The sequence below is a fragment of the Rhincodon typus genome, chromosome 3 (genome assembly GCF_021869965.1).
Source record: "Rhincodon typus isolate 14 chromosome 3, sRhiTyp1.1, whole genome shotgun sequence".
In the NCBI taxonomy this organism is placed as follows: domain Eukaryota; kingdom Metazoa; phylum Chordata; class Chondrichthyes; order Orectolobiformes; family Rhincodontidae; genus Rhincodon; species Rhincodon typus.
Genome location: NC_063334.1, coordinates 79,807,566 through 79,930,228, shown reverse-complemented (window position 1 = coordinate 79,930,228; position 122,663 = coordinate 79,807,566). Strand labels below are relative to the sequence as shown.

General features: G+C 39.6%; 1 protein-coding gene across 2 annotated transcripts; it reads right to left on the bottom strand.

The window, feature by feature from the left end:
* Positions 1-1,022: 1,022 nt before the first annotated feature.
* LOC125482847 lies at positions 1,023-113,023 on the bottom strand. 2 transcript variants are annotated; one of them, XM_048595418.1, is made up of 12 exons: positions 112,876-113,023; positions 109,026-109,075; positions 100,419-100,445; positions 97,412-97,511; positions 95,443-95,531; positions 92,023-92,137; positions 60,217-60,339; positions 51,639-51,869; positions 33,292-33,450; positions 31,463-31,610; positions 11,232-11,375; positions 1,023-4,953 (listed from the first exon to the last, which is right to left on the bottom strand). In XM_048595418.1, the coding sequence occupies exons 5-12, from the start codon at positions 95,487-95,489 to the stop codon at positions 4,448-4,450; spliced, it is 1,473 nt and encodes a 490-aa protein (XP_048451375.1). In that variant the 5' UTR covers positions 95,490-95,531; positions 97,412-97,511; positions 100,419-100,445; positions 109,026-109,075; positions 112,876-113,023; the 3' UTR covers positions 1,023-4,447. The 2 variants fall into 2 exon arrangements, with proteins under 2 accessions (XP_048451375.1, XP_048451374.1); XM_048595417.1 differs by lacking the exon at positions 100,419-100,445.
* Positions 113,024-122,663: the final 9,640 nt, after the last annotated feature.

Sequence of the window (122,663 nt, the reverse complement as noted above, 5' to 3'; positions counted from 1 at the left end):
CCTCCAGCTCCACACTGTGTTATCTCTGACTCCAGCATCGGCAGTTCTTACTATCATATAGTTTATGCCTTGCTTTCTGAGGAGACTTTTATTGATTATGAGGCGGGGGAGAAAGGCTGTACTTTGTGTGTGCAAGTCAGTCTTTGAGGCTTACAGGTAGAAATTTTGGAATAACCAGCTTGGACAGATGTATGTAAAATGTGAGAGGGTAAAACAAAATAACATTGACCATTGTTTGTGACGTTAAAGGTAGAGACCATGTATGACAACTCATGCTGGCCAATGTTGTCACTGGACTGAACAGCAAAATCATTTTTTACTAACAGAAAGACTAAGTATGATGGTCACAAGGTCTTTAAACTAGTTAAAGACGGGGAGGGCTCAAAAGAGGTTATTTAAGTTTCCAGAACAGGTAATAGGACTTAGAGAATGCCTAGAGTCAGGAATCTGTCTTCAGGCACAGCAGGCAAGGGGACAATTATGAGAAGGGGGCCAGTCAATGCAAGGTGTCGTACTTAATATGCGCAACACATGAAACAAGGTAAATGAACTTGTAGTGCAGATTGAAATTGATAGGTACAATGTTGTAATTACACAGAGACGTAGCTGCAAGGGTTTCAGGGCTAGGAACTAAATATCGAAGGATATGTGTTCTATTGAAAGGACAGGCAGGTGAGCAGAGTGGGAAGAATTGCATTGTTAGTAAGAAATGAAATTTAAATTAATAGCAAGAAGCTACATAGGGCCAGAAGGCATAGAATTTGCATGGGTAGAGTTGACGAACCGCAAATGAAAAAAGACCCTGATGGGAGTTATGTATAGATCCATCTTTTGGGTCACAATTGTTGCAGATCCATTGCAGTTTCCCTCCATTTGACACTGTGGAAATGTCCAAATTTGAATGATTTTAATAAAGAAAATCTATACCTTTCAATTTTTTTTCTTGTCTTTCATTTTTCCAGCTGGCAAGCCTTATTCCTCATTCTACTCATAGCCCTGAAATAATTATACTCTGTGCTTTTATGACATGAGAGAGATTCCTTTTGCAATGCACCATTTCTTAAAACAACTGCAGCATAAAACAATTTACTTATAAATCAAATACAAGGAAATAGAAAAATCTTTGTGAGGGTGTTTAGAACTTTCCAATTCTTTAGAGTTTATTGTTTTATTTTGAAATGTTTTAGAATGCAATTGGCTATCATGAGAAATTTATCTGATGTTATTGCAGTGATATTCAAATTTTACAGTTTCTACCTCTAGTCAGGATTTTAAGATCAGGGTGATGAAGAAATGGCACTACACTGAGAGCTGCCCATGGATACTTGTAGGCTTACTGAGCCATGTGGACAGTTAATTCAGCATGAAGCCTCTACAGGATAAATGGGAATAGGAATAGATGATTCAGATTTCAGGTTGTGTTTTGCCATTCAATGAGATAGGAAACCTAATTCTGATGCCCATTTAAGCCACATATCCCTTAAAAATTTAGTTAAAAACTATCAATCTCAGTTTTAATGTTAACCATCAATTATAGTTTGTGGAAGAGAATTCTAACCTTCTTCCACACTTTGTATGTAAATGTGTTTTCTAATTTCACTCATGCGGGATCTGGCTGTCATCCTACATTCGTCACACACTCCTAATTAAAGTGCATGTCCGTTGTTTTTACTTTCTGGTTGAGTGCTGTTCCAACAACACTCAAGAAACTTGACATCCAGGAAAAAGCAGTCCACTTCATTGGCACCCCATCCACCACCTTCAGCATTCACTTCCTTCGCCACCAATGCACAGCATTGTAACATCCACCAAGGTTCCTTCAACCATACCTTCCAAACCTAGGAACAATACCAACTAGAAGGACAAAGTCAGCAAATGAAATTCCCCTCTAAGCCACACATCGTCCTAACTTGGAACTATATCTCTGTTGATTCACTGTAATTGAGTCAAAAATCTGAAACTCCTTTCCTGACAGCACTGTGGGTGGACCTACTTCCATGGACTGCAGCCACTCAAGGTGGCTCACCAGCACCTTCTCAAGTACACGTAGAGGTGCACCCAGTCAGCAGTGCCCACATCCTGTGAAAGAATAACTTCAAATAAAAGGCGCAGGGGCAACATGAAGAAAAAAGTTTTTTGCAGTGAGTGTTAATGACCTGAAACTCCCTGCCCATGAGGATTGCAGAAGTGAAAAATGATTTCAGAAGGAAATTTGACAGGCATTTAATGAAGTAAATTTTCAGGCATATGGCATTAAGTTGGGGAGTGGGACTGAGTGGATTGCTCCTTGTGGAACTGGCATAGGCTTAATCGGTTGATTGGCCTCTCTTTGGGCTGAAAATACTTGCTTTTTTTTCTTTTCATCCTCCCTCTACTAACAGCTGGTCCTGCCCTTCATGCCCTCTAAATACTCTCCCAGTTATGACCACTTCCAAGAGGAAAGCCAAGTAGTGCAATAATGTCGAGGAGTCCTTGTTTTATCAGAAGCTTTGAGGACAGCAAAAAATACTTCAGGACCTGCCACACACCTCGTTGTATACTTCTGAAACTTGAAACAACTGCATAAACCAGTAAGTACAAATTAGATTTGTTAAAAGAAGACAAGAAGTTAAAGCTCTTTAGTTTGCACTCATAATATTTGCGTTTCTTCTCTCCTTTTAGCAACGTTTTGTATTAACAAGCAACTATTTAGATTTGTCAGAAAGCAAAATAAAGAGGATTAAGAGACAGATGGAATTGACAATGTAAAAACAAATCTACGACACAATTTCTGAACAAATGAGTCCCCATGCTTACAAAATTAAACTTGTAGGAGTTTCTTTGACGGTGATTGCAAATTATCACATTGTTTAAGGATTCACTTGCACCTGAATGGACTGACCCTAACATTTCTAGTGTGTTTTTTGGTACTAGTGGTTAAAGACAGCAATTTCACTTCCTTGCAGTGATTTCAATACCAAGTCTATCAATGAGGTATTACAGTACAGGGTTTGAAAGAGCAGGATTACTAACAGAAACGTTTGGATTTCCATGTTTAACTGCACATTTGTGGTCACCATTGCAGACAATACAGTTGACTAATTTATTTCATAATAGTGTTAAGTGGCATTGATCTCACTATTGGCATAATCTTCATGTATTCCTAAATAACTTTAAATTAAGTAACTAAGGACAGCCTTTTTGCCATTAAAGGACAAAAAATGGAAACCAGTGGGTGTGTCAGCACTAGCAGAGTCAAAGAGGGCGAGTGCCAGGGTGCAGGGAAGGTCTATTCATCCACAAGTGTCAGTAGCCAAGTAAGGCATGATTAAAATTAACTGAGCCTGACTGAAATTTTCCAGTTGGCACGTGAATCACATGGGGTGACAGGAAAAGGCCAGGCACTCGTGGTCTCCCAATGAAAGTTTGGGTGTAAGGTAGGGCTTGTGGCCCTCCCTTGCCTATCTGTACACATCCCTGAGGAGAGGCTATACCTCCAACATATTGGCCCAGAGCTGGAGCCATTGTTTGATTCAATTTGCTTTAAGTTGCTGAGAGGATGCTTCAAGTTGGAGGAAGCCTCCACCTCCCTTGCCTGCAAGGAGATTCTGTTGTTTCTTTCTTCTTAATGATCCTCCAGCTCCACGAGTCCATCACCATCCTTACTTGAAAGGCAAGCATGCCCTCTGTCTACTCATTGGCCAATTCAATGAAAATCATCGTTCCACAACTATTTCTGATGCATTGCAGAATCAGTAGTCTGCCTGCTGTTAAAATCTTTTGCATGTTTCATAATAATTAGCCTTCAATTTACAATATTTATTTATGTCCAGTTTCCCTGGATTCTCTACTTAACATTATAATTGTTTCATATTCTGAAGTAATATTTCCTATTCTGGAAATTTTAAACTAAAACCCTGTCATCAATACATGTTTATGAATACATTTTCCTAAAAAAAGCAGATTTTATTACCAAATTAGTTGTTTCAACTGGATTTTTTCTATTGTATTGTAAAGTATTGATTTTAAAGTTTTTGTAAAATCTATATCTTTGTAAAATAGTACAAGATCACTATTATTTGCAATAATCTATAGTCTGTCAGAATCCAAGTGTTAACAATGGATATGAAGTAAAGCTCACACACTTTTTTGTGCATGGTACATTAAACGCAAAATGTAAACCATTTCTCCATAAAAGATAGGAAAACTATTATTCACACCTGTGGCCTCTGTAGATTAATACAAAAATTATTTAAAAAAATTAAAAAATTAAGATGTGAACACTGACTAACACCAGAAAAAAAAATTTTCAAGTGTATTCCATTTCCTGTGGAAGCCCTAGTACATTTGCTGCCCAGGTGGCTATGTCTGTGAACCATTAACCCTCGGCTTCTGACTTTATTTTTCTACTCATGAACTGTTACTAATTTCAAAATACCAGTGTGCCAAGTAACAGAAGATCTATTGCTCAGTCCTGCCAAGGTGGCCTTTGTTGTTTCATTTTAGTTTTGCTTTTTTGGACTGGTTTAGCTGTACCTTGACTGATGCATTTTTCAGAGCTACCCTGTTTGGAGAGATCATGTTGTGATTCTACAATGGTAGTTATACTTTCATTAGACATCCTTGGTTCCCCAGGTCGAAGTTTTAGAGAAGAAGCTGTTGCAATGGTAAATGCTTCGGTTTTAAGCTCTGGTCTTGTTGCCTCATTTTGTGGTGTGCTAGCATTTCCATCCACTTTTACTTTTCCATCTGGTTTTCGTGGCTTTGAAGCAAATTGTGAGGAATGACCACCATCAGTCTTTTTTTCCATGTTCTCTTTTCTCAGATTGTGAAGAGTTTCTAGGGCATGACTGAACTCTTCCTTCAAGGTTTCAAGTTCACTGGCCAATGAATCTCGTTGTTCTTTACAATCTTTGACACAGCATTCCAAGGAAAGGAAGAATTCTTTCCCAAATCTGGATAGAGCCTCATCACCTTAAAAAGGAAGATAGTAACATGTTCAGATTAAAGTAGATATTCCATTTCAAGAGGAACAGTGAAATAGATTTACTCATTCCAAGAAATAAATACATATATCAAAATAACCTTGACAGGAATAGGTATGTAGTTGAATGTTTTTAAGTATAATTATCAACAAACTTTTACAGACACAGATAAACTGTATGGGAAAAAAATTGGGAACTAATTACAAAATCATGACAAAATTACATAAATTCTAACTCTTATATTGTCAATGGCAAATCTCTGAGTTTAAGTCCCACTCCAAGACTGAGAATCAAAAAGAAAGGCTGACACTTCAGTGAAATACTGTGCTATTGTGCCAGCTTTTGGATCAGATATTAAACTGAAGCCATCTACTTTCTGAAGTGGACATAAAAGATTTTGTGGCACAATTCCAAGTAAAAGTTGAGGAGCGATCCCTGTCACCTGGCCAATTTTTATCCCTCAAACAACATCACAAAAACAATTATTCAGTCATTGTCACATTCATGTGTAGGAGCTTGTTGTGTGCAAATTGGCAGGTGTTTTTCCACAGTACAGCAGTGACTGCACTTCAAAAATACCTGATTGGATGTAAGGCACTCTGAGATATTTAGTGGTTGGAAAAGCACTAAATAAATGCAATTATAATTTACACAAGAAATGAAATTGTTTTGCAGTGTAATATGGTGTTTGCAGTGGGATGTGTCACCAAAATCTACATTTGCAACTTTTATTAAGTGAACAGTGGTTCCGTACCATTGCACCATATGATTACCAACAACACTTAATGGAATAATACCAGACTGCTTTTGATTATAAAAAGGATACAGACAAAATTGTGAAGGTGTCTAAAGTGGGTTACAAGGGGTGTGTAGCATGCCAATGCAACCTCTGAAGGCCCAAAAATGTTAGGTCAGTAGTACAGGCACACTTAATAGGGAATATATTGTCTACACATTGGATAGGGGTAAACAATAACCTTAAGCAAGTGTTAGATCCTATACAAATGGATTGAAAATAAAAGGGTGCTCTGAGATTTTTCTGCTATGAACACATCATGTAGTCCAGCACCTACAGCATAAATAGGTCATGATATCCATAGTATGAAAACTGTGGTGCCATCTTGGAGCTCTATGGTGTGTTTAGCCTTGCACTGTTAAACATACAGGTTTTCCTCCACCATACCAGCTCTATTGAAAGGTGTGAATTAGTTAAAGGTTAGTTGTTGTATTATTTCCTCTAGTTGTTGCTAATATTCTATACATTTTAGGTGTTTTTCTATATTTCTCAGAAGTTTAAATGGTTTAAAGGGACTAGACATTGTTGTTGAAGAAGTACTTTGATGGTGACTTAAACACAAACCAGTTACTTCCAAATATGGGTGGCCTATTAAGGTTTCGTCTTGGCATTGAGCACGACTTGGAGAATGATCAGAGGCCACCCAAAGCAGAAGGAGTTGTGAGCAGAAAGTAAAGGATAATTCAGAGAAGGATAATACAAAGACTGTCAGCATCATCTCCTCCATGGACATCAAAATATACAGGTATGCCGCTTCCATTTCTTCCTGCTGCCTTCTTTTGTGTTCCACTGGCTTTTGTAAGAAAGAGGGAAGTGTGCCAGTGAGCCTCACGTAATATGTTTGGGTGATCCAACTGTCATGGTTTAATAGCTGTCAATTAATGTAAGCCACGAGATAAGGAGGTATCAGGTTTGTTGAGTGTTGAAGGATAAGGGTAAAGTATGTGGAGGCTAGGTTAGGTCTATGTCCTGAGTGATGAAAGTCAATTGAGCTTTGAGTGAAGCTAGTGATCCAGTTAGTGGGATTGGCATTTGAAGGTACACACTTGACACTGATAACTTATGAAATTGTTAACTTATTTATGCTCTATGTTTCGAGCTCTAGGCTATCCAGGACAAAACAGCCCACTTGAATTTCACCCCATCTACTGCCTTAAACAGCTTTGACCACCAATGAACAGTGAGAACAGCGGATACCATCTACAAGGTGAACTGCAGCAACTCACCAGGTTTAGGTAAGAAAAGGTGGTTTAGCCAGCAGTGCCCACATCCCGTCAATGAATTAAAAATGACTTATATTAAATTCATGGGAAGGGAGAGGCCCACGACAATGGGAAACCTGACAGTTTTATGGTCACAGTCTAAGGGCTGGAGAGGAACCTCCTATTAGAGAGCCCTGTGCCCAGTGGAGACTCCTGGCCACCAATCCCCATCAGCCTCCTCAGCAGAATCTGCTAACTTGCCCCTGGTGAAACCATGGACTTAGCTGTTAGTCTAGTCTACACTGGCATTTGGGATTGCTTGTAGTCACTATAGTGCCACTGCGACATCTGGGATCACTAAAGTGCTAGTCATCTGGTTGCCTTGTCATGGGACTTCCTCCTAAGAGGAGTAGAAATTGCACCTCCAACCAATTAATTTAGTCTCAGTAGTAAATGATTGTGGGCAGCTGTCAGGATAGTGGGAGGGCTGGGATTTTAGCGCCCTGTTAAATCTAGCCCATGTCTGTTTTTATGAACGGAGTTTCTACAGGGGGTACGATTGCAGTTTTATCACAGTCTAATCCTTTCTTTAATCAAAACATTTGCTGTACACTTATAAATAACAATCAGGTTTTTAATTTGGAATCCAATTTTTTTCTTTTATCAATCCAGGACTGGACGGCCAAAGTCACCCCCTATAGTTTTTGGTCTGTTAACTCTGATTCTCTTTTTACAGATGCTGACAGATGTGCTGAGTATATCCTGTTTTTTCTGATTTGGTTTCAGATTGTAGCATCTTCACTATATTGCTTTTGATTAGATTTTCTCTTGTTGGATATAGTCATTAAAAGGCACTTATTTAGTGTGAATGTTAGTCCCCATTTATGAAGCCAAGCCTGAATGTTGTCCGGATTTTGCTGCATAGAAATTCTAACTGTTTCAGTATCACTTGATCAGGGAAATGAACACTACAAAAACATCAGTGAATATGCCCACTTCTGACCTCATAGTGGAGGGAAAGTCATTGCTGAAGCAACTGAAGATGGGTTGGGCCTAGGACACTACTCTGGGGAATTCCTACAGTGATATCCTAGGCCAAAATGACTAGCCTGCAACAATCACAACCATCTTCTTTTGTGCTGGGCACAAGTTTGCACCAGTGGAGAGTTTAATCTCTCATATCCCATTCAGATCAATTTTAACAGGGCTCTTTGATGCCATGCTCAATCAAACGTTCACTTGATGTCAAGGACAGTCAGTTTCACATCATCTCTGAAATTTATCTCTTTGGGCCATGTTTGGGCCAAAGCTATAACACAGTCTGGAATCAATTGAGCCTGATGGGATCTAATATAAGTATCAATGACCAATTATTGCTAAAGAATTGCCATTGATAGCAGTGTCAATGATATCTTCCATCACTTTGCTGATGATTGAGAGTAAACTGATGTGACAGTAATTGGTGAATTGGATTTGTCCTCCTTTAGTGGACAGGACATACCTGAGCAATTTTCCATTTTGTCAAGTGGCTGCTAGAATTGCAGTTGTCCTGGTACACTTTGGTTAGTGCATAGAATGCTTTGGAGCACATGTTGAAGACTACAGCTAAGATTATATCAAGGTCCAAAGCCTTTGCTGTACTCCATGTGTTCAGGCGTTTCTTGTTATCACATGGAGCATTTCTAATTGGCTGAAGATTGGCATCTGTAATGCTGGGAAACTCAAGAGAAGGTTGAGATGGATCAGCCACTTGACAGCCCTGTCTGAAGATGGTTGCAAATGCTTCAGCATTTTCCTCTTCATCCACATTCTGGATGGGGATATTGTGGAGTCTTCTCATCCCCCTGGTTGTTTAATTATCCATTATCAATATCACTGGTGGTGATAGCATGGCAAAATATTGATTTGGTCTATACACTTTCTGATCATTTAGTTCTGTGTACAGCATATTTCTCTTACCGTGCAGAGTGCATTCGGTCGTGCGTTGTCATTAGGTTGATACCTCATTTTTACACATGTTCCTGGCATGCACTCCTGCACTCCTCACTGAACCATGGTTAGTCTTTTGGTTTGATGGTAATGCTAGGGTGAGTGATATGCCAGCCACGAGGTTACTAATTATGGTGGAATACAATGCTGTTACTAACGAGGCATCTTGTTTGAAACTTAAGACGCTGAGGGTATTGAGAGGGAACATGTGGAAGCTGCCACTTACAATAGAATCTAGATCTACAGGTCACTGTTTCACAATTAGGGGTCATCAACTTAAGACAGAAATAAGGATTTTTTTGTCTTAGACAGTCGTGGGTCTTTGGAACTTTATTCCTCAGAATGTGGAGGTGATGGCATTGGACTGAGGTTGACAAAGTCAGAAGTCACACAATATCAGATTATAGTCCAACAGGTTTATTTGAAATTACAAGATTTCAGTGCGATGTTCCTCTGTCAGGTATCTTCACCAAACAAAGGAGCAGCGCTCCAAAACCTTGTGATTTCAAACAAACCTGTTGGACTATAACCTGATATCATGTGACTTCTGACTTCTTCCTCAAAAAGCAGATGTACACAGATTCTTGATAAGTAACAAGGTGAAAGGTCTCAGGTGTAGGTGGGAATGTGCAGTAATCAGATCAGCCATGATCTTAATGAATGGCAGAATACTCTCAAGGTGCTGAGTAGTCTATTCCTGCTCCCAATTCGTACAGTCCTGATAAGGAACTAATGGATACATGTTAAGAGTATTTTTGATGTTAAAAAATCTTAACTTACGATGAAACTGACTAGTATATAACAATGAAACTGATAAATGGTTCAGTAAATCTTTTTTAAAGTCACTTCCTGTATTTGTAAATCAGGATGGATTAATTTACATTTGTAGATAAGAAAATTAATTTTATGGAAATGTGAACTGTAACCTAATCCATTCAATTTCAAGTACATTATGGGCGCAAGCTGGAAATTCACTCTTGAGATCTTAAGTCAGAAATCTCCGCAGATCTGTATAATGTTCTATTTAATTTTCTCTGCCTGTAAATTTTCATTCATTTACTACACTGCTCATTTACACTTTTACAGGGAAAAAATATTCTGTATATCAAATCTATTTAAATTTACAGATTTTTTTTAATGCATCAAACTGTAAAATTTTGGTTGAAATTTTAAAATAGTATAGATTCAAGTTTACGATCCCAATAGGGAGCCTGCTGGACAAGAGTGAGAATGTGGAAATTACTCCCAGATGTTATAACTCAAGTTTAGTGAGCAATAGATGATATTTAGCTGCGAGAATGAAGAAACGTTGAATAATTATCAAGAATATGACAATGTAATACCACACACATTTTATACTACAGCAGTAAAAGTATTTGTTCAACCAGGTTAATGTCGACCTTTTTTATGAAACAGAACAGAACTAAAATAAAAACACTGTGAAAGGATGTAAATAACCATGCTGCTTTACAATGCATTGTTATACATTATGGTAGGTTTGCAACAACATCCTAAAGAAAAAAAATGACCGTCACTCTGGTAATGCCTACTGCCCATCATTTTGCTGCTTTTTTTGGATTAATCCCATGGAAAAGCAAGTTGTTCTGTAGTCCATAAAATGTACGAAGATGCAAGCAGCAAACATGCTGCTAACAATCATTATTTAAAGGCATTTTTTTCATAGTTGTTATTTTGACATAAATCCCATTTCTATGTATTTGCATAGTCAGACATAACAAGTTTCAGCAACTAGAGATGGGAGGATGTATACTAACCATAAGACATTATAGACTGTGGACCTATAGCTAGTCATGAGCCTCTACTAGATATGGGTTAGTACTGTGTTTCGTTCATGAGTCATTCACCCCATAACATGGTCCGCAGCTGCATGACACTGGCTTTTTATATATGTCTCACAACTTGTGTTGAATTCTCAAATTAATTTAATGGGTAACTAGCTGGAAGGTCTAGTAACACAGATTCAATGTTTTCTCCAAATATGGAGCAATATGCACGGAAGGCCTGAACTAGGACAATATGGAAGTAAAATGATGTATCCAAGTAAATTGTCAATGACACCCAATGCGTTTCTACTATGCTCAACAATTCTACCTTTTAGCTTCTGGTTGCTCCTTTGCATATTGACTGGTCTGAAGTTGGTCTAGCAATGTTTAATGTCCACTTTCTTTGATCTGCTGGGAACCAGACATCTGCCTGATATTGTAGAATAATTTAAGAAATAAAAAGGAAATACAATGCTGCTCATGTGTTATTTCTTACCATCACTATGCTGATTTTGGAATGGCATCAGATCATTCACTGCATCCTGCATTTGTTCCGCATTGTTTTTAAAAGTTGTTAAAAAATCTGTTAGTGCTGCTTCGGTTGTCATCTCCTGTAGATTTGTATACGACATTAGCACTTCTGCAAGTAAAAATATTAACAATTGCTGTAGCTATGCAAAACAATTAAAAAAATACATTCATAAAGAAGCAAAATACTATGGATGCTGGAAATCTCTCATAAAAACAAAATGCTGGAGAAACTCAGCAGGCTAGATAGCATCTGTGGAGAGAAAAACAGAGTTATTATTTCAAGTCCAATGCAGCTGTCCTTCAGATGCTGAAAATACATTTATAATTATGATCCCAGCTGATGGTAAAGCTGGACAAATCAGATGCTAGAGTGAAACCTGGCCTGACAGACTATCAATTTTATTTTTGCCATTTGGTTACTAAAAGTACTTTTAACAAAATAATATAAGTTTATGATACAAAGTAAAAGAAAAATAACTAAGTATGTATATATAAGATTATTAACAAGGATCTTATAAATAGCAACAAAGAAATTCAAACCTTTTATCCAGCAAGATCCTTTATACTCAACCGAGTGAAGTATCACTCCTATCTTCCGTTTAAAATTTCTTACCGAACCAATGAGATTATAGACATTACTTTTCAGTAACTATCTGCACTTTCACTGTGGTTCTCTCCATTATTGTCTCTCCTTGAGACACACAGCAAAACTAACTCAAAATTTTTTACTCTGAATCTTAAGGAAAAAACACAGGCCTTTTTATTAGCCCTGTCTAAAGTTAAGCTCTATTGGCCTGGAGGCTGCCAAAACTAAAAATTGTCCTTCCACCAGAATGGAATTTTTCTTCTAAATTCAACCTACTTGCAGCCCCTTGATATCTTTCCTTTTTGTAGGTTGTAATTATTACATCTAGTAAAAACCCTGGCAAATATCTCCCCATTTAATTTTAGTTTACACGTTTTCTTGGAAAGGCTATTTTGAATACACAGTTCAAAAATGATTTTCTGACCTTTCTTTTAAAATAGTCCCCTCCACAGCATTGAAAACCAAAATTCCATGTTAACTCTACATTAAAATCAAGCTCCCAAGTAATAATAATAGACTTTTATCACAATGGAGATTTGAAAATAATGAAGCTAATTGTTAGTGCCTCAGCATTCTGTGCTGTAGTTTCTCTGAAAAAGAGCAATAACACATTGTTTTGTAATAAAGTGAAAGATAGTGCAACAGAAGATATAAAACATAAATCTAAAACATTTTCTCAAACTAAAACGGCAGATTATGGCAAAGGGGACACAGATGATAAAAGGTGAATTTAGTACTGATGTCAGGCAGATTTATTCTACCCAAAGAATGACACATGGTGCAGACAAATATTTTGTTCACCAGTGATAGTTTATCAAATGCAGCAGTTTTTCAGGTCTGAATTTTATCTAAGGTACCAATGAGCTCAACCGAGTTATCTGAATTCAATTCTTTGCTGCTCACCTCATCACGTACACACCATGCCACTTTGGCACCTCTCATGCTATCTTGTGCTCATCAGCTGCACTCACTACTGCTCGGATCTTCCAGGATTTTTGCTGCTGGTACCATATTTAAAGTCCAGTTATACACCAGGTCAATTGCTGCCATCCCTTCATTCTACACATGGTGGGAGATTCTGAGTGCATGTCGATGGCATTGGTGAAACTCCATTGGAAATAGAATCTCACTCAACCACATCTCTTGCGTTTCCCGCACCTCTGCCCTCACATCCCCCCCTCAACAAAAACAAAGACAGAATCCCCCTTGTCCTCACATATCACTCCACCAAACTCCGTATCCAATGCATCATTCTCCACCACTTCTGCCACCTACAATCCAGCCGCACAACCAAAGATATATTTCCCTCCCCACCCCTATCTGTCCTTCCTAGGTACCGTTCTCTCCGCGACTCCCTTGTCTGTTCCACAGTCCCCACTAGCCTCACGAACCCCGGCACCTTTCCCTGCAACTGCAGGAAGTGCTACACCTGCCCCTACACCTCTCCCCTCACCTGCCTTCAACACACAAACTTTCCACAGTAGACAAGGGTTCATCTGCACATCCCGTCAACTTGGTCTATTGCATCCGCTGCTCCCAATGTGGTCTCCTCTACATTGGTGAGACCAAGTGGAGGCTCGGAGACTGCTTTGTAGAGCACCATCGCTCTGTTCACAACTAACGACAACACCGTCCAGTCGCGAACCATTTCAACTCCCCCTCCGACTCCCTGGGCAATATGTCCATCTTGGGCCTCCTCCTGCGTCACAATGATGCCACACACAAACTGGAGAAGCAGCATCTCATATTCCGCCTAGGGAGCCAACAGCCCAATGGCTTAAACATGAATTTTAACCAGTTTCAAAATCTCCCCACCCCTGCCTCATCCCATGACCAACCCTCCCTTTCATCCCCGCCTCCTTGACCTGAAACAACCTGTCCATCTTCTCTCCCACCTATCTGCCCCTCCCACCTCAATGGCCAATCCCTATCACTCCATACCTGCACTAACCTATCACCATCCCACCTACCTACCCCAGCCCCACCCCTCCTCTCTCTATTTATTTCTGAGCTCCCTTGCCCCTCCCCATTTCTGAAGAATGGTTGCGACCCAAAACATCAACTTTCCTGCTCCTCTGATGCTGCCTGGCCTGCTGTGTGCCTCCAGCTCCAAACTGTGTTATCTTACATTTGTAAATGTATTTCTACTTTACTTTGTAAAGACCATGCCTTTTTTTCAACTTTTCTGTAGTTTTGAAAAAGAAGGTTTGAAAAACCAAAGATTGTTGAATGATTCCTGCAGTTTATAAAAGGAAGAAGCATAGAATCCCCACAATGTGGAAGCCGACCATTCAATACATCGAGTCCACACGACCCTCTGAGCAGCATCCCACCCAGATACAACCCCCATCCCATCCCTGTAAACCTACATTTCCCATGGCTAATTCACCTAGCCTACACATCCCAGGACACTATGGGCAATTTAGTATGACTGATCCACTTAACCCGCACATCTCTGGACTGTGGGAGGAAACTGGAGTACCCAGACAAACCCACACAGACATGGGGAGAATGTGCAAATGCTACACAGTCACCCAAGGCTGGAATCAAACCTGTGTTCCTGGCACTGTGAAGCAGCAGTGCTAACCACTGAGCCACCAAGCTGCTCATTCTACTCTCTGCAGTAAAAGCTACTTAAAGCCTGAAGAAAACCAGTTTACATTTTTTTTAGTACTTTCTGTAATCTGTGACTTTTATTTAATAAGTCAGAGTCCTTTTATAAATGTGAACCAACCAACCTGTTTCTTCTGAATCAATGGAAGTGTCTAAAGAAGGAAGGTATGGAGGCAGCATTTTGATAGTACAAAAGCCACCTCCAGCAGATCCTGTGACAAGAGATGATCAAGCTGCTTTCACAGTTTTCCCTCCACCCAGAACGATGATGAGTTTTTTTCTGTCTGTGTCTGTCTTTGTGTGTGTTTGAGAAGAAGTTTATAACAAGGTTAAAGTTTTAATTCGTAAATTGTTGTATGCTATGCTCCTAATTGTTTACCTGGAACTATTTGTTCCCTAATGCCAGACTGGCATAACATCTTGATATTGTCATGTTGTCACCCAACAGAATGACTTGAAAGGACGGTCCTAATGAGTGACCAAATCACTGACTGATCTCTGTGAAGCTGCCCATTGACTATCCACCACTGACTGGTTGCACTGGACCTGCAAGACTCACAGTGGCCCACTTTCCAGACTGTAATGACTGGGAATCCCTGACACTGACCACCCCAAACATGTCCAAGCCCCAGACCGATATATGATGACATCCTTGACTTACCGGGCCAGTAGCCTCTGACTGACAACAATCTCCTTTGACTTGACTGCGGTCTACTTCCCTTAAGAACAAAGAACAAAGAAAATTACAGCACAGGAACAGGCCCTTCGGCCCTCCAAGCCAGCGCCGATCCAGATCCTCTATCTAATCCTGTCGCCTATTTTCCAAGGATCTGTATCCCTCTGCTCCCTGCCCATTCATGTATCTGTCTAGATACATCTTAAATGCCCGCCTCTACCACCTCCGCTGGCAACGTGTTCCAGGCACCCACCACCCTCTGCGTAAAGAACTTTCCACACGTATCTCCCTTAAACTTTTCCCCTCTCACCTTGAAATCGTGACCCCGAGTAACTGAGTCCCCCACTCTGGGAAAAAGCTTCTTGCTATCCACCTTGTCTATACCTCTCATGATTTTGTAGACCTCAATCAGGTCCCCCCTCAACCTCCATCTTTCTAATGTAAAGAATCCTAATCTACTCAACCTCGCTTCATAGCTAGCGCCCTCCATACCAGGCAACATCCTGGTGAATCTCCTCGGAACCCTCTCCAAAGCATCCACACCCTTTTGGTAACGTGGCGACCAGAACTGTACGCAGTATTCCAAATGTGGTCGAACCAAAGTCCTATACAACTGTAACATGACCTGCCAACTCTCGTACTCAATACCCCGTCTGACGAATGAAAGCATGCCGTATGCCTTCTTGACCACTCTATCCACCTGCGTTGCCACCTTCAGGGTACAATGGACCTGAACACCCAGATCTCTCTGTGCATCAATTTTCCTCAGGGCTTTTCCATTAACCGTATAGTTCGCTCTTGAATTAGATCTTCCAAAATGCATCACCTCGCATTTGCCTGGATTGAACTCCATCTGCCATTTCTCCGCCCAACTCTCCAATCTATCTGTATTCTGCTGCATTTTCCGACAGTCTCCTTCACTATCTGCTACTCCACCAATCTTAGTGTCATCTGCAAACTTGCTAATCAGACCATCTATACCTTCCTCCAGATCATTTATATATATCACAAAAAACAGTGGTCCCAACATGGATCCCTGTGGAACACCACTGGTCACAGTTCTCCATTTTGAGAAACTCCCTTCCACTACAACTCTCTGTCTCCTGTTGCCCAGCCAGTTCTCCATCCATCTAGCTAATACACCCTGGACCCCACGCGACTTCACTTTCTCCATCAGCCTACCATGGGGAACCTTATCAAACGCCTTACTGAAGTCCATGTATATGACAGCTACAGCCCTTCCCTCATCTATCAACTTTGTCACTTCCTCAAAGAATTCTATCAAGTTGGTAAGATATGACCTTCCCTGCACAAAACCATGCTGCCTATCACTAATAAGCCCATTTTCTTCCAAATGTAAATAGATCCTATCCCTCAGTATCTTCTCCAGCAGCTTCCCCACCACTGACGTCAGGCTCACCAGTCTATAATTTCCTGGATTATCCTTGCTATCCTTCTTAAATAAGGGGGCAACAGAATTTGGGACATGGCCATTTCAGTGAAGCACATTCAGTGTGTTTACAACAAAAGCTGTTGGCACATGCTGTAGGTGTGCAATCAATGTGGCACTGTGCTGTACAGCATCATGTCCATCCCCTAGACTGATCACTGGCTTTGCTGAACACTCCTTGGAGGAATCACTGAGGAGGACAAAGGCACAAAATGTCCTCTGGGTGGACATTTTCATTGTCCATCATCAAGAGTGGCTCAGCAACAACACCGCTGACTGAGATGGTTGAGTCCTAAAGAACAGTATTGCTGGACTGGGTCTGCAGCAGGTGGTGAGTGAACCAACAAGAGGGAAAATATTCTTCACCTCAACTTTGCTAACCTGCCTGCCATATATGCGTCCATGATTGAATCGGAAGAGTGACTACTGCACAATCGTTCTGAAAACGAAGTTCTGTTTTTACGTTCAGAACACCCTCATTTGTGTTATTAGGCATTATCACCATAGACAGAGCTAAGTGACCCCACAATCAACGGATAAGTTCTAAGCTCTAAATTCCTGCCGCATACAGTTGTGAATAGTGGTGAACAAATAAACAACTCACAGGAGGAGGAGGTCCTGCAAATATCCCCAACCTCAATGATGACAGAGCCCCGCACATCAAGGTAAAAAATAAAGCTGAAGCATATACAAACCATCTTCAGCCAGAAGTGCCAAGTAGATGATCCATTAACTTCCAACAGAGGTTCCCACCATCACAGATGCCAGTTTTCAGCCAATTTGATTCACTCTATGTGATATCAAGTAACAGCTTGAGGCACTGGATACTGTAAAGACGATTGACTCTGACAACATTTCAAAAATAGTACTGAAGACTTATGCTTCAGAAGTTGCTGTGCCCTAGCCAAGTTGTTCATAAACAGTTACAACGCTGGCACTGGACTGGCAATGTGAAAAACTGCTCAGGTTTGTCCTGCTTTGTCTTACTGGACATATTAAACTCACAGTAGATGCTGTGAGGTTGTTCCCCTTCTAGGGGAGTCTTATCTATGTTCACGGACAAGACCAGCATGTATTGCCCATCCCTAGTTGCCCAGAGGGCAGTTCAGAGTTAACCACATTGCTGAGGGTCAGGTGTAGTCCAGACCAGGTAAGGATAGCAGATTTCCTGCCCTAAAGGATACAGGTAGTTCTGCTGTAACGCGTGTTTCATTCATGCAAATTGGCTGTAATGTGACTGATGAATGGTGGAAGCTGTTTGAATAACGCAAACTTTCTGCTGTACAGGTATAGTGATTTTCTATGGTGATTTCCCTATAGCGCAAGGTCACACAAGAAAGCAACTATTACATTATAGGAGAACTACCTGTATTAGTGAATCAGACCTTTTTTAATGACAGTTAACAGCAGTCATACACTCATCAACAGGCTAGCACTCTTCTTAAATTTTCAATTTTTCCCTTATTGAATTCAAATTTCACCATCGACAATAGTGGGATTTGAACCTATATCCCTAGAGCATTAGCTGGATTCTGGATTACTCGTCCAGTGATATTACCATAATACCACTGCTTTCCCTCTAAGAGGTCTATTTTCACTTTGGCCTCTCCTTTTTCAAAGAAGTTCTTACCATCCCTTTTTACTGTCCTTTGCGAATTTACAATCAAAATTTATTTTCTCCGCATTTTTTTGTTTTTGAAACATTCACAATCTTCTGGCAACTAATCTTTGCCACAGTTGATGTTTTTCCTTTCAATTTGATACTATCATTAACTTCTTTGGGTAACCACCATTGGTTTATCCCTTCCTAGAATCCTTCCATCTCACTAGGATATGTTTTTGATATGATTTAAAAATATTTTCTTAAAAGTCTCCCATTGTACATCAATTGCCTTTACTGCTAAATCCCTTTCCCAGTCCATTCCAGCCAACAATGTCCTTTATAATTACCCTTATTTGGTTCAGCACAGTTGTTTCCAATGCAAGCTTCTCACTCTCATAAAGAGGTAAAATCAAAGTATGAGAGATGCTGCAGTTAAAGTCCTTAAGTCCCAAACAAAGTCATATCAGACCCAATATGTGAATTTTGTTTCACTCTCCAGTGATACCACCAATAATGCTGAGTTCCCTAGCACTTTCTGTTTTTATTATACAGCATGAGCCTTGGACGAAAGCCCAGATTTCCATTGATCTGTTGAATGTGGTGCAAATGGTGTAGAACAGGCCTTTACATTTACTTTCAGGTTATAAGGGCATCTTTTTTCAAGGTTAAAGATATCTTGATACTTAATTTACAATAAAAAATAGGAGTTTTCCTCGCACATCTCTCCACTGTTTTGAACACATTATGGTGCTTTCTCCCGGGGAAAAGTACGCTAATAAGTTTCAACACTTAAAAATGCTGCTCAGTGCATTGGTGAATTTATGTTTTCAGCCAAAGCCCAATGGCAAATCATACTAGTTAAAAAATAACTACATTAAAATACAGTGTCTGACAGTACCTTTTTAAAATGTCAACACATTTACGTGGGTTTCCTGCAGTGGTCACAAACTGTCCAATGAGGCATTTTTTAAGGGCCTTAAAAATCCACACCATCGCACAAAAATAGCAGGGAGTCGGGGAAAATAATTTACAAATTTCTTAGAAGGCTGACAAGGTAACCCTGACATCAGTGATAGCAGAGATGTGATCCAAGTTCTCCGTGAAAAGGCCACACAAAAACTACACTGGACTAGTAAGGAGAGGAAATGTTTTTGCAATGTAAATTTCAAGATTTACCTTTCCTAAGGCTATTCTTTCCTCTAATGGGAGGTGAAAATCTGTACCGCATATCTAGGGAGAAAAAAATACTTTTAGCGCAGCTTCCCTCAGGCTCTTAATGTCGCTCATAAGTTCTTTTATTGTGTGCTTATAATTCATGAGATGAACCTTAACACTCAAAATTAATAAGTTTGGTTTTATCAGATGTTAAACTTAAAAATCTCAAAGCTCACATTAACATTGGTACTTTTGGGCTTGATGGAGAAGGGACAGGAAGTGGGCATCTACCCACAACCAGGAGACAAACTGACAATACCAAAATATTAATTAAGCTGGCAGCCTTGGATTTAATCTGCTCTACTTCTTTAATCCTGGTCAGATGAATTTCCCAAGCCCCAGATAATTCGGCAGCCAAATAAGACAAGTACATTTTATGGAGAAATGAAGTGCTTTACCAGCACTGATTGTGCTCCAGGAAGAAAATAGCGTGTTTCCAGGTTTACCTTGATCAGACAAACCCCACCCCTACCACTGCCATCCTGCTTTTCAAGATCATGGATCAGATCCCAGGCATCCTAGGATTACCCCCTCTTTGTTGCCCCTACTCCATGCTCCTGGTAGGGTCTACAACCTCCTAAATGCAGCTGCAGCCTCAGCCTCAGAGAGCTCTGAGCATGGCAGGAATCCAATGACATCAATCTCGTCCAGGAAAAAAGTTGTATGCTGTGGAATTAAAATTCCAACACATGTATGGAGATTGGGACTTCCAGATTTTCATTCTGGAAGTTCTCTGGTGATCAATGCAATCTGCGCACGTTAATACTAGCGTCCACCTTTTGTCTGTCTACATTTTAAATATCTGAATAATGCATCTTTTTAGAACTTTCTTTCTAAATAAAGTCAATTCTGGGCTGTGCTTCATTCATCTAAGTTCCATGCTCCAGAATAATCTATATTTAATATTTCAAATGTGTCAAGCCAAGAGTCTATTTAGGATTAGAATAACATTTCAATAGGTAGTCAACAATTTTAAATTTTGAATTTGAATTCCCTAGATACTTTGGGAACAGTCAAGATTTTTTTCTGTCAATAGAAATTACTTTACATGAGATACTTTTCAGGGTATTTCTTCCAGTGATATATGTTTTCAATATATGGTTCCACTGAAAAAATTACTGTAATGCTGCACAGTTTCTTGAGGATAAGAAACCCTGCTTTAAATTAAATAACTTGCTTAATTCAGATTTGCAAAATACAAAGGGCTCGAAAATTCAACACTCTTGAAAGACTGTCAATACCTTTTAATCAAAGTTATGATGACATCTATGTTTGAAGGTAAGGCCATATTGTTGGAATGAAAGTCTGTTGCTGACTATCAGAGCCTAAGTGGGGCTTGAACCATCTCAAACAATAAAAGTTGGCATGATTTGCCAAAAATTATCAGAGGCACAATAACGATGCAGGAAGATTTGCTTAAATTGCTGCAACAGTTTGTGGTTATTTGTGTTTGCGATAAAGGCATGTTGTTAGGCCAAAGCAGAGGGAGATTTACTGACTTCTGACCTGTGGAATACATTATATATTTGCTCCTCACACTGGATGAGAACAGTGGAAAATTAATCAATTTTCTTGCACTGCCCCAACTTATCTGGATAAGAACAGAAATTCATCACAACAAGAAAGTGATAAAACCCCAAATTACAAATCACAACAGCTTCTGTGCTCATTTGGTATCAAGTACAGGTTCACATTCAACAATACATCTTGTTTCTGAGCGAAATGTTGCCAGTAAAATGGGGTCAGATAATAGAGTCAGCTCATTTAGATGGCATAACTCCATGGTGGCAAGTTTAAAGCAGAGACGTTACTCCTGTTGGGTTTTTAAAAAAAGAAAAATATTTTCAACACTGCACAAACTTTAGGCCTATGAATAAAAGTGGCAGAATTTTCATAGTAATTTTACAGCTAGTAACGGCAAGGAACCTCTGGCTAAGAATTTAATACAGAGTTTTGTGCTGATGAAAATAATCACTAATAAAAATGTCTACTAATTAAGATGCTATAGTTCCATTAAAAACTAACTCTGCATCCAACATGATCCAAATCATGATCAGGAATCAGTTGGCAACCCTTTTTAATAGCTGCGTTCCCATAACAAAAGAATTTTATTCAAAACTGTAAAATGCACATTTCAATGATAAACTTAGCTGTACAAAGTTAAGGAAGAATATTTCCAGAATATTGAACGCTGCTTATGAAAAGAGTAATATTATTCCCTTTCATCCGCATTACTCACAAGTTTGTCTCATAACCAAACTAGTGATTGTCTTTTATCTTCTCAATTATTGAACAATTAATGTTCATTATTTATAATAACTTCATTATTTCAATAGCATCCAGATTTTAACTTCCATTATGAGATTGGAAAGGTAAAATACAAGAATGGCTCATAACCTTTGATCTTCATTTCTTCATTTGAGTAAAACTAGTTAGTTCCCAAAGAGCAGAGAAGATATGGAGGTCTTTAAAACTTAAATGATGTTTAATTCAGTCCTTTTTGAATTGCTTAAAATTTTAGCATTATTTACTTAGCAACACATTTGAGTGTCGTTTCGTTATTTCATAGAAACGTTTTTAGATGTATAAAGGAGTTTAAGTTGCAAACTAATGAATACTGGATACTTCCTTCCTCAAGGGAACCATTAAACTGAAAAGAGTGTTATGCAGAAATGCCTTGTTTACTGAATGATAAGTTACAACAGTTCACAGTTAAGATACAATGCAGAACCATTTTCATCAAGGTTTCTTTCTTTTATAAAAAAACAGTCTTCCTTTCCTTTTCAGTAGTTTCTGTCTCATGCACCCCAAGCAGGTTGCATGTTTGTTGCCTCATTGTAGTCAGGCTACTTTATTGATGGAGGCTGCACTGACTCAAATAACAGTGCTTCCACAATTGGCTAAGTGGACTCCTTATGCTCCAGAACACTTCTGTGATTCACAGCGTCACTTGTAATGGCCTCTCATCCTGTTTCCACATAATTTTGACTGGTGTCTCCTAAAGATTTATGTTGACATGCTCTTATTTCTCAGCTACATACTGCTCCTCAGATAGATAAAAGTTCAGCGTAAAGTATACACATTGACACTGTAGATAACAAGGTGTAGAGTTGGATGAACACAGCAGGCCAAGCAGCATCAGAGGAGCAGGAAAGCTGACTTTTCGGGTCTAGACCCTTCTTCAGAAATGGGGGAGGGGAAGGGGATTCCGAAATAAATAGAGAGAAAGGGGGAGGCGGATAGAAGATGGATAAAGGAGAAGATAGGTGGAGAGAAGACAGACAGGTCAAGGAGGCGGGGTTGGAGCCAGTAAAGGGGAGTGTAGGTGAGGAGCTATGGAGGACAGACAGGTCAAGGAGGCGGAATGAGGCTAGGAGGTAGGAGATGGGGGTGGGGCTTGAGGTGGGAAGGGTGGATAGGTGGGAGGACAGGTTAGGGAGGCGGGTACGAGCTGGGCTGGCTTTGGGATGCGATCGGGGGAGGGGAGATTTTGAAGCTTGTGAAGTCCTCTACATCGGGGAAACCAAGCGGAGGCTTGGGGGCCGCTTTGTGGAACACCTACTCTCAGTTCGCAACAAACAACTGCACCTCCCAGTCATGAACCATTTCAACTCCCCCTCCCACTCCTTGGACGACATGTTCATCCTGGGCCTCCTGCAGTGCCACAACGATGCCACCCAAAGGTTGCAGGAACAGCATCTCATATTTTGCTTGGGAACGCTGCAGCCCAGTGGTATCAACGTGGACTTCACAAGCTTCAAAATCTCCCCTCCCCCGACCGCATCCCAAAGCTAGCCCAGCTTGTACCCGCCTCCCTAACCTGTCCTCCCACCTAAAGCCCCACCCCCATCTCCTACCTACTAGCCTCATTCCGCCTCCTTGACCTGTCTGTCCTCCCTAGCTCCTCACCTACACTCACCTTTACTGGCCCCAACCCTGCCTCCTTAACCTGTCTATCTCCTCTCCACCTATCTTCTCCTTTATCCATCTTCTATCCGCCTCCCCCTTTCTCGCTACTTATTTCAGAATCCCCTTCCCCTCCCCCATTTCTGAAGAAGGGTCTAGACCCAAAATGTCAGCTTTCCTGCTCCTCTGATGCTGCTTGGCCTGCTGTGTTCATCCAGCTCTACACCTTGTTATCTCAGATTCTCCAGCATTGGCAGTTCCTACTATCTCTGTAACAGCCACATTGACATTGTATCTCTTTTAACCCCTTCGCTGTCTTACAATATATGAACGTGGAGCAAGAATGAGCTGTTTAGCCACTTGAGCACATTTCACCATTTAATAAGATAATGGTTGATCTGATTGTAACCAAATATTCGAACTGCCCCTTACCCACAATAAAATTTCGCCAGCTTGTTAGCCAAAAATCTATCCATTTTTGTCTTACAAATATTCAATTACTCTCCTTCAACCGTCCTTTTAGGATGAGAGTTCCAAAGACCATCAACCGTTCTGGAGAAAAAAAGTTGTGTTATCTCTGTTTGAAATAGGTGATCCCTTATTTTTAAATAGTGACACTGAGTCTACGTTTTCCCACAGAAGAAATATCCTCTTCACATCTAAGGTAACTCAGGATCTTATAAGTTTCAGTCAAGTTGTCCCTTCCTCTTCTAAACTCCGGCAGATACAAATCTAGCATGTTCAATTTTCCTTATAAGAAAACCTACTCATTCCAAGTATTAGTCTGGTAAAGCTTCTATCATCTGCTTTCAATGCATTTACGTCCTTCCTTAAATAAGGTGATTAATATTATAGAGATAGTAGGAACTGCAGATGCTGGAGAATCTGAGATAACAAGGTGTAGAGCTGGATGAACACAGCAGGCCAAGCAGCATCAGAGGAGCAGGAAGGCTGACGTTTCAGGCCTAGACCCTTCTTCAGAAATGGGGGAGGGGAAGGGGGTTCTGAAATAAATAGGGAGAGAGGGGGAGGCGGATAGAAGATGGATAGAGGAGAAGATAGGTGGAGAGGAGACAGACGGTTCAAAGAGGCGGGGATGGAGCCAGTAAATGGACTTCACAAGCTTCAAAATCTCCCCTCCCCCTTCCGCATCCCAAAACCAGCCCAGCTCGTCCCCGCCTCCCTAACCTGTCCTTCCTCCCACCTATCCCCTCCTCCCACCTAAAGCCCCACTCCCATCTCCTACCTACTAACCTCATCCCGCCCCCTTCACCTGTCCGTTCTCCCTGGACTGACCTATCTCCTCCCTAACTCCCCACCTACACTCACCTTTACTGGCTCCATCCCCGCCTCTTTGAACCGTCTGTCCCCTCTCCACCTATCTTCTCCTCTATCCATCTTCTATCCGCCTCCCCCTCTCTCCCTATTTATTTCAGAACCCCCTTCCCCTCCCCCATTTCTGAAGAAGGGTCTAGGCCCGAAACGTCAGCCTTCCTGCTCCTCTGATGCTGCTTGGCCTGCTATGATTAATATTATACACAGTCCATGCTTGCTTTTAACAGTGCCCTGAGTAACTGAAGCATAAGTTCTCAATTTTTACATTCATTTCCTCTGCAACTGGATTTTCAGCTTCCTGATCCGCAGACCGCAATCAGTAAGGATAGGTGACAACACCTCCTCCACAATGATCCTCAACACCGGTGCCCTACAAGGCCACGTACTCAGCCCCTTACTATACTCTTTACACACTCACAACTGTATGACCAAATTTACCTCTGACTTGATTTACAAATTTGCTGATGGCACCACCGTAGGAGGTTGGATCTCAAATAACGACAAAACGGAGTACAAGACGAAGATAGACAATTTAGTGGCATGGTGTAAAGACAAAATCTTTCTCTCAATGTCAGCAAACGAAGGAGCTTGTCATCAACTTCAGGAAGCAGAGTGGAGGACATGCCCATCTGTATGAATGGTGCTGAAGTGGAGGTGGTCAAGTTCCTAGGAGTAAATATTACCAATGATCTATCCTGTTCCATCCACATCAATGCTACAGTCAAGAAAGCACACCAACATCTCCATTTCCTGAGAAGGCTAAGGAAATTCGTCATGTCCACAATAACAGTAATCAATTTTTTACAGATGCACCATAGAAAGCATCCTATCCCGATGCATCACAGCTTGGTATGGCAAGTGGTCTGCCCAAGACCACAAGAAATTAGAGAGTTGTGAACGCTGCCCAGTTCATCATGAAAACCAGCCTCCCTTCCATTGACTCTGTCTACACTTCCCACTGGCTCGAGAAAGCAACCAACATAATCAAAGTCCCCTCCAAAACCCGTTTATACTCTCTTCCAACCTCTTCCATCGGGCAGAAGATACAAAAGTTTGAAAACACATACCAACAAATTTAAGAACAACTTCTTCCCTCCTGTTATCAGGCTATTGAACAGACTTCTCATTTACTAAAATTGATCTTTCTCTACACCTTCTCTGTAGCTGTAACACTATATTCTGCATTCTGTTCTATTATCCTGATGTACTTGTGTAAGATATGGTTTGTCAGGTTAGCACACAAAATAATACTTTACAATATATCTCAGTACATGTGACAATAATAAATCAAATCAATAAACAATAACATTTTATTAGCTTTCCTAATCGCTTGCTGTACCTGAATACTAGTCTTTTGTGATTCATTCTGTAGAACACTCGGATCCCTTTGCATCTGCATTTACCATCCTGACTAGGAAATATGCTGCTGTTCCTTTAGTGTTGTTGGGATAAAGTCCTGGAATTCCCTCCATAGCAGCATTATGGGTCTACTTATAGGACTCACCACCACCTCCTCAAGGGCAGAGACCATAAAACATAGGGGCAGAATTAAGACATTTGGACCATCACGTCTGCTCTGCCATTCAATCATGGCTGACATGTTTCTTAACCCCACTCTCCTGCCTTCTCCCCTTAATCCTTGATCTCCTTACCAATCAAGAACCATCTATCTCTGTGGTAAATACCTTCAATGACTTGGCCTCCACTACCATCTGCAGCAATGAATTTCACAGATTAACCACCCTCCATATAAGGAAATTCCTCCTCATCTCAGTTCTAAAGGATCATCCCTTCAGTCTAAGGCTAGGCCACATCCATTTCACATCCTCCACGTCCATTCCACCCAGGCCTTTCAATATTCTGTAAGTTTCAATCAGATTCCCCTTCATCCTTCTAAACTCGATGCAGTTCAGATCCAGAGTCATCAACTGCTCTCAGATGACAAGGCCTTCATTCCTGGGATCATTCTTGTAACCTGCTCTGGACTCATGCCAAAGCCTGCACAATGTTCCATAGATACGGGTCCAAAACTGCTCGCAAGATTCCAAATGCGAGCTGATCGAGCTTTATATAGCTTTAGCAGTAAATTTCTGTTCTTGTATTCTAGTCCGCTTGAAATGAGTGCTAACATTACATTTGCTTTCTGAACTGCCAATTGAACCTGGATGTTAACCTTAAGAGAATCCTGAACTAGAACTCCCAAATCCTTTTGTGCTTCAGATTTCTAAGGCCTTTCCCCGTTTATAAGATCGTCTATGCCTCTATTCTTTCAACCAAAGTGCATAACCTCAGACTTTTCTACATAGTATTCTACCTGCCACTTCTTTGCCCAACTTTTTTTCTCTCCAAGCTTGTAAAAGTCTTTTTGCAGCCTGCCCACTTCCTCAACACGATCTGGCCCTCCATCTACCTTTGCGCCATCTGCAAACTTAGCAACAATACCCTCACTTCCCGGGAATGTGGTACTCAGTTGCATGGAAAATTATAAAATCAATGGTTAAAAAAATAGGATTGCAGGTTAGTGATGGGGTTGACTGTTAACAGAAAAATAAAACAAAGTGACAGACAGAATGCATGAATGTCATATTGCACAAAGGAACCATAAAACTGTAGGAATATTTGAGAATAGAACAAACCTAAAAGCTTTGTACCTTGATGCATGAAGCATTTGGAGTAAGATAGATGGACTGATGTCACAGCCATTACAGAAATATGGTTAAAGGAGATCAAAACTAGCAACTTAACATTCAGGGATATTTGACCTTTCAGAGAGACAGGAAGGGTGGAAAATATGGTGGGGTAGCACTGCTAATAAGAATTAAAATGAGGGCACTTGAGAGTGATGATCTAGGCTTAGATGACATATAATTCATTTGGGCAACAGTAAGGGAAAAAAAGATGTTGGTAGGAGTAGTGTACAGACCTCCGAACAGTAGCTTCTCTGTGGGAAAGGCTAGAAATCAACAAATAATAGGTGAATGTAAAAGGAATAGAGCAATAACTATGGGTGACTTTAATCTTCATGTTGATCAGGTTAATCAAATTGGAAAGGTTAGCTATGAAAACAAATTCAGAGAGCATTAGGACTAGTTTCTTAAAGCAATATGTCATGGAGCCAACCAGGCAGCAGGCTATCTTGGATCTAGAATGACTGAAGCCTGCTAACAACCATAACAAGCTTCCTGGCTTTATATCTGTGCTAAACAGCAAGGAAAGGCAGAAGTAATATGAGCTAACATCCACAAGACAAATTTAATAAATTACCTCTGAGTAAAAGGTCCCCTAGGACGTTATGATCATAGCATGATAGAACTTAATACTCAGTTTGAGAGTGTGAAACTTTGGTCAGAAACAACTGTGTTTAACTCAAATTAAGAGCACTGCAAATGAAATCAGCATAGAGTTAGCTAAAGTGAACTGGGCAGATAGATTAGCAGGAATGACAGTAAGCAAACAGGGCAAACATTTAAGGAAGAATTTTTAACTCTCAGGAAAAAAAATACATCCTGGTAAGGAGGAAAGATTCTAAGAGAAGGATAAACCAACCATGTCTATCCAAGGAAGTTAAAGTTATTAAATTGAAAGAAACAGCATACAAGGAGGCCAAAGTCTGTCATAGCCCAGAACACTGGGGTAAATTCACAATTCAGCAAAAAAGGATTGAAAAGAAAATAAAGATAGAGAAAATAAACTAACACGGGATATTAAAACTGATAATAAGAGCTTCTTTAAATATGAAAGGAAGAGAGAGGTTCAAATGAACATAGGCCCCAAAGAAAGTGAACCTGGGGAAATGTTTTTGGGGAATAAGAAAATGGTAGAGATAAACAGACATTTTGCATCAGTTTTGACAGTGGAAGTTACGTCAATTATCCCACTAATACTAAACAATAAAGGCCAGGAATGAAGTACCACCATCATCACTAAAAAAGTATTAATAGACAAAATAATGGGGCTAAAGGTACTAAATTCCCTGGCCCTCATGGCTTGAATCCGAGAATTCTAAAAGAGTTAGCTGCAGGGGAATAGATGCAATGGCTGTAATTTTCCAAAAATCATTGGATTCTTGATTTTTGATTTTGATTTATTACTGTCAAATGTACCTAGATACAGTGAAAAGCATTGTTTTGCATGCTATACAGGCAAAGTATCACAGGATTGGAAAACTACAAATTTGACACAGCTATTCAAAAAGAGAGGGAGGCAAAAAGTAGGTACCTATGCTCCGTTTACCAATCATCTATTGTTGGAAAACTACTGGAATCAATTATTAAGGAAGTAATAAAATCATAATCTACTCAAGCAGAGTCATGAAAGGGAAAGCCTGTCTGACTAATGTATTAGGAACAAAAACAGAAGTTGCTGGAAAAGCTCAGCAGGTCTGGCAGCATCTGTGAAGAAAAGATCAGAGTTAACGTTTCAGGTCCAATGGCCCTTCCTCAGAACTGTTCAGTTCTGTTTCACTGCTGTCAGTGCTGCCAGACCTGCTGAGTTTTTCCAGCAACTTCTGTTTTTGTTCCCGATTTACAGCATCTGCAGTTCTTTCCGTTTTTATTTTGACTAATGTATTAGTTTTTCGAGGAAGTCTCAAAAGAGAGTGGATAGAGGGGAAGCGGTACATGTGTTCCATTTGGGCTTCCAGAAGGTTTTGCCAAGGTTCTTCACAAAAGACTAAGTCATAAGATAAGAGTCCAAGGTGTTGGGAGGTAATATATTGGCATGGATGCAGAATTGGTACATGGGCAGGAAACAGCCAGTGGTATTGGTGACTTGTGATCAGTGGGGTTCCACAGAAATCACTGCTGGGACCACTACTGTTTACAATATATATTAATGACTTTGAGGAAGGAAGGGCGTTTACTGACACCCAGTTTGCAGATGACACAAATAGGTGGAAAGGCAGGTTGTGAGAAGAATACAGACAGTTTACAGAGAGATATTGATAGGTTAAATAAGTGAACAAAAAAGTGGCAAATGGAGTATAATGTGATAAAATGTGAAGTTGATCATTTTGGAAGAGAGAACAAAATAACAGAATATTACTTAAATGGAGAAAAGCTGCAGAAAGTTAAACACAAGGGAGTGAGAGGTTCTTGTGTACTAAAGACAGACAGCTAGCACACAGATGCAGCAGATAATCAGGAAGTTTAACAGAATGTTGGTTCTTATTTCAAGGGGCTTGGAGTATAAAAGTCAGGAAATCTTACTGCAACTGTACAAGGTAGTGGTAGACCACATCTGGAGTACTGAGAGCAGTTTTGGTCCCCTTATTTAAGAAGATATCATTACATTGGATGTGGTTCAGAGAATGTTCACTAGGATGATCCCTGGGATGGAAGGATTGTCTTATGAGCAAAGGCTAAACAGGTTGGGACTCTACTCACTGAAGTTTAGAAGAATGACAGGTGATCTCATTGAAACCCACTGGATTCTGAAGGGGCTTGCCATGGTAAATGCTAAAACAATGTTTCCCGTCATGGGACAGTCTAGGATCAGAGGGCATAAAGAATAAAGGATCAATTTAACATGGAAATGAGGAGAAACTTCTTCTCTCAGAGGAGTGAGAGTCTTTGGAACTCCCTGCCACAGAGAACTGTGAGGCCAGAGTCCTTGTGTATATTTAAGGCTGAGATGGATAGATTCTTAATCAATACAGGAATCAAAGTTTACAGGGAAAAAGCAGCGAAGTCGATGTGGAGAATTTGGATATGCCATGATTTTATTGAACGGCAGAACAGCCTTGAGGGGGCCGAATGGCCTACTTCTGTTCCTATTTCTTACGAACAGAAGGAGTCAAAAGATGTGGTTGGCTGCCCAATATTTGGCTCCCGGCCCCTTATGTGGACAATATCCTGACTCTGACTGCCCTGAGTGGCTGATTCACCATGTTCAAGCCCATGAACTGGTATTGGAGACTGTTCTTCACTAAGCACTGACTAAAGGTTCTCCCCTTTGACTTGACTGTGACCGGCCAACAACATAGACAAGCTTCCTGGCTTTATGTGAGTGAGCACTATGATAAGAGCACAGAGCCCAGAAATGCAACCTGGTCCAGTTTATGAGCTTGGTTTGTATCCCTGACTGCAGATTGCCCTTGCAGTAGTGTTACAATAATATTTGCCAGTGCACAAGTGTCCATTAAACAAATCACAGATATGCCAGGAAGGGCTTTACAGGCTGACATGTATTGGATGCCAATGGCTGTAGATGTGGGGTTAGCATGCCCTGAGATATTGGGGTCCTTTGGAGCTCAAATGGTGAGCTGAATTTACCAGGTTCCCTTCCTGATTTCCATGTAAAGATTTCTTGACATCTAGTTTGTTTGGCAGATTTGGACTCCTTATCTGATTCTGCCAATTATCTCGCCATATCTCAGGATACTCAGACTCCTTTAAGATTCTGTCCTAGGAAACTGTCTGGGATGGAGGAAAAATTAAATAAGCTAGTAAGTTAGGACTGTTTTCCTTGGAGTAGCAAAGGTTGAGAGAGCATCTGACAGAGATGTGTAAGATTATGATTAGCACAGATCGGGTGAAGGGGGAGGTTCTTTTGCCATTAGTAGAGGGGGAAATAATGGGGGGACACAGATTTAAGGCAAGATGTAGAAGGCTGAGACAAAAGTTGAGGAGAATCTTTTTCACGCATATTGTGGTAAGAGTCTGGAACTCTTAAGTCTGTCTTAATATTTTTTGTATGGAGCTAAGCTGTTAAAAGATGTTGTTATGGTAGTTGCTTATTCTGTATAGTTTATCATCATGAATCAGCAGCCGAATTTCAGTGAAATTGTATTCATTACGGAAACTTACACTTACCTTGTAGTGGTAAACATAGAACTTTAGCTACATTGTCTTGAAAAGCATGGTATGCCTGCTTAATTGCTTGCAAAAGTGTCTCCATGAATTTCATTTGAATATCATACGTGGATTTGTGGAAATCCAGCTCGGCTTGTTGAGCTTTAACCTAGAAGACAGGAAAGCATTTGCACAGAACTTTGAATGACAGTTTGCTTTGTGAATTTTCTGTTCCTGCTGCAATAATTTAACACTCTATATCCTGAGTATCGATGTCAGCTGTGCTTTAAAATTCTATGCACTATTTAAGAATTTAAAAGTTATTTGCTACTACAAAATAAATTATTTGCTTTACAGGCATTACAATTGGGTTTATAATATTTTTATGTTTTGTGGCTGCGGGCACAACTTTCCAAATTTTAGCTAAAGTGTGGGGGTGGGCATGGTAGGTGCAACTGACGTCACCTCTGAGATAACTCAAGCAATCATGCTTGGTAAGAGCTGACAGGCATAGCACTGGCAGGCTTCTAAGTTTATTGCAGGCTTCAACATTAAATCCCAGGTCTGCAGCTTTTGGGTCCAAATGACTGCTGTTTGGGCCCTCTCTACACTGGAGAAGTTAAGTATATTATACCTTTTTGTAACAGGTAGTGGTCCATGGGGAGAGGGGAAGTTAAGAACAAGGGTAGGAGTTTGGCTTTCTGAGGCCACCCCATTGCCTCCAATTGTCCCTAGATTGGAACAATTGCACGGCCTCAACAAAACCTGGCAGACAGCTTGTTTTGGTTCCAAATTGAGAAACTAGCCACCTGTTTTGCCTGCAGCAAAGGCATGTAATTGTGGAGGTGGTGAGTGTAGGATCACGAGTGAACATTAATTAGCTACTTAAGGGCCTTAATTGGTGGCAGGTCCAGAAAATTCCCAAGGGACTTTGGTGAGGTTGTAAAAAGTGGGCAAATTATCTTTCCAAGATCAGCTCACCCAATTATTTTTCCTTCTTGCCACCATCTATGAAGAGAATATCCCACCCTGTGTCTTGAACCTTATTTGAAGATGAAGGGACCATGTGACCTATTGTATACACATGAACATGAGCAGGTCATTCAGCCTTCTCTGCTATTTAATACAACCATGGCTGATTCAACATTTCTACTGCTATTACATAGTCCAAATAACCCTTTACACCAATGATAATCAAGCATTTATCAAATTCTAAATATACATAAAGACTGAGCTTCCACAGCCCTCTGGGTAGAGGATTTCAAAGATTTGCCATGATCCGTGTTAAATAACTTCTCCTCATCCTGGCCTTAAACAATATCCCTTTATTTTTAAATTGTGCCCCGTGGTTCTAGACTCTCCAACCAGGATTAATATCTACTCTGCCTATCCTTTAAATATTTTACAGGTTTCAATGAGATCACCTCTCATTCTTCTACAGGCCTGATTTTTCCAATCTCTCACAGGACAGTGTAGAACAACTCTGGTGAATCTTTGTTGCACTCTCTGCATGACAATAACATCTTCTCTGAGACAAGAAGATCAAAACTGCACACAGTATTTCAGATGCACCCCAAAAAGCTTCTAATCGTATGAGGCAAGATTTCACACCTCCTGTTCAACAATCTCCTTGTGACGAAGACTAACATTCCATTAACGTTTTCAATAACTTTTTGGACCTGTACATTGAATCTGCATATTAGCCTTCAGTGATTTACTGACAAGGATAACCCCAAGTCCCTTTGCAACCTACACTTTCCAACATTTCATCAAGAAATACATATAACTCACATATTATAATCTTTAACCTATTTCTGAAAAAGTACTCTAACAAGTTTTAATTTGGTTACCTGTTGCAAAACCATTAGCCTGGAGTAGTTAACTGCTTTTACTAAGGCCTCAACAGCCTTCCTTGCCTGCCGTTGAGTAGGACCTTTCAGAAAAGGAGGTAGCACTGAAAGCATATTCTCCACAGTGAATTCCTGGCAGACTGGATGTTTTAGTTTTGCCTGTAAAAGATGACATGGCCAGTCATGATGAATAGAGTGTTTTATTTGTAGAAAAATCCATACAAAATTTAAATGAAACATATGTGAAAGCAAATACATTTTGTACTGCACAGAAAAACAAAATCAGAGATAGTGAGCACCGATTACAGAAACAGAAGTTTTTTAAGCTGACAGTCCATTATCATTGTTTCACATGTGATATCGTAATACAGGTAGCTCTGGGCTCAGTAATAGCCCCCATGGAGGCAGGAAACAGGAGTCAGGACTTTTTTTGTTCAGGTCTCAAACCAGCCAACAGTAGAAACAGATTAAGGTCAAGATTTTCAAGTGGGCGACCCCTTAACTGGCACTAGAGATATGTTGTCTGTACAATTAAGGGTAGTAGTTGGGCTCTTGAAGCTATAGGGCCAATCAGAAGCCTTCATAGAAGTTCCTAGTACAACATTAGTGACTGAGTAACAAGACGGTGCCCTGCACAGCCATGTTTTAAAAAATATGATTTAAAAGCTCAAAAGGAAGTTGAGCAAGAATGAGGGAGTGGTGCAGGAGGTGGGAATCCCTCCATAGGCTGGCCTTTGGCTATACTTGCATCCAGGGCAGACTGACAGCCATCAGGCCTGTCGGGGTGCTGAAACTCAGTCTGCCATTGAGTGCCCAAATCGAGAAAGCTTATCTGTCCACCATCATGTTGAGAAATTAGAGACAACTGGACAATCCCAGTCAGCCTCCTTAACTCTTACTCAAAAAGGTTTAATGATCCTAATTGCCTGTCTACCTCTTGGGCGTAGACCACCTTCCCAGACTTTGAACCATCAGCAATGCTTTCACTGCATACTTCAGATTCAACATGAGGAGCATGAGCCAAACACTAGTGTTTGTCTTGCTGCTGTACAAGCGTTCAGTAAAACTACAACGGACTGGAAGCTATGCCTGGCCAGAGAGTTCTCCCCTGCCAGGTCCTGATTCCTCAAATCTCAAATGGTCGAAGTTCTAAGGATGAACAAAGACACTACTTTGCAGAGCAGTGGCAGAGAATGGTGTAGCAGGCCATTTGGCCTATCATGTCTGCACAAGCTCTCCAAATGAACACCATGATTTAATGCAATTTTCTTGCATTTGCCACACCCTTGTATATTGTTTCCATTTAAATAATCATCCAATACCACTTTGTATGCTTTTACTATAATTCCAGGAAGTGCATTCCAGACCTGAATGACTCGTGAAAAAGTCTTTTTCTCATATTTGCTTCTTTTACAAATCACTTTAAAATTGTGCCCCCTCATACTTAAAACTTTTTACAGACAGGAACTGTTTCTCCTTATCTATTCTATCCAACCTTCTCATGATTGTTGAAAAGTTGTATCGGATCACCTCTTAGTTTTCTTCTCTCCAAGGGGTACAGTCCAACCTCTCCAATTTACCCTTATAACGTAAGTTTCTCATCCCTGGAACCATCCTTGTAAACTTCTTTTCCATTTTCTCCATGACGTTCATAATTTCCCTATAGATAGATGCTGAGAATTTACGCAATAGTCCAGCGAAGACCTACAATTGTCTTATACAAATTCAGCATCACCTCCCTGCTCTTGTACTCTATGCCCCCAATAAATAAGCTCAGAATATGATATTGCTTTATTAACTGCACCATTCACCTATTCTGTCACCTTGAATGATCCATACACGCATACACACAGGTCTATCGGCTGTTGTACCCCTTTTCAAATTGTATTACTTACTTCATATGGTCAGTCCATGGTCTTCCAAACTACATTACTTCACACTTCTCTGCATTGAACTTCATCTGTCACCTATCTACACACTCAACAAACCTGTCAATGTCCTTTTGAAGTTTTACACTGACCTCCTCCCAGTTTACAGTGCTTCCAAGTGCATCTGCAAACTTTGAAATTGTTCCCTGCACACCAAGATCTAGATCATTAATACATACCAGGAAAAGAAACAGACCAATATCCATCTCTGATGAACTCCACTAAAAACATTTCTTCAGCCAGAAAAATATCCATTGACCACGACGCTCAGTTTCCTATTAATCAGCCAATTCTATAACAACATTGCTACTGTCCCTTTTATTCTATGAGCTGCGACATTTCTTCAGGTCTATTGTGTGGCACTGTATCAAACACCTTCTGGAAGACCATGTACACCACATTAACACCATTATTCTCATTGACCCCTTCCTTCACCTCTTCAAAAACTCCATCAAGTTAGTTAAACATTACTTCTCCTTTAGAAGTCTATGCTAGCTCTCACTAATCAGCTCATCTTTTCCTACGTGACTACTCATCCTATTCTGAATATTGGTTTCTAGAAGCTTCCACAGCAATGAAGTTAAACTTACTCTGGTTACTGGGTTTATCTTTACAACCTGTTTTGACCAACCATGTGATGCTAGAAATTCTCTAGTCTTACAGAAAGCAAAAAAAATAGAAAATTCTGAACTCATGATCCCAGCTCATGTGGGATATCCTACATAGAAAAATAGAAAATAGGAAATCTGCTTTTGTGGCTGGAGATCTGCAAATTGAAAATTGGCTTGTCCAGCCACATTAAGGTCCATGGCAGAAATCCATAACACCTTAAAGAGTGAAACTGACAGACTGGTTGATTAGAAGATGTTTCCGCGTGTTGGGAAAGTCTGTTTCACTGACTAATCCAGTTAAGTCAATACCTTTGGTGCAACTTTCCTCCTCTAAACTGAAGCAGAAATCCAGTTCAAGCATCTGTGACAATCTTCAGCCAACTGTATTTCCTCACCTAACGATCTTGAATAGTTAAATACTATCTCCTCAGACATTTTGCTAATTCAACATTCTAGTTTGCTATTGCCATAAATGGAACTAGATAGTTTATATTTTTACAAGCAAAGCTATTCAATGAGACTATGCTGTTAAAGTTCTTTAACACAAATTATCTGGAGTCCTGCTTAATGCAAGCCAGCAATATAATCTAATCATACGTACCTTCAAATCCATGAAGAAATTTATCACTAGCACAAAGGATGCTGTGATATTGACTCAAATAATGAGTCACTGATCAGCAAATTTAATGAGGCATGCATTTCATTTATTATTCGCACACTACTCTCTAATTGAGTTCTTGAAAATTCAATAGAACTCTGGCTTTTGTTGCTAGTGTCAGAATATTCTGTTGGATTGATGATAATAAACCATGTAAAGTCAACTACTTTGAAGATATGTGCTGGTTGTTCTTTTTACTGTTGATTATTTTAAATTAATCTTTATTGTGATCCAAAGGTTCTGGCTAGACATTCTGTACAGAGGAGTGGCTTAAATTCTTTGTTTCAATTCATTATCTTTTCAATTTCACCACAGTAAAATCAAAAAATATTTCACTCTAAAATTTTAAAGGATGATTTGCATTACAATTAAATAGCAGCAACCTTCCTATAATATGCCTATCTTTTGTTCGTCGATTGGGGTGTCACACTTGTTAAGCAGCATGACAATGTTTTTCTTGGTTGTCCTATTGTTTATTAAATTTTGACTAATATGCATCTCTGAACTAAAAAGAAGGATTCAGCTGTACTAGCAGTGAAACAAAGGAAGCAACAGTTGAATTTGTTTTCATGAAAGGATGTTTGACACAACTTCTTTAAGTTACTAGGACCTAAATTTCTACAGGAATGGAAGGGTTCTCCAGCTCAGCCAACAAGCAACAATGTCCCAATTCCGCATGTTCTCTCCCCTCTCCCCCCAACAAAATCGAATTTGGCACCCATCAAATTTACTGGGGTGAATCGGCTGTGTTATTGTTTACACATAAATGGTTCAGAGAGGCAGGTGCACATTGACAAGGTTATCTTCAAACAGATATAATTTTAGCAGGATGTCCAAAACATGACCTTTACAGAAATGAAGGTGCATAAAAAGTGAATAAGCACTGTGGAACAGTCAAACAGTCGAGGCATTTATATCTCTTGCCCTTTAAATTTTAAAGAAAACATCTGCAGTTATAAAAAAAAGTCAGCGTTTTCAATTCCAGTTTCTTGTTGACACAAGATGAGGGTTATTATTATAGGATTAGTGATCGCATGATTGATTCCACAATCTATCCTCATTTCTGAAGAAGGGTTGCAACCCAAAACATCAACTTTCCTGCTCCGCTGATGCTGCCTGGCCTGCTGTGCTCCTCTAGCTCTACACTGTGTTATCTCTGACTCCAGCATCGGCAGTTCTTACTATCTCTATCCTCAGAATGAAGTGTCTTTCAGGTTTCAGTTTGGTAAATCAAAGAAGTTACAGTGTCTTTGATATGGTGCTATGAACACAAATGTGTGTTTTCATAAGGGAAAACTGTTTGAATGTAATGTTTGCTTTTAAAAGGGATTAAGCAGTTGAATAAATTTAAATGTATTAATTAGGTTTTTATGAATGACGGAAGTTAAAGTATGCCATAGACGCTCAGGACATAATTTCACTAAAGCTCAGCACACCTCCTGAATTCTTTCCATGGCAGATACTGGGTGGCAAGTATACCTTTCCTTTGATAATGAGAGCAAAACTATACACAGCCGCACTAAGATTCCATATAACTACAGCAAGATATTTTTAAACCTAAACTCAAATTCCATCGAAATGAAGGCCAAAATAACATTTGAACAAAAACAGAAAGTCCTGGAGAAACTCATCCGGTCTGGCAGCATCTGCAGAGAGAAAAACAGTGTTAACGCTTTGAGTCCAATGATCTTTCATCAGTACTGAAAACAGCAAGGAAAGGGTGGTACTTATATTGATGGCAGGTGGGAGGAGAGAATGGTGTATATGGACACTGGGCCCAGGGAGAGAAAAAAAAAATAGGTAAACAAATGGATTGTTAGTGGCAAACTGAGAGAGATAAATGCCAAATAGGATGCTAATGAGAAGTGTGTTTGGCTGAAAATGTGATGGCTGTGCTGGGGGCAAACCATATAAAACAAAACCTTGGGATGTGGGAAGGGTAATGAACATAAGAGGATGGTGTTCACATTGCAAAATGATTAAACTCATTGCTGAATCCTTATGTCTGCAAGGTACCTAGGTGGAAGATGAGGTGCTGCTTCTCCAGCTTTTGTTGAGCCTCAATGGACCACTGCAGGAGGTTTGAGACATAAAGGTTACCATGGGAACATGATGGTGCGTTAAAATAACAGGCAACTAAAAACCTGGGATCATTTTTACAAACAGAGAGTAGGTGTTTGGCAAAGCAGTCACCCAACCTGCGTGTCTTCTCAGTGTACAGAAGACCACATTATCAGCAGCAAGTACAGTAGTTTAGATTGAATGAAGTGCAGATAAGTCACTGCTTCACCTGGAAGGTGTGTGTGCACAACATTGACCAAACATTTCAAGAAAGAGTTGAATATTGCCTTTGGGACCAAAGGGATCAAAGGATGTGAGGGAAATGCAGGAACAGGCTATTGAATTGGATGAAAACCAAAAGAACTGCAGATGCTGTAAATCAGGAACAAAAACAGAAGTTGCCTGAAAAGCTCAGCAGGTCTGGCAGCATCTGTGGAGAAAAAAATCAGGGTTAACGTTTCGGGTCCAGTGATGGACTCAAAACGTTAACCCTGATTTTATTTTTCCTTCACAGATGCTACCAGACCTGCTGAGCTTTTCCAGCAACTTCTGTTTTCGTAATTGAATTGGATGATCAGCCATGATCATAAGGAATGGCAGAGCAGGATCAAAGAGCTGAATACTATACTCCTGCTGCTATTTTCTATATAAACAAATATAAGTTCTGCACCATCTGCAATTGCTTAATAAGGTGCCATGGGGGTGTGGGGAGGTATTCGGAGTGAAGGGCATCCGGGAGGGAATGCTGACAAGGGTAGTGAGGGGAATATATATCTGGTGGTGGCATTCTGCTGGAGGGGGCAGAAATGGCAGCTTATGTTCTGAATACGGAGGCTGGTGGCAATGCAAAATAAGCACCGAGGGACCCTACTGGTGTGATGGGGAGGAGTGAGGGAAGGTGTGAGGGCAGAAGTGCGAAAAATAGGTCAGACATTGCTGAGAGCCCTGTCAATCATGGTGGTAGGGAATCCTCAGTTGAAGAAAAAAAATGGATACTTATGAGGCTCCATTTTGAAAGGTGGCATCATCAGAACTGAAATAACAGAGATGTAGAAATTTAGAGAATGGAATGGAGTCTTTATAGGACGCAGAGTGTGAGGATGTATAGTCAAGGTAACTGTGGGAGTTGGTCAGTTTGGTAGCCAATCTATCCCCAGAATTGGAAACAGAGATGAGAAGAGAGGAGTCAGAGATGAAGGTGAGAGAAAGATAGCAAAATTGATAAACTTCCAAATCCAGATGAAAGAGGGAAGAAGCATTGAATGTTGGAGAACGTGTCGTAGGGAGAGACCCTTGTACGATTGGAACAAGGAATGTTCCACGTACCCCACAAACAGCCAAGTACAACTGGGGCCCATGATGTACCCTTAGCCATGTCTTTGACCTGAAGAAAGTGAGACTAGTCAAAGCAAAACTTGTTCAAAGTGAGGACGAGCTGAACCAGGCAGAGGAGGTGGTGTGGATGAGGCCACTTTTTTCAGGGAAGAAGCACAGAGCCCTCAGACCAGTTTAATGGGGGATGTACATAGAAGGGACTGCACATCCAGGTGAAGAGGAGGTGGCTAGTGCCAGCAAACCTGAAACTTTGAAACCAACATAAAGCGTCAGACAAATCAAGGATGTAAATGGAAAAGGACAGAAAATTGAGTCGAGGTAGAAAGAAATATGTTGTGTGGGACAGGATCAGGCTGAAACATTGGGTTTGAACAAGCACCATCAGCTTACTGACGTTTCAGTTAGAAAGAATGTACACATCTGATAGTTTTTCACTGAAGGATTGCATGAGACACAACCACAAAGGTGGGCCTTTTGCTTTGAGCCCCCTTTGGAGCTCAATCCTGCTTTTCTTGTTCCAGGCATGTTTGCTGGTGTGAGCCAATATGATTGCCTTGCTAGTGAAGGCTTGTTGGTGCGGTCAGGCTTAATCCTTAGGGATAGGGACAGATGGTTACAAGAGGATCCAGGAGAATGAGTCACCATCTTCTAGATGTGGAGGTGCCGGTGTTGGACTGGGGTGGATAAAGTCAGAAATCACACGACACCAGGTTATAATCCAACAGGTTTATTTGAAAGCTTATGTTTTCAAATAAACCTGTTGGACTATAACTTGGTGTTGTGTAATTTCTGACCGCCTTGATAGAAAACCAGGAGTTTCCCTGCATCAGTTTGAGAGAAGAACATAGTCTGTTGCTACCAAAGACCACCAAAGACTGCAAGACATCTTAGATGTGGGAGTACACTGCCTCTACTTCTGTATTTTACAGATAGCTTCAGGATCAGTAAAGCATTCTCTTGAACAGTCTCTGCAAATTGGAGAGTAGCTAATGTCACTCCATTATTCAAAAAGGGAGGTAGAGAGAAAACAGGGGATTATAGAATAGTAAGCCTAACATGGAGAAAATTCTCAAATCCATTGTCAAGGACTTTACAGCAGAGCATTTAGAAAACAGTGGCAGGATCAGACAGAGTCAGCATGGATTTATGATGGGGAAATCATGCTTGACAAATCTGTTTGAATTCTATGAAGATGTAACTAGTACAGTTGACAAGGGGGAGCCAGTACATGTGGTATATTTGGACTTTCAGAAAGAGTTTGACGAAGTCCCACGTAAGAGATTACTGTGCAAGATTAAAGTGCATGGGATTGGAGGAAGTGTATTGAGATGGATCGAAAACTGGTTGGCAGAGAGGAAACAAAGAGCTGAAAGTAATGGGTCCTTTTCAAATTGGCAGGCAGTAACTAGTGGGGTGCCACAGTGATGGGTGCTGGGATCCCTAATATCTGCAATATATATTACTGATTTGATGGGGGAACAAAATGTAACATCTCAAAGTTTGCAGATGATACCAAGTTGGGTGGGAGGGTGAACTGTGATGAGGATGCAGAGATCTTTCAGCATGATCTGGACAGGGTGGGTGAGTGGGCAAATCAATGGCAGATGCTGTATAATTTGAAAAGATGTGAGGTTATTCACTTTGGAAGCAAAAACAAGAAGGCAGATTACTACCTGAATGGCTGTAAATTGGCAGCGGGATCTGGGTGTCCTTGTGCACCAGTCGCTGAAGGTAAGCATGCAGGTGCAGCAGGCAGTAAAGAAGGCAAATAGTATGTTGGCCTTCATTGCGAGAGGTTTCGAGTACAGGAGCAGGGGTGTGTTGTTGCAGTTATACAGGGCCTTGGTGAGGCCACACCTAGAATATTGTGTGCAGTTTTGGTCTCCTTTTCTGAGGAAGGATGTCCTTGCTCTCGAGGGACTGCAGCAGTGGTTTACCAGGCTGATTCCAGGGATGGAGGGATTGACATATGAGGAGAGATTGACTAGGTTAAGATTGGTTTCGCTAGAGTTCAGACGAATGAGGGGGGATCTCATTGAGACTTATAAAATTCTAACAGGACTAGACAGGGTAGATGCAGGGAGGATGTTCCTGATGGGGGGTGTGGCTAGAAGCAGGGGTCACAGTCCGAGGACTGGGGATAGACCATTTAGGATGGAGATGAGGAGACAGTTCTTCACCTAAAGTGTGGTGAGCCTGTGGAATTCATTACCAAATGAGGTAGTTAATGCCAAACATTGAACGTATTCAAAAGGCGGCTAGATACAGCACTTGCAGTGAATGGGATCAAAGGTTATGGGGAGAGAGCAGGATTAGGCTATTGGGAGTTGGATGATCAGCCAGATTGTGATGAATGGCACAGTAGGCTAAAGGACCGAATGGCCTTGTCCTGCTCCTATCTTCTATGTTTCTATATTTCCTTTTATTGCCTAATTAATTAATAAACCATATCCAAATGGCTGATTAGCAATAAATTATCAGAAAGTGTTTCTTAATGGCCAGCTGCCTTCAAAGACAGTTAGAAAACAGTAGAAGCACTGGTGGTGCCGATGCTGAGAGGCTGGCCATAATCACAGGAGAGCCCATGCTGAAGGTCACAGAATTTCAATAATGTTCAGATGAAAGATCACAGGCCTGAAATGCTAATTTTGTCCACAGAGATGCTGTGCTGTTTCCAGCATTTTTTGTTTTTTATTTCAAATGTCCAGTGGATTGATTATAAGACCATAAGACATAGGAGCATCAAGTCTGCACTGTCATTCAATGAGATTATGACTGATCTGTTAACCCTCAACTCCATTTTCCTGCTTTTTCCCCATGACTCTTGATTACGTTAGATTTAAAATCAGTCCCTTTCAACCTTAAATATACTTAACGACACAGCCTCAACGGCATCCAGCAGTAAAGAATTACACAGATTCACTATATTCCGAGAGGAAAAAAATCCTCTCATCTCTATACTAAATTTGCAACAACTTATTCTGAGATTCTGCCCTCTGGTCCTCGACTCTCCCACAAGGGGTAACAACCTTTCCACATCTACCCTGTCAAGTCCCCTAAAAACCTTGTGTATTTCAAAAAGGTCGCCTCTTGTTCTTATAAATTCCAACAAGTACAGACCCAACCTACTCAACCTCTCCTCAGAAGACACTGCTTCCATACCGCATAGCATCACAATGACCCTTCTCTGGAATGACTCCAATGCCAGTTTATCTTTTCTTATATAAGGGGCCCAAAACTGTTCACAGTATTCATACAGTGGTCTGACTAGTGCCCCTTACAGTTTAAATAAAACCTTCCTGCTTTTGTGCAGCATTCCCTTTGAAATTATGAGCAATATTCCATTTGTTTTCCCTATTATCCAGTGAACTTGGATGCTAGCTTTTGTCTCATCGGACTCCCAAGTAGCTTCCTGCAATCTTTCTCCATTTAAATAACATTCGAGTTGTCTATTCTGCCTGCCAAAGTGCACAACTTCACATTTTCCCACATTATATTCCATCTGCCAAGCTTTTCATACAAACTCAACCTGTCTATATTTTTCCACAGACTCTGTGTCATCCACACCACTTAACTTCCCACCTATTTTTCTATCATCTGCAAACTTGGCTAGAGTACATTCACTTCTCTCATCCTAGTTATTAATATATATTGTAAATAATTGTGACCCTGGCACTGATCCCTGTGGCACACCACTAGTTGCAGGTTAACATTCTGAAAACTCCCCCTTATCCCAACTCTGTCTTCTATTAGTTAACCAATCTACAATCCATGCTAATATACTGAAGAAAAAAATTAAAGTTGCCATAGTACTACCAGACCATTGGGCTGCTCTTTAATTAGACAGAGAGAAGACTGGTTGTGGTTTAACCCAATGGTCAACATGCATCAGGCGAGGGGAAAGCTTGAGAAGGAGAGTCTTTCATGGAGTCCTCAGCTTGTGTGGGATTTATACTCTGCATTAGAAATCAGTCATCCAGCCAATTGAGCGAACTGACTCCAAAGTCTTGGGATCTTATTTTATTATGTAGCCTCATTTTATTAAGTAGCCTTATCAAAAGCCTTTTGAAAATCCAAATATACTACATCCACTGTTTCCCCTTTATCTACCCTGCCTGTTACCTCCTCAAAGAATTCTAGTACATTTGAATAGCAAGATTTCCCTTTCAGGAGGCCATGCTGACTCTGTTTCATATATTATGTGTTTCTAAATGCTCTGCTATTGTATCCTTTATTGTACATTTTCCCAATACCAGATGTTAAGCTAACAGACCTGATTTTTGTCTCCTTCACTTTTTAAATAAAGATGGTACATTGAAAGTTTTCCAATCCTCTGGGACCTATCCAGAATCCAATGATTTTTGAAGGTTACTACCAGCACATTCACTATCTAGGTAGCTACTTCTTTAATATCCTTCAGTGTATCCCATCAGACTGAGGAAACCAATCAGTCTTTAGCCTCAGTCATTTCCCTATTACTTTTTCTCTAATGATAGTTGTCGTAATTATTTCTTCTCCTCAACTTTCCCCTTATTCAGTAAATTTGGAATGCTATTTGTGTCTCCTACTGCGAAGATTGATGCAAAGCATTTAATCAACTCTGTCATTTCCTGGTTCCCCATTACTATTTCCCCCGCTCATTCTCTAAGGGTCCTCTCATTCGGCATCTCATTTCCTTTTCATATATGTAATGAAGTTTTTGCTGTCTGTCTTGATACTACTTGCAAGTTTACCCTCAAATTTTACCTTCTCCCTTTTTTATTGACCGTTCTTTGTCGGTTTTTAAAACTTTCCCAATCCTCTGGCATATCACTAATCTTTAAATGTATGTTTTTTTTAACTTTCAATTTTATGCTATCCTTAACTTCCCTAGTTAGCTATGGTTGGAATATCCCCTTCCAATAATTCTTCTTTCGCACTGGGATATAGCTTTGTTGTGAATCATGAACTTTTTAAATAAATATTTGATATTGGTTCTCAACCATTTTTGCTTCTTTTCTCAAACCACTCCAGTCAGCTCTGCTCTCATTCTTTTGACACTGCCCTAATTTACGCTTAGCACAATATTTCCTGACCCAGGTTCCTCCCTCTCAAACTGAATGCTAAATTGTACCATGTTATGGTCACTGTTTCCTATGTGATCTTCTACTGTGATATCATTTATTAAACTTTTCTCATTACATAACAAGCGGCGTGATCCCTGGTTCGGTCCACACATACTTAATCTTCCCAATCTACATAAAAATTAAACTCTCCAATGATTAATGTACTGCCTTTGTTCCTCACCTGCATTATCTCCTGGTTCACTCTCTCTCCCTCTATATAGCTTTGTTAGGCTACCATTTTCATTTTTATTTCTTTCCTCTATCCATGTGAATTGTACATCTCCTGATCCAAATTCACGTCTTGCCATCATATATAATCCATCCCCTATCTAGGCCACACACCACTCTTTCGTTCCTGCCTATCCTTTCAATACACATATCCCTGAATATTTAGCTCCCAACTTTGATCTCCTTGTTACCATGATGCCATAATAGCGATTAGATTGTATCCATTAACTCACTTATTTTGTTCCAAATAAGACCATAAAATATGGGAGCAGAATTAGGCCATTTGGCCCATTGAGTTTGCTCCACCTTTCATTCATGGCTGTTATGTTTCTCAACACCATTCTCCTGCCTTCTCCTTGTAACTTTGATCCCCTTACCAATTAAGAACATATCTATCTCTGTCTTAAATGCACTCAATGACTTGGCCTCCATAACCCGCTGCGGCAATGAGTTTCACGGATTAACCACCTTCTGACTGAAGAAATTCCTCCTCATCTCAGTTCTAAAGAGCCATCGCTTCAATCTGAGGCAGTGCTCTTGAGTCCCACCTAGTCTATCCTACTAGTGAAAATATCTTCTTCACATCCACTCTATCCAGGCCTCTCAGTATTCTGTAAGCTTCATGAGATTTCCCCTCATCCTTCTAAATTTAATCGAATACACACTCAGAATCCTCAATGACACACATACAAATAAAGAGCCATTAATTTTGCCTTTTTACCATTTTTCTCCCTTTTAGCCTATATACTGCTGTTGATCAATGTTTCTCTGTCCCTTCCTATGGTTATCGTCATCCAAAATCCACAATGTAATGGTGCCATATCATCTTGCTTTTTACGCTTACATTTCCCCTCTCCCAAACCCTACACCTCTCTTAATTTGACGTAAAGCCTATCTACAGCCCTAGTTATTTAGTTCACCAGGACACTGGCTCAACATGGTTCAAGTGAAACACATCCCACTAGAATAACTCCTTTCTACCCTATTGCTGGGGCCAGTGCCCAACTAAATGAAAGCCATTCCACACACACCAATCTTTGAGCTACACAATTAACCCTTTAAACTTTATTTATCGTGAGCTAGTTTGGCCATTCTTCAGGTAGTAATCCCAGGATTATTATTTTAGATGTTCTACTTACCAATTTAGCTCTCAACTGATCAAAATATTTCTGAAGAACATCCTTTCTAGCCTTACCAATGAATGGATGATGACTACTACATCCTTCTCCAAGCTTTTCTCCAGCCCAGATGAGGATAACACAGCCTTTGGGCCTCCCGATCAATGCTGCAGAGAGTAGTATCTATCCACCTAATTATATTGTCCCCCACCACAACTTCACTCCTATTTGCTTCCTCCACCTGAATGGCTCCCTGTGGAGGTGTTATTGTCGGTTTGTTCATCCTCCCTGCAGTTCCCCCTTTCTTCCACACAGCTTGCAAGAATCTTGTACCTGTAGCACAATTGGAGAGGCCAAGTCTCCTTAACTATAACCCCCTTAACTTTATACCTGCTCCACCTCTCCTGCCCCTGATCAACGATCTATTTTTAATCACTTAGTGTGAGGCATGTGACCACTCTCTGCAGTAAAGTGTCCAGGTAACTTCCACATTCCTTGATGTGGCAACTGCAACTCAGATTTCAGCTGGTCAACTCAGATCAGAAATTTCTCAAGCTGCGAACATTGTGTTCACTTTGGATAACGTTGTTGTCCAGCAGCTTCCACACGTTGCAGAGGCAAATGATTACTGTCACTAATGTGAAAATCAAAAGAATTGCAGATGCTGTAAATTAGAAACAAAAATAGAAATTGCTGGAAAAACTCAGCAGGTCTGGCAGCAACTGTGGACAGAAATCAGAGTTAACATTTCGGGTTGAGTGACCCTTCCTCAGAACTCAGTTCCCTGATTTCTCAGAACTCTGATTTCTCACCAGGGATGCTGCCAGACCCGCTGAGCCTTTCTAGCAAATTCTTTTACCATCACTACTGTATTTGATTATGTGCCAAATGCTGGCAAATGGGACTAGATTTATTTAGATATCTGGTTGGAATGGATGCTTTGGACCAAAGGGTCTGTTTCTTTGTTGTATCTCTCTACAGCTGTAAGATACCCTGCTTTTGGATGAGTTGCATGTTACATAATTCATGCATTTCTAAATGGTATGAATACTTTTATAGAATTTCAAACTTCATTGCTTGTGAACTGCTTTGGCATGTCCGGAAGACTTGATAAGGCACCAAATAAATTAAAGTTGATTTTTTCTTGTTATGATCAGGTGAGGAATGATGTATTGGATCTCCTCTTTTCAACTACCTGCATTTTGTTTATGAATGATTTCATGAACTGGCTCTACCTGCTTTCAGATGATTGTTGTGACCACCTTAAGTGAGTGATTTTCTTTTTAAAAATTATTTTAGGTCATGAAAGATTCTAGGTATTAAAGATCAGGTGGAGAAATTGAAAATTGATAAGTCTATTCACTTTTACCATAATCATATAATTCCTCACCACAAGGAAGGAAAGCAAACAACTTTTCTCCTTTCAGTTTATAATGAGCGGTCCATGACAAGATTTGTATGAAATGACAATACAAAAATTATGGCAACATCACACAGACATTCTGCATTCACTCTCTTCATCTTAAGTTGGTTCAAAAGCTGTTTTGGGAATGGCAGCTGGATTTGTTCCCGGGGCTGCAACACCTTTCTGAGTTTTAATTCTTTACTATCCAGTTCTACAATCCTTACATCAAATTTGGGCATTTCTACAAATTTGATTTCTAGGAAGTCAGAGGGCGGTAATCTGATGTTTACGTTCCAACACTTGTATGTTACACCTTGCTCTCATTGAAATTTATATCAACCATATAGACTGGTTGGGGTTTAAAACTTAGTTTTGTTCATTTGATCTCCAAGTGGGTAACTCCATTTTTATCTCACTGATATTCCCCTGATGATCTTCGTCAATGGTGTCTGTGTGGGATAACTTTCCTTCTCTTTTTCCTTTGTTCTGAAGAGGGCTTTCTCTCTAGCCTGTTCCACGTTTTCTGCACAACTACTATAATTAATTGGATGTACTCCCTGCAGCTCAACCACTAAGTGAGGCCTCAACTTCACATTCTCTTGGCGTGTCTGAGAATTCCTTTGCACCCCCCCACCCTGTTATTTCACCAAGGAGGGATCTGTTTTCCAGGTGGTGTCCTTTCACCTTTTGTCACCTTCCCTGACCCTTACTTGTCTTCTTTTATAGCTATTGCCATAACTCAGGCTCTCTTAACTACTTTAGGCTCTGACTTGAGCTGTTCTGATACTGCTAGACTATCTTTAACTCTGTTTAATTCAAGTGACTCTTCTTGGAGTCACTCCGAACCTTAAAGATTTTATTGTCCCTGGAGGCTTCTGAAACTCTTTGAGTTCCTGGTCTCTGAGCAGCTTACTCTTCTTGAGCTACTACAATGCCCATAAATCTTTTTGCCTCCAGTAAGGCTCTGAATTTTTTGGTTCCCAGCCTTTCTGCCACTTGCTGCTGGCATTCTTTCCACTTGCTCTGGACTGTTCTTTTCTATTTGAGGGAGATTGCTTACTGCCAGGCAAGTCAGTTCTCACTAAAATATTTATCCCTGCCATTGGTAAGCTTGCATTTACCCTCATTGTTACTCAACTCACAACACCAGTTCACTCTCTAGGTAAACTTTAATCAGCATTTGTTACCCATCCTTTATTCCCTTTGAACTGAGTAATTTGCTACGCCACTTCACAGGACAGGTAATGGCCAACTACATATTGTTGTTGGCACTTAGTCACATGTAAACCAGCCAAGTTAAGGATGGAAGATTCCCTTCCATAAACAACATTAGTGAACTAGATGGGTTCTATAACAATTGATGATTGTTCCATAGTCACTATTATAAAGGTTGCCTTTCAAACTCCAATTTTATTTATTAATTAAACTTAAATTTCACCAGCTGCTGTGGTGGACCTGGGTTCATGTCCTATAACATATGAATGCACGCCCCATAAATGTGGTTCCTTCACCAGGGCCACTTCATTAGGATTCTCCCTTCTTAGCGCAAGATGTCCGAATTTAAATTTCACTTCTCTTTCCCATTCACTTCCTAGGAATTTTCTCTCTTCTTTTAATTCCCGCCTTTCTTTCTCTTTTTTTCCCTTCCTCCCTCCTTCTCTTTTTCTTTGTATGGAATTCTCTTTCCTCTGTTTATGTTGGAATTCCTGTCCTAACCTTAGCTGTTCCAATTTTACTTTGTATGTTTCATGATACTCAGTTTCTCCCTAGATGTTTTGTCAGCCATTTTGCAATTTCTATTTCTCTACCTTTCGCATGGAGCTCCACTGCCATATGCCTCACTACCTCTTTTAATTACTCCAAGGACACTTCCTTTAATACAGCAGGACAAAATAAATTTAGAAAAATTGAAGTATTGTCAAACACAATAACGTAGACTTTTGCAGCATTTTCTGAATAGCATTTTACGGAATAATTTATTTTTCGCACTCCAGTTCTTTTGTTCACCTGTGGGACTCCAAGAACTCCTTTTTTAAACCCCTCCAGTTGTCTGCAACAAAGGTTTTAAAATTATTTTTAGCATACAGCTATATCAGGCTTAAATTAAAATGCAGTTCTATAGTTAAAAAAACTTACATAAGGTTTTCTTGATTGAAAGGAGCAGGAATTTTATGACTTACTTTTCCCAAGAAAATAATAAACTGTGTCACCCCCACCACCCTCGCTCCCACTGCCCCAACATACACACAAATACAGGTATAAATTTAAGAAGGAGAGAACATTTAGGACAAAAAGGAGGAGCAAGAATATGCAATTTACAAGTCCTTAGAGTTCCTGATGTGTTAGGCTTAACATGAGACTACACTTGTTTAATTGATGACTTACATCCTCCATGGTACCAAAATTTGTAGCTATCTTAAGAGTTCTCTATGAATAAATATTTCTCACATCTGCTGAGAACAAAATAGGGGGACAGAGAGAGAGAAAAACAGACAGCAAGCACAAGCCATTCAATTTTGCTGTTATGAATCTATCATCTTTCTCACTCCTTTGTCCCAAAGTAGTTTCCTGGAATACAGTTCATTTGTGAATTCCCATGTCTGGCTTTTTTAAAAGGCTACATTATCTGCAGGTAACCTTTATCCCACAAGTGAAAACCCCAGAAAGATGCAAGTCAAACGAGAGACACAGGCCTGAGTAAAGGCAAAATACTATACATGGTAGAAATCTGAAACAAACTCCGAACATGCTGGAGAAATTCCACAGGTCTGGCAGCATTTGTGGAGAGAGAACCAGTTCCAAAAAAAAGTTATACTGGACTTGAAATATTAACTCTCTTTCTCTCTCCATAAATGCTGCCAGAGTGCTGAGTTTCCCACGCATTCTTTGTGTTGTTTGACACAGATTAATGCGACTGGTTCAGTCATTTTAAAGACATATTAATGTCAGTTAAGAATGGCTTTTATTTCATTTATTTGTTTTTCTTGAAAGGAGAAAGCCAAGAGGAGACGTGATGGCAGGTTTCAAAATCAGGAAGAATCTGGACAGAGTAAATAGGGGATCTGTTCCACTTATAAGAGGATCAAGAAACAATGGCTATATTTAAAGTGTAAAAGAAGCAAATATAAGTGAAAAAAAATTCTCACACAGCGAGTAGTTAGGATCTGGAATTCACTACCTGGAAGTGTGTAGAGGCAGGTTCAACTCAAGCATTCAAGAGGACATTTGGTGATTATTTAAATAAAAGCAACATGTAAGGCAATGGAAGATTGGCACAAGGTCAAAAAGCTTAGAGAGCTGATGTGGACATGATGGGTGAATAGGCCTTCTGTAGTGTAACACGTCTGTGATTTATTGATAGTTTTACAAATTGGCTCAATCTGTGCTCAAGAGTTCATTGCAGCTATGTGAAGTCAGTATCTTTAAACCATTTTAGTCCATGTTCTTGTATGAAAAATCAGACGACGGAAATAAAATGTTGAAAGTCTTTTGTCAGCACTATCATAATACTTATTTTGAGGTACATTGTTAAACAAACTAGTTACATAAATTGAGAAGAGATCCTGTGCCTCAAATTTGACCACCTTCAATTTTACAAACCAATAAAAATAGCAGACTTCCTGCTACTCCTCTTATTCTAACAATTTCAATAGTAACTTTGGTTTTATGTCAATTTCAGAAAAAAAAATTCCCATGAACTTGTTGCATTCAAATGGCATCAAAATACTTTCTCAAAGAGGTCCACACAGAAAATACATTGACAAGGTGAAATCAAAATCCCATTTCAGAACAACATAACATTCCAAATGATTTAATATCACTTCCAACCATGAAACAACTAGAATAGGTCAAGTCATTGTTATACAGAAAAGTTGGCAATTCAAACAAATGCACTCACCCAAGGGGCAGAAGGCATAATCAGTGTGAGGGTCAGCAGATCAATGCAGCAATCTTCCAGTGATTGGTTGCATGTAACCGCCTGATTTAGCAACCTGGCATAGAAAACACCAGGAAGGATACGGTAAACTTGATCATGAGATACTTGGCCAGGTACAAGAATAAGGTTCAGTGTATGTTTGATTGCATTCAGATGTCTGTACAGCCGGCAGAGCTTTGTTTCCAGGACAGACTATAAAACATTGAAATTAAAAATTAAAATGTTATAAAATTTAATGAAAATCAAAACACAAGAATTGCTGAATGTAGACACAGGTTTGGATAGCTTGTTCACCAGCTAAGACAAGCGAACTGAAAATATAATTTAAAAAAAAAATAAATAACAAGCAGGAAATTGCATATCGTAGGTATCTGAAACAGAACTAAAAAAGTGCTCGAAACACAACTGATCAGACAGTGGTTGTAGACTGAACAAATGAGTTAAGACTTCAGGCATATACAATTTCATCAGATGGTGAGTAGTTTACTTTGCAATTCTGGCACTTTCTTTTGGCAAAAGTAAACTCCTATGGGAAAGATGTTTGTAACATGATGCGCCAATAATTCAGTGGTTACACTAATACTTTAAGCGAATAAGTAAGTGAATTTAAAAAGCAAAAGTGTCATGGCCACAAATTTTTCATTCAACCTAAAAGAACAATTGCCGGAAAAAATAAATTAACAAAAGTGACATATAAAAAGAATGTATAGACTTCCGTAGTTCTGAATGCTCACCAGTGAATATTTTGCTGAATAATTTTACATTTGCAAAAACAAGCTGCTTGAATGGAAGTACGGGGCAGAATTTTCCCTTCTCGAAAACAACATGGGCATTGATGAGTCAGTTGGGAAAATATGATTCCACCCTTGGGTGACTGCACAGTTTGCACGTTCTCCCCGTTTCTGCATGGGTTTTCACCAGGTGCTCCGGTTCCCTCCCACAGTCCAAAGATGTTGCAAGTTAGGTGGATTGGCCATGCTAAATTACTCATAGTATTCAGGAATATATAGGTTAGTTGCATTAGATCTGGGAAATGCAGAGTTACAGGGACTGGATAGGGGGATAGCTCTGGGTGGGATGCTCTTTGGAGGGTGTGTGTGGACTCATTGGGCTGAATGGCCTGTTTCCACATTGTACAGATTCTATAGATATGGCAAGATTAGTAAGTGATATTCTTGATGTCCGAAACGTCCAATTTTCTGTCCAAGGTTTTAATGACAAGATGGAAATTTTGTTATTGCATGGCGAGAGGACTATTTGCATATATAAACATCTCATAACCTAATCTCATTTATATGGAGTTTCCTATTTTGCCTAGCAATTCAGAGAAAATAGATGGTGACAATTCCTGACATTAAGGTCTGAGCAGATACCTGGCAGTTCCAGCTTGCCACTTGCTTCTCTGGGCCTCTACTTTGGCCAGTGTTCTCCAAAATCTCAGGGCACTGAACAATATATTATTATGATGTTTATGAACTTGGATTTGAAAGTAAACGAAAATAGGGTCTTGGCTTTAGTGCTGTTTGCTTAACAAGACTCTTCTCATTAGATCAAAAGGTGACTACTCTCACATAGTTTTCCATGTAAGCCCCAAAAGAACCCACACATTTAGACAAGATGGACAGCAACACACACAACAATCTAAAGTAAATTGCTCTATAGATTACATACACATTTACATGTTTTATTTTACCTTTGTATTAATCTAAAAAAATTCTCCCTTGCAAGTGTAAATAACGTTAGGGATGGGTGACAATTAAATATGTACTAGGCATTCTACAGTAAAATAGTTTTTTTCACATTAAGGACTTTGTCTAAAGATAAATTGGAAAACATATCGATGAACTTAACATGACCTGTATTGCTTTGCAGTGATGTTCACAAGGTTCACCACTGAAGAAACACTTCTTACAACAAGATCTTACAACAAAGTTATGCTCATGTATGGCATTGATGAATACACCTCATGATTTTAAGAACATGTATATGCTAAAACATTTTGATAAAAAGCATATTATAGGGTCATTGGGACTGCTACATAGAAAATACAATGGAGAAACAGGCCATTTAGCCCAACCAGTCCATGCCAGCATTTATGCTCCACTCAAGCCTTACCATCCTTCCTCATAATTCCAGTGACATAACCCTCATTCCCTTCCCTTTCATAAGCTTATCTGGACTTTTCTTATTCATCTCAAACATTCCCTGTGGCACTGAATTATACATTGCCATCATTTGCTAGGAAAGAAGTTTCTTCTAAAACTCCTCTGATTTCTTTGTGACTTATATTGATAGCCTCCGGGTTGTACTATTGCTACAAGTGGAAACATTCTATAACTGTATGAAAATATTTCATAATTTTATAGACCTCTATTAGGTATCCCCTCAGCCTTATCTTTTCAACAGAAAACAGTCACAAGCTATTCATATAGATAAATTACATCTATTACATTAAATGGTTCTCTAGACATATACTATTGTCCTTACTAAAAAACAGGCATCCACATTTTCTAGGTAATTATTTATTGTGAATTATAATACTTTGTCTCTCCTCCAGATTGTTTTAAAATTCAAACTGTCCAGGTTATATACTCTTTTGATAGCTTATTTATTATACATCCTCTTTTTATTTTAAATGTTTTTGCATCACTACCGTAACCTTATAAAGCTTTGTATAGAATGATATTACTTTGTGTATAAGTTCCCAAGAAGGATGAACGCTTTCAAATGTGGCACAGTCAGTAATTTTCCTGGTTGGCACTGTCAGCAAGGAACTTCATCTGCCAGCCATGAATGTTGAAAATCACAGGCATGTTGCACTTCACTTCCCCAATGAGCAGCTGGCAGTCAAGATGCCTGGCTGGCAGCAAAGTTTCAGAAAATCTATCCTCATATGTTTTGATGATGCTGGAGCAATGGAAATGCAGAGAGGAATGCAGAGACACAGCCAGCTACTTTATTTATTTTTTTTATTAATACATACTTTTGCAAATAACTATATTGTTTTAAAGATAATTTCTGTGAGTTTATATTAAACTCAAATGGTTTTATCAATCCTTAATGAATTTTCTTTAATATATCTTTACTTTTCTTTAATATTTCATCACTTAACAAATTCCAAAGTAACTGTTGGCAGAGATAAAAGGCCTTCATTATTTAAAAGTTAGCTAAAATGTTTAATTTGTAATTATGCTAAATAAAACTGTAATCTGTTAATTTGCTGTGAAAATTCATATAATTACATTTTTTTACACCACAAGAATGTCGACATCACTGGTCACTAATGATTTAATACTGCTCACAAAATTCACAGTAAGGCCTCAGAAACTGGGAACTGGCAATAGAACTACAAGCTACATCTTCAAAAGTACTGTTAAAATATAAAATACATTATTAATACTTTTCTTTTGCATTAATACAAACATTACTAGTTCATTTGATAATCTAAAATTGACAGTTCAGTTAAGTCTGCTTTGATTAATGATAATTGAGAGGGCTTTGTCTTTGCATCAGTCATGGTTGGCTCTGCTCCCTTTCTCCTTCTCTTTGGAGGAAACTGACTGCTGTCATTTGTTGAATGTGTCAAAGAGGGATGCAGGAATTTAATGACCTCAACATCTGTTCTTACTGGTTACAGAATGTTTTATGTTATAAAATGGGCATCAATCCCAGGCAAGCACATCACTGAAATATGTTCCTGTACACCACCATATGGTTCATGGTGATATTTATACACAATCATCATGATTTTTCCTTATGAATGCCCATAGTGAGACAAGATCAAGCATCACCTTCAGATGAATTGGAGTTAGAAGGCAGAAAATAATTGGATCAAGGCATGTAGATACCATGTAGAAGAAGTTCCATTTTAAAGTAAAAGATTCTGCCTGTATTTTATATAGTACTTTGATATTATGGAATACAGTTAAATCACAACATTTGATCAATTTTGAATGCCAATAAGTAGATTTGATTGGAATACGGACATTTCTGTACAAGGTCTCAGCATGATCACTGGTGGGAAGGTGTAGATTTATTGAAGCAAGTTTCCAGCTGAATCTTCAATGACCCATGTCTGTGGGGTTGGGAATAGTAGGACCTCAAAGTTAGGAAAGAAATCTTGCCAATCTGACCCCATGGCATGTTCCCATCACAGGATCCTGGAGAAGTTGAATTGCTGTTTGCAATGGTAACCTGCCAATTTGCAGGCAAGCTCCCAAAGATAACTGGGTTTTTGAGCTAGTGCAATGGACGCCTGTCATGTTAGGTGGCTCCAAACTATTTGGAAGTCTCCATTCTAAAAGTTATTTATAACTGCAGCAGTAGTCTTAACTGTAGGGGCTCTACTCTTATCCCTACCTTCCTGGCCTTATTTATCTGATTTGTGGTCGCGATCAGGAATAGATGTGTCTTAGGTCCTTTTTGAATAGCTCTGCACCTCTCATTTTTGGCAGTGTGGCCGTCAATCTTCGACTTTTGAAAATTATTCATACATGGGATGAATAAGACAGCATTCACTGCCTACTGCTAATTGCTGTGGAGAAGGTGATGGTGAGCTGCCTTCTGAACTGCTCTACTGAAGGGACACCCACATTGCTGTTAGGAAGGGAGTTTCAGCTTCTTTGACCCAGAAACAGTGATAGAGTTCCTAGTTGGGATGCTGTATGACCTGGAGGGAAATTGCAGGCAGTGTTGATCCTACACATCTGCTGGCTTCATTATTCTAGTTAGTAAGAGATCATAGGTTTGGAAGATGCTGTCAAATAAGGGCTGGGGACTGTTGATTAGCTTCCTACTGACCTGCAAACGTTGGGTGCCCTCCCACCAACATCAATTGTATGGCAAGTCCTCTGTCTGCAAATTGATCAATCCAACAAAAATCGCAAAGAGAATATCAAGCTCATGCTCTGCAGGTTTGAAGCCTCGCAAGAAAAATGACTTCTGGTCTTGACCCTTGATCAAGATTCCTGGCCAGAAGTCCTACATTCTTTATACTTCCATTACAAATTCCTTTGTTCACATATATATAATGGACACTGCCCAAGAAAGTTGTCATGCTGTAATTACATATCTCCGGTAGTGGAGCTGTTTTAGTTCATGTAGTGGTGGGTAGGAATACTTATAGCATAACAAATTTGCACAGGCAGTTTCTATTATAAATTTGGTCAATGACATTTATGATGAAAAGAATTGACAGGAAATGTACAGATAAAATAATTGTTAATTTATCACTATTTACGGACAGGCAATAAATGCTGGCCAGCCATTCATGATCCATGAGTAAACAAAAACAAAATCTGCATCATTACATACGCTCAGCTGGTGAGAACTGTTATGTTCCCATCTTCTCTTGCTTTATCTTCTCCCAAGACAGGAGGTCACATCTATTATTAAACTGTATCTTGAATTTTTCAAACTTAAACATTTTTAACTGGTTGAGGTGTTAACTGCACAGACATTTCGGTTGGGAACATCTTGTTTCCTGTATATGGGTGAATTGCTGTACTTGGTGCAGAAAGGCCGTCTTTTGGCAACGTCTGTGAATGGGTCCAATACTAATGACATTTCCTCAGTTTCAGAATCAAACAACAAGCAATTAGCAATTTATAATCAACTATAAAATTGACTTCATCAATAAATATAAAATGAACTCATGAGGACTTAATACAAGATTTTTTAAAAGTGGGAAGTTTCTCAGCCGCTTTTTTTTGTTGATAGCCACTTTTTTGAACAATAAATTAAGTAAACCTAAAAAGTTTACTCACTTGCAACATCATAATTTGCAAATAACAGAAAATACACAAGAATAATAAATTATTCAAAGTCAAGGAAAACTACAATGACTAAAAATTCTTCCTGAAAACAAGTTTTAACAATGTTTCAATTTTATATTCTCCCTCTTTTAGGATATTTTAACCATTTTCACCTGGGTAAGTAGGCATACAACGTATCCACAGGTTTCTGTCAAATGCAATTACCATTTGGGTGAGCATATTGATCTTCTGTGCTTTGGACAGCCATTGTCACAAAATGGTCAGAAATATTTATATTCAACTGCTTCACTCTGTGATACTTAAACATACTAATTGTGTACAATTTTGGTCTCTTCATTTGAAAAAAGAAATGAAATTGTTTTAAAAGCAATTCAAATATGGTTCACAAGACATATTCCTGGGATGAAGAAAGGTTAAATAGGGTAGGCCTATGCCCTTTGGAGTTTCGAAGAATGAGAAGTGACCTTATTGAAAAATATAAGAAACTGAGAGTCTAGTACAGGTGAACAGCCAGAAGATGTTTCCTCTTGTGGTGGAGTCTTAAGAATAAGATGTTTTAAGATTTAAAGGAGGAAAATTATTTTTTTTCTCAAAGGGTTGTAAGAGTGTGGAAGGTAATAGAGGCTGGGTATTTAAATTTATTCAAGGCTTTTTAGGGAGACTTTTAATTGAAAAGAGAGTCATGGGTTACAGGGTAAGGACAGGAAATTGGAGCTGAAACCACGGCCAAATCAGTCATGATTTTATTGAATTGTGGAGCAGATTAAAAGAGCTAAGAGGCCTTTCCTGCTTCTAACTCCTAGACTCCTACACTTAAAAATGGCAGTTCTTGCATCAATTCTTTATTTTTTTCACTATAAAAACTTACTATTGGAAAATTGCACAGAAAAACGATGATCAAGTTTGTGCTCATTTGAAAATTAATCTAACATTGAAGAATTTTAAACCGCAACTGTCAATGAAAATGGTAACCATTGGTAGAATGTAACTTATTGCCCATGTAAATACATATTAATATTTACAGACTGGGACAGGCTTGGATTCAAAGATTAATCTATGAGTTCACATATTATTGGTGCACAAAAATTAGGAATTTAGTTTATATACTAGTATTAATGCATGATATGATTTTTGACACACTAAAGTATTCAAGTTACCATTTTTTCACAGTAAACCACCATTTAATGCTGCAGTGTTAGGGAGGAACAGCTGCCTACTGCTGAACTAAGTCCATGCTCATTCCCCATGGCATTTTCTTTTTAAACTAAGCTGCAGACTAATTGGAATCTGGTAGAATGAATGCAGCAACTCAACATGGACAAAAGTCCTTTCCAATAAAAAAATGTAATTCTTTACACAAAGGATAGGCGGGATCTTCCAGCTGTTGGGAGGAAATCACATTAAAAACTGGCTTAATTTTTTAAATCTATCATGTAATTGTGAGTAGCAATGTTCTACTATGTTTTTAAAATGCTTCACTCTCTCCAATGAACCTTTCAACAATTGCTAAAACAAGAAAATCTGTCACTTTAGGGGAAAAAATTCTTCGCTCTCTGGATAATGATATAAAACAAGGAACTAATTAAAGCACAATATATTGTTTTCAGACAGCATTGGAAACACTGGAAGTATCTAGAGCTGAACTTGAACATTTGTTATATTTAGTCAATAAGCAGGTGTATGACATGATAGAGTGCACTTCATAAATAATTTAACTTGGGAATAATTTACAACTTGATAGTCAAGATACAGGTTGAAATAGTGTACTCAAAAGTGCGATCTATAGAGACTGGAAACTGTCACTGTGAATTTGTTCCAGTTGGAAACTGACAGGTCAACTCCTTGACACAGGGAAAAAAAAAGTAATGCACTCTTCCACCCAATTTTTATGACGTACATAATGTTTTTTCATCAGACACTTCAAAGTCACTGCATCTGCAGTTAGTATTGAACACAGAAGAGCTGGAAAAATTGGATTCTATAAAAGTCAACAGCCATAAAGGTCACAGACACAGCTGCACAATCTGAGCTGTGCCTCCAACATTCAATTGTGATTACTGTCATCAATTCGATTCTACCCCAACTAATAGGAGTCCAGTAAACTCTGCTGTGAAGCTCTCAGGCAGGCATGTTCAGGGAGTAATTCAAAAATTTAGATTGTCACTATTATTTGTTTTCTGTGGTGGTTAGTGAAACAGCTGCATGTAAATTATATACTCCAAAAGAAGAACTGAAAGACATGCATGGTTTTAATGATTAATCCAGTGAGCAACATTGTACAGTGCTTCCACTTGAAAATACATGATAGATAGTGAGTGAAGATAGGGAGGAATGTGCAAGTGATTGGAGTCTAAGGAAATGAGAGTTCTGCAGAAATTATAAGGCTAGAGACGCTTTCAGAAATTCTGAGGAATGATACCATGAAAAACATAAGAATGGGAATCCTAAATTGAAACTCTTAGGAGACCAGAAACCAATGAGGTCAGCAAAGACAAGAGTGAGGGGTGCAATGGCCTTAAATATAGGTGTCACAGTTTTAGATGAGATGAATTTACAGAGTAGGTTGGATAGTAGGATTCCCAAGAAAGCACAGAAACTGTTAGAGAAATCCAGAGATGGAAAATAAAAATATTAATTGTAGATCTGCTTTTATTCTCATTTAGTTCAATTGTTATTGATTTTCTTATTCAAGTTTTCAATGTTCAACAATCCAGTTTAATAATGATTGACTGGCTAGTACATCTTAGATTTGCATTTATACTTACCACATACTGAAGGTTCAGGTTATCCGTCTTGCCATAGCAAAGATCTAGGAGACTCACAGGTTGGTTAATCAGGTTCCTTCCTGACATTAGCCACATCATGGAAAGGTTTTCAACATTTGCTGCCTAAAATAATTTAAAGAATATATGTTCAGAATTAATATCACTGGATTTTAATTCCAAAGATAATAAAGCACAACAGTGCATGCATTGCTATGGATTTTCAGTAAGTAGCATAATAAAGTGGCTTAATAATCTAAATTTGACAACCTAAGGCTGTAGAAGTTCTAATTTGCAAAATCTTTTCCAGAGGCAATCTAACATTTTATTCACTGTCCTATTTCATAAAATTGACTTTTTTATAGGCAGAGTGACAACAGCAGTTAAACCAAATCAGCCCACTGAATAATTACATCAAACATTTACAGAACAAAATGCAAAAATCTGCTGAACCTTCTGCTGAGTCCTCCCCACAGCATGCAATGCAGATATGGTATTGATATACATGTCTGCAAGATGGGAAGGTACAATAATCAGGTTTACGAAGAACACTGAATTTCTAAAATTTAAACCTCACAAGATTTGAACAGAAACGCAACAGAAACAATAGCAATGACATCTTTGGGTTTCCACATGATGTCTTCAGGAGACTGGCTACTAATGACTTAAAATATTACATGTTGAAAGACAAATTCTAGTGAAAATTTACAACTCTGATATTAATTCCAATGGCTATTCTATAATGAATCCTCCTGCCACTCAGTTTTTGGTTTAGAGGCAGAACTGTCTTGAAGCAATTTTCAAAGAACTTCTTCAAACTGCAGGACAAAGATAAGAATATTCACACCTTTCAAGAAAAAAGTAAGCATTCAATTCAGCATATTTTCTCCCTCAAACGTGATCCACGAAACACAGAGAATGAAAGCCTGCTTGCTCAGTGCCTGCTGGAAAAACATTTAGAAAAGTCCAAGAAGAATGGGTACTGTTTCCAATTATTTCTCATGTTGCATTCCAGTTTTTATGTGTCAACAAAAGGAAAAGGCAAAACATTCATTAAATTGGATCTCTACCCCTTTCTACTCAGATACACAAAGGGCTGAGAATTAGTGGCCAAAGACAAAAAGGTCAAAAAAATCTTTTGCAACAATGAATTGTGTAATTACAGCACTTTCTGTACTTACTGCAAAAACTTCCAAGCTACTCCAAATGGGAACAATTATTAGACTTCGTGTTAGTAGAAACATTTGTCTTCCTTTTGTTTCCTTTCTGTTACTATCAAGTAAATGGAACCAATGCCATTGTCTTCAGTATCCATGGTAAACTTCATTCCCAAACCATTGATTTCATCCCTTTAGAAGGCTAAATCAAACTGTTCTGATCCCATGAACATGTTCCAAAAAACGTAGGTGCCCTTAATGATGACGCAGATACGTAACTCTGTCCATCCCTACCCATGTCTCTGTTCATTAGCTGCTGAAACCTCTCCCATGTCTTTCTTACTTCTAGATTTGAATATTCTAATGCATGCCTGGCTTGTCTCCTATGTTTTATGCTCTGTAAACTTGAGGTCATAAAAAAATTAATATCTCTAATCACACTAAGTTCAGTTCCAATCGTAAACCCTAATATCACTTGTATACATTGTTTCCTGATTAAACAACACCTACACAATAAAATTCTCATTCTAATTTCTAATCCTTCCATGGCTTTGTCTCTGTCTCTCTCTACACAATCTTTGCTGGCTTCATGCCCACCTAGACATTTCAATTCCTTAAATTCTGACCTCTTGAGCATCCCTGACTCTAAGTGCTCCATCACTGCTGGCTGAGCCTTTAGCCTCAAATTCCCTATGTTTTTCTTCTCATTTAGTTGTGTCAGCATTACAGGTTAAAGTCCACATTCAATGGACATTAACATGAATACAGCTAGCTAAACTAGCGTGCCCAGCTGAAATTATGGGATGGTGTTTTCCATTTTGAAGGTAAAGCACAGTGAGAGGACCAGTTTGCTGGGGTGGACATCAAGCTCCTCAAAGCTTTGGAGAAAGTCTTTAGACTGGCCGGAGAAAACCGGCAGCATTCCTGTGAAGAAGGGGAGACATCAATGGATGAGCAATAAGTAATACTGCGCTTTGTTCTTAGATGAACAACAACTGAAACACATTGCTTTGCATAAGCTTCATGCTACCTTCAACAATTAATTATTCTTCTTCTCTTCTGCGGGCTTCCACTACCACCTACAAATGCTTAGCAAGGAAGTGCCTCTGAACCACACCACCTCCGAGGAAGAAATGTATGAAACCTCAAAGGACGTTTGCAAGACATTCACTTGTAGCCTCCAGTAGCACATATCAGACGGTGCCTTAGCTGTGGCATATTCAGAGGTGCGAAATGATAAGAAAATCACTGACATGTGTCTGCTCAGCTAATGAATGAAGAAGGACCAGAAGTCTCTGACACTCAGAGAGCTGTCAGAGGTCAAGCCTATAGCCAAGCCCAGGAAGAAGACATGCCTCTATACTTAGCAATAACAGACAAGGTCAATCAGCAGAGAGTATCACGGCAACATCATGCAGATGTACCAGAATTCCTCAGGAGGCTGGGATGAGAGATGGAGGAGTCTATCCAAGTTCTAACTACTGTAGTGGTCTGGTATGCAAGCATGTTTCTGCCATGAAATGGTGGTGCCTGCCAGATGCAGGTCCAATAAAACACTCAGTGGATGTCAGATATGAGCTAAGACCTATACATCAAAGCTCTAGCCATAGACGCTTAGCATGAATAGCAAAACAACAGCAGGTCAAGGCACAGTATGTAGCCAATTTGCCAATGGGTGGTGCGAGCAGGCACCCATAACAGCAGGCACAACTGTCAAGCACCCCAGCAGCTCCTTCTCAGGACGCTCCAGAGGTGCCCATCCCCTCTACTTATGACCTCAATGCCTGCAGCAGCTCAAGTTAAGGACGGTGAGCCTGTATCTGTGCTGAAGATTTTGAGTGCGTCTGGGTGCTCTAGGCCCAAAACCTCTAAGGGATAATTGCCCAAATCTTCAAAATCACCAGTGTCACACGCAACACTTCCCTCCACTCTAACTGCAGAAATAGGACTTGAACCCAGACGCAGTGGGAGAGAAAGCAAGAAGAAGACATTTTAAGGGCACATCAGTGGCAAGGGTGCTCAACCATTATATCTATACTGTACTTCTCTAAGTACATATTCACTTACACAGTATCTGAAGGTGGTGGATGAGTTGCCAATCTTGCAGAAAGCTTTGTTCTGGATGCGAATCTTCTTGGCGCTGTTGGAGCTGCATCCACCAGGCAAGAAAGTGTCCAAGGAAGTTTCTTAAATCAATATGTAGAGGGCTGTACTCCGGAGGATGCAACACTGGACTTCTTCTTAGGAAACAAGGTCAGGCAAGTGACTGAAGTGTCAGTCGGAAAGCACGCTGGGTTCAGCAATCATAACTCTCTTAGTTTTAACATAGTTATGGAAAAAGACAGGACAGGTCCAAAGATTAAGGTGCTAAACTGGAGCTAGGGCAATTTTGGGGCCATTAGGCAGGATCTAGCAGAGGTCAATTGGGTGAGTCTGTTTGAAGGAAAAGGAAGGACTGGCAAATGGGAGGCTTTTAAATGTGTGATATCAGGAGTCTAGGGACAGTATGTCAGGGTGAAAGCAAAAGCTGGCAGGTTTAGGGATTCCTGGCTGATGAGGGATATTGAGGCTCTGGTCAGGAAAAAGAAGACATACCTTGAGTTTAAGCTATCAGGCTCAAGTGACTCCCTAAATTGTTTAAGGAAGGTAGCAAAGACAAGCACAGGAAACTACAGGCCATTGAGCCTGACATCAGTGGTAGGCCAATACTGGAGAGGATACTGAGGGACAGGATCAACCAACATTTGGATAGTCAAGGTCAGATTAAGGATAGTCAGCATGGATTTGTGTGTGGGATATCATGTTTGACAAATCTTTTCAAGTTTTTCAAAGAGGTAATCAAGAGGATAGATGAGGGTAAGGCAGTGGATGTTGTCTGTATGAACTTTAGTAAGGCCTTTGATAAGGTCCCGCACAGCAGGCTAGTCATGAAAGTTAGGTTGCACAGTATCCAGGGAGAACTAGCTAATTGGATTCAAAATTGGCTCAATGGTAGGAAGCAGAGGGCGCTGGTTGAAGATTGTTTCTCAGAATGCAGGCCTGTGACTAGTGGTTGCCACAGAGGTCGGTGCTGGGACCATTGTTATTTGTTATTTACATAAATGATCTGGATGTGAACGTACAAGGCATGATTACTAAGTTTGCAGATGATCCAAAATTAGGAGGTATCAATGATAGCAAAGAAGGTTATCAAAAATTACTGAGGGATCTTGATCAGATGGGGAAGTAGGCTGAGGATTGGCAAATGCAATTCAATACAGACAAGTGTCAGGTGTTGCACTTTGGAAGGTAGGACTTATACAGTAAATGGTAAGGTCCTGAGGAGTGTTATGGAACAGAGGGACTGAGGAATACAAGTGCATAGTTCATTGAAAAAAGCGTCACAGGTGGACAGGGTGGTGAAGAAGGCATTTAGCATGCTGACCTTCATCTGTTGAAGCATTGAGTATAGGAGTTGGGACATTATGTTACAGTTGTATAAGTCGTTGCTGAGGCCTCATTTGGAGTATTGTGTACAGTTTTGGTCACCCTCTATCAGGAAAGACATTGTTAATCTGAAGATGTTAAAAAGAAGATTTACAAGAATGTTGCCAGGACTAATAGGCCTGAGTTATAGGGACAGGTTGTCCAGGATAGGACTTTATTCCTTAGAACATAGAAGAATGAGTGGTGACTTTATTGAGGTGTATAAAATCATGAGGGGCATAGATAGGATGAATGCATATAGTCTTTTTCCCAGGGATGGGGAATTGAAAACGAGAGGGCACGGGTTTAAGGTGAGAGAGGATAGATTTAACAAGGACCTGAGGGGCAACTCTTCACATAGATTGATGCATATATTAAATGGGCTGCCAGAGAGAGTGGTTGAGGTAGGTACAATAGCAACATTTAAAAAACATTTGGATAGGTACATGGATGAGAAGGGTTTAGATGGATATGGACCAAACGCAGGCAATTGGAACTAGCTAAGTGGGCACCATGGTCAGCATGGACCAGTTTGGGCCGAAGGGCCAGCTTCCATGCTGTATTACTCTATGACTCTATGATTCTAAGTGGAGAGTATTCTATCACACTCTTGACTTGTGCTTTGTAATTGGCAGACATTCATTGGGAAGATAGAGGGTGAATTACACAGGGCAGGAATTCTGAGCCTCTGACTTGCTTTTGCAGTCACAGTATTTATATGAATAGTTCAGTTCAGTTTCTGGTCTACGGTAATCCCCAAGATGTGGACAGTAGATTCAGCAATGATATAATGTCAAGGGGCAATGGTTAGATTATCTCTTGTTCGTGACGGTTATTGTCTGGAATTTGCGAAGGACAAGTACTACTTGCCATTTATTAGCTCAAATGTCTTGCTACATATGGACATGAAATGCTTCAGTATATGAGGAGATGAAAATAGTTCTGAACATTGTGCAATCAGTAATCTTGATCTCATGGTGATCAGCAAAGCAATAAAGTTAAGCAGCCTTAGAAAATTTAGAGATTAGAGTGCAAGTAGAGGAAAGGCCTACAACTCAGTGCTTTATAACCAACAAAACATGCTTGGCACACAAAAGGTTATACTTTAAATACAGTCCCCTCGTCGTTGCTCACACATACTGATCCAAAAGAGAGAGTTCTTCAGGTCAAAGGTGCACAACAGTCTGACAGGCAGCTTTCACCATTACCTACATAGTCATTACCTACATAGGATCTGGAGTTACTGGGGAGATATTATTTGTTAAATTGCCCAAGGCAGGCTTGACTTGGAAAGCAGGTGCCATCAGCAAGGTGAAAAAGAAACTAAAACTGTAGTTGCAACTCTTGCAAGATGTTTGCAAACTACACTATCTGGAAGTCGGCAGCCAGATATCTCATTTTCTCTCAGTCAGCAACCATGCTCAGGGATGTCCTGCCTGCCTGACTGCCTTGTGTTCATGGCCACATTAAATCTTTGATATGTCCCCATGTTTCATCATTCGATCTCATCCTCCTCAACCAGCAGCTCATAATCTGGCACCCCACCTGACAACCACACATCAATACTTTGTACAGGCAGCTAAGGCAGTGCATGCGCAGTACACAAATTCCCATCTGCCAGAATCAATATCAAGTCTGTTCATTCTGTTGTTGTGGTTGTAAGCCGGAGTCCTATTGTGTTCTTTTTAAAATGTTTAAACTATGATATATTTTAAATACATCTCCGCAGGGGTGCACTTAGAAAAACATTAAGGGGAAAATTGTATAATCCCAAAGTTTGATTTCTGCCAAATGGTGTGAATTTCTCATTGCTGCATTGGCTATCACATGGGATATAAAATGAGGTGATGGTTGGAGGGGGTGGGGCAGATGTATTGCACTCCTTTTTGCATCCTGCTCACATCATATTTCAAATTTTAATTCAGACTAACTTAAACCCAGTTTTTAACATTTTAGCAAAAAACTACATGACAAAATTATTTTCTAAACTTTCATTCAAATTTGCAAATTTGGATTGAAGATTCACATTTCAAGTCGGCAGAACAAGTGGTTTGCTATTGCTCAGATCCTGACAAAGCATTTGCTCCACCATAAGTTATCTTCTATCAAAACTTAATCTAAAATCAACTAACTCCATCTTGTCCATAAGTGCCAAATCAGATGTGCAGAGTGTACGAAAACTGATTTTTTTTTCAGCTGAATTGTATTTTTTTATAATTGCCAAATTAAACTGATTATTCATAACTTTGACCAAGGAAAATGGCTACCAGACATAAATTTGCCTTATGATTATTTAACAACCTGGCAAAAGGATGACCTAGAAAACTGTCAGTTTACTACAGGGGAACCTCTTCGTTGTCTTCTGGCAATGAATATATTCCTTCTAAAAAGGAAGAATTAACGAACTATTTTTAAGCATTTCACAAAGCAAAACTATACCAATAGACCAGTAAAACATTCTTAAGAATTTGGTTTACTGAGATAATTTTGAGTTAGTGCTCTTTGTGAGAAATCTCATCAACTGTGCAAAATAGAAATAAAGTGCACACCCCCTAAGAACTGTTATTAATTTGTGGATTAAGAAATGTTTGTGCACTGCATGTTTATGCAGCCCACAACTTCAGTTTATGCTGCTCACCAGTGAGACATTTTCTAGAAGCAGTCTCAGAACATTTTCTCTTGCATACAACTATAACTATTTATTGTTAAAGTGAACATACTTGGTTTTCAAAGTGCTGATGAATTAAAAATCAAGGAAGCTGTTCTATCATTTCTGTTTGAGGCACCTAAGTTGCAATAGATTATTGCTTGATTTAAGAGAAATCCCTTTTCTAAGGCTTGTCTTCAAATCAAGATTGCCATCTGGTCCGCAGCTCTGTGCTTAGCTGTGGTTCAAGCTCTCAGGAGACTCACTTCTTGAACTCTTGCTCCCAACTGGCAAAAGGATGAGCTAGAAAACTGTCAGCTTACTACAGAGGAACATCTTTGCTGTCATCTGGCAACCACTGCCTGAACTGTACATTGACTGCACTGTTACAGTTATCACATGCTGTTAAAAAGTAGCATGGTACAAAGTACAAATCAGGAAGTTACAATCGTCACATCTGTTCCAAATTCTATAAATAACTAATGTTAGTTGTTTGCCACTTGCCTTTATGAATTATCATACAATGTCACTGTTACACCTCGAAACACGAATTTTGTTGCATCAGATGTCTGGTAAACCTTTTATTTTTCTCACAACCTCATTTTTCAGTATTTCAGTACAAACGTGTTATTTGAAAAGAAACAAGGGTCAGGACCAAAAGATTGACAGAACCAGAATTTTCAGAGTAGATAGGTGCTGAATGACTGGTGCAGAAATGCTGAGCTGAAAGGCCTCTTTCTGTGCTGTAAAACTCTATGACTATTACAAGCCAGAAGCATGCTGGAATATTCATCACTTGCCTGGATGAGGTCAGCTCCAACAAGACTTAAGAAGCTTGACACCATTCCAGAGAAAGCAGTCCAATTGAAGGGCACCATATAGAACACCTTCAACATTTACTCAATTCATCACCAATGGACAGTGGCAGCAGGTTGCACCATTTACAAGATGCAGTATAACAACTCATCAAGGCTCTTTAGCCATCACCTTCCAAATCCTCAACCTTTACCACCTAGAAGGACAGGTATTGGCATTCTCGTGTTTTGGCTGAATGTTTTGTTCGAAATCTGACAGTTGTGCTCCTATTTCCAGGAGCTAACTTCCTCATGCTGTGGGTGATTCATAATTATGTTTGCCAGCTTTGCCCCCCTACTTTTATGTCCCTATGAAGTCAGCAGGATGCTTCGTTTCAAAATTTGTATTTTTTTTAAAAGTCAGACTCTAACGAAAAATGGAACTTGGGTTGGGATGTGTAGATTAGGTGAAGACCGAGCCCAGAGAGAGAGAAAAAAAGTTAGGCAGACAAAGGGATGGTTGATGGTAGGCCAAGGGAGGAGAAAAGCTGATATTGAGGACAATGAGTAGTGAAAATGGGCTGGCTGGCTTTGCTTAAAACAGCCCCAGTCATGACAGGATTGGGGGTGTAGGGGTGAGTAAAGGACATGAAAGGAGATGTTCAGGCTCTAAAATTATTGAACTCGATACTGAGTGCTGAAGGTGGCAAAGTCCCCAAGCGGAAGACGAGATGCTGTTCTTCCAGCTTGCACTGAGGCTATGAATTACTACTTCGGATGAATTAATCATTATCTATCAGTTCAACATGACATTTAATTACAGCTATTTAAGGATAATTGTACATGTAAGTGTAAATGTTACCACTGTTGCTGGTCCTGTTGAAACCTTACACGTTTTAAAATACCATTGGAATAGCCGAAGCATTGCTGAAGATTGCTTGTCAGTTAATTTAGTTTCCAATCTTTCCACCACTGACACACAGTGCCTACATCATTTACTACAGCAACTCACCACAGCATTACAGAGGGCTGTGACTTCATTCATAACTGAACAAAGCAGCAATTTTAAAAAATCACATGCCAAGTTAAAAAAAAACTCAATTCCTACTTGTTTCGAGATGGTATTTTCTCTTTACTGAAAATCAATTAAGGCACCAAGGTTTAACTGCTGGGAAGATTTGCTTAAATGTCAAGTTTTCTTATTCATTACTGACATATATTCCTGAACATTTCTCAAAATGCTGACCTGGATTATCACAAGATGCCTATATGGACTGGAGAGAGAGATATGTGAAGCATTTATCTGCATTAAGAACAGAACTACAAACTCTTAGAATGTGGCCATTTGGATAATGAAGTCAAAGATCGTGCAAGCTCAAGGCAACATTTCTAATGGTATAAACTGGAATAGTTCCCTCCACCTACTCTTAGTCCAAACAGTCTGCTGTTCAAAGGTGATACAGATCCAGGACCCAGTGGGAAAGTTATGGTTGAAACAAACCTGGCCAAGACAAGCCTCTCCAAGACAACAGTCACTCAGGGAAGTTGCATGTGCTTTGTATTCTCCCCATCAGAGCACCACTAACGACATAAACTGTTACATAAAACTGCCCACGTACTAGTCAGCATTAGCTCCCTCACAACACCATTCTCTCTTAAAATGGGGCCCATCTCAGTCCTATGAACTTCTTTAAGTACAGGAGTAGCCAAAACCACAGTTAGAGAAAGAAAGGCACATTTATACAGCAATATCAAGAAAGAGTGGGGTAGCTTTGGTTCACATTGTAGGTTGACGTGTTAGTGGACAAGATAAATGTCTCTCAATGGCTTCACATTAGTTGGAAGCAAATCCAAGGTTACAAATATTGAATGTAAAATAATAATGAAGATCAACTCCAAAACACATTTTTTAGTCGATGCATTTTTTAGTCAAGAAATTTCAATTTAAACTTTTATAATTTTCCGGGTGCAAAAACCTCCTTATTTCCACTGATTGAAGACAATTCTACCAGCTGTATCTGATACTTCTCAGTGTAAACTAGTACATTGTGATCATAAAATCAAATACATCGAGGCAGTGATCTCAAACATTACATATGCGGAATTTCCAGTATCCCTCAGGTAGCATCACTAAATAACCACATTTATATCAGACCATAATAGCAGTGGAATAGCAATATAATGGAACACGAATACCAATACAATGCAAAATGCATTGGGAAAACAACACTAATTTGTTAATCACGGAAGTGTTAGTGTAGAAGGAAGTCATTCAGCCCATCATGTCAGGATCTTAAAAAGTCAAGAAGCCTGCTCAGCATGTAAACACACTGTACAAAATACTTCAGGAATGTAATTTCATGTCCACGCTTTTTCTTGATTAGTAACATGGGAAACAAAATGAATGATTTCATTTCTTGAATAGTGATTACAAGCTTTTCCTACCTGTTCAGATGAAACAATATGGTTAACTTAATATGGAGTAGTTTCATGGTTATTTGAGCAATGTAATTGTAAGTGTGACAGACATGTTTCTTGCTTACCACTTAGTTGTGGAATGGGGAAATTTTCTGCACACTGCTTTATATACTAGATGTAGGACCTGAATTAAACTTGAGATCTATAGGTTACATTCCAATATTTGTTTAAAAAATAACAAGCTTTACTATCTATTCAAACAAAAAGTTACAGATGTGCTACGTATGGTTATTCTAAGACATTAAATTTCATCTTGGTTCTAACAGATTATATACTTATCACAGACAAAATAGGGGCAGCACAGTGGCTCAGCGGTTAGCACTGCTGCTTCACAGCACAAGGGGCCCAGGTTTGATTCCACCCTCGGGTGACTGTCTGTGTGGAGTTTGCACATTCTCCCCGTATCTGCATGGGTTTCCTCCGGGTGCTCCGGTTTCTTCCCACAGTCCAAAGATGTGCAGGCTAGGTGGATTGGCCATGCTAAATTGCCCATTGTGTTCAGGGATGTGTAGATTAGGGGAATGGGGATGGGTCTGGGTGGATGCTCTGAGGGTCGGTTTGGACTTGTTGGGCCGAAGGGCCCATTTCCACACTGTAGGGATTCTAAAAATCATTTTTTAACTGCCAACTTCCCAACTCTAAGACTGACTCCCTGCTGTTAACCCATTAGTCCAAAATATTGACTTTAGAAAACCTCCACACCTCAATATGGTGCACATATGTATATATTTTCAATGCGCAATACATTGATTCCCAATGAGTGGATTTAAATTGTGGAACACATTCTATCAATCTACATTATAAATAAATCTATTTTTCTCTTTCAGTGCATATAGTGTAACTCAAACAATTAACAGAAAAGAACTGCAAAAAATAAAACATTTGCTAACTGCTAGGAATAAACTATCTGTAAACTCTGTCACAAATTAACTGGGAAGGGAACACTAAGAATCAAATTCCACTGTTCCACAGGCCATCACAAAATGTATAATTGCATAAAATCCCAATGAGACCGCCAAAGTGACCAAATTGCCTGACTGACTGCTAGAGCAAAAGCAAGACAGACCTGGTTACATCAGCAACAGAAAAAGAAAATTTTTTAAAACACACTTAACTTTATAAAATTACAATACATTAAAACAAGAAGTAATGATTCTGTGTAGGATTGCTGGAGTAAGCAATGCTTTAAGTTGAGTTATGATATATAAGAGGTACATTTGCTGCTGAGCAAACTTATGGTGAAAAAGCCAACAATTAAGTTCAACATGGTTTGGAAAATCCATAATTTAACAATTTACCCAATCAGGACATTATTGTAAATACCATTAAACAATCTGTTCAGATGTACCAGTTTTCTGAGTTTTTTTTAAACTGCGTCAATCGCCTGTCTTTTCACAATAACTCTGCACATGTTTCTGTTTAAAATAATCATTTAGTGCCTCTTAAATGCCTCAATTGAACCTGCCTCCACCACACTTCTGTCCATTGTATTTTATATCCTAACTAATCGCTGCATGAAAAAGTTTGTTCAAACATCTCATTTGCTTCTTTTGCCCTCTGGTTCTAGATCTATTTAGGAGTTGGCAGTTTCCTTCCCGATCTACTTTGTTCAGACCCCTCATGATTTTGAAAAGTTCTATTAAATCTCATGAAAGCCTTCCCTTCTCCAAAGTAAACAGTCCCAGCTTTTCCAATCTTTCATCATAACTGAAGCATCTCATCCTTGAAACCATGCTCGTACAGCAGCACTCCAATGCATTCACATACAGAGTGTGGTGCCAAAAACTACATAATACTCCAGCTGAGGACTAACTGTGTAATATATAACTTGATTATAATTTCTGCGCTCTTCTAAAGTATAGAGTATTCTAAGCCGAATATACTTTATACTTTAACTGCTCTATGCTTTAACAGCTCTCTACCTGTCCTGCCACCGTTAATTACTTATATTTACACATAGGTCTTCTTACTCCTGCACACCTTTCAGAATAGTAACCCTTACTTCACACTGTCTTGCCATATTCTTTGTACCAAAGTTTATCAAACTTACACTTCTGTGCAATGCGGTCACCCAATGAAACTGTCAATATCCTTTTGAAGTTCTACTGTTCTCCTTGTACTTTACACTTCTCCCAAGTTTTGTGTGCCAATAAAATCTGAAAATGTCTCGTCCCTGCACACAAAGATCTATATCACTAATAAGTACCAGGAAAAGCAAGAGTCCCAATATCAACCTCTAGGAAACTCCACTGGCAAACATCTTCCAGTCTAGAAAATACCCATTAATCTTTATTCTGTCTTTTGTACCCACTTTACAACTGTCCATATTATTTGTGACCTATGTTTCTCATAAGTCATTGTACGGCACTGTTTTGGATGCCTTTTGGAAGCCTAAATACACCACAACATGGTCCTGGTTCTCATCAACCCTTTCTATTACGTTTCCAAAAGTCTCCAGCAAGTTAGATAGACAAGATTTTTCCTTAAAATATCCATGCTAACTCTTCTAAATTAACCCATATGTTTCAATATGACTAACAATTCTATCCCAAATTATGTTTTTTAGAAGCTTCTGCACTATGGAATTTAAATGGCCTGGTCTGTCATTGCTGGGCCGACCTTTACAACCTTTTTTGAACAAGGATGTAACGTTCAAAATCCTCCAACCCACCCTAAATCCAAGTTGAAATATTAGCGCCAGTGCTTCTACAATTTCTATTCTCGCTTCCTTCCATATCCTTGGATACATCTCATCTGGTTACAGTTCCTCATGAACTTTAAGTACCAACAGTTTACCTATCAATTTTATCCGCGTATCAATTTTAAACCCTTCCAATGACTGAGTTTCCTCCTTTGGCACCATGGCTTTGACAGCATCTGCCTCATTGGTAAAGACTGATGCCAATTATTCACTTAGGCTGTTTACCTCCCAGTCCTGCACCTCATCTCTCCCATTATTCTCCTCTCCCCACATCCTCACTTAACCCACACCCCGTTCTCACTCCCCCACTGAGTCTGGAATTGTGTGCACACACGTTTGCAGTCTGGTGTGCATGCACAATTGTGGGTATTAGCAGACACTCATTTAACACCTCAGCCATGCCTCTTGCTTCGATGTATGAATCCTCATTTTGATTCCTAATCACTACTACTACTCTTTTTACCATTCTTTTAATATTGTAGTGTTTGTAGAAGACTATGGAATTTTCCTTTATGTTAACTAACACTCTTTTTTCATAATGCCTTTGCTTTTCTTTATTTGCTTTTTCACCTAACTTCTGAACCTTTTGTATTCAGATTCATTCTCAACTGCATTTTTCAACTGACAAGACGTCATACACACAATTTTTTTTCTTTAATTTAGTTTTGATCTCTTTTATCATCCAGGAAGCTCTGAATTTGTTTCTCATATCATTTTCAATTGCAGGAATAATTTCACTGTACCCAAATGTCTCCTTTTTGAAGGTAGACAATTGTTCATCTCCTGGTTTCCCTGCCAACCTTTGGTTCTTGTCTATCCTGTTCAGCTCTATTTTTGCCCTGTTGAGATCTGCTTTAAACCAGTTGTTTATTCTTACTCTGGAATGACCAATGTCATTTTTGATCATCATCCTAAACCTTACAATGGTTATGCTGTCCATTAAGTGTACACCCACTGTCAGTTGTTCAACATGGCTCACTTCATTTTCAAGAACTAAGTCTAACAGTGCCTCTCTCTCTTGGGACTGCCACAGGGAATTCATCTCAACACAATCTCAGAACACTAGTCCTTTCCTGCCCTTGACTACCTCTCTGAATGTGCCATCTGCACAGTTACTCTGCCTCATGAATGTGACTCTAATGACTCCAGCTACTGCTCATGTTCTGAAAGCTGGAGCTCCAGCTGTCACAGCCAAAGACAATTCCGGCACAGGGGCTCGCCTGGGTCAAAAAGAAGTGCCACAACTTCCCATATGTCACAGGATGGGCTCCGGGCTCCACTTGGCTGAACTTTTCAGTCATACCTTCATGTAAACTTTTAATTTACTCTACTTGTTTTAACTTTAGGTACTTTTGCTTATTTTACCTTTACTCATGTACTATTAACTATAAACTTGAGATTAGTCCCTACTTACAAACGAACTTCCTCTCCTCTGCCTATAAATTCTTACTTTTTTGGTGCTAGTTTAGAAATGTATGTTTTTAAAATTAATTGAAATTGAAATATGGTCCCTGATAGCAACTGATTAACAAGCAATCAACTCATGACTTTCTTGTGATGTCACTCTTAGAGCTTTTTCGCAAATTTAGTTAAGCTCAGAGGAACAGTACTTAGTCACAGTCTACACTTCTCACCCTTGGGAAGTTAACAAATGGCCCTAAGTCTCAGTCTTATTTTAATTGCAGCCCTTAAATGTGTTCCCTTTCAGATTCAACTCTTCTCACCCTGGGAAGGTACCTCAGAGGCACTGAACCTTGGTCTATCTTAATCTGCAGGCGCAGAATGGGCTCCTTTGCAGGTCTGACTCTTCACCCTAGCATGAGACATTTCTGGAGTGTCTCAAGCCCTTCACTATACCTTGGAAGTATTCAAGAGGGTTGGTGGCTAAGTGCGCAGCCGAATCCATTGGACAGTCAGGTGAAGAGTGTCACTGCTTTTGAACCTATCATTAGACTTTGTAAGTGCAAGGTGTCAATCACAAGCATGTGGTCAACAAGGCGCCCACAGACCAGCTGGTCGTCTTCATCACATCTTCATCAACAAGATATTCCAATGACATCCAAATGATCTTCAACCATCACAAGAAAATTCTCCGGGCATGTATCTGAAATAACTCCACAAAGGCCGGTATCCCGTTATCAAGTCACCCTTTATTTACATGTATACAGTACATGACACTGACCCAGCTAGCTCAGAGCTGGCTCCTAGAGTGAGCAGAACTGCTGACTCTCCTGTTTTTATCTGTCAGCCTGAACTCCCTGATTGGGCTAGGTTAAGAGCCCCAGTCAGGGAACTCATATTCTATGTTGTCCATCTGGCTGACCTTGTTCCAATCACTACAGCACCTAATTCTACAGATGATACAATGCCTAAGTAATTTGACAATCCCAGCTGCCAGCAAGTTTTTGAAGATGGCCCCTCAAGGGCAAAGACTACTGATTGAAGATATGGCTATTTAGACTTGTAAGGAACACATAGACTGCACCATATGCAACCACTGAACACACAACTGGAATTCTAGAAGTGAGATTCAGGTATCTCAACCAATTTAGTGAAGCCTCCTCACTCTCTTGGGTCAACATTTCTTCCTTGCCATTGACAATTATATGGCTACACTGTAAGTCAGCGAATTCAAGGGACTCCTCTCTGAGTCTGCAAGAGTTGATCAAAGGTTAGGAAAACTGTGGCAAGAAATTCACCTCATGAGTCCACAAAGCCTGTCCGTAGCTAAATCAGGAGTGTGATGGAATGCTCCCCATTTGCCTGGATTAGTGCAGCACCAGCAGTACTCAAGAAACTTGACACCATCCAGGACGAAGCAGCCTGTTTTATTGGCACCACGTCCACAAGCATGCACTAAGACTACCAATGATAGTCAGTAGCAGCAGTGTGTGCTATCAACAAGATGCAGTATCAAATTCGTCAAAGGTCCTTAGGCAACACCATCCAAGCCCAAGAACACTTCTATCTAGAAAGACAAAGGCAGAAGATACATGGGAACAACACCAACACCTGCAAGGTCCCCTCCAAGCACTTACCATCCAGATTTGGAAATATATCACTTTTCTTCAGTGCTGCTGGGTCAAAATCCTGAAACTCTCTCCCTAACAGCATTGCGAGTTTACCTACAGCAAATAAACTATAGCGGTTCAAGAAAACAGCTTTCCACCACCTTCCCAAGGGCAACTAGGGATGGGCAATAAATGCTGGCTCAGCTAATGGCACCCACACCTGACGAGTGAATAAAAAACAAAAATATGCTCCAAAGAATATTTTATCTCAGAAAATCATAGCTAAAAGATATTATGAATTTATTCATTGCATCTCTCTGATGCATTATTCTAGACAGTTGAACTACAGAGAAAAATGAAGTCTCCAAAGCCACCTAGTGGGAACGAAGTAAACAGCAAAGTACAAAATGTAACAATGCAAAAATTATATCTACACATTATTAGTTCTAATCCAATTCGATTACACTTTTCGATTTAAAATCAAAAGCTGTTTAATGAGACACTCCATTGGAGGTGTGTTAATAAAATTAAGGTCGATCACATCTAACAGTTAAAAATTCACAGCAAACTTCAGGGCAATGAGTTTCACCTACTTTGCAGTTAAAATTATGGAGACCTTTAATAAGATTGTGGAACAAAAATTAAATCTTTAAAGACTGCCAATGTGAATTAATGAAGGGTATTTTTTTACCTATCTAAATATCCTGATGTTTTTAAAAGCATAGGAAAGGGGATTGATTGTAATTAATAGTGGAAATGCTGCCCTTGGGTTTCAATAACGCCTTTGATATGTCTTTGTAAAGGTCAGAACTGGAAATAGAGAAAGTGGGGATTGGTGGAAATAGTTCATTATAGATCTGTCTTTGGAGAACCTCTAGAACTAAGAATGTGAAGTCATCGCAAATGTTATCAGCTACAGAAAATGTTACCAGTAGGAATCTACAGGAGTAGTAGGAACTGCAGATGCTGGAGAATCTGAGATAACAAGGTGTAGAGCTGGATGAACACAGCAGGCCAAGCAGCATCAGAGGAGCAGGAAAGCTGATGTTTCGGGCCTAGACCCTTCTTCAGAAATGGGGGAGGGGAAGGGGGTTCTGAAATAAATAGGGAGAGAGAGGGAGGCAGAAAGTAGATGGATAAAGGAGAAGATAGGTACAGGTCAAAAGAGGCGGGGTTGGAGCCAGTAAAGGTGACTGTAGGTGGGGAGTTAGGGAGTTAGGGAGTTAGGGACTGACCTATCCCCTCCCTAACTCTCCACCTACACTCACCTTTACTGGCTCCATCCCCACATCTTTGACCTGTCTGTCTCCTCTCCACCTATCTTTTCCTTCATCCATCTTCTATCCGCCTCCCCCTCGCTCCCTATTTATTTCAGAACCCCCTTCACCTCCCCCATTTCTGAAGAAGGGTCTAGGCCCAAAACGTCAGCTTTCCCGCTCCTCTGATGCTGCTTGGCCTGCTGTGTTCATCCAGCTCTACACCTTGTTATCTAAGAATCTACAGGAGTCTGTTTTGGGATTTTTTTTTGTTTAATATGAATTATCTGGATTTAGGAATTGCAAGTACAGTTGCTAAAGTTGCATGCAATAAATGGCTAATGAAGGTGGGCGACTATAAAGTCAAACAGCGTAAGCTACAGAAAGATTTGGATATATTTGAAAATAGGGATGACAGATGAAATTCAATGTGAGAAAATGCGTGTTTCATCTAAATTTTTAGGAGGGAACTATGTTAAATTGAGTTATAATGTAAATGTATAATGTGAAATTTTGTCTGCCATTGCTAGAGCGATGGAGTTTAAAAAGAGGGAGGCCAAGCTGCAGCTGTAGAGAGTCCTGGTGAGGCCACACCTGGAGTACTGTGTGCAGTTTTGGTCTCCTTACTTGGGAAGAGATATACTAGCACTGGAGGGGGTGCAGAGGAGATTCATTCGGTTGATTCCAGAGTTGAGAGGGTTGGATTATGAGCAGAGACTGAGTAGACTGGGATTATACTCATTGGAATTCAGAAGAATGAGGGGAGATCTTATAGAAACATATAAGATTATGAAGGGAATAGATAAGGTGGAGGCAGGGAGGTTGTTTCCGCTAGCAGGTGAAACTAGGACTAGACGGCATCACCTCAAAATAAAGGGAAGCAGACGTAGGACTGAGGTCAGGAGGAACTTCTTTACCCAAAGGGTTATGAATCTGTGGAATTCCCTGCCCAGTGAAGTGGTTGAAGCTACCTCGCTGAATGTTTTTAAGGCTAGATAAATTTTTGAACAGTAAAGGAATTAAGGGTCATGGTGAGTGGGCGGGTAAGTGGAGCTGAGTCTCAAAAAGATCAGCCATGATCTTATTAAATGGCAGGGCAGGCTCGAGGGGCCAGATGGCCTACTCCTGCTCCTAGTTCTTATGTTCTAAATGGATCTTTGGCACATGATTGATAAACTGAATGCTATTGTAACAAATACTCAGTGATAGTGAATGATGGAAATCAGATGTCTGGTTATATTAAAAGGTCAATATCAGATAGAAATGGTGAAGTAAACCAACTATTTAATAAATCAACGGTACAACCATATTCAGAATATGAGAGAGATAGTAGGAACTGCAGATGCTGGAGAATCTGAGATAACAAGGTATAGAACCGGATGAACACAGCAGGCTAAGCAGCATCAGTGGAGCAGGAAGGCTGATGTTTCGGGCCTAGAAGGGTCTAGGCCTGAAACGTCAGCCTTCCTGCTCCTTTGATGCTGCTTGGCCTGCTGTGATCATCCAGCTCTACACCATATTCAGAATATCACAGCTGTGGTTACCACAATAGAAGAAGACATTGCATTAACTGAAAGGATGCAAAAGAGGGCAATTTGATTGACAGATAGCATAGAGGGGGTTACCAATGAGGAATAATTGTGTAAATTGAATGTACAATGAAGATCATGACATCTGTTTCACTTTGTCCACTACAGCAAAAACCAGAGCTTTTGTTTGAGAGGGATCAAATTCAAAAGTAATCTGAAGCGTAATGGATAATTTTAACATCAGACGAGCTAGCCTATTCAAATGGTAAAAATGTGAGTTCCAATTCCAACCAACTATGAATTCACCTTTTCCCAAATTAATCATAACAAATTTGGGGTCAGGCAATAACTTACTTCAAAGGATTAGAGCACTATTTGAACAGAGAATGACTGTAGAATGCCAGGGTGCAGAGAGATCTAGGTGTTTGCATGCATGGGTCACAATTGGTTAGTTTGCAGGTATGGCAAGTGATTAAGATGGCTAATGAAATGCTATTTTTATTTCAAGATGAATTGAGCATAAATTAAGGATGTTATGCTTCTATTATTATTAGGGCATACTGGGGTAGTTAGCTGGAAATGAAGACCCACCATTCCTGGAATCATTACAAAGTTAAAGATTTTAAAACACGTATACAAAATTCCTCAGTTTACCTTATTTTCAGACACATGTCAATAGAAAGTACGGACCACATTTCTTTACTTAACAAGAATTACCAGTAATTAGACTCGAGCTACAGGTAACAGCTAGAAAATGTCAGCATATAGCACTACAAATTAAAAGTAATCCCCTTATAAACTCTTGCCCACTCTCTTATACACACACACACACACACACACACAGAGAGAGCAACAGAAACAGAGAGAGGAAAATAACGGTTATAGGTGAAGGAAAGCTGGAAGGAAGTTCAGTGATTACTATTCGTGGGTTGATCCCCATGTTCTATACGCTAATTAGAATGTTGCTTTTAAACTGACTTTCTATGAATGTTTCCACTAGATTGCATGAGGCACAAGGTGGCTTGTTCATATATAAAAGATCCCTTATTTATTAGTTAAAAGTCACAGCTTACAACTGCCGAAGCAAAGTTGAACTGGTTTTCTTCACTTTTATAATAGGTTTTGACTACAGAGAACAATGAGTCAGCTTCTATGCTGGTGGAGATCAAACTATTCTCCTCTCTGTTGTTTCTAGACGCAAACTATTCAGTTACTTCAGAACCAATTATACAGTTGTTGGCAGGCAAAAGGATTTTGACATCAATAACTGGTCACTAGTCCATGTTCAACCTCTTGTTGCCACCCAGCTAAGTCTGTACAGAGAGCCCTTCGCCTTCAATTTTGTGTGCAAGCACTTCAATTACTGCAAGCAACTGTTTATGTGATACTTGTCATGAGTGTCAGGTTACTTGCTTTCCAAAACATGCAGCAATCCTTTAAACCACTGGTTTTAAAATAGTTCTTTCTCATTTCAGCCCACAATTTTTTAAACAAACACAAAAACAAATTGACATGGTCTTTACATTATGCAGGGCATTGGTGAGACCACGTCTCAGGTGTTGTTTGTTATTTTGGTCTCTAGTTGGTGTCCAGAACTACAGGTCGTTATTTTAAAATTAGGGGTTGCCCTTTTAGGACAGAGATAAGGGGAAATCTTTACTTTCAGAGGGTTGGGTAAGTTTTGAACTCAGTGCCCTCAGAAGGTGGTGGAGGCAGGGTTCATTGAATATTTTTAGACGGCTCATAGATTCTTGGTAGTCAAGGGAATCAAAGTGTTAATGAAGGGTAGATGGGAACATGGAATTTGGAACATAAACTGATCAGCCATGTTCTTACTGAATGGAAGAGCAGGCATAAATGGCAAATGGCCTAATTCTGCTTTTAATTTGTATGATCATATAGAATATCTTTGATACTATAAAATAAATGAACAGAATTAGGCCATTTGGCCCTTCATATTTGCTCTGCCATTCAATCATTTTTCTCAACCCCATTCTCCTGCCTACTCCCCATAACACTTGATCCCGTTACTAATCAATCTATCTAGAACCTATCTATCTCTGTCTTATAGACACTCAATGAATTATTGCCGCAGAAGGCTGTGTTCCACAGATTCACCACCGTCTGCAGAAATTTCTCCTCATCTCAGTTCTAAAGGTAGTCCCTTCTATGTCTTCAGGTCCTAATATTTCCTACTAGTCTCCACATTCAGTCTATCTCCTGGTCTCTCTGTATTCTGTAAGTTTCAGTGAGATAATACAAATGAAGCCCTACACATTCAATTTTCCAACTTATCAGAGAAGATGCTGGATTCCACAGCCAATAAGAGCCAGTATAAGCATCTGTTTTGGTACTACAAATGTCCGCAAGAAAGACTCACCTGTAGCTCTCATGGAGTAGCTAAACACTCTGTGGCTGCCTTCATTGTATCAACTCTATTTTGAATGGGATACATGGGAAGCAGGGGAGGCAAAGTAGTTTAGTTCAGTGCTTTACAAAGAGTTAGACAATATTAAGAGTATTACTTTAGTGGGTTCTGGTGATATAATTGAATTTATTTTTGTACTCCATACAGGTTCCCAGAACAATGCTACAAGCATTGAATTGCTTAGTTATTTTTCTCCATTGCCACAGACTAATTTTTCAAAGAAAACCTATTATCATTAGGGTTGATAAGGCCTTAACTTACTGCTCACTCATGATAAAAGCACCTTTCAGATGCATTGGATAATCTCTGAGCTCTGAACAACATCATAATGCTTCCTGTTTAAATACCTCACTCTCCACTAATCACCAATGGTGACTGCCATCTTCTTCAGGAGACTGCAGGCACCTTTAAGTGTTGCCACCCTGCCAGATTTCTGTCTCCAGAATTGGTAAGCAGCCTGCAAGTATCAAATTGGAGAAATCACCTATAGAGTTGATGTGAGGTTTGGCAACATAAATTGACCTGCTTTCCATTGAGGGAGCTGATACACAAAAAGAAAGACTTGCCTTTCTCTAGAAGTTTATTGTCAATAATCTCTAAACGCTTCACAGCCAATGAGGTACTTCTGAAGTTTAGCCAAAGTGGGAATGTAGGGATTGCAAAATATAAGCAAAATCAAAACTCCCCCTGCGAATAAGTATTTCTGTCTGTTTGCTAACTTCATCATTGGACTTCAGAAATATAACAATAATTGATGTAAAATTGAATAACCTATATGTTCCTTGCTATCCTTCCCTCTTCTCTGAATAGGGCAGAGATAAAAATGCTTAATTTTAATAATCAGGAATTGGATTTTCTTTCTAGTCACAGCACTTGGAGATTTAAATTTGCAAACTGCTTATTTTAATTTTGTGAACCATAAAGCATACACTCCAGCATACAGGAGTTAGGTTAATTCTGTGGAACAAATGATAGTTAAAAATGCTCATGCATATTGAGTGCAGCACAATTAATATCACTCTGTCCAGCAGTGTCTTTGAGAGCTCTCTGACCAAATATGTATTTCCTATAATCGCAGACTGATCAATGTGGTTGGAACAGATCAATTGATATTTCAGAAAGGGGTTAAGCCATTTAATTCTAAAATCCCATGTGACTGATAACCTGAGAATCTTTCTAAAATAATAGATTTTATTGACAGCCCAATCTAAAGTGAAGGCATGAATCAGTTCTGAGAGTAAAGCAAGCCATGACACTTGAGAGTCCATTAGATGGACCATACAATCAGTCATTTGCCAGATTTTCATTGGTCAGTCTAAAGTTATGGAAACAAGCCTGGTCAGCAGATTCTAAGTTAGCAAATAGTCATGTAGGAAATAAAATGGCAAATAATATGGCTGCCTGAATATTAGATCAACAGAGGAGTTAAGCATCTTTATTGCTCTAACAAATTGCGTCAATCTTCACAGTTGAAAACACTAATAGCATTCTAAAAACACTGAATCATCAAGGGGCAAAAGAAGGGGAGAAATTAAATACAAAAACTATCACTAGAAAAAAAAAGTACTAGGGAAACTAATAAGGCTAAAGTCCAATAAGTCCCCTGGACCTCATGGGATGCATCCAGTAGTATGAAAAGAAGTAGCTGCAGGGATAGCAGAAGCACTGGTAGTAATTTTACAAGGATCCTTAGATCCTGGGAAAGTTTAGATGATTGGAAAACTGTCAATGTAAAACCTTATTAAAAATGAAAGGAGACCAAAAACAGGTAACTATAATCAAGTTAGTGCGTAATAAGAAAGGCAAATGGAACGTTGTAATTTATTTCAAAGGAAATGGAGTATAAAAACTGGGAAGTCTTGCTATAACTATACAAAGCAATGGTCAGATACACTGGCATTGAAGGCAGTCCAGAGAAAGTTCACTAGGTGACCTAGGAGAGGTTGAGTACATTGGGCCGGTACTCATTGGAGTTTAAAATATTGAGAAGTCATCTTACTGAAACATGTAAGACTTTTAGAGGATTTGACAGGGCAGATGCAGAAAGGTTGTTTCCCTTGTGAGAGAGTCTAGGAACAGAGAGCACAATCTCAGGGTAAGGGACACCTGTTTGAGACAGAGATGAGGTGGAATTTTTTGTCTCAAAATGTAGTAAATCTACAAAATGCTTTACTACCGGGGTCTTTTGAAGCTGAGCTATATTCAAGGCTGAGGTAGATTTTTATTCAATGCAGAAATCAAGGGCTATGGTTTAAAGACAGGAAGTGGAGTTGGGGATTTTCAGATCAGCCATAACCGCATTGAATAGAAGAACAGACTCAATGGGCCAAATGGTCTATTTCTGCTCTTGTATTTTTAAAGTGTAATGCAAATATATTGTTTGTCACAATCACTGTGTATAGATTTGTTTAGCACTCAGTAACTTTGTGCATTGGTTTAGAGAATGTGACATAGTCTGGCAGAATGTACATTCGTTTATTGAAGACAAGGGTATTATGTGACAGCCTGTGGTATAATTAAATAAGATGGTGGGAAAGAACAGGACACTTTAGCTCCTAAAGGATAGGAGGATCTACTTACTAGAAAAACCACTGCACCAAATGTTGCATGAGTGCATGTAGTGTGAAACCAAGAGTTGGGTGGGTGAGGACAAATTAAGAGTTAATCTCTTAGTGCAGAATGCAGTCCAATGCCAATCTGTCTACTCCCCATCATCATCCTTGTCCTCACCTCAGGCCTCCTTGGTCGCCTTTGAATAATCAACAAATTGACACCCAAGACTAAAATCACTCCAGACTTCCGAGTGACGTCAACCAACAGCGCCAGACATGATGGACCAGAGCCTGACCATTGTGTTTCCAGTTCCCCAACTGATGAAATGCAATTCACCTAACTGCTTGTGATGGACCTACAGAATTGACCATTGCCCACTCCCCAAAATGTAATCGGACATGATGCCCAGCCCAAGCAGACAATGGAAGATAGCCAAGTCCCTGGATTAAGTGTAGACTGTGCTCATGACTGATGGTAGCAACATACCCCTTACAGAGCAAGAATCAAACCTAAATGGTTTCTGAGATCAGTTGGGGAGCAGGTTATTTTTGACCCAATATTGTGCATTGGCAAGGTATTAATTGACAAACTTGTAGTAAAGGAACTTCTAGGAAAATGTAATCACAAAATTAAAGAACTTTATATTGAGCTTAAGAGTAACTTAGTTAAGCTAAACTACATAGGATTGAGTGGCAAGTTAGTTAATATAGTTGGAACATTAGTTTAAAAAGATATGATGATGGATAAGCAAGGAAAGGAAAAATATTTAAATAAGCACTTCATTATTTACAACAAATACATATTCTCAAAATGTGATTGAAAAAGTGATCCAACAGTACTTAAAAAGTAAAATTAAAAGTCTTAAAATCAATATGATATTAAAAAACCTATCACATTGCTACAAAGCCTGAGGATTGAGAAAATGTTAAAATACTGCCAAGGATGAGAAAGCAAGGAAGAAAAGAGACTAAACTACCATGAAACCAAAAGACTATAGAAGCTTCTATAAGTCTGTAAAAGAAAGAGATTAGCTTTGGTCTCTTAGAGGCAGTCACTGCGGAAATTATGATGTGACATAGGAAATCGAAAAGACATTTGTCACAACAGTAGAAGCTGCAAAACAGATTCCAGAAACAGTGGTAAACTTAAGAAAAAATTTTTAGGAAGAACACAGTGCTTAAGAAATCAACGTGACTGTATGTTAACAAATCTTTGGACCCAATGGCCTTCACCCACTGTTCCTCCAAGAGGCAGCTACAGAAACAGAGGATGCATTGGAAAATCAAATCAGAATTCCTAGATTCTAGGAGAGCTCTCATGGAACTGGCAAGAAATGCAGTAAACGTAGCCAGTGGAAGGAGGGTGTAAACAGGAATTACAGATCAGTTCACCTGACATCAATAGTAAGGAAAATGCTAAATTCTATTATTAATGACGTGGTAACAGGACACTTATAAAATCATAATTTATGATTAGACAGCATCAATACAGATCTAAGAGAGGGAACAATTTTCTTCAGATTGCAACTAGCAAGGTTGATTATGGAAATACTGGTTTTACAAAAGCAATCAGTTAGGTTCCACATAAGAGATTATTACACAAATTTAGGGCTCATAAGACACGGGTAATATATTAACATGAATGAAGATTGGATATGGACATCAGTACAAAAGATAAGGCAGAAGCATTTGCAATAACCGTCACCAGATGTGCCGAGTGGATGATCCATCTCGGCCTCATCCAGTGGTGCCCGCTATCGTAGATGCCAGCCTTCAGCCGTTCTGAGGAAGGCCTGATGTACAGGTACCAGTGTCGGACTAGGGTGGACAAGGTCAGAAGTCACACGATGCCAGGTTATGGTCCAACAAATTTATTTGAAATCACAAGCTTTAAAAGCGCTGTTCCTTCGTCAGATGAAGTGAAGAGAAGCACACAAGCACAGAATTTATAGGCAGAGAGATCAAACGTTCGTACAAAAGGTATTGGTGGAGTGTCAACAGGCTGAATAGCAAGTCTCTGCAGATGATCAAAAGTGTCATACAATCTTAGTAAAGTGTCAATAGCTGAATAGCAAGTGAAGGAATGACCTACGATCTGATCAAATAAGGCAGAGAGATAATTACAAAAAATTTAAAAATAAGATGGTACTGGAAACAAACCATATGCTTGGAATAACATGATAGGTATGAGTTGCATGCCGAGGGTCTAACCAAAGTAACAAGTAATCCAAAATTGCACAAACTAATTAAGATAGAGAGATCATAACAAGTTATCAAAGCAATGGTGTCAAAAACGACAGTAAGGAAGATTTTACAAATACAAAGCAGTATGGTGGGGTTGCATGTAGCATGACATGAACCCAAGATGAGGCCGCCTTCATGGGTACAGAATTTGACTATTAGTTTCTGCTCGGCAATTCTGCATTGTTGTATATCTCGAAGGCCACCTTGGAAGACTCTTACTTGAAGATCGGAGGCTCAATGTCCTTGACCGCTGAAGTGTTCCCTGATTGGGAGAGAACATTCCTGTCTGGCCATTGTTGTGCAGTGTCCATTCATCTGTGATCTTGGGTTCATGTTGCATTACATGTAACTCCACCATACTGTTCTGTATTTATAACATCTTCCTTACTGTCCCGTTTTGCCACCATCACCATTTGACAGTTTCAGAATTAAAGACTAACCTTTTAGGACTAAGGAAATATTTTTAATTCATAGGTTGTGGTTCTTTGGCAATCTTTGCTCCAAAAGACTGTAGATGACCACTGTTCCAGAATAAGAAATCAACTGTTTAGAATGGAAGAATTTTTTAAAAACTTCATACTATTCTTTGAATTCCATACCTGTAGATTTTTAATCATTGAGTATAATCAAGACAGAGACTAAGCAGCTGAGCTGAAAGTGACCTACTTTCATAGCGAACAGCATTTGGCTAACTGTAAAGTCACAAAATCATAATAAAATGAAGTCCATTGTTAATTACCCTTGAAAAGTTGTGATGAGCTGCCTTCTTAAAAAGCAGTAATCCACGTGGTGTAGGTACACTCACAGTACTGTTAGAGAGGGAGTTCCAGGATTTTTATCCATTGGAGGAATGGCAATATGCAGAGTGACCTCATTGCAACATATAAAATTCTTCTGGGTGGATATAAATAAGATCTTTCCCCAGCTAGTGAGGTTAAAAGCAGGGAGCATAATCTAAGGCTTAGGGTAGGCCATTTGGCTTAAAATGAGGAGTAATCTTTTCACTCAAAGGGTGGTAAATCTTTAGAATTCTCTAAAGGAGAGATGAGGAAGCTCAATCATTGAGTATGTTCAAGACAGAAATGAATAGATTACTGGAGACTTATGACATCAAGGGACATAGAGATAGTGCAGAAAAGTAGCACTGCGGTAGATTATCAGCCATGATCTAACTGAATAGTGGAGCAGGCTTGCAGGCTGAATGGCCTGTTTCTGTTCTTATGTTCCTATGATATAGTTCCAACTCAGGACGGTTGATACTTTTTAGGGAATTTGCAGTCGGTGGAGAGAATGACAGTTCGAGATTGTCATAACGTTGTAATTCAAATAGGTTGCTCTCTCCTGGATGATGTTCAACTTATTGAGTTATTCAAGCTGTGCTCATCAAGGCAAGCAGAGAATATTCAATTTGTGTCTTATGGGTTGTGACCAGGATATAAGAAGGCAACACGTAAAGACCCAACTTTCATCACACAGAGGTTGGGATGTCTGTCAATGACTGCAGTGTTCAGATTCATTCACAACACCTCACGTAACGAAACAGTCTATGCTCAGAGACAGCAAGACTTGGACAACATTTAGGTTTGGACTGGTATATGGCAAATAACTTGCATACACATGAGGCACTTAAACCTGGAAGCAAGAGAGAATTTAACTGTAGCCCATTGACATATAGGCATATTGCCTTCACTGAATCCCCCATCATCAATATCCTGTAGGTTAGTACTGATCACAAACTTAACTGGAGCAACAACATAAATGACTCCAACAGCAGGTCAGAGGCTGAGAATTGTGTTGTGAGGAACTCATCAATGCTCCTTTGGCAGCCAAACCTGTGACCTATACCATCTAAATCCTGCATATCCAAAATATAGATCATGGCCCCAACTATATGGCAGAAACAACAGGCTGGGTTTTTAGTTATGCCATTGACAATTTTTTTTTCCTCTAATGTAGTCTGAATGTGGTTATCACTGACTAGTTCATCATTTGTACCTATTCTTTATCATCCTTGAGAAAGTGGTGGTGAGCTGTCATCATGAACCCGCTGCAGTCTGGTGCAAGGTACACCAAAGTGTTGTTTGGGAAAGAATTCCAGGATTTTATCCTAGTGACACTGAAGGAATAGTGATACATTTCCATGTCATGATGCTGTGTGTTTTGGATGGAAATTTGAAGGTGGTTGCTGTCATCATGAACCAGCTGCCCTTGTCCTTCTGGGTGATAAAGTTTGTAAGTTTGGAAGGTGCTACTGAGGAAGCCTTTTTGAGGTACTACATCTTGTAAAATTATATCCAGGTGTCTAAAACAAGACATCTGGCATAATACAGTTCACCACAATAGTGGATATATTCAGAATGCACTCCATTTTACCATCCTGGGTCACGTTATCATTTAGCTAGATATGAGGCAGTGCAAGGCTATTAATCATCTTGTCATACTGCATATACTGTCCTCGCTGCAAAACGAACTAAGAGAATGGAACCAAAATAATATCTGATGCAATATCACATAAATTGCGACACAATCTTCCTCCATGGCTCTTTTTTATATATACAAAAAGGTGCTGAATACTATATTTGCTGAAAAGGTAGCTGAAACCCAGAGCCTAATAATAAATATTCTAAAGCATTAGAAAACAAATTAGCCAAGTCCCAACTTGAGTGGGAGAACCCACCTCCAAAGTTAATTCTAAAAGTGGCATTTTTCAAGATAGCATAGTAGGTCGTAAAAACCTCATTTTAAGAATTTGCTGCTTCTATTGTTCAACCACCTTGTCAGCCAGTTTTCTATCATCTAAGTGAAACAAGACAGCAAACTGGGAGGCAAAACTCTTGTTTTGATGAAAGATGTGACAAATGTGTCTTTCCTGTGGAATTCACAGTTTACTAATGAAACTATTAGAATGAATGACTTTAAATCATGAGGTTTCTAAAAATGCAATATTATCAACACTCTGCTGATAATTAAGAAAAACATTCACCAATTTTTCATTATTAAAACCATAATGCCAAAGTCAAAGCTGATCATTTCTTAGGTAAAAGTACCAATATTCATAGAGGTTGGTTAGCGCAGTGGCTAAATAGCTAGGATATGGTGCAAAATGATTCCAATGTACACACAATCCCTGGTCTTTGGTATTTCATGGAGTGCTACCTCCTTGTTTTGTCCCATGTTTGACATGGAGTTGCTGTCCTCAAGCTAGTTACCTCGTCAGTATCAAACAGCGAGAGAGATGTCTACGTTCTTGCTTGAACTATGGTTAAATACATTAACTTTATTCACTTTCAATCTGGCTGCTACAAAATGAATCAGCATATCATGATCTCAATGTCCTTGTGTAAAAACTGAGTAATTTTCTTATGTTCTAATATCAATACAAAATAAGGATTCCTGACATTTCTCACTAAAATTCCATCGTAAAGCTGACTTCATCTGATATATTGGACACTGAATCAGATATGTGACCTCTTGAAAGAAAACAGGGTCTTAATAAATAATGTCAGTGGCACATTCACCTGACGTTGAGAGGTCTAGCTGATGAACTTTAAAGGGATGACTGGAGGCATCTCCCAAAAATCAACTTGTTGAAGGCTCTTTTCAAGATTTTTGTAGACAAAAAGGAGAGGTGTTCCTCTAAATGACACAAACAGGTTCTGGCTAGTTGCCATCAACCCCAGCAATTGCTCACGCCTTACCTGCCAAAACACTGTATGTTATCCAGACAATTTTTATCCTTAGGATATCCCAACATTATAGAGTCATTCAGTCATCCAGCACAAAGACAGGCCCTTCAGCCCAACTCGTCTGTGCAAAACAGGTTTCCCAAACTGAAATGGTCCCATTTGCCCGTGCTTGACCCATATCCCTCTAAACGTTTCCAATGTCTTTTAAATGTTGTAATTGTACCCACCTCTACCACTTCCTCTGATAGCTCATTCCATATATGCACCACACTCTGCATGAAAAGGTTGCCCCTTCAGGTCCCTTTTAAATCTTTCCCCTCTTACCTTAAACCTATGCCCTCCAGTTTTGGACTCCCCTACTCTTGGTTTTTGCCAACAATTTACCTTACTGGGCAGGAACTGTTGCAGCCCTGCTTTAAAAAAGTGTCCCTATATTAATCTCTGTCTTAAAATAATAATGGTTTTGCTTTTTCATCACATGGTATATAAGTTCAGAATGCATTCAAGAGAAAAGTGGAATAGTTACTCTATCCTGTGTTAAAGAAAACCATATAAATCACTCATAACTTAATACCACTGTCATAGGTATTAACTATTTAGTTATTATTTTCATTCGTGTAATAATATTAATAGCTGCTTTGTTGTTGACTGTGCACTCTCCACTATAGTTATTAGATATTACAACTTAGACCTTCTTTATGTGGTTAGGTCTAACATTGATATGGTTGTGAATATAGGAGATTTGGTTAGTAAGTTTGCAGATGACACAAAAATTGGTGGTGCAGTGGACAGTGAAGGTTACCTCAGAGTATATTGGGTCCTTGATCAGATGGGCCAATGGGCCAAGGAGTGGCAGATAGAGTTTAATTTAGATAAATGTGAGGTGCTGCATTTTGGTAGGGCAAATCAGGGCAGGAATTATACACTTAATGGTAAGGTGCTGGGGAGTGTTGTTGAACAAAGAGACGTTGAGGTGAAGGCTCATAGTTCCTTGAAAGCAGAGTCACAGATAGACAGGGTAGTGAAGTAGGTGTTTGGTATGCTTGCCTTTATTGGTCAGTGTATTGAGTACAGGAGTTGGGAGGTCATGTTGTAGCTGTACAGAACGTTGGTGAGGCCACTTTTGGAATACCACATTCAATTCTGTTCTCCTTTTTATATGAAAGATGTTGTGAAACTTGAAAGGGTTCAGAAAAGATCTGCAAGGATGTTGCCACAGTTGGAGCATTTGAGCCAAAGGGAGAGACTGAATAGGCTGGGGCTATTTTCCCTGGAGTATTGGAGGATGACAGGTTACCTTATAGAAATTTATAAAACCATGAGGAGCATGAATAGGGTGAATAGTCAAGATCTTTTCCTCAGGTTAGGGGAGTCCAAAACTAGAAGGTATAGATTTAATGTGAGAGGGGAATGATTTAAAAGGGAACTATGGGGCAACCTTTCACGCAGAGCGTGGTGCATCTATGGAATGAGCTGCCAGAAGAGATGGTGAAGGCTGGTACAATTAGAACACTTAAAAGGCATCTGGATGGGTATATGAATATGAAGAGTTTAGAAGGATATGGGCCAAATGTTGTCAAATGGGACTAGATTTATTTAGAATATCTGGTCGGCATGGATGCGTTGAGCCAAAGGGTCTGTTTCCACGCAGTAATCTCTATGACAGGAGCCTAAATAAGGAAGTTATTATGCCCAAGCATAGCCCAGTGATTTAGTGATATAATTGATTCACGTTCTTTTGTCATCTTCAAATTATCCTAAAGTTGAGAATAATGTTTTATAAAGCATTCTTTTTGGTGCTACTTGTGTAATTGAATAAAAAATTAAGGACACTTCAAGCCTTGTTTAGTTCTCATCCTACCGTTTGCCACCTTTGCAGTCTTTTTTGAAGAGTTTGACACATTCCAGTAAGCTGCATCAGTTCAGCTTGTGAAATTAGAACTTCAGGTGTGGGACTTTCAAACATTAATAAGGATCTGTGGAGAGGTCAAACATTTATCTTGTGTTATAAATGCTTGTCTACTTGTTAAAGAACTTTTTGAGAGCCAAATGAATTATGATAAAAGTTTCTATTCACCGATATTACTTCACAGGCATGAGATAATATTCACCTACAGGATTTAAAACATTAATACTTATTAATCTTATCACTTATAGAAGATAATTAGTTAATTTCTGATCCTGTTATTTCATACTAGAAAATACAACATTAAGAAGTAATAATCTAAACAATGGCCCAGACCATCCAACAAGAAAACAGTCATTGCAGCAGCTTTGATTGGAGTTGCGCATTGGGGCAATACAGAAATGACACTGTGGGAATTGTTGGGAAGTTGAAACTTCTGGTGGGCAATTACCTGCATCAAGAAGCCTCTGAAAAATTTTCCCAATGTTGATTTAGAGTCAGCGACTTTGGATGATTCTGAATCATTGAATGAAACAGTCAGTCAGGTAAAGTAAGAAAAATTACAGAAGTTGCTGGAAAAGCTCAGCAGATCTGGCAGCATCTGTGAAGAAAAAATCAGAATTAAGGTTTCAGGTCCGATGACCTTTCCTCAGAATTCTGAGGTAAACGTTAACTCTGATTTTTTTCTTCACAGATGCTGCCAGATTTGCTGAGTTTTTCCAGCAACTTCTGTTTTTGTTTCTGATTTACAGCATCCGCAGTTCTTTCGGTTTTTAAGAAGAATTACACCCTGCTCTAACACTTGGCTGACAAGAAAACTGAGCCCCGCCATCCAGAGACTCATCATTGATACTGCCAGCCTCCAATGGATACTCAACAGCAGACCATCTCAGACTCAACCATCAGCCCTTTGGATCTGACATCCACATCCAACAAACTGATCCCCAACTCCCCAGAGACCTTTTGGAACTGACATCCCCTCTCCAGGGGTTGACACCTCCCCTCTCACTCCAACCCAACAATCAACTCTCCTGGACTCTCCAGACATGACTGACCCGAGGCCTGTTCCACTCAGATCTGACACCCTCGCAACAAGATCCTCTCTGAGAGTCTCCAACTCCCTATCCACTCCAACTCATCATCCACCTTGTCCTAGTCCTTCACTTACTTGCCATCCGTCATCCACCTACTACTCTAGCCTACCATCTCTTCCACATGGTATGCTACCATCCTACCTTACCTGATTACCATCCTGCCATCTGTACCCTTCACCCACTTGGCACATTGCCCTGTCTCCACCTAGCGCCCAATCCCTTATCCAGCTACAAACCTAATTCTTCACTCTTCTGCTAGCTGCATCCCTTGTTCACCTCACACCCAAGTGACATACTCATATGCCTCCCCACCCCTAGCCATAACATGCATAGTCGCTTCTCTCAGTAGCTATCAAAGTGGCTTAAGAACCTTTAAACAACAGAATACAGCACTTAGTGCTGAAGAGGAGGCGTAATTTCAATGTTGATCCATTCTGTTGCTAGCAAAGAGAACTTATAGTTGTCTGTGATGCTTTTGCTGGGATGCTCAGATGAAAAAACTGCACCAAAGGTAAATTTTGGTCTGATCTGAGGTTATTCAGCGATTACCTACAAATTGACAATCAGTTTGGATTTCACCAGAGCAACTCAGTCCTGACTTCACTGCAGTCAAACATTGAGACAAGACCTCAAATTAAGATATGAGGTGAGAGCAATTACCCTGAAATCAAGGCCATTTTTGACTGTGTATGACATCAAGGAGACAGAGCAAATCTGAAGTCAATTGGAAACAAAAAGGAAAACTGGGTGGGATCATACATAATACAAATTGAAGAAGGTTGCGGAGTTGGATATCAGTCATCTCAGTCTCAGGACATCACCACAGGAGTTTTTCTGGAGCATGTTTTAGGTCCATGCATTTTCATCCATTTCATCAAGACCTACTTTCCGTTATAAAGTCGGAAATGTAGATGTTCACTGACAATTGCAACTGTTCAGCACCACTCATGACTCAGATTCTGGCACAGTCTGTGTCCATATGCAGGAAGTCCTGAACAACAGTCCGACATTGGCTAATGAGTGGCAAGTAACATTTGAGAACATAATGACAATGAGCATCCCCAACAAGAGTGAATCTAACTATCATATCTTGAAGTTTATAGCAAGTATCATCTCAGAACCCCCACTATCAATATTCTACAAGTCATCTTTGCAAAGAAACATAACTGAACAGCCAAATAAATAGTTTAGTTGCAAGGGCAAATCAAAGTCTCAGAATTCTGAGAAAGTAACTCACTTCCATTTACAAGCCACGCAATCAAGAATCATGGAAACCCCACCTGGTTGGATGAATGCAAACAACAGTCAAGATTCTTTACTATCCAATACAAAATAGCCCACTTGATTAGCATCCCACCATTGATCGACTGGCTGTGGACTGCAGAGTGTTGCAGGGGTCCCGTGGTTTCAGCTGTAACATTCAGGAAGATAGGGGCTGCTGAGCTCGATCATGGCTTATGCCTCAAGAGGTAGGGCTGGAGGGGGTGCAGCAAAGGGTTGAATGGGAGCTGCCAACCTCAACGTTCATTGTCGTCAATGGTTGGCAACCTGCAGGCAGGCTCCAGCATATCCAGGAAGGTTCCTGAAGGCAGATGCAGTAGGTGGGAATTCTGTCAAGCAGTAAATGTAGCATGCAAGAGAGTGGTTGACAGCTACAGAGGATGGTCTGGGGCATGGTTGATAGTGGACCCTTGTGAATCCCTTCATCAGTGACCGCAAGTCAGAAAGCTGAGAGCACCCTCAAGTTTGACACAGGGAAAGGATTCATGCAGTGGTGTATCACTAGGATAGTCATAAATTAGAAGGTTTGAAGTGGCTTCAAGTCTGAGAGGGAGAAAGAGAGAGAGAGGTCATGCCAAATTGGTGCCAATGAAGTCAGATAATGTACTGCAGTAAAACTGAAATATATCTTACACTCTCAAATGCTTGGGGCACCAAAAAAAAACTTTCAAATAGATTTCACATTGCCAAATCAGACAAAAAAGTAAAATAACACTGCACAAATAATTTACCAGGAAATAACCATTTTCACATCCCAATATTGCTCCACCTTTCCTTGACAGTGCCTTTTTTTTTGCTCAAGGTTTAAAGTATTTGTGTTTCCAAGAAAGCAAAAATGTTTCCTCAATAAAGAAACAGGTGCACCCAGTAAAGAAAAGGCATTGTCCATAAGAAAGGACTCCATTCCTTTCCTAATATCTCCTTGGCCAAATTTATATTTCTATATAAAATATCCCGTTTCATCCAAGAAATGCAGCTTTACATTTTGTATAGTGATTACCTGAATCGCTTGTTTAGAAGTTCTAAAGCATTTTCTATGTCCATCATCAGAGCAGCTCTTGAACTCAGTCCCTCTGTAAGTAGCACTACCTATTTAAAACAATACAATTACAAATTCTAGAGAACACAGATTGAAAATCACTTAATAATCAATATTAATAATAAGAATGCAGGATAAAGAAATCTTAATTAGAAACATTGATCAAGTGATTTTGGATATAAAGGAATAAACTGCATATCTGAACACTGAAATCAGGAAACTTTCATAAGGATTCCAAAATATAATTACTTAAGTTGAAACACAGTTGTATCCCCTGTTTACGCAGACATCTTTCGATGCAGAGGGCATCAGATTGAAATTGATTTTTAATTCTGTAAATTCCAAAGCAAGAGCATGTAAAAAATGTTGTATAATGGAAGTTGTCCTCAAAATCTAGGCCATAAATAACTCACAATGAACTTGCAAAAAAGAAAGCTTAATTTACATTGATAATCAGGGCAGGGAGAGTAAAAGCAAACGAAGAATAAATTTAAGGATAAAAATACAGTAAAACTGCCTAAGTCATTTAATTTCTTATATCGGTACTGACAGGGCTTTCTTTTTTACCCTAAGTGACAAAATAATTAATTATTCAAGTTAAACTTGAAAAAAAGTAAACTCAATCCAAGAAGGCAAACTAATTAGTGTCAAAACTTAAATAAGGGTAATTACAAAGCAATAAGGGCATGACTGGCTAGAGTACACTCGGAAACGAGCTCAGCAGCAATGACAGCTGAGGAACAATGGCAAACGTTCAAGAAATTCGTCATCGGCGATCACTCACTGATGAAAATGATTGTACATCTAGGAAATTCTGTGTTCACTGATCATGGATTCTGTGGGTCCTTGTGCAGCTGATGAGCCCTATCTTAGAGCCTCATCTCCGGGCACACATTTGACAGGTATTTCCAGGAACTGCAAGTACTCCTTTGATTTGAGATGGTTTAAAAAATAGTTTATGGCTTGCAGCAAAGACATTGTCCAGCTAGGAAGAAGGATTCAAGGAAGAGGATAAGCCAACTATGGTTAACCAGCTAAGTTAATGTTAGCAACAAAAACAGAAATTGCTGGAGAAGCTCAGCAGGTCCTTGCTGGTCTTCCAATACAAAGTTCTGAGGAAGGGTCATTTGACCCGAAATGTTAACTCTGATTTCTCTCCACAGATGTTGCCGGACCTACTGTGCTTTTCTGTTTTTGTTTCTGATTTACAGCATCCGTAGTTCTTTTAGTTTTGATTTAAGTTAACAATAGCATCAGATTGACAGAAAAAACACAAGTCAAAGGATTGGAAGTTTTAAAAACCCAAAAAAAACCCCACAAAAAATAATGAAGAGGGAGAAAATAAACTTTGAAGGTAAACATTAAATAGTATCAAGATGAACAGCAAGAGGTTAATCAAATATACAAAAAAGGAAGAGAGAAGCTAAAGTGAAAATAGGCCCCTTGGAAAATGAGGCTGGGGAAATATTAATGGAGACCAAGGAAACGGCAAAGGAATGGAATAAATACTTGAATGTATCACAGTAGAAGACACTAATAGCATTCCAAAATTATTAAATATTCAGGGGAAAAGAAGAGGAAGGAAGAAATACAAAGCTATCACTAGAGAAAAAGTCTTAGGGAAAATAATGAGCCTAAAGACTGATGGGATACATCTTAAAATATTAAAAGAAGTAGCTACAGAGATAGTGGATGCACTGGTAGAGAAAGGGGAAAAAAATCAATTAAAGTAAAATTAAGATAAATCTAGGTACGGTGCTATTTTGAGCAAGTAATGTAGCTGAGGAAAAATAGTGAATTAATCGAGCCTAAAAACGTTGCAATTTGTACCCAGTTAGCCAGCTATGCAATTTCAAATTCCAGCAGCAATAATAAACTCCATCACAAAAAGGAAAACAAAACTCTAATACTGTCTTAGAAATTACATTACCTGCCTCTCCAGCTGCAATATGTGAGCCTTCAGTAGAGTTACACGTCGTTCATCATAGGGCCCATTCTGCTTTTCTTCTAGAAGTTGTAGATATTGCAATCTTCAAAGAATAAAGCAAATAAAACTTGAACAGAAATTATGATCTATTTTGTTGGAAATTATGGACAGATCTAAAAAAGGAAATTCATTACTTCAAGGAACATTTTTTTGTTATTATCACCAAAGTTGGAGGCATGCAACAAGTCCTTTTTAATCCTATTCCTCCACTGGTTATAACAAATTTTAAATTTTAACAAGTGGTCCTACGGCCAATTACACAGGTTTTAGACTCTCTGGTTGAGTATTATGAACAATTCAGCCAGATTTCTTTAGTCAAAAAAGAATAACCAGTTTATTGCAAATAAAACTTGCTCAAACATGCAAAGATTGAGAAAAGGTTTATACTGTGCATGATAAATATAATTTACATTCTAACATTCTAAACTTGATACTGTATGAGGCAAATATGGGTAACAGACGAAACTTGGGTCAAACATCAAACAAAGCACATCAGTTGCAATTCAGCAAACAGCAATTGCGATCAAGGCAGATTCCACAGGTTTTTCAGTAATATGCCACAGATGCTGGCGACGCTATATATTAACACATCTCATTTAGACTTCGCAAGAGATTCCAATCACACACTTTGAAGACCTGGCCTTGAACTCCATCAAGAGCTGCTGTGTCATGGATTGCCTTAGTAACTGCTCATTTTAAGATGGTTCGCCTTCTATTCCTGGGACTATGCTCCCCTAGATTCTGGAAACTATGCTCCAGCCGTTACTGACAGGCATAAGAGATAACAAGAACATTTTCTGAAGATTTTCTGAAGAAGGGCCTAGGCCCGAAACGTCAGCTTTCCTGCTCCGATGATGCTGCTTGGCCTGCTGTGTTCATCCAGCTCTACACCTTGTTATCTCAGATTCTCCAGCATCTGCAGTTCCTACTATCATAGGCATAAGTCCTGTTTTTCACAAAAGTTGAGCTTTACTAAGCCAACGCTGTATCTGGATTTCTTTTTACTAAACTCTAATCTTGTTTAATTTTGCAAAGCCAATGCTGTTTATGCGTTTCCTTCACCTTCACTCACAGCTGCACTGAACTACATCTTCTTCTGAGCTCTCACAGCTCTCGGGACTTTTACTGTGCCCTCACTGCAATATTTGTTATTGCCTAACTGCTAGAAATTCTTACTTAGTTCTGACAGAACTACCCAATGATAGTTAGATGAGCCTCAATTATACCATTAATTATGCATTTACTGACTCCTGGAATTTTTTCTCGAGTTCAGACTGCATACAGTAAGTAGAGATAGTAGGAACTGCAGATGGTGGAGAATCTGAGATAACAAGGTATAGAGCTGGATGAACACAGCAGGCCAAGCAGCATCAGAGGAGCAGGAAGGCTGACGTTTCGGGCCTAGACCCTTCATCAGAAATGGGGGAGGGGAAGGGAGTTCTGAAATAAATAGGGAGACAGGGGGAGGCAGATAGAAGATGGATAGAGGAGAAGATAGGTGGAGAGGAGACAGACAGGTCAAAGAGGCGGGGATGGAGCCAGTAAAGGTGAGTGTGGGTGGGGAGTTAGGGAGGAGATAGGTCAGTCCAGGGAGGATGGACAGGTCAAGGAGGCGGGATGAGGCTGGTAGGTAGGAGATGGGGGTGGGGCTTGAGGTGGGAGGAGGGGATAGGTGGGAGGAAGGACAGGTTAGGGAGGCGGGGACGAGCTGGGCTGGTTTTAGGATGCGGTAGGGGGAGGGGACTGGGAGGTGCAGTTGTTTAGTGCAAACCGAGCACCTCCCAGTCGCGAACCATTTCAACTCCCCCTCCCATTCCTCAGACAAAATGTCCATCCTGGGCCCCCTGCAGTGCCACAACGATGCCACCCGAAGGTTGCAGGAACAGCAACTCATATTCCGCTTGGGAACCCTGAAGCCGAATGGTATCAATGTGGATTTCACAAGCTTCAAAATCTCCCCTCCCCCTACCGCATCCCAAAACCAGCCCAGCTCGTCCCCGCCTCCCTAACCTGTCCTTCCTCCCAACTATCCCCTCCTCCCACCTCAAGCCCCACCCCCATCTCCTACCTACCAGCCTCATCCCGCCCCCTTCACCTGTCCGTCGTCCCTGGACTGACTTATCTCCTCCCTAACTCCCCACCTACACTCACCTTTACTGGCTCCATCCCCGCCTCTTTGACCCGTCTGTCCCCTCTCCACCTATCTTCTCCTCTATCCATCTTCTATCCGCCTCCCCCTCTCTCCCTATTTATTTCAGAACCCCCTTCCCCTCCCCCATTTCTGAAGAAGGGTCTAGGCCCGAATCGTCAGCCTTCCTGCTCCTCTGATGCTGCTTGGCCTGCTGTGTTCATCCAGCTCTACACCTTGTTGTCTGCATACAGTAAGTATTGCTTTGTAAATTCCTCAGCAATGCAGCTACCAAGTTTTTTTCTCCATGGACTCTTCCTCTATTTTTATCTGTTTTCTTCTCCACCTAACTGTGATCCTGGTACAGCTCTTCAGTGACCCCTAGACTGTTTTGATTGCCAAGTGGAAAACTTCCCAACAATCCTGCCCTTATTGCTGGGCTGTATCAAATGTAACTAATATTTTTGAACACTAAAGTGTAGCAATGCCTTGTAACTGTTTGTTCTCTGAATGTAACCATGTTCAATGAGTACTTGCTCCAACAGCATAGAATGCGTCCAACAAAAGGAAGCAGTTTATTGCACTGTTAAAATTAAATAGGAGTTTAAAGTGCATTAATAATTTGTTAAAATTCATTCATCAGATGAGGACATCGCTGGCTAGGTCAGCAATTATTACCCATCCCTAATTGCCCAAGAAGTAGTTGAGAGTCAACCACATTGCTGTGGGATGGCAGTTGGCTCCTCTAAAGGATATTAGAGAACCAGATGGGTTTTTCCTGACAATTGACAGTGGATTCAATGAAACAAAAGCTGTATTTACCATCTTAGGTGGAGGTAAAAGATCTACCTGTGAAAAGAAATAACAACTTAAGTATGAAAAAGCTGAAGGAATACCAGAAATTGGCCCCCTAAAAGAACAGGAATGCAAACGTGAAACAACAAATATTACGGCAACAAATATCATGCTCCCTCTGTATTAGGTCAGAGGACTGCCTGTGAGTACAATATATTGAGATACATAAATACATAGGAGATGTAATAAAAGTCTGTTGAATCTTTCAGTACTCCAGTGACTATTAATTCAATGAACCTACCTCAACTGCCTTCTGAGGCAATGTTCCAAAGTCACAAACCCTCAGAGGTCCTATAAGAGCAACATTTAATTTTAAAACAATGTCCCTGGGTTCCGGACTGACGTACAAGAGAAAACATCCATTCCATGTTGCCCTTGTTATAACCATTCAGGATCTAATGCACTGCAACCAAGTTACCCTCACTCTTCCGAACTCCAGTGGATATAAGCCTAACCTGTCCAACTTCTCCTCATAATGAAATCCACTCAGTGCAGTTATCAATTTAGTAATATCCTCTGACATGTCTCTAATGCATTTACATTCATCCTTAAATAAGGAGGCTAAAATTATATTCAACATTCAAAATATGGTCTCACCAAGGCCCTGGATGACAGAATCTTAACATTCTTACTATTGTGTTCAACTCTTCTCGTAATAAAGGAGAATATTCCAATAGCTTTCTTGATAACGTGCTGAAACTGCATACTAGCTTTTTGTGACACATGCGCTTAACACCTTAAACACTCTGCACCTCAAAATTCTGCAGTCATTCTCCAATTAATTAATACTCTGCAATTCTGATCTTGCTGCCAATTAAAAGTTTCACATTTTCCCACATTATACTCCATTGCCAGATTTTTGCCCAGTGTTCAACTAATCTATATCCATCTACAACTTCCTTCTTCACAACGTAGTTTGCTAGCTATCTTGGCACTGCCTGCAAATTTAACTTCTAAGGCTTTGCTCCTTTCATCTAAGTCATTGGTGTAAACCGTAAAAAGTGAAAGTCCCAGCCCGGACCCCTGCAGGACTCCAATTGTCACGTCCTGCCAGTCAGACACAGACTGATTTATGCAACTTCCTGTGTTCTGGCAGCCAGTTAGGCAACCAATCTTCTATCCATCACCCCTAGACTGTGAGCTTGTATTTTCCACAATAGTGTTTGATGTGGCACCTTGTCAAATGCCTTCAGGAAATCAACTACAATACATTTACAGGTTCCCCTTTGTCCACATGTAACTCCTTAAAAGAACTCCAATAAACTGGTTAAATATGATTGCCTCTGATAAACCATGCTGACTCTTCCTGATTAATTTAAATTTTTATAAGTGCACAACAATAATCTCTTTAATCATCAATTCCAACACCTTCCCCACGACAGATGTTTAGCTACCTTGCCTGTAGTTTCTGTTTTCCGCTCCCTCCCATCTTGGACAGAGATGTCATATTTGTTACTTTCCAATCCAATGGAATCTTTCCTTAATCTAGGGAATACAAAGAACGAGGCACAATACATCATTGGAACAGGCCCTTCAGCCTTCACATTTTCCCAAAGTGCGCCAACACATTTTCCCCTTACATATTAAAACTGTCCTCACTTACAGAACCTGTATCCTCCTATACCAGTCCTATTCATGCATTCGTTCAGGTGTTTCTTGAATGCTGCTATTGTGTCTGCTTCCACCACCTCCTCTCGCAGCTGGTTTCAGGCACTCCACCACCCTGTGTGAAAAATGTGCCTCACACATCTTTTTTAAACTTGCCCCTTCGCACCTTGAACCTGTGTCCCCTAGTAATTGACCCCTCCACCCTGGGAAAAAGCCTCATACTTTCCACTCCATCCTTTCCATTCACAATCTTTTAAACTTCAATCAGGTCACCCCTCAACCTCCTGCATTCCAGTGAAAACAAAAGGAGTCTATCCAACCTTTCTTTATAGTTAAAATTCTCCATACCACACAACATCCTGGTAAACATCTTCTGTATCCTCCCCAAAGCATCCATATCCTTCTGGTAGTGTGGTGGCCAGAACAGTACTCAATATTCCAAGTGTGGCCTAACTAAAGTTTGATAAAGCTGTAGCATAACTTGTCTATTCTTTTACTAAATGTCCCTTCCAATGAAGGCAAGCATGCTATAGGCCTTTTCTACTACCTTATCTACCTGTACGTCCACCTTCAGTGATCTGTGGATCTACACACCCAGATCCCTCTGCTTATCAATACTCCTAAGGTTTCTGCCATTCACTGCATAATTTCCACCTGTACTTGATATTCCAAAATGCATCACCTCACATTTGTCCGGAATTTTGGAAAATTAATAGCAACATCTCTACTACCACATTAGCAACCTCTTTTAAAATCCGAGGGCGAAGTCTATCTTATTCAGAGACTCATCAGTTCGCAGCTCCACCAGTTTGCTTAATACCTTTTCCCTTGCGATTGTAATTTCACTAAGTTCTTCTTTCCATTCCACCTCCTGAGTTACAGCTTTAATTGGAATGATTTTTTATATTCTCTATAGTGAAGGCAGACAAAACATTCGTTTTATCTAATGCCTTATTATCTATTATTGACTGCAGTCTCACTCTCAAGAGTAAATAACGTGAGTGTTAGTCCTCTACTTTTTTTTAGATACCTGCAGACACTCTTCCTATCTATTTCTACATTTCCAGCTAGTTCCTCTCATACTCTGATTTCTTTCTCCTGATTAACCTTTCAGTTGTTCTCTATCGTAATGTTTTCTTCTCAACTTCCCAATCTAGTCTCATTCATAAGCAGTTTGGCATTTTCTAAAATAGCTGAGAGAAACTAGATGGCAATAATTCCTGACATGAAAGTCTGAGCAACTCATTGGCACCTTTCACGGGTATCTATGTTGGTCAGCATTCCTCAACACCTCACTGCACTCTCCATGGGCAGTAATGCCAGCACCCTACTTCAATAGAAGGTGATATCAGCAGATCATTAGCCTCACATCATCATCAGGGCATATTTGGGACTCATTTGGGAGCTCACCGACACCTTAAATTACAATGCTGCCACCTGTCCACTTTGCACATAAGGACAGGCACCTATCTCATGCATCAGAACTGGGTACACTGGAGTTCTTGTAGTCTGTTTTCTTACTGTTCACTCACTTTGTGCTGACTTGAATGCTCAAGGCATCTCTGCCTTGCCTTGCATTTTAGAACAGACAGACAGCTAGGCAGTTTGTCATGTTTGTTAGAAATGAATAGTCAAATGGAGACTATGGTTGGTTAGAAGGCTGGTTCTTCATTAGTCAGTTAATGAAATGTTCCAAGTGATTAGGAAGAACAGCAGACATGAAGAGTTAATTACTTGCGAGGAACTGGATGGGTGAAAACAACTGAAGAAAATGTCACGTAATAATCAGACTGGTAGACCACAACCATTGGTGGGAGGTGGGTGCAACAGTACAGTTACAATGACTGTGAGCTTGCAGAGAGGGGGAGAGGGAATCATGGCACTTACCTTTGATGAATACAGAATATTGTTGAGACCATCACTAATGTTCTTTTAATGAAGAGTCACCAGACCTGAAACATTAACTTTGCTTTCTTCTGATAGATGCTGTCAGACCTGCTGAGTTTCTCCAGCAATTTCTGGTTTTATTTCATATCTCTAGCATCCACAGTTCTTCGTGTTATTATACTATTTTTCTTTTCTTTTCGTCATTTTTTGGTTTGGTACTGCAAGTTGAAGTTCAGAACTGAAATCCAAACTTTGAACAGCAGCTTGCTTGAAAACAGAACAAAGACAGGTGTTTTCTGTTGGGACTTGACCTGGAAAGATAATACAGCTTAACTACTGCTCTAAGGACACCGTAGATGATTAAGCACTGAGATGCTGTGATGCGTGGGGACTGGCAATAGTTTGGATGTTGAATTGGCCAATCAAAGGAGGACCAATGCTAGTCAGCCAACTACATAGAATGTTAAATAAAAGGAGAAAAACAGAGTGAATGGGTTTTGGACAGGATGCCGGCTTATGTTGCAGAAGCTTCTCGGCTAGGCTGCTTTTAGGGTTTTGTTTTCTTTCGTTTTCTCTCTGGTTATTGACTTGTTGAATATTCGAGAAAAGAATGCCAGTCCATAAGATATCTCAAGAGGTCTGCTGAAGCTGCTGCATTAATTGGTGACTTCAGAATTCAATAAAGCTGTACAGTTCAACTTGCCTGTAATACAAGCCATCATCTAGGGATTTCATCATTGAAATAGTTATCAAATTGGCAAATTATTATTCTTTCATCTTTTTCTTTGTTGATTTATCCCCTAACTGTGCCGGTCTGTCCGCCTTTCAGCATGTGAGTCGAAGTTTATGATCAATGATGATTGGGCTTTGTCACAGATATCAATTAGATCGTTTTCTGATTATCTGTGTTCTACTAAAGTTATATTATTAATAACTTTTTTTTTAAAGTTATAAATTTGGGGTCCAAAATCTGTTATTCATAAAATCTGGTTAAGAACAATTTAGCAATTTTAAGGGTCATTGAATGTTTTAATTTCAATGTGTAGCAAATCAGCCCAAAGATTTCTTGGTAGTAGTATGGGCTGATATAACAAAGGAAGGCTTTTGCTCGTCAAGAACTGAGGCTGCAATGCCTGCAGCAGACAGCACGAGAGCATAATCATCGAAAGCAAGCATCACAGAAGAAAAGTAACAGCATGTCCCCATATCCTCAGAAGCAAACCTAAGTATCTTCAAATGTCAGAGATGCAATGCCAGATATAACTGAGGCTGTCCTATGAAGTAGTCACTAAAATATGTCGGATTATTTTTATTGAGTCATGGGATGTGGGCATCATTGGCTGGCCAGCATTTAATGTCCATCTTAAGTTGCCATTGAGAAGGTGTTGGCAATCTGCTTTCTTGAACTAATTCAATCCACATGTTGTGGGTAGACTTACAATGCCATTAGGAAGGGAATTCTAGGATTTTGACCAAACAACACTGAAGGAATGATGATATATTTCATTGTCAGAATGGTAAGCAGCTTGGAGAGGAATCTGCAGGTGATGGTGCTCCCATGTATCTGCTGCCCTTGTCCTTTGAGATACAAGTGGCCTTGGGTGTGGAAAATGCTAAGGAATCTTGGTGAACTTCTGTAATATATCTTGTAGATGCTACACACCGTTTCCATTGGCACAAGTGTTGCAGGAAGTAGATGTTTGCAGGTGTGGTGTCAAACAAATGACTGGTTTGTCCTGGATTGTGTCACGTTTCTTGACTGCTGATGGAGCTACGCACATTCAGGCAACTGAGGAATATTCCGTCACACTCTTAATTTGTGCCTTACAGATGGTGGACAAGCTTTGGAAGTCAGGAGGTGAGTTATTCGCTGCAGGATTCCCAGCGTATGACCTGCTGATTTAGCTACTGCATTTATATGGCCAGTCCAGTTCAATATCCGCTCAATAGTAATCCCCAGGAAGTTGATAGTGGGGTAATTCAGTGATCATAACGCTATTGAATATAGATGGATAAGGATTAAATTCTCTCCTGGTGGAAATGGTCATTGCCTGATATTTGTGTGACGCAAATGTTAATTGCCACTTTTCAGCTCAGGCCTTGCTACATTTGGACATGGACAGTTTCACTGTCTGAGGAGGTGCAAGTAGTGCTGAATGTTGTGTAATTATCTAGGAACATCTCCACACTGACCTTATGATGTAAGGAAAGTCATTGATGAAGCAGCTTAAGATGGTTGGACCAAGGATATTGAGTAACTCCAGTAGGGAGATCCAGAAGCTGAGATGACTGACCTCCAAAAACCACAATTATTTTTCTATGTGCCAGGTACAACTCCAACCAGCAGAGAGCTACCCCCACTACCCCAATTCCCATTGAGCTAGGGCTCCTTGATGCCACGCTTGACGTCAAGGGCAATCACTCTAACCTTCCTTCTGGAATTCAACTCTTTTGTCCGTGTTTGAACCAATGCTATCATGAGGTCAAGAGCTCAGTGACCCTGACAGAACCCAAACTGGGTGTCAATGAGCAGGTTATTGCTGAACAGGTGCTGCTGTGAAGCACTTTACTGATGATCGAGAGTTGACTAATGGGGATAGACATCAATGGGATTACTTTGTTTAACTTTAGTCTGTTAAAATAACTATTGTTAATAAATTGTTAACTCTTTTGTTCAAGCTACAAATCAGTGTCGAGAATTGATTATTCAACTCTCAATACGGTGGCTCAGTGGTTAGCACTGCTGCCTCACACCACCTGGGACCTGGGTTCAGTTCCAGCCTTGGGTGACTGTCTGTGCGAAGTTTGCACATTCTCCTCATGTTTGCGTGAGTTTCTTCCAGGTGCTCTAGTTTCCTCTCACAGCCCAAAGACGTGCAAGTTAGGTGGATTGGCCAAGCTAAACTGCCCATACTGTCCAGCGACGTGTAGGCTAGGTGGATCTGCCGTGGGAAAAGACAGGGATACAGGGATTGGGTAGGGAGTGGGTCTGGGCAGGATGCTCATTGGAGGGTTGGTGTGGAACCAATGGGCCAAATGGCCTGTTTCTACACTGTACGGATTCTATTCATAGAGTTATTCAAAATTGGCTATTCAAAAAACCAAGGTTATGAAACATTGCGGTCAATTTTGAGGGTCTTTAAAAGTTTTAGTTTTACTGTGTTGAAAATACAGAGGTGGAAAGGTTGATTTGTTTTGGCTGTCTGTCATTATTCTCTCTATTATTATCCTCCATTCCCTTTGAAGTAAAGGGCCACATTGCACTTCCCATCCTTATTAACTGTTGAACTTGGATGCTAGATTTTTGGAATACATGTGCTAGGACCCCCAAATCCCACCCAGCTTTCTGCAGTCTCTTCCCATTTGATGACATTCAGCTCTTCTATTCCTTCTACCAAAGTGAATAACCTCACATTTGCATACATTATATTCCATTTGTTAGATTTTTGTCCACTTACTTAACCTGCCTATATCCCTATGTAGACTCCTGTGTCCTTGTCACTACTAGCTTTGCATCAGCCACCAAGTTGCCAACAGTACATTCACTTTCCTCATCCAAGTCATTGTTATATATTGGAGGCCCAGCATTGATCTCTCTGGTACTTCACTATTTACATGTGTCACCTTGAAAATGCTTCTTTTATTCCAAATGTCTTCCATTAGTTAGTCAATGATCTATCCAGGCTAATACACTACCCCACTTATCTCACTAGGTAGCTTCATGTGCAATACCTTATTGAATGTCTTTGGAAGTCCAAGTATTTTACATTAAATAGTTTCTGTTTGTCTATGCGGAATGTTACTCCTCAAAGAACTGTAATAAATTTGTCAAGAATGAGTTCCCCATCTGCTAAGTTATATCATGTATTTTTAAATATTCCACTGTTCCATCCTTTATAACAGACTCTAACATTTTCTCAATGACATATGTTAAACTAACTAGATGATAATTACCTTTTTTTTTGTCTCACTCACTTTCTGAATAAGGGTGATACACTTTTCCAATCCTACTTTTTTCAAAATCTGTGTTTTCTTGTAAGATTGCATCCACACTCTTTGCAGCTACTTCTCTTAATATCCTAGGGTGTACCCCACCAGGTCCATGGGATTTATCACCTTTTAGCCCCATTTAAAATAAAGACAAAATACTGCAGAAGCTGGAAATCTGAAAACAATATAAAGAATGGAGACACTCAACAGGTCTGGCAGTATGTGTGGAGACAGAGTTAAGGTTTCAAGTTCAGTATTACTTTTCTTCAGACCTGTAGAAGTGGCACGGCAAGTTCTGGACCGCCAGCCTTCAGTATGATTACAAGAATATTGTCACAGCTCAAAGCATTTGTAGTAAGCAGTGCCTCGAGCTGTTTCTTGATATCACGTGGAGTGAGCAAATTGGCTGAAGACTGGTATCTTCAATGCTGGGGAGTTCTGGAGGAGACCAAGATGGATCGTTCACTCAGCACTTCTGACTAAAGATAGTTGTGAATGCTGTAATTTAATCTTTTACACTGTCATTCTGTGCTGCCCTATTATTAAGGATGGGGATTTTTGTGCAGCCTTCGCTTCCAGAGAGCTGTTTCACTGTTCACCACCATTCACAGCTAGATGTGGCAGGACTACAGTGCTCTGGTCTAATCCATTGGATGTAGGATCACTTAGCTTTGTCTATCACTTGCTGTTCATGCTGTTGGCGCACAAGTAATTCTGTCTTGTAGCTTCAGCAGGTTGACACCTCATTTTTAGAGGTGCCTGGTGCTGCGCCTAGCATGCCCTCCTGCACTCTTCATTTAAGGAATAACAATTGGTAAGCCTTTTCAGAAAGGGACAGAGAACGGAGCTAATTGGATAGCTATTTCTTACAGCTAAGACAAACACAATGGGCTAGCTGCATTCTTTCATGCTGTATCATTGCTCAGTTCTATGATAAGAAGAAATGACAGTAAGAAATTCAAAAAAACATAAGCTTAGCTAAATTCTGCAGTCCTGAAAGAATATGCAAGAAATTTAAAATATGCATTGTCCTCATTGAAAAGATTACGGTGTATTCATTTATTTCAAATATCAAACAATATGACTTACCTTAAGTTTTCCAACTCATTTTTCAACAGTTTGTTCTCTTCCTTCAATTTCTAGTTAACAGAATTAAATGTTTATCTTAATATGAAACATAATAATTGAAATTCAATTGAATGATTGAAATCACCTGATTTTGGTCAAGGAAGTGAATGTACTGTAGCCAAATATGCAAACATTACAAAAATAAGTGAAAAGGCAGGTTGCGAGAGGGATACAAACAGTTTAGAAAAAGATTAGGTTTAGGTTAAGTAAGTGGGCAAAAAGTTTGCAAATGGAGTATAATGTAGGAAAGTGTGAAGTTGTTTATTTTGGAAGGCAAAACAAAAGAACAGAATATTATTTAAATAGAGAAAAATTGCAGAAAGCTGCAACACAAAGAGACTTCAGGTACGTGTACATGAAACACCGGAAGCTAGCACTCAGGTTCAGCAGGAAGGCTAATGGAATTTTGGCCCTTACTTCAAGCGTGTTACAGTAGGAACGTCTTACTGCAACTGTACAAGATGCTGGTGTGACTGGATCTGGAATACTATCAGCAGTTTCGGTCCCCTTATTTACAGAAAGATATCATTTCATTGCTGGAGGGATTGTCTTATGAGTAAAGGCTAAACCATTTGGAACTCACCAGAATTTAGAAGAATGAGAGGTGATCTCATCGAAACATATAGGATTCTTAAGGAACTTGACAATGTAAATGCAGGAAGGATGTTTCCCCTCATGGAAGAGTCTAGGACCAGACGGCATGGTCTCAGAATAAAGGGGTGCCAATTTAAGACAGGGGAGGGTTGTAAGTCTTTGGAACTCCTTGCTAGAGGAAGCTGTGGGGGCAAGTCATTGTGTATATTTTGGGCTGAAATAGATTCTTGATTATTAGGGGAACCAAGTGTTACAGGAAAGTAGACATGAGGAATGGCGGTTGAGCAATGATCCTATTGACCTGCGGAGTAGGCTTGAGGGGCCGAATGGCTTACTCCTATTCCTAATTCTTACAGTCTAATCAACCATTTCAGAGATGCACAGCTCTGGAGCAAACAGGACTTGAACCCAGGCCTTCTGGCTCAAAGGAAGGGACAGTCCACAAGAGTACCACCAGTGATTTCATGGTTGATCTGTGACCAAATTCAATACACCTGCTTTTGCGTATTCCACTTAATATTTATGGATAACAAAAATCGATCAATCTCAGTTTGAAAATTTATCATTCATCTCACGAGTTGCCTTTTTGTAAAAGTTCAGAACTTCCTCCACATTTTGTATGTATGTGTGGTTCCTAATTTCAGTCCTAAAAGTTCTGGACTATCTGTTCCCTTCTGCATCTTGAAAACTATAATCCCGTCACCCCTAAAAACTTCCAAAGTACAAGAATGTGTCTTTTAAATTCTGTTCCTGTGTATGACAGGCTTGCTGCAATGCACAGTTCTTTTAAGACTGCTACGCAGCTGTGTGTGTGTATGTGTGCATCTTAAAGGTACTGTTGCTGGTGCACAGTCTCTTTCTTCCTGATCAACATATTCACAATTTCTAGGTAGATGTGCACCTGCACGGTTTGGGGGGAACATTGAGTGCAAGTCTAATTTGTGTAATTGTTCTCAATAATTTAACCCTTGGATTTATTATTCTAATAAATCTGCTTGAGGGCACAGTCCCCTTCCGGGGTGCAAGGCCTCAAACTGCTCACAGTACGTCAGGTGTGGGCTGACCAAGGCTTTCCATTACCAAAATATAACTCCATCCCTTTGTATTCTAGTCCTTCAGTTATATTCTAGTGGCCTTTTTGATTACTTTCTGTATTTCTTCATGACATTTTAATGACCTTTGTACACGGAACCCCAAAATTCCACAGTTTATAGCTTTTAACTATTTGCCAGAATTGTGCTCATTTACTTCATCTATCAGTTTCTTTTTATATTTTCACACTTTCATCTGCAATGTTCACAATGCAGCATATGGTTGAGTCATTGGTAAATCTGAATATGTGGCTTTCTATTCTATCATCTAAGTTGTTAATAAATATGGTAAATTAAAACAAATTTCCATATTACAGAGTCATAGAAGCCTACAGCACAAAAAGACCCTTTGGCCCATTGAGTCTGTGCCGGTCAAAAGCAAGCACCTTACAATATTAATCCTGGTTTCCAGCACTTGGCCCATAGCCTTGTATGCCTTGGCATTGGAAGTATACATCTAATTATGTCTTAAAGGTTATGAGGTTTCTGCCTCTATCACCTAACAGTGAATTCCAGATTCCTATCAGCCTCGGAGTAAAAGAAAATTTCCAAGCATCCCCTCTAAATCTCCTGCCCCTTTCCTTAAGCCCTGTGGTCAGTGATCCCTCCATCAAGGGGTAAAGTACCTTCCTGTCCACCCAGTCTATGCCTCTCAAAGTTTTATACATCCCAATCATGTCCCCCTTTAGTCTCTTCTGCTCCAAAGAAAACAATCCCAATCCTTCTTCATAACTAAAAGTTCTCTTCTCTAGCCCAGGCAACATCCTGACAAATCTCCTCTTCACCCACTCCAGTGCAATCACAACCTCCAATAATGTGAATTGCAGAACTGCACACAATACTCTAGCTGAGGCCTAGTCAAAGTTTTATACAATTGTAGCACTATCTCTCTGCTTTTAAACTCGCTGCCCCTGCTAATAAAGGCAAATATCCCATATGCCTTCTTAACCACATTATCCACACATCATACTGCTTTAAGGGACTGGTAGAAAAACACAACAAGGTCCCTCTGATCCATTGTCCTTCTCACTGTCCTATCACTCATCGTATATTCTCTTGACTTGTTTGTCCTACCCAAGTGCAGCATCTCACATGTATTCAGATTGAATTCTATTTGCCACTGATCAGCACATCTGACCATCTATATATTCCTGTCATCTAAGGCTATATTCATTATACATTATCTCATCAATTTTCATATCATCACGAAGTAACTGATAAACCCTTTTAAGTCTAAATCATTCATATATATCACAAACAACTGAACCCTGCAGAACCCTACTAAACAGAGTCCAGTCAGAAAAACAACGCTCAACCATCAACCTCTGCTTCCTGACACTCAGCCAATTCTGGATCCGATTAGCCAAATTTCCTTGAATCCCATGGTGTCTTACCTTCACTCTCAGCAGCCCATGCAGGACCTTGTCAAAATCCTTACTGAAGTCGAAGACTACACCAAATACACTCCGCTCATCTGCACACCTGGTCACCTCCTCGGAAAATTCAATCCAGTTGACTAGACATGCTCTCCCTTTAACAAAACCACTGTTCTTATGATTCTTGATTAATTCCTGCCTCTCCAAATGCAGATTAATTCCGTCCCTCTGAATTGCTTCCAATAGTTCCCCATCACTGAGGTTGCTCCCTTGCCTCACTCAACATCCTGCGATACATTTTATCAGGCATGGAGATTTGTCTACTTTTAAGCCTGCCAGACCATTAAGAACCTCTTCTCCATCTATTCTAACTTCTTTAAGTACATCATAGTCTTCCTTTCTAATTTCTATACCCACATCGTCCCTCTGAATAGTAACACTGGCACAAAGTATTCATTTAGAACTCTATCTATGTCTTCTGGATCCATGCTCAAAATACAGTTGTAGTCTGAATGGGCTCTACTCTCTCCCTAATTATCATTTTACAATTACATTAAAGGTAAAAAAAAACTTTCAATCTTTCTTTAATTTACCTGCCACTAGTCTATTATTATATCTTGCTTTACACCATTTAAGTCAGAAGAGCTCTAATTACACTATCAGATGTCAATTTATTTTCACAAAAACACAAATACATTTTACATGGTTTCTTTCATGAACATTTTACAAAAACAGGAAAAGACAACATACCTGTAAGTTAATGTCTGCCATTGTAGATTTTTTAGATTGAAGATGTGTTTGGCTTTCAGAGTATTGCTCCTCAGCTTTTGAAAATGATGTTTTGCTGCAGTTATTCATGGAAAGACCACTATGTGGCAGACAATTAGGTGAATGCTGTCCAACCTAAAATGGATTTTAAAAATATGTTTTTAAATTGGAATGACATATGCAACTGAGATATGATTGGCATGAAATTGAGAGTGAGCAGTATTACTAAGCTGACTTGTAGCACATTCTTTGAAAGATATTTGAAGTACATATGCACATCTGGCCATGTGAGTCACTAAAAAAAACAATATACAATGAAATTTATGAGCCTTATCAGAGAAGTTCTTTTTAAAGCAATTATAGAAATTAATAATTTGGTGATGCTTGGTTTTTCAAAGTGCTCAGTCTATTAAAAATAAAATTGGATTGCAAAGTTAAAACTGCAACAAAGATGCCTAATTTAAAATAACATATTCATAAAGGCCTATCCATAATTGTCATAATTCCACATTGCATTCTTAGTAATTCTTTGATATAATCAATAATCAACTCCAATCTGTGTTAATTATGGTTCAGAAAAAGGTCACTGGACTAATATATGGAATTGGTGGGTTATCTTACAGGGAAAGGTTCATCAGGTAGGCCTCTTATCCTCTGAAATTTAGAAGAGTAAGAGGCATCACGATTAAAACATAAAAGATCCTGTTGGGTTTTGCCACTGCACGTGGAGAAAGAATGTTTCCTTCTATGGGAGATTCTAAACTAGGGGTCACAATTTACAAACAAGAGGTTTCCCATTTAAGACAGTGATGAGGAGATTTTGTTTTCTTGTACAGGATTGTGAGTCTTTGAAACTCTCTTCCTCAAAAGCTAGTAGAAGCAGAATCTTGAAATCTTTCTAAGACAGAGGCATTTAGATTCTTGATAAGCAAGAAGGGTGAAAGTATTGTGAGTAGCTGGGAATGTGAAGTAATCAGATCAGGGATGACATTATTGAATGGTGAAGCATTCTTGAGGGGCCAAGTGGCCTATTCCTGGCTCTAATTCATGTTTGTAATATGTTCAAATTTTATATGAATCAATATAAATACCAATAAATTTATTAAGGACTAAATTTGGGTGTACACAAACAATTGCATTTAGTATTTCTGATTTTGCTGCTCATTTGAAAGCCTACAGAACAATGTTGCGAAGTTCAGCTCAATTGTACTATTCGTTGCAGCTTGCGAGAACGTAGATAAAAGAAATGGAGGCATATTCACTTATGATAACTCCCATTGTGGCCTGTGAATCAAATGCTTGGAAGGATGATAGAATCAGCATCCTGTGCATGTGGCAGAAGCATATGGTGGGTAAACCATGACATCAGTCAACATCAAATGCTGATTTGGCACTAAATTTGCCATTTTGGATCTTGATAATGACTTCTCAAACACACACTCACCACTCCCAGCCTCTACGTTACCTCCACTACTGCACCTACTCAAAGAGATCACTATGCAGTTTTGAAGACAGGTAATTCTGGCTTTTTTTTGTCAGTGCAGAATAGCACACTGTGTTCCATGTTGTCAGAGGAGCTCACAAAGGATCTGCCAGCAGAAAGGAGTGGTGTCATCTTTGAAAGGTTTCTAAAGGGGAAACCTGTGGCTAGTCTTGGGGGTATAATTGAAATTCATCTTGGCTGTGGGATGACAGGCAGAGCTAACAAAGAAAAGCCATCAAGATTTTTTTTAAAGTCAATCATTGTTAATACTGTAGCATACAGTTTAGGATTTGAACATAAAACACTTCAATTTTTCTTCTGAGAGCACTGAAGTTGTAATTTTAATGCGAGGTTTGCAAGTATCAAATGGTGGAGCATGCTTGAGGAGCCAAATGGCCTATTGTCCCTAATTCATATGTATGTTCGTTTAATTTTTGTCCATTTTTAAGAAAGCACTTTTCTTTAATGATAAGATAGCCCAGCATTAAAGTAAGAGTTATTTTTAATGGTCTAACGATTTCTAATCCTCAAAACAGGCTTTGTGAATTCAACTGCAATTTAAAAGGGAAGGAGCCATTACAGCTTACCTCAGTTGCCAAATTCAAGGCATAAAGAATCTACCCAGAGATAGAAATGAGTGACAACTAGAATGTCAAAAATTGAGGCAGCCAATTGTGTAAAGGCCCAAGCCAGTGAGCTGCATTGAGCACTCAATTTGTCCGGCCTTCCTGTTTTATGGAAATGAGAGTAAATTTGGAGTGAGGCTCAGGCTGAGATTTTCAGGCATGCATTTAAGGCACAGGCATTACTTTGCTGTAGTTTTTAATGCAAAACCAATTCTCAGTTTCTGAAATAACTGCACGGAGGCTGTATCCCATCACCACCTCACCCTTTGTTTACATGTGCACAGTACATGAGTTCTGACCAGCCAGCTCAGAGCCAGTCCCTAGAATGAGGAGCCTCTCTGAATCTTATGTTTATATCTGTCAGCCAGGACTCCCTGATTGGGGTTGTTAACCTGGGCCAATCAAAGATTTCATTGTCAATGAGATCCACCTGGCCCTCATTCCAATCACTGCAGCTTCCACTTCGAGAATAAGAAACGTATTTGCAGTATCATAATCTTTTGAGCCGGCCTCAGATCTACCAATGTCATGATAATAATTAGACTACTTATAATTTCTGACTCCCCCATCAAACAAATGCAAAATTGATTGATTTGACAGATTATTAAAAAAAAGTTTAGGAATGTTTACTTATAAAACAGTTGTCAATACGATAAGACATCAGCATTAAAAATGGTAATGCATCTGCACAATTAGGTAATTTGCTCGTACCTGGGACTTTGCTGCTGGCTGTAAGTTTAAAGGCAAAATCCAACTTTACACACAAGAGTTAGGTGCTTCACTTAGTAATTGCATTGGCAACAAACGCAGCCTTACTAATAATGTGCATCTTCCCTTCTTCATAGAGGATTTGGCTGCTTCTACAATTGTCTCTTATCGAGATTTAAAAATATCGTTTCTCTTTTCATCATAAAATCAAAATCAGCAACTATCGAACAAATTATTTTTGAATAAGAAAAATCAAATGTAGTTACTCAGGGGAAGAACCGCAACAGTGAGGGATGAATGCAATGGCAGCCTTCATTACCAATATATACAGGCACGTTGCTCGCATAAAATCTGCTACCAATGGTCTTGTGATGCAGTATTACTGTCCCTCCCTCTATGTCTGGTTTCAAATCACATCTGTCATTGGGGTGTGTCATAATATGACTGCACAAGTTAATTACAAATATATAGAATCTGCTACCAAGAGTCATGTGGCATAGTGATAATGACTGGAAGGTCCGGATTCAAGTCCCTCCACAAATGTGATGGCCATGGAGGTGTGGCATAGCACAATCAAACAGGTTAATAGCCATTTTTTAAATCTGCTACCACTCGCTGCCCCCCCACCACCCCAGCGAGCCAGCAAGCAAACCACACAGATAAAGAAGGTCATATTTTTACTTCCTACTCTTTGCTATCTAACTTAGAATCATAGAATCCCTTTATTGTGGAAACAGGCCCTTCGGCCTAACCAGTCCACACCGACCCTCGGAGCATCTCACCCAGACCCATCTCCCTATAAACCTATAACCCACCTATGCTACGGGCAATTTAGCATAGCCAATCCACCTTGCCTGCACATCTTTGGACTGTGGGAGGAAACCGGAGCACCCGGAGGAAACCCATGCAGACACGGGGAGAATATGCAAACTCCACACAGACAGCCACCCATGGGTGGAATCAAACCCGGGTCCCTGGCGCTGTGAGGCAGCAGTGGTAACCACTGAGCCACAGTGCCGCCCTTTAGGCAGCAGTTTACACACTTCTGCTATAAGCTTCCATTTAAGGAGATTGTTCAGGTTGTAAAAGTTTCATGATCATTTCCATCCTACACAACTGACAATCCTGTCTCCAAAAACAAGTATTCACAAACAAACATTTGTTAGAAAAGACCTTTGGCTTCATATTTTCAATCAATGACAACAAATTGAGATCAATATTTTTGTTACCATCAAATTCAACCATTCCAATGCTCTTGTGGTTGGCTTCTCACCCAACATCTAACATAAACTTGCACTCCACAAAACCAAAGACAGAGGAGAAGAAGTAAGCCATTCAGCCCATTGAGTCTAGTCCACCAAAGAGACCATGCCCTCAAGTCTCAGACTAGCCCATCAAGGGAAACACCCTTTCTGCATTAACCATGTCAAGTTCTCTAAAGATCTTGTATGTTCCCATAAGGTTGCGTGTTATTCTTCTAAATTCTAACGAGTACAGACGCAATCTACTCAACCACTCCTCATAAGACAGTCCCTCCAAACTAGATATCAACTGAGTGAACTTTTTCTGGACCACCTCCAATACCAGTATATCTTTCCTTAAATAAGGGACCCAAAACTGTTCACAGTTTTTCAGATGTGGTCTGACTAGCATCTTGACAGTTCTAGCAAAACTTCCGTACCTTTATACTCCATTTCTTTTGAAATAAAAGCCGTTATTCCATTTGACTTCACTGTTACCTGGGGAACTTGGATGCCAGCTTTATGATTCATGGATATTGACACCCAAATCCCTCTGTTCTGTAGCCTTCTGAAGTCTTTCTCCATTTAAATAATAATAAAATCCTCCATTCTTCCTGTCGTAGTGAATCACCTCTCAGTTCCCCACATTACAGTCCATCTTCCAAGTTTTCCACACTTATTTAACCTGTCTATACTCTTTTGCAGACTCTTTGTGTCATCGTCACCATGTGCCTTCCCACATCTTTTTGAATCATCCATAAACTTGACTACTGTACATTCGCTTTCCTCATCTAAGTCACAAATATATATTGTAAGTAATTGTGGCCCCAGCAATGATCCTGGGCTGCATCCTGAAAATAGCCTTCTTAACTTATTAAGTAGCCTAATGTGTTGTACTTTATCAAATGCCTTCTGAAAATCCAAATGTATTACATCCATTGCTTCCTCTTTATCTATCCTACTTGCTACTTCCTCAAAGAATTTTAGTAAGATTGTCATGCATGATTTCCCCTTCATGAAGCCATGCTCACTCTGCTTGAATTATTACATATTTCTAAACACTCACTATTACATCCTTTATAATAGACACTAACATTTTCATGAAGCTAACTGGCCTACAGATATAGTAGGAACTGCAGATGCTGGAGAATCCGAGACAACAAGGTGCAGGGCTGGATGAACACAGCAGGCCAAGCAGCATCATAGGAGCAGAGAGGCTGACGTTTCGGGCCTAGACCCTTCATCAGAAATGCTTTATGTCTCCTTTCCTTTTTAAATAGAGGTGCTACATTGGCAGTTTTCCAATAATCTGGAACTTTTCCAGAATTTAAGGATTCCTAAAATATTATTCCCAGTGTATCTACTGTCTCGGTAGCTACTTCCTTTAATATCCTAGGATGCATCCCATCAGGTCCAGATCATAGCCAAAGTTATAGTTTAGGTAATAATGCAAAATATTTGTCAATGTGATTTGTTACTCAGACCTTGTTAACAAATATTAAAATACAAATGATGCTTTATTTGTTCTTGAAACATTTGATTGAAATAACTTACAGTAAAAATAATTCATCATAATGTGATTAGGGCAAAATATCTCATTTTTTATGATACTTAAGATCTGTACACTCAATTTGGGAAGTTCTCAGGACAACATCCACTAAATACAGTACAGAAATAATTGCCCTCTATTTAATTTCATACCGCGAAGTGAGTACTTAATTTCATAATGCAGCACATTTAACTTGATCAGTGTCTGAGGGAACTGGTGTGTAACCTGACTAGATATGCTCAAATTGATGCGTTGCACCATTTAAGTTTCAAGGGCTAGCAAAAGAAACTGCATGCCAACAGAATCATAAATTGTAAATGTAATGAAGACTAATATCCTCATTGATATTTTGCTAACTATAAATATACAACGTAATAAATTTTGCAAGTTTGCTTATTGAATTTGATTTTTGATATCTACATTTACAGTCATTTACAAATTTGCGTTGTGCTTACTGATTGCTGTTCCTACTCTTTCCATGCATCTTCATTTCTATCTCATTCTGTCCCTCACCATTCTGGTCATATTTCTATTTACTTGTTTTTCTCTCTCATTTTTTGTCTCATCAGTTCTACTTTCTAATTTCTTATATCTCATTTGCCTTGTCACTGCCTCTTTTACATTCCTTATTCCTGCATATTTTTCAATCTTTTTTATAATTACTAAATAGCTTTTCCTTCTCATAAACTGCATCTCTGCTCGAGGTAGCACAGTTTACCATTGTTTGCTGCAGAGCCTGCAAAACACTGTGCTTACAGCAGTGTCACTTTGCATTTGCTTCTTTGTTCAGCTGTGAACTGGCTTATTGTTTAATGGCAGAACATGTGCAGCAGTACGAATGCTGAATATCCTAGCTAAAATTAATTTGTTTACCTTGCAAGTAAATCAAATTATTTTGCAAAGTCAGACCAGAACAGGGAAAATGAGACCCCTTTTATAATGCTAATCATATACTTTGTTTTAAAAGGCAATAAGTTGCATTTATATAGTGCCTTTCAAGTCCTCAAGATCTCCCAACAACACCTTACTTTAACATAAAGTGCCTGCAATGTGGAAACATCCCAAAGTGCTTCACAGGGGTGTTGTCAAACAAAATTTGTCATCAATTCACATAAGGAGATATTGCTACAGAGTAGATTTTAAGGAGAGTCTTAGAAGGAGGAAAGAAAGTGAGAGAGGTGAAAAGATTTAGGGAGCAAATTTCTGATCATAAAACTTGGAGGTGAAAGAATGGCAGTCAATAATGGAATGATTAAAATCAGGGATCTAACCAATCTAACTTTGAGACGTCTGCCCAATTGGGCCTTTTGCTGATCCCTGATCTTAAAGGTTAGAATTGGTTAGATATCTTAGTAAGTAGCTGGGGTGATAAAAATTACAGAGATAGATAGGGTGACTGAAGGGATTTGAAAACAGGGTTGAGAATTTTAAAATCAAGGCATTTTTAATGAGGTGCCAATGTGGGACAGCAAGAACAGGATGATGGGTGAACATTAATTTGTGCAATATTCTAATAAAGGAAACAGTATTTTGGATGAGCTAAAGTCAGTGGAAGGTGACAGACTGTAGGCCAGCCAACACCATGTTGGAATCGAGAGACACGTCCAGAAGTCACAAAGGTATGGATCAGTGTTTCAGCAGCAAAAGACTGCACCAGAGGTGGGGTCAAGTCCTGCGGTCAACATGTTCTGGAAATAAAAATGGGAGTTATTAGCAACGGAGTGTTTAACGGTCAGAATCTCATCTCTGGGTCAAATGACATCAAGGTTGCAAATTGTCTAGTTCAGGCATAAACAATTGCCAAAGAGAGGGATGGAGTTTGTGGCCAAGGAACAGAATTAAGGATGGGATCAAAGACAACGGCTTTGGTCTTCCCATCATTCAGTTAAAGAAACTCATTAGGTTCAAGAGAGATATTGTATTTTCAGATAATGTCACCAACGACAGCACAGAGATGATAAACAAAAGGAAACCAAAAATGGACCCTTGGAGGACACGAGAGACAGTGGTATAGGACCACAAAGAGAAGCAATTTCAGGAGACTCTCTGGCTCTGACTGGATATATAAGCGAGGAAACAGACAACTGCAGTCTTACCCAACTACACATCAGAGAAACTTTGGAGGAGACTGTGTCGTTAACTGTGCTAAAGAGATCAAGGAGGGATAGTTTACCATGTGTATAGTCGCACAGAATGGCGATGGAAACTTTGATAAGAACTGTTATGATAAATTAGCAAGGCATAATTGTGTTTGGAGGGATTTGAACATGAAGGTCTGGAATAAAACAGCATGGATTTGCAAGATGACAAGCATATTTCAAGACATCTATTCTTAAGGTCTTTCACAGCTGATTAAGTATTTGGAAGTGTAGCCAATATTGCAATGTAGGAAAATATAATTGCTAGTGTGTACGGGGTACATTCCCCCAAATAATAATGTGATGGTGCTTTTCTGGACACGAATAGAACTTTTCTGATCTTCATTGAAAAATATCACCTCCAACATAGCAACAACAGCGAAGAGTTTTACCACTGAATCTGTTATTCTGCATCTCTTATTAAAATTGGGAATATAACTGTAAAAGAACTGAAAAATGTCACTTAGCTTCCACTGTAAGTAGTATTGAGGTTTCTTTAAAACATAGAATCTTAAGTTTTCTAATAGTCTTAACATCATGATTTTTATTGGTTTTGAGGCAAAATGTAGAAAATCTGCTTGTTGTTGTCTGGTTTCTTCTGTCAGAGGAAGCTCCAAAAGTATGTTCATATCTCCCCCTACTGACATAAAACATTTACTACAGCAAAGTACCTTTATTACCTCTGCCAAATAAATAAAAGAAAATGTCAAAACAGTACAACAATTTAAAACTTAATTTGAGGGATGAAAACTGGGAGATGACGTCACATAACTTTTAATTTTATCAACAGGGTGATAATAATCTTTCAAATGAGACATTAAACCAGGGCTCCATCTGCACTTCCAGGTACACACAAACAATTTCATGACTGAAGAAAAGCAAGTTGAGCTCTCTCTCCTGTCCCAGCAAATTTTATCCCTCAGCTAACATCAACAAACCACAGATTCTTTCAGCTAGTACTGCTACCTCATTGTTCCATGTGTTGCCACATTACCTGGAGCACAACAAACATTTTCTTGGATTTTGCACTGGAAATTAGACAGCCAAAAGGCTTAGACATCCACAGGTATCCAAGTGAACTGTGCAATAACTGCATATCTGCAACTGCAGAAGAGATCATGTTTAGCTCTGCACAAGCCTAGAAGTAAGTTAAAACTTAATTCAGTCATTTTATTTTACAGCAAACTTTTTATTAAGCAGCACCTATGGGACTAGGGATGTGCTGGTTGATCAAATAGTCCAGATGATCAAGAGGTATGCAATAAACCTTGAACAAGCAAAGCTTTGAGACATCAACATCGCTCAAAAAAATCAATGAAAAACACCAATACACCTCCTAAAATCAATGTAAAAACAAACAGTAAGTAACAGAAATGCAATGCAGGGGCAATACATATCACCGTCATACTTTATTTACAGCTTAAATGCTAGGGCATTGTGGTAGATTGTGGGGTAGTGAGGTATAAGTTTTGCAGGTTTATCAAGAATGCCAGTTGCTAAACTGCTGGTTAAAACAAAGTTTGCTATACTTTCTCTTCCCACATCCAAGTCATTAATACAGACTGGAAATAGTTGGGACCCAGGGACTGAACCCTGTGGCACCCAACTAGTTGTATATTGCCAACCTGAAAAAGACCCATTTATTTTGGCTAAGATAACAAGGTGTAGAGCTGGATGAACACAGCAGGCCAAGCAGCATCAGAGGAGCAGGAAAGCTGACGTTTCCGGTCTAGACCCTTCTTCAGACTCAAAACATCAACTTTCCTGCTCCTCTGATGCTGCTTGGCCTGCTGTGTTCATCCAGCGCTACACCTTGTTATCTCAGATTCTCCAGCATCGGCAGTTCCTACTATCTCTGTAATCACTTATTTTGGCTCTCTGCTTTCTATTGGTTAGCTAATCCTCTATCCAAGTGAATAAATTACCTCTAACCCCATATGATCTTATCTTGTACATTAACCTTGTATGCAGTGCCTTATCAAATGCCTTCTAGAAGTCCAGATACAGGTGGTCCTCCTATAACAT

Bases quoted from the DNA above. Each gene is read 5' to 3' on its own strand.
- LOC125482847 (XM_048595417.1), bottom strand. From the start codon at position 112,983: ATGAATAACTGCAGCAAAACATCATTTTCAAAAGCTGAGGAGCAATAC. The intron at 109,076-112,875 runs GTATGTTGTCTT...TCTGTTAACTAG, and splicing joins TGGCAGACATTAACTTACAG to AAATTGAAGGAAGAGAACAA. The intron at 92,138-95,442 runs GTAATCACTATA...ACCTCTCCACAG, and splicing joins CTTCTAAACAAGCGATTCAG to ATCCTTATTAATGTTTGAAA.